A 121,896-nucleotide genomic window follows, 5' to 3' on the forward strand; every position below is an offset into this window, starting at 1 on the left:
AGAACAGAAAAAAAGAAAAAAGAATAAAAACGAATGAGGATAGTTTAAGAGGACTCTGGGACAACATGAAGCACTCTAATATTTGCACTGTAGGGGTCCCAGAAAGAGAGAGAGAAAGGACCTGAGAAAGTTTTTGGAGAGATAATAACTGAAAACTTCCCCAATTTGGGAAAGGAAACAGTCACCCAAGTCCTGGAAGCACAGAGAGTACCACACAGAATCAACCCAAAGAGGAACACACCAAGGCACATAGTCATCAAACAGCCAACAATTAAGGATAAGGAGAAAACAATAAAACTAGCAAGAAAAAAGCAATGAATAACATACAAGGGAGCTCCCATAAGTTAATCAGCTGATTTTTCAGCAGAAACTCTACAGGCCAGAAGGGAATGGCACAATATATTTAAAGTGATGCAAGGGGGAAACTTACAACCAGAAATACTCTATCCAGCAAAGCTCTCATTCAGACTTGATGGAGAAATCAAAAGCTTCACAGTTAAACAAAAGCTAAAAGATTTCAGCGCCACCAAACCAGCTCTACAACAAATGTTAAAGGATCTTCTCTAGTCATCAAACCATAAAAAAAAAGGGGGGGGGACAAAAAGAAGAAAAAAGAGACCTACAAAAGATTGCTTTGGTTGTTCAGGGTCTTTTGTGGTTCCTTATAAATTTTAGAATTGTTTATTCTAGTTTTGTGAGGAACATTCCAAGTATTTTGATGGGGGTTGCGTTGGATCTGTGGATTGCTTTGGGTAGTGCAGCCATTTTGATAGTGTTGATTCTTCCAATCCAAGAGCACAAGAAATCTTTCCATTTCTTTGTGTCATTTCGGTTTTCAGAGTATAGGTAACCTCATTGGTTAGGCTTATTTCTAGGTATTTTGTTGTTTTTGATGTAATGGAAACGTCTCTGCTGTTATAAAATTCTGGTTTTTGAAGTGAAAAAAAAAGTGAATGAAGGGCTGCAAATGGCAAAGTATCCTTTTTTATGGGTGAGTTGTATTCCATTACATATATATTTATATGCTGCATCTCCATTATCTACTCAACTATTGATGTGCACTTAGGATGCAATTATAAATAATGTTGCTGTTAATAGCAGGGTGTATGTATCTTTTTGAATTAATTCTTATTTCGTGGTTGGCTTTATTCCTTTGATAACTATGTAAGTTTAAAAAGCTAAAGCTCTAAACATTCTTAGAAACAATGAACAGTACATGTATGTAAATTTAAAAATATATGTGCAGTAATAAAAAAGATCTATCAAGCCATCAAAGACATAGAAGAAACTTAAAGGACATATTACTAAATGAACGAAGCCAGTCTGAAAAGGCTACAAACTGTACGATTCCAACCAAGTGACATTCTGGAAAAGGCAAAGCTATAGAAACAATAAAAAGATCATGGTTTCCAGGGGTCTGGGGAGAGGGAGGGAGGGAGAAATGAATAGATGGAGCACGAGGGATTTTTCGGGCAATGAAATTATTCTGTATGATGCTATAGTGGTGGCTATATGTCATTATGCATTTGTCAAAGCCCGTAGAACGTACAACATCAAGAGTGAATCCTAGTGTAAACTATGGACTTTGGTTGATAATAATGTGCCCATGTTGGTTCATCGATTGTACCAAATATGCCACATTGATGAGGGATGTTGAGGGTGGGGGAGTATATGTGTGTGGGTGGGGAGGACTATGTGCGTACTCTGTAATTTCTGCTTAATTCTGTTGTGAACCTGAAACTGCTCTAAAAGGCCAAAGTCTATTTTAAAAAAAAAGAAATAAGGTAATACTGAGGATAAGAATCCATTCACAGAGGAATAAGTATATATAACTCCATTTATATGAATTTTTTTAGTGTGACAAAACCAGAACTTTCTTACCTACAACAATCAGAGGATTGGTACCAACACACAACCCTTGTGTTTTTGCCATAGGTACCAGATTGGACCCCCCGTCAGGAATCATTGTTAACACCCACCTCCAGGAGTTCAGGCCCGTGATGCCAGTCATCTTTGCAAAAGCCATACCCAGGGACAGACAGGAATCCAAACACACCTACAAGTGCCCTGTGTACAAAACCAAAACAAGGGACCCCAACTACATCTGGACCTTCGGGTTGAAGAGCAAAGAGAAGATGGTCAAATGGGTTCTGGCAGGCGTGGCTCTGCTACTAGAAAGCATAAAATGGCCCTTATGCTGGGACTCCTATTCCTCCAGCCTTGGCCAGAACACAGTGAGGCTCTGTCATTGTATCACTGTTCCCGTGCACATCAATTTATTCTACTGAGAGGCCTAAAACATATTCTGGCTTATGTAACTTTTAAGAAACTTAAATGGGCATTAATTTTTTTAAACACTATTTCTGAAAAGTAGAGAAGGGGCAGAAATAGAGGCAAATGTAGAAAAATACTGGAAACCTATTCAGAATCTGTTCATTTTTAGCTTTCCCCAGTACCCCTCGACTCCCCCATCCCACAACACCAAAAAGTACAGTATTTCTCACCTTTTCATCAAAGTTCCACTGAACACACATTTAACCTCAAAAATAACATGGCTGGAAGTTTTCCAGTCCGTATGTGGGATTTTAGTTATTGCAGATAATAGAATCTTTTTAAATTAAAATTAGCCCTTATATTCTTTTAAAATATAGAAGCAACTGGCCCCTAAATAAAGAGGCAGCGGCTTCTGCTGGCCAGGAGCCTTCCAATGCCTCCAGTGTCAGAAATGTCCAGTTTTCATTTGAATCTTAATAACAATAAAACTCTAGTTCCATGGTTAATTGCACTTTGTAATTTAGGGGAACATTCTTCAATATACATTTCCAATGACCCAGGGCAGGTTAAACTATGTAGTTTGAACTATGGGCACTTGTGATAAGGTAAACTAAAGGGGCTATAACTCTGTAAAAACCTGACCTCAAGCTTGGGAGGTAAAAGGTCAAGGCAACAGGAATAATTAAACAGAGTCAGAGGCAAGAGTGGCTCATTCAAGGCTCCCTGTGGAACTTTCCTGAAACTTTAAGTCCATTTAACTGTGTTTTTTAATCATCTGCAGATGATTTTAACAATTCAGTATAGAAATAGGTTTGTGTACACATGTATATAGATTCCTTTGCTGTCTTCCAGAGAAATCTTTTTAAGCATATAAACCAATCTTTTTTTTTTTAAAAAAAAGTATTTTGGTGGGGGAGGGTATAGTTCAGTGGTAGAGTGCGTGCTTCACATGCATGAGGTCCTGGGTTCAATCCCCAGTATTCTCATTAAAAAATAAATACATAAATAAATAAACTTAATTACCTCCCACCCACCCACCAAAATGGGGAGAAACAAACAATAAAAATGTATTTTTAAAAACTAGTATTTGGATCTATAAAGAATTTCTGTATAAAACACAACTGTAAAAATCTTAAGCACAAATGATAAGGCATGTCTTGTCGGAGGATTCCATGGTGAGTAGGCTGGTTCTTCTTTCTCTTAATTTGCATTTTACCAGCTGCTCCTGCAAATTCTTCAGATATTCCTTAATGTTATTATAACCATAAAATGAACCACAGGCAGGGCCTGCAGGACTGCCCTCCCACCCCACTGCAGCTCTGGTTCCGACACTCGGTCTTGGTATAGATGGTCTTCTGTGCACACTGATGGCAAGTGTTACCAAGAACTTTATCATAGCTTTAACTCCAACAGTTACAGCCACATTCTCTAAGTCCTCTTCAGTGATAGCCTCCACAGGTGGAAAGAAAATATACGGTGACTTCGTCTATGCCCCTGGCATCCCTCCCTTCCCCTCAATTGTCTTCCTGCTTCTGAAACAGCAGAACTTCTGCAAACTTAGCAGTGAAGTTCTCCACAGAGAACCTGTCCTGAGCCCACGTGCGCGCTCCGGACCAGGTTCATGCGCCACATGATCTGTCCCTCTGAGAAGTCCTGCCTCACTGTTTTCGTCTTAGAAACTGAGTTTGGGGTTGGGAGTGGGAAGAAATCTGGCATCAAGTTCAATTTGGCCAATAACTGGCAAACATGGCTTTGTTCTTGATGTTCATGGTCCTTTTCAGCAGAGAATTCCAGCTCTGCCAGACTGCATCCCTGGAGTCATCCACAGACTCAGAGGCAGAATTTCCGCCTTCCTTCCCAGGTCCTCAGCTTGTCTTTCTTCCAAGAATTACTTTTTTAAAAATCGTCCTGTAAGTGTGAGCCAGAAAACGATGGTTCAGAATAATTGTTCTTAACAGAATTTTTTTGCCAGCTTCTTGGTGGGAAATTGAAAAGACACTCAAAGACCAAAACTGTCTCTTCTAGGTGTAGCTTTTTCTTCATCATTGTCCTTGTCCTCACTCATGTAAGATGCTTTACCACCATCATTCAAATCTAACTCCACGAGCATTACTTCTGGGTTACTATTAACATTCAGATATCACTCTCTGCAAATCCTTCAAAATCTTCCCTCTCTGACTCAGTGTCCTCTGTAAAAAAATTCTTAGCTCTTCTATGAAGTATTTGGAGTGGAAATGCACATCCTGCTTCCCTAACACCAGAGACTCAAAACTATCACAGCTCTCCTCTGATGAGAGGATTTCCATGGGAACATCATCTTGGAAACCAGCAAACTCTTCCTCATCACTGGGGGCATTAAAGATGTCAGCTACTTCTTTAGAGGTCTGTGAGTGAGTCACCAACTCCATTCTTCCCCACAGGGCTTAGGCCTTCTCCCAGCATGTAGCCAGGGGAGACTGGCTTGCTATGGGAGAATACCCACTCTAGCACACCACACACACTCTATAGGAATTTTTTAAAGGTTAATCTACACCCCAATGTTCATAGCAACACTATTTACAATAGCCAAGACACAGAAACAACCCAAATGTCTATCAACAGATGACTGGATAAAGAAGATGTAATATATACACACCTATATGCAATGGACTACTACTCAGCCATAAAAAATGAATAAAATAATGCCATTTACAGCAACATGGATGGACCTGGAGCTCATCATTCTAAGTGAAGTGAGCCAGAAAAGAGAAAGGAAAATGCCATATGATATTGCTTATATATCTGAATCTTTAAAAAAAAAAAGAGAGAGGACACAAATTAACTTATCTACAAAACAGAAACAGACTCACAGACGTAGAGAACAAACTTATGGTTACCAGGGATTAAAGGGAATGGGAAGGGATAAATTGGGTATTCAAAATCTGCACCTCTTGGGAGTAATGGAAATGTTAGCTATCTTGATTGTCATAGTGGTTTCATTGGTATATACATCTATCAAAATTCATCAAAGTGTATATCTGAAATACATGTAGTCTACTGTACAGGAACTATACTACAATAAAGACACTAAAAAACAAAAAATAAAAAATAGTGGTTGCGTTTAAAAAAAAATAAAGTCTATTTTGTCTGAAAAAAAAGGTTAACCTAACAATAGTTTGATTAGGAGTCTATATATGTACAGTAATGCTATAGAGAAAATCGAAGTAATTATTAACACAAAATTCAGGAGAGAGTTATCATGGAGGAGAGAGGTTTATGCAATTGGTGAGAAGCAACTAGGGGGTTTCTAAAGTATATGACATTCAGTTTCCTAAGCTGGGTGGTGGGTACATAGATGTTCTTTTATTACTATTATTCTTTAATCTGCAGGTGTGTGGTTTTTTTCCCCATGCTTTTTGTATGCATAATATATTTCTCAATTAAAAAAATAATTTAAGGGAATAGACAGTAACATAACACATTCTAAATAATCAAATACCCTAGCTTATTTTATTGAAATAAAAAACAAGATAGGAATGCTCATTACTGCCATTATTATTTCAACATGGTTTGGGGTGTTTTAACTAATGTAATAAGGAAAAAAATGAAAACAAATCTTTGGCATATACAATACAAAAAAAGTTAAATATCCCAAATTTTCGCTGATGAAATAATTGTATAATTAGAAAATCCAAAGATGTCAGTGAAGGAAAAAACTACTATATTAATGAGAGGCCTTGATAAGTTGGCTGGATATAATATAAATAGTTTTCTCCCTTCTTGAAACAACCAGCTAGAAATGGAAACTGGTAAAAAAAAAAAAATGTTCCTTTCACAATAGAAAAGCAAATGGAAAAATATTTAGGAACACATTTAACAAGAAAGAACATATCTCATATGAAGAAATCTATAAAACTTAATTCTAGGGCATAAAGCAAGACCTAAACAAATGGAAAAGATATATCAAGTTCTTGGGTATAAAGATTTTACAATAAAAATATGTCTTCTAAAATTAATGTGTACACTTAATCCCAACATCTTAATTAAAATTACTTTTAATTTTTAATTAAATTAAAATTCAATTAATTAAAATTTAAATTAATTAAAGGATTGAACATTTTTTAATGAATACAATTACCTCAAAGTTCATGGAGATGAGCAAATGTCTAAGAATATATTAGAAGATTGTGAAAAATAATTGAGAAGGCTTACCTTGTCATATTTTGAAACATACTACAAAACTATAGCAAACCACATAGTATGGTGTTGCCATGAGAATAAGCAATAGATCCATGAAACAGAATGGAGAATTCAGAAATTAATTCAATTATTTTAATATACAACAAATTTAGAATTTAATTCTGATGAAAGGATGGTTTATTTAATAACACAACTGAACATCCACAGCAGAAAATAAAGTTAGATATTTATGTTGCAACATTTAATGTTAAAACAAACTAAATCAAAAAAAAGAAAATTTTTTTAAAAAAACTAAATCAAAGACATTTTAAAAAACTAAAAATTCTAGAGGAAAATTTAGGAGACTATGTGTATGATTTGGAAGCTGAGGAAACTATTTTAATCAAAATGAGAAACTTAAAAGCCACAAAAATAAAATTTGCCATATCCTATACATTAAAAAGTTACCTTTTGCGAGGAAAAGATATTAAGAAAATACAAAATAGACAAAAAACAGATGAAGGAAATTACTTGCAATATGAATGACAGATAAAGGGTTACTATCTGTACTACACAAAGAGCATTTATACATTTACATTTAAAACATACAAATTGTTCAACCCTATCCTCATGGGCACTGTATATTTAATGTCTCCAAAGATACTTTCCTGATTAACAATATGCTTCTGTTGGTTATTTAAGTTTCCTTGTAGTATGTTTATCTTGTTTTGTTTTATTTTGTTTGAGATATAATTGGTATAGCATTATATTAGTTTCAGGTGTACAACATAATGATTCAACATACATATACATTGTGAAATGATCACCACAGTAAGTCTATTTAACTACACAAAGTTATAAATTTTTTTCTTGTGGTGAGAACTTTCAAGATTTACTTCCTTAGCAACTCTTAGCAACTTCCAAATGTATAATAAAATATTGCTAACTGTTGTCACCATGCTGTATATTACATCCCCAGGACTTATTTTTTTAATAACTGGAAGCTTCTACCTTTTGACCACCTTCACCTATTTTACCCACACTCCACCCCCTGCCTCTGGAAACCACCAATCTGTTCTCTGTATCAATGCATTTTGGTTTTGTTTAGATTCCACATATAAGTGAGATCATTCAGTACTTGTCATTCTCTGTCTGAGTTATTTCATTTAGCATAATGCCCTCAAAGTCCATCCATATTGCTGCAAGTAGCAGGATTTCCTTTTTTTTTATGGATAATAAAGTTATATTAGCTATATAATATTAGATTATGTGTGTGTGTGTGTATATATATATATTTACCACATTTCCTTTTCTATTCATCCATTGTTGGATATTTGGGTTCTTTCCACGTCTTGGCTATTAATAAATAATGCTGCAATGAACGTGAAGGTATAGGTATCTTTTCAAGTTACTGTTTTGCTTCCTTTGATAAATATCCAGAAGTGGAAATTCTGGGTCATATGGCTGAATCATATTTTTAATTTTTTGAGGACACTCCACACTGTTTTCCATAGTGGCTGCACCAATTTATATTCCCACTCACAACACACAAGTGTTCCCTTTTCTCCACATCTTCTCCAACACTTGTTATTTCTTGTCTTTTTAATAACAGCCATTTTAAAGGGTGTAAGGTGATATCTAACTGTGGTTTTGATTTGCATTTCCCTGATTGTTAGTGATGTCGAGCACCCTTCCATGTACCTGTTGGCCATCTATATGCCTGCAGCATGTTTGTGATATAGGAATGTCACAGGTAAAATGCTTTTCAATATATTTTTGAAACTTATGTTTCCACGTAAAGTTTGTTCCTGGTGAAATTTTTTCCATTAATCAATGTCCCTCCTTCTGTCTCTCTCTCCTGACACCTCCCCCTTCTTTGTTTGTTTTATGCATACGTATTGATTCCCAGGATAAAAAAATCAAGTGCTTAGCTCCCACTGCTCCAGAGCCTAAGATCATAAAGTGGCATTTCAAGTGGCAGCCAGTTATGGTTTTAACTTTCTTATTGGCAGTTTTATTTTATCACCACAGCTTTAATGTAGTTTCTATAAATTCATTGTAGGCTTTATGATTTGACGCAAACGCTCTAACCCAAGAAAAGAAAGTGCGTGGGGCGGGGCGGGGCAGGGGAGGTGGGTAGGAAGTGGGAGAACAAGAGCTGGCCAGCTTCGGTTTGCAATATGAAATGACATTATCACTATCGTTTCCAACTCTAACGAGGACTAACACCTTAATTTACTTAAGTACAGGACTTACCCTCTTGGGAGGGATGCTCACGTTAAGTTAGAGAAATGCATGCCACCACTTACACATTTATGGGGTTAAAAAAAAAACTCACAGAAATCTTGTGCTAATATTTCTCACATCATAATTGATTTCTGAGGATTACGTACGTATAAGGAAGCCCAGGTCAGCTCGAGGACTTTCCTGATGTTTCAACAAAGTGAACAAAATGATATCAACTCAAGGAAGTGGAGTCCTACCTTTCCCTGGCATTGATTTCGTCTCTCTTACCCAGTCCTCTTCCTAGTCTGTCATGTCAGCAAGCTCTGTTAACACTAGCCTAGCCCATACAGGCAGTCTGGGAACAAATGCTGCTTTCCTATAAATATGGAGGTTGCCACTAGCCTGCTGCTTAAGAGTCCCAACAGAATACTGAACATTAAACACTCCCATGAAACAGGATTGAAGTTTCAGGCCAAAATTAATGAAACTGAAAGAACTATTTGCTGAGTATGCCAGACTCAGTTTCCACTTACTGTTAGTTATAGTCTTGCTGCTTCCAAACTCTTGTTTTTGTTTTTGTTTTGTTTTATGGTTGAAAAAGTTACTTTTGTAAAAGTATGTATTTATAAGTACAAGTTTGCTCACAGGGTTTTTTGTTTGTTTAAGAAATTAATGGACAAGTCATCTTTTGGCTTTGGAGAACCTCAGTTCTCGCTGAGTTTCAGGGTTTTTTTTTTTTCAATCGTGATGTCTAGATCAATATCCAGCTAGAACTATGTTTTTAGGTAAATGCTTTTGCCTCCAAGCCTCAGGAATGTTTTAGAAAGTAAACCTTTTTTCCCTGTTGGTAATTTTAAAGGGTATGCTTAGGAGTTTTATTTTAATAGTTACATTCTCTAACTGCAGTCTCCAGGAGCTGTAAAATGACTGGCCCTGGTGAATTTGTTGAAGTGTGCATTTTATTCAAAAGTGATATTTAAGATAAAATATAGACTATATACATAGATATCCAGAAGACCTGGCTTGTGGTACACAATATCAGATTACTAAATAACTGTTACAGGTAACATTTGTGTCACACTCTTTATTCATGGGTATTGCTTTTACAATTCAGTTCTACTCTTATGATGTAAATGAATGCTGTGTTTAAGAAAAAAAATTACCAGGTCCAGTACCATTCTTATCCTTCATGCTACAGGGAATTTAGTTTAACGAGTTTAAAATAAAACATTGTTTATTGGACTATTAAAAGCAAATTACTTCTTCTCAAGTTCACACGGAACACTCACCAAGACAGAGCACATTCTGAACCATAAAACACACCTGAACAAATTTAAAATAAAAAGTATACAATGTCTGTTCTCAGACAACAATGAAATTAAACTAGAAATCAGTAACAGAAAGATAACTGGAAAACACCAAACTATGTGGAGATTAAACAGTACACTTCTAAATAACATGAGTCAAAGAAGAACTCTCAAGAGAAATTTTAAAATATTTTGAATGAAATGAAGAGGAAAACACAACTTATCAAAATCTGTGGGATGCAGTGAAAGCAATGCTTAGAGGGAAATGTATAGCATTGAATGAATATATTAGAAAAGAAGAAACTGAAAAAAAAAAAGATTAGAGGTAGGGTATAGCTCAAGTGGTAGAGCACATGCTTAGCATGCATGAGGCCCTGGCTCAATCCCCAGTACTTCCTCTAAAAATAAATAAATAAACCTAATTACCTCCCTGCCCCCTAAAAAACCTTTAAAAAAAAAAAAAAGGAAAAAAAAGAAGAAAGATCTAAAATTAATCATCTAAGTTTCCACCTTAGGAAACTAGAAAAAGAAGAGCAAATTAAGTCCAAAGTAAGCAGAAGCAAAGAAATAAGAATTAGAGCAGAAGTCAATGAAATTGAAAACAGGAAATCAACAGAGAAAGATCAATGAAATCAAAAGCTGTTTCTTTGAAAAGATCAATAAAATCAATAAGCTTCTAACCAGGTTAACTTAGTAACAAGAGAAAGGACACAAATTACTAAAATCAGATTTGAAAGAGGGGACATCACTACAGATCTCATGGACATTAAAAGGATAATAAACAATTCTATAAACAACTCTATGCCCACAAATTTGATAACCTAGATGAAGTGGATCGGTACCTGTCTGGTTCACAAACTAGCCCGTACACTCAGGGCAAGGAGAGACCAAAGAAAGAGGCAGACCACTCCAGATTTGTAGGTGGCAGTTTTAATGAGCAAGAGAACTTACTCACTACGCTTGTCTAGGGCCACCCACAAGATGAACAGTTTTCTGCACCCACCTGTCATATCTTGAAAATGGCTCCCACTGAGGGAACAGTGTGGAGAACATACATTCCAACCACAGGTCAGGATGAGGGGGAGCTTCTGACTGCCCAGGTCTAGTTCTTGGGTCAACACACAAAGTCCCCCATGTTCCAAACCACTGATTCACTAGGCTGGGGGTTGCGTCACTCAGGGTGTTCACTTGTGTTCTCATGTGATTTAATAAAGATAACACATTAGCAGATTCATCAGATATGAACACACAATATACTGTTTGGATAATGGCACAGATGCCTCCTTGCAAAGCTGTAATAATGTCCAAGACCTTTCTATTTTAGAGGACATTTTTTTTCTCTTTAGAGCTATTTCAGCATTCAGTAAAGACAGCTTTGTTGGCTATCATTTAAGTTTGCTAGGTGAATTTAGAACCCTATAATGTCCTCCAGGACAATGGAGGGAACAAGGACAGCAGCCAAATGATTCTATCTGTAGGAAACAGAACATGCCCAGCTGGTCTTGAGGAGGAGATTGGCAGCTTTAGGAACTTGACCTGTACATAACATGCATGTTGGCCAGAGGAGGCAGCAATGTCAGGCATGAGGGGATGGACTGGGGGCAGGATATGCCAGACCAGGTCTCCACCTTCACCCCTCAATGGTGCATGTTCCATTCCATGTACAGCGTGTTTCAACAGGTCCAGCTTGCAGCCGGACAATAAGAGCCCACCAGAGACTGAGTACTTCCCCCTCACCCAAGGGTGTCAAGTAATTCACCCATCCTAGTGAGACATCCCATTGAAAATTCCAGTAGATAATGCCTTTCCAGGCATGATAGCGCTTGGTTTTCTCAACAGCATAGCACACTGATTCGTGGTGAGAGTCAGGGCAATGGCTGTCTCCCACCACTTCAACCCCATACGTATTATGTATTAAATGAATTAAATGACTAAATAGTACTTTAGTCCACCTGGCCAAGGTGGTTTTTAACCTGTTAGTAATTTAATATGCTGCTTTAATATTTCATTCTTCTTTTTTACCAACCCTGTTACCTGCAGATTATAGGGAAGATGGAACCTCCATTCAGTGTCATGTTCTTTTGCTCTGTCTTGTACATCATGGCCTTCGAAATGTAGCCCCCCCGATCACTGTCTATTCAGCAAGGGTGTCCGTACAATGGTACTCAGTTTCTCCGATTCCCTAATGGTGGTGCCTGGTTTGCATGGTGACAGAGAAAAGCTTGGATTGAGCCAGACACAGGGTCCACACAAGCCAGGATATATTTAGAACTCTCACTTGGAGGGAGGCCAATATAATCAATTTGCCAATCCCCTACCAGTTGGAGCTCCGATGGATGGCCCCATGCTCCTTTGGCAGTTGCCTTGGGTGTTGTTTAGAACTCATAGGATGTATTGTTACTGCATTAACCAAAGCACTGTATTTCAAGGGCAATCCAGCATCCTTGGCAATACACCATCTCACCTAGGCACTGAGGTGGGTACCGAATCTACTGTATGTACTGAAGTGTCTGTTGCTAGGGCTCATATCCAAACTAGGGCACCAGCTCCTTGATTGATGGGGTGGGTCAGTGCCTTATGAGCTGGGATGTGGAAAACAGTGAGAACTGCCTCATGCTCTTGCAGGGGAACCCAAATGTCCCTCCATACATCCTGATCCCACAAGGGCCCATTCATGAATCATCCACCCCTTGGCTTCCATTGTCCAAGCCAAGCCACAGAGTCAATCTCTTTAGAACAGCCCTGCTCAAAGGGCTAACAACCAGAGCTCCAGCCCAACCGCTCAGTTCAGCCCACTGTCTGCTACGGTTTTTTCTGAGAGCGCCACCTGGAGGAGCACATGGACACTGTCAGGAGCCGTTGCTCGGTCAGAGTAAATGGGCTTTCTCTTCCCTTTCAGAGCTGGGACCAAAATCCTAGGAGCACTCTCCTCTTCTGTCGTCTCTGCCAGTCTCTGACCCATACCTTCCATAGTCACAGACACGTCTAATTCAAATGGAATCCCTGCGTGGGAGACACCCCAAGCTACTTCACTAGTATTTTGCCTTCTCAAAGGTGGCTCGCGGTTCTGATCCACAGTCCCATACATGCGTTTGTTGACCTGGCATAGGGATGGAGCCACTGAGTGAGGTGGAGAATAAAAGTCCCAAATCCCTACAAAGCTTGCATCTCCTTTACATTCTTAGGGGTTGGATAGGCTTGCATCTTACCAAACACTGCTTCTGGGACAGTACGCATCTCACCCAAATGACTCCAAAAATGTTACAGCGGTGCCTGGGCCTTGAATTTTCTCTGGGTTCACCACTCATTTCCATCACAGATATTCCAACAAAGGCTGAACCAGAGACAAGTCTTCACGTGTTAACATCCATCCTCTGTGTAACAGGCCCGTTTTACTGGCATGGGGAAGGGGAACAGCAACAGCTCCCCAGCTCCCATCCCATGACATAGGGTGGAGCTGTGCAGGAAACTGGGGAAGCACTTGGAAGGTCCCTTGTTGCCCCTCCCATGTGAAGGCAAATTGGTCTTGTGACTCAGTGGCCAGGGGATACTGAAAAAGACATTTGCTAAGTCTGCTATCAGGCGGTAGTGACTCCTGTTCAGTCCATACTGTACGTGCAGCCTAGGACCGTGACCAAGGTGTCTAAGACACTGGTGGTGTTGGGCACAGCCTCGCATATAGGGAGTACTATCTTGGTCAATTCTCGGTGGTCCAGCATCATCCACAGGAACCGTCTGGCTTTTTCACCAGGCATCCTAGGCTCCTGAAAGGACTATGGCAGGGCATGCAATACCCAATCAGTGCAATTCGTGGATAGCTTCTCCTATCTCCTTATGCCCCCTACCCAGGAAATGTATATTGCTTGACAGTTACCACTCTTCGAGGGAGGGGCAAACTTACTGGTCTCCAGTTGGTGTTTCCTCTCAGCACCGGAAGCAGAATTCACAGATAGAGGTTTGCAGAGGTTGACCTTGTAGGACGCCAAGGCCCACTATGTGCTCTGTATTGGAGAGGAAAAAATATCATATTCTCTGGGAGTAGAAAACCTAATTCAGTGTCAGTAGGGCCTTCCTGACCATAACTGTTTGCCCTCTGTAACAACTGAGGGGGCAAGAAAATAGAGGGTGACCGTGTACTAGAGCTCAGCTCTAGTATCCACCAGACCCATCACCTTTTGTTTATTTCTGGGGGACCTGCAAATAGTGAGCTCAACATGAGGCCTCTGATCAACTTCAACAGCCCTCACCTGGAGGCAGTTGTGGCCCGCATCCTATTCCTGATGTGTGGGAGGCATCCGCCTCAAACAGGACTGTATTCCTGAGACCTCTGCTGGAGCAGGCAGGGCATCAGGAATGGGAGGGACAGATGGGGCAGGTATGAACTGTGCAGGTCTTAAGCCTTTCCACAGTTTGACCCAGCCAGCATTGTGTTGTCACTCCATCTGTTCAGGAGGGGTCCCCGCAGCCATGAAGTCAAACCACATTTGCTCCCAGGTTATTTTTCCCAGACCCTTTACAGATGATTAGGATAGCCCTTTTGGCTTTCTGAGCCCCCTCTCAGTCCCTGGTCTTTCCCTCAGCCTGTACATATTCCCAGGATTTGTCAGTTTCTCCCAGATCAGCACTGGATTGCCCAACATCATAAACATCCCGCCTCACAACTGGGCTCAACAAAGACATTGCATACCATACCAGGTGGTGGGGGCGGACTGAAAGTATTTTAGCTTTCATCCCATTCACTATTTGTAATAGACCAAAAAAAAGGAACCAGATCAAATGTCCATCAACTGATGAATGGGTAAACAAAATATGGTATTATCCACACAATGGAATACTACGTAGCCCAAAAATGAAGCTGTGATACATAATACAACATGGATAAACCTTGAAAACATTATGCTAAGTGAAAGAAACCAAACACAAAGACTATATAGTGTATGATTCCATTTATACAGAATGTCCAGAATAGGCAAATCTATAGAGAAAAAAAGTAGATTAATGGTTGCCAGAGAGGCTTGCTCCAATGCCCTGTGGATCTCCCAACACCTGCATCCTTTATCCTGGCTCAGGTGGTCCCCTGCTAGTTTAAAAACGCTCTGAGATGGGGACACAATCTGGGTGGTCTCCTCCACCCTCATGATCCTGGGACAAACTGCAGGCTGAGGATGCACGGCAGCCTCTCAGGACATCCCCCAGAGCTGCTTGCAGACCCAGAGCTCCAGACCCTGGCCTCCTTCTGCAGCCCCCATCACACAGGCACAGAGCCTGCATGCCCCAGGATCCATACAGACTTGCGGATTCTTCTGACTGGACAGCCAACTGACCCCTCCATGACCCAGGGCCTGGGGAAGCACATCAGGGGCTCCAAGAGCAAGACACCCTCTTCGGATCCCAATCTACCCTACTACGGGGCCTGCCTGCCCTTCCTCCCATCTCCCTGGTACAGCCCTGCCCCTGCCCTCCCCACGCCTGGGGAAAGGGGAGGAGGTTACTGATATCAACGGCTGCATCCTCTTCCTGCCCCAGACTCTCCAGCATCTTTGGATGCATCTCCCCCTTCCCTCTCTTGCAGGCTGACCTTTCATATTCCAGCCCTCACCCCCAGAAAAGATAAAGTTCTAACTGGCTTCAGAAAGCTCCGCAACCTGCCTTACCCTTACCTCCCATTGATTCCCCCGCAGGTACTGCCTCACCGACGCCATTCCCAAGCAAGTAGGAGTCAGTACTGACCTCTCCCAAGGAGGTCTCTGCTGGGGCAGCTACTAGAAAGTGCCCTGTCCTTCCACCTTCTAAGCTATTACTAGTTCATGGTAACTTTGGGCTATAAGCTGTCCCCGATCTTCATGGTCCAGGCCGAGGAGCTCAGGCGCCTGCGTGGCACAGCCCGTTTTGGAGAGTAACAGGGAGGCAAGCCCCCATCACCCCCGGGGTCTTTAGGGGCTACCCCAGTTTCCAAGGCTAGAGAGGCTGCCTTCGGCGCCACCTGGCGGCCACCGCCCAAAACCGCAGAATGGACCCAGGGCCGAGTCCCGCGCCTGCGGGCGGTCAGTTCCCGCGGGGCGAGCGGGCAGGCTCGGGGGCGGCCAGCTTGGAGAGCCAGGACCACGCGGCCAGGGTGGGGCACGCGCCTGGATTCGGGCGGACTCCACGACCCTCGCGAGACCCCGAGACCCAGTGACCACAGCCCCACGCCAACGCGGACGCGAACGCAGACCCAAACGCAGAGTACTGCGGGGCGCTGGGCGGCCGAGTGAGTGTGCGCGCGCGCGCACGCCCAACGCAGCGCCCGCACCGCCGCGCGCGCGCACGCACGCCCCGACGCTCGCCCGCGCCGGTCGCTCTACCACGCAGCGAGCGAGAGTGCGGCGGGCTCTCGAGCAGGCTGGCCCAGGCGGGGAAGGGGCTTTCGCGCAGCGCACTCGCGCGGGCACACCGCTGCCCACTTTTTCCACCCTCACCTCGGGCGTGGGGACGCTGCCGAGGCCTCACCGTCCTTTTGGATGACCCCCTGCGGGGCGGGACCTGGGGGTCCGTGCGGCCCAGGCCCCTCCGACCAGGCTGGGGGCGCCCGGGCCAGGCCGCTCCCACCTGCTGGCCGCGGCGGCCAATGAGTGCCTGGCCTGGTGATGTCATGCCCCGACCGGACCCTGGTGACGAAAGTCCGAGGTCACCCGTCAGGGAATCAGCGCAAACCCACCCGCGGGGGTTCCGGAAGTTTCCACTGTGGCGGCGGAGTGCGGCCTCGCCCCGCAGCCTTGCGCGTGCCACCACGTTGGCCTTCCTTCTCCGGTGTCCTGGAGTCACCTCTCCCTCCCCCAGAGGGTCTCCTTCTTCCATGGTGGCCCCTTTCATGTCCCCTCGTAGTCTCATGTTCACATTCCCACAGGTGTTCCCTAATCCCAGGAGTGTCCCGCGTCACCTTTTCTCCACTGGTGCTACCTAGACCGCTGAGAGGGTCCTCAGCCACACTTTCACGTGGCGGTCCTCCCACGCCACCCCAGATCTGTTGTGGCCAGGGATGCTCATTTATTTATTCAACCCCCAGCCCCTACTTAATGTGTCCAAGTGTGTCCGTCTGTGAATGTCCGTCACTGCGCTTGTCTCTGGCTGTCACTGCATGAGACCGTCCATCTGCATGTGTCTGTCTTGGCGGGCTTCAGTCTGTCTCTCCCTGTGGGTGTCTGCGCCGCCGCTGCGGGTCTTTCGGTCGTGTCTGTCACTGCGTGTCTATCCGTCTGTCGGCGTCTGTCACCGGCGTCCGTCTGGGCCCCGGGGTCTCTGGGTCTGGGCTCCCAGAGAAGGAGGGAGAGGGAGGGGAGGGCAGCCTGGGGAGGCGGGGAGGGGCGAGGGCGGAGACTGTGGGCGGGGGCGGGCGGGGGCGCCGAGCGGCCCGGAGGGGGTGTGTGCGGGGGGCCGGAGGCGGCGGCTGTCAGAGTCGGCTCAGCCTGCGCTGGGGAACATCGGCCGCCTCCAGCTCCCGGCGCGGCCCGGCCCGGCCCGGCTCGGCTCGGCCACCTCAGGTGAGTCTCCCGCCCCGCCCGGGACCCTCCGCCGCCCCGCTGCCCATTCGGCGTCCTGGGGACGGTGCGCTCCCAGAGGGACCCAGGCCCTTAAACGGGACGCCCACCGCACCCCGGGGCCTGCCCAGCGACGCCCCCCGCCGCCCCACACTCATCCTTAACTCTCCCCTCGCCGCCTCATACTTACGGTTGCCCGCGCGGGAGACGGCAGCCCGCAGGGCCCTCCGCCACCTCTGCTTTCGAATTCCTGTGGGGACCCCCGAGCGCCGCTGGCCCTTCTCGCCCCCAAGTGTGGGACCACTGGAAGGCGCCCCCTGCTTGGGGCAGAATCCGAGCTGCGCAGGTTCCTGGCGTCCGATTGGGCTCCCCTGGATCCCGCGACCCCAGCGCCCCCGCGCAGCGCCCAGCCGAAGCCCCCTCCCAGGCCCAGGCGTCCCCCTCCAGCGGGGACTCCGTCTCTATTTTGGGGGAAGGGGAGGCTTAGCGGAAGCCCCCGAGTTATAATTAGCCTCACTCGGGTTTCCTAGTTAATCTCGATCACCACCACCCCAGCTCAGGGCAGAGGGGGCTGGGTGAGGGGTGACCGGCGGGAGAGGGGGGAGTTCCGACCCGGGGAATTTTGATCCCTTGGCTGGAGATGCCGGAACCGCAGCAGCTGCTGCCCCAAAATAGCGCCCCCGCCCCTGCGGCCGGGGATCTCCGGAGCTCCGAGAATACAGGCGTCCCGGCCCGCCCTTCAGACCCCTCAGCCATGCCCGCAAGCCCCCAGACCTCCGCCCCAAGTTCCCAGCTCCTGGACTCGGGGCGGGGAGCGCAGTCCTTTTCTTGGTCTCTACTGCCCCCCGCTGGCGGCAGCGTGCACCGCAGCATCAGATGGATGGAGGACTCGAGTCCTGGGGGGCCAGGGCTGGCGAGCCTGTTCGCTGAGGCTAGACGAAGGGGGTGCGCAGTTGACAGGCACCCGCGGGTACCAGCGCGCTGTGCCAGACAGTGAATGAAGCAGGGCTGGGTGGGGCAGGGTGTAGAGTAAGCAGGATTTGGGGTTCCCCAGGACCTGTGACTCCCACACCCTGAATGCCCAACCCACATACACCCCGCCCCTAGGGCCTCGGCCCTGGCCAACGCAGGAGAGGCTGCGTCTTCACGCCACCTCAAGCTCCCCCATAGGCGCCTCTGTCAGTGAGGGCCCCACCCCTGTCTGGTGGCCTGTGCGTGGCCTGCGGCCTCTGGTGCTGGTACTAGCACTGCTCACCGCTCGCACTGGGCCCAAACCGGTCCACCCAGCTCAGGGAAGGAGATGAGGGCGGTGGGTCTTCTGCGGGGCAGGGGAGGGTATTGCTTGGCAGGTCTGGGTCTGCTCCTTGCGTTTGTCTGTCCGTGTGTGTGTCTGATCTCTGTCCCCTCTTGCTTCTCCCTGTCTATGTCCTTGTCTCTGCCTGTCTCCCTCTCTCCATTTCTGTGCTCTCTCTGCCAACCTGCTCCACCTCCTCTGCAGCTCAGTGATAACCCCTGGGCAAGAGTGTTACCTAATCATCTCCTCCCTCCTGGCAGCCTCAAGCCTTCACCCTCTGCCTTTCTTTCTCCCAGCAGACGCCTGCCTGCCCTGGCAGCCATGAGGCCCCCATGGTGTCCCCTGCACACGCCCTCCCTGGCTTCCCCACTCCTTCTCCTCCTCTTCCTCCTGGGAAGAAGGGCAGAGGCTGAGGGCCCGGAGGACCGAGAGCTGCTGGTGACGGTGCGTGGGGGCTGGCTGCGGGGCATCCGTTTAATGGCCCCTGGGGGCCCTGTCTCTGCCTTTCTGGGCATCCCCTTCGCAGAGCCACCTGTGGGCCCCCGTCGCTTTCTGCCACCAGAGCCAAAGCGGCCCTGGTCAGGGGTGCTGGATGCCACAGCCTTCCAAAGTGTCTGCTACCAATATGTGGACACCTTGTACCCGGGCTTTGAGGGCACCGAGATGTGGAACCCCAACCGTGAGCTGAGTGAGGACTGCCTCTACCTCAACGTGTGGACACCGTACCCTCGGCCTGTGTCCCCCACCCCTGTCCTCATCTGGATCTACGGGGGTGGCTTCTACAGCGGGGCCTCCTCTCTGGACGTGTACGATGGCCGCTTCCTGGCCCAGGCCGAGGGCACAGTGCTGGTGTCCATGAACTACCGGGTGGGAGCCTTCGGCTTCTTGGCCCTGCCAGGGAGTCGGGAGGCCCCAGGCAATGTGGGTCTACTGGATCAGAGGCTGGCACTGCAGTGGGTGCAGGAGAATGTGGTAGCCTTCGGTGGGGACCCAACTTCAGTGACTCTGTTTGGGGAAAGTGCAGGCGCCGCCTCCGTGGGCATGCACCTGCTGTCCCCACCCAGCCGGGGCCTGTTCCACAGGGCTGTGCTGCAGAGCGGTGCACCCAATGGGCCGTGGGCCACCGTGGGTGTGGGAGAGGCCCGCCGCAGGGCCACACTGCTGGCCCGCCTTGTGGGCTGTCCCCCGGGTGGGGCTGGTGGCAATGACACAGAGCTGGTGGCCTGCCTGCGGACACGGCCAGCTCAGGATCTGGTGGACCACGAATGGCACGTGCTGCCTCAGGAAAGCGTCTTCCGCTTCTCCTTCGTGCCTGTGGTGGACGGAGACTTCCTCAGCGACACGCCCGAGGCCCTCATCAATGCTGGAGACTTCCACGGCCTGCAGGTGACTAGTGCTGTTCAGGGTGGAGCTGGTTCCTCTAGGCCTGTTCTCCCACCTGCCTCTCCCCCTGGGGACCCAGGCTTAAGGGCTCCTCAAGACCCACTCCCAAAGGCCCAGGCTTCTGGGCCCCATGGCCACCTCCTCTTCCCTGTGGGCTCAATCCTGGGGTGGTCAGTGGGACAGAGAGGAATGGAAATGTGGGTATATTTCCTCTTTCTCTTTCCCTTCCCCAATCTTGCACTCTCTTCCTCGCTGGTTCTGGGTCTATAACTGTTCATCTCTCTGGCTGTTTGTCCATTTGTTTCTGTCTGCCTGTCTGTCTGTGCTTCCCCTACCCCCATCCCTCCATCCTGTCCCCCCAGGTGCTGGTGGGTGTGGTGAAGGATGAGGGCTCCTATTTTCTGGTTTATGGGGCCCCAGGCTTCAGCAAAGACAACGAATCTCTCATCAGCCGGGCCCAGTTCCTGGCTGGGGTGCGGGTCGGGGTCCCCCAGGCAAGTGACCTGGCTGCCGAGGCTGTGGTCCTGCATTACACAGACTGGCTGCACCCTGAGGACCCGGCGCGCTTGAGGGAGGCCATGAGTGATGTGGTGGGCGACCACAACGTGGTGTGCCCCGTGGCCCAGCTGGCTGGGCGACTGGCCGCCCAGGGTGCTCGAGTCTATGCCTACATCTTTGAACACCGTGCATCCACACTCTCCTGGCCCCTCTGGATGGGGGTGCCCCATGGCTACGAGATCGAGTTCATCTTCGGGCTCCCCCTGAAGCCATCGCTGAACTACACCGACGAGGAGAGAACCTTTGCCCAGCGACTGATGAGATACTGGGCCAACTTCGCCCGCACAGGGTCAGCAGTACTGAGGGGAGAAGGGTCTTTGGGAGCCAGAGGAGCAAGAGGGGGACAAACAGACAGAGAGAGAAGGAGACAAGCAGAGACAAATGGAAAGGGCGGGGGGGGGGCGAGTTCACAAAAGAAAGGAGACAAAGGGAGAGAGAGGACACAGGAGACCTTGGGAGAAGGGAAAGAGGAAGGCAGGATGGCGGATCCTCATGAGACAGGACAGAGCGGAGGGAGAAGAGCAGAGCGACAAGGAGAGACAGACTAAGGAATTAGTATAGCGCTTAGGAGCGTGAACTGTGGAACCGATCGTTGGACTGGTGGTGGTTTTGTTAGCTGGGACACACATTTGTGCACACACATACACACACAGTTTATCTGAAGAAAGGGACCATAAATTCGACATCACATGGATGTCAGCAGAAGTAAACACGGTGTTTGTAAAGAGAGGATTGGGCCTGATTATATAGGAAAGGCTCAATAAATCATAGCAAATTTTTGAATGGGAAAAACAAAGATAAAGATGGAGCAAAGAAACTGAGGGAAAAGAAGAGGAACAACAGAAAGAGGCAGGGCCTGAGGGAGGGGAAGTTTCCAGACGATGGGGCATATTGGAAAAGAGAATGTATTAATCAGGTCCTGGTAGGGAGAGGATGGGGCTCCCCCTGGAGCCTAAGACGGCACGGGTCAGGAAGCAGCCTGCCGCCTCCTCCTCTCCATCTCCATTCCCCAGCCCTCAGGGTGGGGCGGGCTTTCTGAGGCTGAGCCTTCCCTTTCCTTCCGCAGGGACCCCAATGACCCTCGGGACCACAAAGCCCCGCAGTGGCCACCGTACACGGCGGGAGCCCAGCAGTACGTGAGCCTGAACCTGCGGCCGCTGGAGGTGAGGCGAGGGCTGCGCGCCCAGGCCTGCGCCTTCTGGAACCGCTTCCTACCCAAATTGCTCAGCGCCACCGGTACGCAGGGGCCAGCGGACAGGGGCTAGGCGGAAGTGGGGGAGAAAGGGGGCGCGGAGAGAGAGAGGGAGGTGGGAGCCGGCTGGGTGTAACCCGTCTCTTCTTCCCCCAGCCTCGGAGGCCCCCTGCACCTGCTCAGGCCTCGCCCACAGGGAGGCTGCCCCGAGGCCCAGGCCCGGCCTCCCCCTACCCCTTCTCCTCTTCTTCCTCCTCCTCTCCCGGTTCCTGCGGCTGTGACCACGGCCTCTTCCCTCTCCGGCCTCAGGGGGCCCCTCCTCTAATGAGTGGTCGGACCGTGGGGAAGGGCCCCACTCAGGGATCTCCGACCCAGCGCCCCCTCTCTCCTCAAACCGAGAAACTCAAACTGGACAGTGCAGGGGTGGAGGGTGGGGAAGGACACCTACGACCCATCTCAGGGACCCACACGCCTTTGTTGTTTAAATGGAAACGAAAAAGCCAATTTTCTTTTTCTACAAAATTATTCTTTGGAGCCTGAGCTTGGCGTTGCGGGGAGAGGGAGGCCCCGGGGCTAGATAGCACCCCACCGTGGGGCTAGACAGCACCCCACCGTGGGGCTATAACCGCCAACCATTTCTGTCTCTTCTCTTTTTCCCACCAACCCACGGATCCTCCCCTCTCTGATCCCGTCTGTCCCCGTTTTCCGGTCATTTTCTCCCCCTCCCTCCTTCTTCCCGCCATCCTTGTCTGGCCCCGCCTCTACCCTTGTCCTCCCCCTGATCCTCCGTCTTTCGCATATTCTCCTGATCCTCTTTCCACCATCCCACGTGGCCTCCTACATTCTCTGTGTGTCCTCCCTGAACTCCCTCCCACCCCGCATGTCCGTTCCCGTCCTTCCCCGTGTCCTACCCCCACCCACTTGCCGGGCACCCTGGCCGCAGACACTCTGGACGAGGCGGAACGCCAGTGGAAGGCCGAGTTCCACCGCTGGAGCTCCTACATGGTGCACTGGAAGAACCAGTTTGACCATTACAGCAAGCAGGATCGCTGCTCAGACCTGTGACCCAGGCGGGACCCCCACGACCCCCTGCCCTGCCCGCCAGCCCCCCAGCTGTATATACTATTTATTTAAGGGCTGGGATATAACAGGATCCCTAGACCTTGCCCGCCCTCTCACCCCGACTTTCCCCCAGGGCTCCCTGCCCTCTGCATGTCTCGGGCCGAGCCCCCTCCCCCGCGGTGCCTTCGCCCCTTTGGGCTGCCAATAAACTGTTACAGCCACAGGAGTGTGCGCGACTGGGGAGCGGGGGTCCAAGCAGCAGGCCTCAACCACTAGGGCTGAGTGAATGGAGGGGTAGGTGCTAGAGCCGGCGGGAGGCACGGACCTCCGAACTAGGGTGCTGAGAGTTGGATCGCCTCAGTCGCGGCGGCGAGGACGGCCCGCCCTGCGAGGTGGAGTTCACGCCTGCGCAGTGAGGCCAGCGGCGCGAGCGCGGCGGTGCATTGTGGGAGCCCCGCGAATGTGTGTGATCTTTTCGGCCGCTGGGTGCTACTTTGCTACCTGGGGCCCGGCGGGAGCGACCCCAGAGTCCTCGCGCCGGTTCTGCCCGAAGCTAGCCCAAGACCCGGGCTGGGAGGAAGCGCTGGAGCCTGGAGTCTCCCTGGAGTTCGTTCCGCGCCGCCTGGAGAACGTATCTGCCCGGCTCGGCGACCGCCGCTCCCGCCCATCACCCTGGAGCCGCTGAAGGACGTCCACCTGGGCCTGGCTCCGCCCGGCCGCGGCCCGGCTCGCCTTGCCCTCCTCTCCGGCCACTACCTCTACTACCACTACGGCTGCGACGGCCTGGATGACCGGGGCTGGGGCTGCGGCTATCGCACTCTGCAGACACTGTGCTCGTGGCCAGAGGGCCGGCCTGCGGGAGTGCCTGGGCTGGCTGCCGTGCAGGCGGCTCTGGAGGACATGGGCGACAAGCCCCCTGGGTTCCAGGGCTCGCGGAGCTGGATCGGCTGCGTAGAAGCCAGCCTCTGCCTTGACTATTTCGGGGGGCCCCAAGGGCGCCTATGTCATGTGCCCCGTGGAGCCGGGCTTCATCGGGAACTGGAGAGGCTTTACTCCCACTTCGCAGGGGGTGGGGGGCCTGTAATGGTTGGAGGGGATGCGGATGCCCAGTCCAAGGCCTTGCTGGGAGTGTGCCTAGGGCCAGGCACGGAAGCCTATGTCCTGGTATTGGACCCTCACTGCTGGGGTGCTCTAAACAACCCCAGTGAACTACAGGCTGCTGGGTGGGTGGGCTGGCGAGAAGCAAGCATGGCCTTTGACCCCAACTCCTTCTACAACCTGTGCTTGACCACTTGTAACTCGGAAAAGCAGCAGCACGCCCTGGACTGAGGCTAAGGTCCCAGAACTGAGACGTCTCCAGCTCCATACAAGCTCACCTACCCCCATCTCAAAGGCAGAGCCCCCAGGAAATCCCAGCAGAGCCTGGGACCTATAGTGTCAATAAAGTGGCAAGGCCCAGCCAACCATGGCCCCAGCCAATCTTTGGGAGAATTTGGGGAGGTATACATACACCAAGTCAGGAGTCACTACGGAAGTGCTTTTATTGGCAGTAGGGCTGAACGTACAAAAAATTCTCCAAGCTGGATGGAACAAGGCAGTCACAAGTATAGATGATACCCAGAATAAGGAAAAGTAGATGGCTCAAAAGAAATCCACATCATCTGGAGCATCCAGGTCACGGTATTCCACAATGGCCCGTGGGTCTCCACGGACCATCCTGTGAAATAAGAAAGAGGTAAGATGGGGTGAGAGTTGAGGGCCCCCAAAAGGGACTTTGAAGAGGACAAGAAAGCTTAGACACCTTAGCCCATTCTCACCTGTTTCGAGGTTTCCCAGGATAGCCTCCCTGGCCACGGAAGGCATCGTAGTTCCCTCGGCCAGCACCATAGGGAGCATGGGGGTATGGAGGCCCTCCTGTGGGGACCGCAGGGCGAACAGCGCCAGCTGTGAAAAAGACCAGCGTTGAGTTGAACAACTGTGACCTCAACTATATCCTAGCTAAGTTTTCTTTCTACCAGCCCCTCACCATCACTAAGTCCTTCCAACTCTCTCTTGTACTTACCTCCATAGCCCAAGATGGGAGGCCGGGGCTGGCCATAGGGCATCAGGCCCTGAGGAGTCTGGTGTGGGTAGGGAAGTCCCGGGGTCAGGCCTGGGGGGAGTACAACACAGACAGGGACATGAATTACTGCGGGGGGGGGGGGGGGGGAGGCAGGGTAATGACTAATGACAACGGGCTTTTTAGTAATATGGCCTGAGATTGGGATAGAAACTTTTCAGGGTATGACAAGTTAAAGAGAACCAGGAGTCTGAACAGCCAAGGGACAGGGAATGTGGCAGACCCTCATGGATCGTATCTTACTCTGGGCAGGGCCAGGTGGCTGAGCTGGCTTGATCTCAGGCAGAGCTGGGCGCTTAGCATCAGTGAGAAAGTTGTTAAAAAATGCCACTTCCTTCTTCACTTCCTCAATTTTCTCTGCATGTTTGTTAAAGATATGTTTGCGTACAAACTCAGGGCCCTGGGTGAAAAGAGGAGGGGGTCAGAACAGAGTGAGCAATGTGGGTTCCTTAACTCTCCAGACCTAATCTGGAAGATAAACCTCCCCTCCTTCTAATCCCAATGAGCAGTTCCTCCCCAGGCCTTGAGGAGGCTTCCTCGCTCAATCCTCTCCACCCACAGTGCTAACACAACTCTCTAACATCCCAGACCTTGAATTTCTTGCCACTGAGAGGGCACAGCCACTTATCCTTGCCCAGTTCCTGGGTGTTAGAAGTCACAAACTTTTCCACTTCCTGCTCAGGGTCTTTGCGACCCATCTTCTGGGCCTCTTCCTCTGAAAGAGATTCCCGCACGCTCAGCAGGGGAGTCAGCTTCTCCTCAAATGTCTTCTGCCACTCTAGCACTGCGGTTTGGAACAGACAGACAGCAGGTTGGAGATGGGAGCCAGGAGCAAGGAACAAGCCAGAAGGAGGAGATTAGAGGAGAAGGTGCACAGCATAGCTATCTACCAGAGCAGAATGAAGGCCAGAGGCATCTAAGAGAAAGGGACCGAAGGGTCAAGGAGTGGGGAGGCCAGGAGCTCACCTTCTCCATGACTGATGCGGTTGGGCGGCATGGGCCCCCGAACATGGATGATGCCACAACGGTTGGGCATTTCATCCTCATTGGGGTACTCGCACGTGTTATAATAGTCCAGGGAATGCACAATGCGCAAATAGAGGAGCAGTTTGTCCAGAACCTATGAGAAGTGAGAAGCCGTGAGTTCACCACACTCCTGCCCCTTTACTGCCGGGAGCCAGGCTCTCCCACACCCCACACTGCTCTCCCAGCACCTTAATCAGCTTCTCATCCCGCTCCACGTTGATCTCTGCTGGGTTTCCTTCCTTAGGAGGCTCCTCAGGAGGGGCCCCCCCACTGCTCCCCAGCAGCTCCTCCTCCTCAGCACTCACTTCCTCAATCAGGTAGTCAGTGATGTTCTTTAAGATCGGGTTCTGCGAGGGCAGACTCTGGTAGGGCGAGAGAGGTGGAGCAGACAAAACTCCTCAGGGTAGGTAGCCTAGGAACCTCCTCATTTGAAGAGGCAACATGGGGCCAAAAAGAGTTCGGGACTCAGCTGGCCTGTTACCTTTCCCTTGTTACTTGTCTTCATTTTTGTATTTGTTCTGCCCTAGCCCATAAATAATCACTAATGCCAATCTGTTTTGTTCAAAGCTGGAAGCTGCCCAGGAGGAGAGGGGCAAAAACATGGGCAGGTATAAGGGATCAATGCTACAGATCAAGTAGGGCCAGAGGTGCCCATGGCAGATGAGGCAGTACCAGCGGCTTCTTAAAAAGTTCCACCAGGAGACACTGACTGTTGGCAGAGGAGGTGTCCCAGGCTCAGAGGCCCAGAGCTGGGTCCTGTCGTCCAGCGTATGGATCAGCTTGGCTGCCAGCTTGATGTCATTGCGCACTATCTGCTTGTGCTGGGTGATACCGTTGATGTTGCGGACGCGGCGGGTCAGGTCTCTGTTCACGCCAGGACTCAGCTCACATTCCCGGAGCTGGAGGAACAGAAAGTTTACCAGCACCGGCCCAAGAAGAGCCACTCAAAGACTGGCCCTGCTGACAGTGCTAGGGATTAGACAACGTCCTGAGGACTGGGACCAGATGTGTCTCGTTCACGGCAACAGTCCCAGAGCCGAACCCAGAGACAACTATATACAATTCGCATGGGCAGACTAAATGGATGAAACAAGGGGCAGATAAGTGAAGCTACCAACGAACAAAGGAATCAGAGATCAAGCAGAGCATGGAAAGCCCCACTTCCTCTTCCTCTGCAGCCCCACTCCCAGCACTCACTCGGATATTCTGCAGGTTCCAACAGATCTCCTTGATATTGACGCTGCGGTCAAAGGTGACCCAACCACGACGGAAAAACCTAAACAAGAAAGAAAATGTCAGCAAAATTCTGGGATGGAGGTGACGTGGGCCACTAATCTTCCCTTGTACCCTTTCCCCAAGGTCTCCAGGGTCACACCTCCCTCCATTCCTCACCTCCTCTCCGGCTGGGGCTCGGATAGTGCTACACGCATAAAGCCTGGGTATCTTTTACAGAGCTGGAAAAAGAAAAACAGAAACCCCACTAAGTGACTCAAGGGTTCACTTCTTCCTCCAATCCCCATGTCCTCAGAACCCTAGAGAACTGCCTTTTAATCTTTCCTTGGAATAAGAAAAAATAAAGGGCTTAAGAATAATAGCACTTGAAAGCTAACAGTGCAGTCAGGGCCAGCCCTCGAAGGGCATGAGCCCATGGGAAGGGGGCCGCCCTATTAGAGAAATAAGGATGTATATAAAAGCAGTGCCAGATTATCTTCTCCCTGCCACCCCACTCAAAGGAATGGAGCATAGGTGTCTTCCCCGCCTCCGACACCATTTTCCCCACTCACAGAAATTATCTCAGCCCGGGAGATGTTGGGTGCGATGTTGCGCATGAAGAGAGAGCAAGTCTTATGCAGAGGTCGGGGTTTACATTCCAGCCCAGGAGTGTCCTTAGGCTTCTCCCTTTCTTCTTCCTTAGGCTTCTCCTTTTCCTTGAGTGCTTCTTCTATGCAGGAAGTGGTAGGAATTAGTGAAAACTGATTGTTAATTGATGAGAGGAGGATAGAGAAGCTGTCAGACCTACCCCCCACCAGTCTCTCCCAAAAGCCCCCCTCCCATCAATTTCACCAGCCTCTCACCTGTCCCACCCTTGTTCAGTAGGAAGAGACCAGACTACAAGCAGAGAAAATAAAACCTACCAGCCTCTTCCTTCTCCTCCTCGGCCTGGCCGCTCTCGGATTCCGACTCCGACTCGGACACACTGCCTTCGTCAAAGCTGTCGTCACCACTGTGCTTCCTATTCCGCTTCTTGCTGCTCTGTGAGAGCCACGGCAAGAGAAGGGGAGTTAGGTACCAGGAACTAACACTGATGCTGACCCTGTGCAAGGGGAGACCCTACCTTTTTGGCATCTTTCTCAGAGTCTTCTTTTTTCTCTTCCTTGTCCCCGTCACCCTCGGATTTCTTAGTTTTGTCATCACTGGAGCTGTCATTTTCAACCTACAGGTAAAGACAAATCACCAGGGATGTCAGTCTCCCCTTCAGCCTTTACCAGAGGGCCCTGCCCACCCTCCACAGCTGAGCCCACCAGTTCCTCTCCCCTACTCAATACTCAACCCTCTAGAGTTCCAGCTCATTTGGACCCACCACTAAAGCAGCTCCACCCTCCTCCCCAGGCCTCACAGGCAGCACCCAGAGGCCCCAGCACTCAGACCTGTTTGCCGTCTTCTTTCTTGTCATCCTTATCATTGGCCTTGCGCTCTCCATCCCCCAGGGCTGGTCCAGCCCGACCTTCCTCTTTCTTGCTGGGCTCCCCAGGCTTTCCTGCCTGTTCCTCCTCCTCCTCCTGCTCCAGGATACGTAGATCATTCTCTGTACCTCCTTCCATCTTAATCACAGCTACCAACAAAGGGAGCAGAGGCTGTCAGTCTACTTCCATTTCCAACCAAGACCTTGGTCACAAGACGGCCCCACCCCTCCCAACCCATATACCTGCATCCAGCATCTTGACAATGGCATCAGCTTTGTCTATGTCCAGCAGAAGATTATCAAACCAGCCACTCTCCATGAGGGACAAGAATACTCTTAGTCGGTTTTGCAGGGCCCCCCGGGCCTCCTGCCGTCGCTTCCCCACCTCATCTGGGTGGTACTTAGACCGAAACCTTGGAAGGAAGGGAGGAGGGAAGAGACCAAACAGTCACTGGAGGCCAGGGCCAGGACATGGGGAGGGGGCCCAGGAAAGTTAGGGCATAGCCCCCATCCTCTCACACCCACAAAAGATCATAAAAGCAGAGATTAGGGAAAGAGGGGTACACTAGAACCACCCAATCCCCCCCCCAAGAGAACCAGAAGTTATGCTCTGAGAAGATCTGGGGGGGAACCAGGAACTAAGAGCTCTGGATTTGGGAAGAGCATGACTACAGGGGGAGCCAGAGGTAGAGAGGCAAACTGATTGCCCTAAGTGCCTGGGAAACACAAATTTTAAAAAGCATAGTTTCCCAAAGCTTCCGAGAGGAATGCTAAGGAAATAGTAAGCCCCAAAGAACCCCCCTCTCCTTACCAACCCCAAACTAGTCATTAAAAAGATTGCTCCCACCAGCTCCCTCCACCCCTAGGTGGAAGACAAGGGAAACCTGAAATCACCAGAAAGGAAAAACCAAAAAAAGGCAGAATACCTTTCTCCCCCCTTGGGAAGATAAGCAGATGGTGAAGGGACAGGGAAAGACCAAAGGGAGAAACTGAAGTGCCCTTATAACTCAGTTACTGCCCACAGGGATGGAAAGAGGACAGGGGTGGAGAATTATGGGTAGAGCATGAAAAAGAAAACACTTAAGGTGTGGGGGAAGAAGAAATTAGGATATGGGAAAAAGGGGGAAAGTGTGAGAAAGTCCCAGAAATCAAAAACAAATGGGGAAAACTAAAGACCAAATGGAAACTGGAGGGGGGGAAAAAAGCAGCAAAAAGTGTTAGGCAGGAGCAAGAACAGGTACATAGAAAGAATGAAAGGTATATGAGGGGGTGAGACAAGACACAGAGAAGAGGGGACAATGACAGAACAGAACCACAAGTTGAGCATAAGAGGAAAGGAAAGCCGCAGGCATCACCTCCAGGATCTTTACCTTGGCCGCTTGGTCAAACAGAGCTCAAGATTTAACTAGCCGCGCCCAGGGCCCATGCTGGCTGGTGGGCCACCGGCTGGCTCCTGGCTGGGGTGTCCCGGCCCGGATGCCCCACCCCCGCGGGACTCCGCGGTGGGGGCCCTGACTGACTAACTGCCTAAGCAATCACATTCAGCTAAACCGCTGCATTGTGCACAGCAGTGCCCTGCCTGTCTGCCTGGCCGGGCAGCGCGGTCAGCCCAAGGGGCTCATGTATGGGCTGGGTATGGTGGGGGTGGAGGTGGGTTTGCTCCGAGCTCCGTCGATGAGCGGGTGTAGTTCCCAGTTCTGGCTCTTTTCAAGGAGGAGGAGCAGAAAGAGGATGAGGAGGAGGAGGAGCAGGAAGGGGGGAAAAGATGGTTGATTAAAATTAAAACATCCACAAAAGGAAAAAAATTAAAATTCTTTTTCTGTCAAACGACCCTGAGATCTTTGCTTTTCTTGTCTGGATTCACTCGTTGCTTTTGGGAGGATGCCACAGCCACACAGGGTCCCGGCGATCAGGGATGACAATGACCCAATACCAGCAAGTGGGAAGCAGTCTGTCTGCTGCCCCAAGGGAACAGGTGGCTCTGGCCAACTGCCTGGAGGTGTCTCACTCACTGAGGACAGTGGGGAAGGGAGACGGGGTGGGGGCCGTGGCGGACATGGAAGTGAGGAGGAGAACCCATCAGCCAGTGCTATTGTACTTCCCTCCCCCACCCCCAGGAAGTTCTGGATTGGGGAAAATGGGAAGAGGACAGGGCTGCAGGCTCCACTGGCGGGGCCAGGGGAAACATGCCAGGGAAAAGACAGCAGGAGAGTAAGGGGCACTCACCACTCCTCATCTTTATGAGCCAGGAAGAAATCCTGCATCTGCTGCCTTCGAAAATCCAGCTTATAGTCGTTATAGCGCTTAACTGCCTCTGTCTCATCCACAGAGTCATCCAATGACAGGAGAAACTCCTTGAAGGTCTTCATCACGGGTGGTGGCACACCCAAGTCAATCTCTGCGATGCTGCCCAGCCTGGGGGGGGCCCGGTCAGGAAGTCTTGGTTGTGGGGGAAGAGGGTGGGGGGATGGGGGGCCAAGGTAGCCAGCTGCCCCCTTCCTTTGCCCACCAGACACCACCCCAGACACTGACTGCTACCACCCCCACAAGCACTCCTCTGAGTGCCTAAGCCACTTCCTGGCTCTAGCCATGGTCTTCAGCAACCCCAATCCATCCCCCGAGCCTACTGACTCCCTTCTCCCGAGAACCCCAGGTCTTTACCTGGCCTGGATAGGCAGAACATGATGCTGCATGATGTGGACGTCTGGGTGGCCCCAGGGCTGAGGGGGGCCATAAGTTGGGCCCCCACCCCCCCCAGCATAGGGCATCTCATAGCCACTGTGGTATGGGTCAGAGCTGTGCTCATCCCTGAGGGTGGGGGACACAAAAGTCAGACAGAGAAGGGAATCACCTCTCCAGAGCACAAAGGAGGATGGAACAGAAGGAGGGGCACAGATGGAGTATGGTCTCTCACCAAGGATTTAAAGGGATTAAATAAGGGTGGGTTTATGGGAAGTTTGAGAAAAGGAAATGACAAAGACAGTTCTCAGCAGAAGTAAGGGTAGATAGCTGAGGCCCAGGTAGGACAGAGGCTAAGGAGAGAAGACAGAGCAACTGTTGCCGTCTCACCAGTCTCGCCTCATGCGCTTCTGCGGGGGGCTGAGCTCGTGGCGGGGAGGAGAGAAGCGCTCTCGCCGATTCCTATCGTAATCACGATATTCGCCCCGGCTGCGACGCTCCCGGCCGCGGTCCCACTCTCTGGAGATCAAAACAAGTAACGGTAAATAAGACATGGTTGGTTATCCCACGGTCACACTCCTGGATAGGCCCTTCCCAACCTATCTCTAAGAAACCAGACTAAAAGCCTGAAATTATACAACTAGCCTCTAAACAGAAAAAGGCTCTCATCTCCTTCCATAACTTTAGGCATTACCCACAAACTGATGGCTCACAATTCTTCTTCCAGCCTGGCCTTTTTCCTGAGTTCCAGACCAACATTACCAGTCCCCTCCTAAACAGCCATTTTCACCTCAAATTCAACATGTCAGAACTGCACCTGTTAATTATATCACGTGGGCCCAAATTTGCTTCCCAGTCCTGTTTCCCACTCTCAGCTGCATCAACACATTACCAGGTATCTAGTTATCAAGTATCACACTCACCATTATTTGTAACTGACTTGTTAATCCTCTGCCTCAAGGCCTATCAAAGCTGTCCTTCTCAGGGGGAGGTGTAGCTCAGTGGTAGAGCACGTGCTTAGCATGCAGGAGGTCCTGGGTTCAATCCCCGGTACCTCCATTTAAAGAAAAGAAGAAAAAAAAGCTGTCCTTTTCTTTGCCATCCCCACAAACTCTGCCCTGGTCCATGTGCCCTGGTCCTGGACATTTTGCCTTTAAGTGAAGTCTTGGTCTGGTTTCCCTGCCTCTGGTCTCTCTAAGGTCAAAGTGATCCTTCTCAAATACAAATCCAATCACACCATGCCCCTGCTTAAATGCCAGTCCATAGCACTGTTCAAAACCTTGGTTCCAGGCTCATTCCAGGCTCTCTACCAATCACCAGCTGACCCATCCCCATCTTAACAAAATAAAAAAGAAAATCCTCTGTTGTCACCTGGTGGTTTTAAAAAGTTTTAAAAACTTTTGAAGATTAACAAGCTTTTGCTTATGTAGGTTGTATCTATTCACTCAACTATTCAAAAATTGAACCAAAAATACCAAATAACATTGAAGTTACACAGTAACACAAATTATATACTTTTATTTAAAAATGGCTATTTTCCAAAAAAAAATTTTAGTGAGAAAAGTTACACGGTTTTTCATTTACAAATCTTTTCAAAGCTGGCTTAATAGAAACAGCTGGATTCTCATAGTATTTGCTTCTCTATTCAGCCTGTTACGAGTTGTTTAGTTGAAAAATATGCAGAAAAGCTGGCCTCACACTGATGTGCAGTTGGAAAACAGGAAGATTTTAATAGCTTTTTCAGATAACTGGGGATATTCTTTATTACCCAAAATTTAGCAAGAGATAGTTTCTTAAAGGCTAGTTGCAATGTTGAATCTAAAAACTAAATTAATGAACATTTCGTACTCTGCTACATTAAAATTCATTGTTCTACCTGGCTCTTTCAGTGGATCTTGACACATCTCATTACACAGTATCAAAGTGTCATCATCATGAGTATCACTGCCCATCTCACCAGAAAGTCTTTAATGGGAAGCTGTCAAACTAACACTGGCAGACACAAGTTTTCAAAATTTTAGTTTTCACTGGCAAGTTCCACTTCCTCACCTGCAACAAAACTGACAACGTTCTTCGAAGTAGTAACAAGTTCTCTTAGCTTGTGTTCAAGAAAATATCTGCCAAATACCCAAATATTAATAAGCACTGTTTGATAGCCTTTCATTCGGGTAAAAATGGCACCCCAACAAGGGGGTCGGGGGCAGAGAAAAGGACCTGTTAGTTTAACTCACAACTCAATCTCACAAAAGTTCTTCCTCAAGATAACCACTATCCTATACCCAGAAATGCTTTACGCATACTTCCTGTGCATCATGTGTACTAAAAAATAGTCAACAATCCAATTTAATAAGATTTAAAATTTTATTGCTTCCTCAAGGACATTAAGTGAAACTGACTCTTTGTTTTTGTTTTTTGTTTTCAACTCTTTGGTGCCACTGCCCTGATTTGTGCTAAGGCACCAGCAGGTTTACCTGCCATTGCTATAGCACCAAATGTCAATATGGTGAAAACAACAATACTATCTTAGCATTACTACACAAATAATTGTGAGCTCACAGCCTCCTTAGGGTCTGCGGATGACATTTTGAGAACAAATACTCTGAAGAAACTAGAACACGTGCTCTTTTCTGCACACAACTTTATGTCCCCATCTCCAAGTTGTACACTCCACCAATGTCTGGGTAATTCCCACTTGTATTTCCAAGTCTTGCTAAGTGTCCCTTTTCTGTAGCTCTCCCCTGCGCCACCTCCACCACTTCTCCCCTCCCTCAGAAGATCTGTTCCCTCAACGTTTCACATCTCTATGGTGATCTTTCATATACGTTCATTTGCAGCATATTCCCAAGGCCATTTTGGCCCCTACTCCAAGCCCCAGACTGTAAACTCCTTAAGGGCAATAACTACACCTTATCCATCTTCAGAATTCAGATGAACACCTTTGGCTTTCTTCTTTCTTAGACAATACTAAGGAAAACAAAGTGCCCTATAAAGTCTCCGCAGTGAAGAGATACACGGAAAGACTGAATGACTTACTAAACTCATTCTTCAAAATGATATTGAATGAATAAATGCTACCACAATAAGTCACCTCAAACTCTTTTTTCCTGGTAATCTGTCTCCAAATCAAACCTTGCCATCAGCTCACTGATTAGATATTTGCGATGTCCCTTAAAGAGTCAGCCACAGTCGGGCTTATTTTGACTATTTAAAACATCAGCTGTTTCTTAAGGGAAAAACCTTAACTATAATTAACTCAAGAACATCCCAGAAAACTAATCACTAGCTGAGTCAAGCCTAATCAATTAACCCAACCACCACTGCTCAAAGAATTCTTTCTGATTTTAGGCTAAACAACTACAAGAAACTTAATTACATCCTGCCAGGGCACTGGTCTGACAACCTCTCCAACCAAATCTACTCTGTAATATTACTTTCTTTAAATCTATCTGTTTAGGTATAATTCACAAACAATAAAATGCACGCAGCTTAAGTACATGAACAAATAATGCTTTTTCATACTCAAACTCTTACCACTATTGCTTCAATCTTCTGGACATTTCAAAAATCAAGCCATAGCAATGAGCAAATAGGTTGAACCACATGAAATGGTCGAGTATGAACGATTTCACATGGTTCGCCCTAATAAAATCTTAAGGGAAATGTAATCAGAGTGGAGTGCAAAATAAGACAAGCGGACAAAATCAAGGAAAAGTAGCGTCTTACCGGTCATTCCAATCGTCCCCTCGACGTCTTTCATCTCTTTCTCGGGAACGGTCATAGTCGCTGCGCTCTCTTCTAAACTTGTCCCTGCGCCTTCGATCATACTCATCGTCACTGTCACCCATGGCGCGGTCTGAGGGGGCCTGGAGCCCAGACACGGAAGGTCAGGGTGTGGAACAATGACGACCAAAGCAAAGAATCGCTCCTCTGAAGCAGCACGCCCGCCTCCCTCAGCAAAGGCCTGCCTTCCGCTATGCCCGCCATCCTAAACCCACGTCCCGGGCAGCAAGGAGGACTGCGACGCTCCACCCTCCCCCGCGGGCCCCCAACCCCTGGTTCTCCAGGCCTCTCCCCTCCCCCACCTGGGAGCGATAGCGGCCGTTAGTCTCGCGCTCTGGCCAGCAGGTTCTCCGGGCGACCTGGGCCCGCCTCTTGCCTCGGGCGCGCGACGAGGACGGCGAGGAGCGTGAGACAGACGCGAGGCTCTCAACAGGGCCGAGAAGACCCGAAGAAAGTGGGACAGCGAGGATGGGCGGTCGGCGCGCGCGCTCGAGCTGCGCCTGCGTCAACCGCAGAACAGCGCCTCGAAACACAAAACTATACCCAGCTGCGCTTGAACTGCAACCAAACCAAAGACGGAATGGCTGGGAGATTCGGGGAACGATGGGAAGGGGCGGGGCCCCGGACGTCTCGCGCGCTTTCCGGGGCGGGAACTTCGCAGGCGAGAGGAACTACGGACGCCGAGACGGACCAAACATGGCCTTGGGAGAGCGCTGCAGCTCTGTGAGCGGGGAGAGTTTCTTCCCGCCGAGGTCGGACGTCGAAGGTCGCACTTCCCCGGATGTGTCTAGGATCTGAGTCAGTTCGCGTCTAGCCGCCTTGCCCCTCACTTTGGTCGGGGAGTCTCCTGATCTCATCGGGAGTGGCTCCCCCCTCTCCTAGCGCAGGGCAGTCGCTTAGGTAGTACGGGCGTTTAGTGGAATACAGCAACCATTTTAAAACATTTACCACCATTCTGTGCTCCCACCAGAGAACCAGCCTGTATTTGTGCCTCAGTACGTGCTACCAGCAAAACCCACTGTTCCTGCTCTTCTTCCAGAAAGGCACCCTATCTTTAAGCAAAACTGGCAAACGCCAACCAGTACCTTGATGAGATTGATTGTAGGTTGAGGGCCTGACCACCAAGCAGAATCTGGCTTGCCCCAGAGAAAAATTCACCACACTGGGGATAACACCAAGTCCTTGTTCAGTGAGTTGAGTGTGAGGACTTAAGGATAGGAAATGCTGCCTGTCTGGCTCCCAGCACTGAGAGGAAGAGTATTTTTACAGGAAACTATATTAAAAAGAGTGCATAGTGGAGGTGCAAAAAATTGGCCCTTCTGATCTTGGTTCTGCCACTTTGGAAGAATGCAATCTGAGGAAACCACTTCTCAGCTATAAAAGCAGTCACAACAATCAGGCTCCTGTTGGGCTGCTATGAGAATCAGATGAGACAACACGCTTAAAAGTGTTTTGTCAACTCTTGAGGGATTATTATTTCACGATTGGAGGAAGAGGAGACAGCATTTGGTGACAAAGTTATAAAGGTAGATGTCAGGGAGGGTGGTTGATGAGAAGGGAGAACACGGCACATGCTTCTGGGGAGACTCAGCAGTCGGTGGTGACGGTGGCCGAGAGCTCCTGGATGCGCCAGGCACTGCAAGCCTTGCATAAGATGTGCCCATCCAGCGGGTAGCAGCCCTGACACTCACCCTCAGAGGAGAGCAGCAGCCCACACTCCTGTTCAGAAAGAAGCAACAGCTTTCCATCAGGCCTTGACCCCTGAGTTCCTTCTCCCTTGTGGTCTAACATACCCAGCACCCCAGACCCCAATAACCCTGTTTCCCCTTATCCAGGTCCCCTGACCTCGCATTTGTAACAGCCAATGTGAAAGCTGCGATCCAGAGCAACGATTCTCACAGTCTCCTCCTGACCTGGCTCAGGCATGATGGCTCCACCACACACTGAGCATCGAGGGGCAAACTTCCTGGGGGAGAAGGGAACCAAGGATGCTGTCAAGCCCCAGGGCTGGAGGAGACTAACAAAAGAGCCCAGAGAAGGTGGAATGCAGGAGGGCACAGAAGTGGCCAGAGGTATGGTCCTGGATCTTAGGGGAAGATGATAAGAAACAAGAGAGGCTGGTACTCGGACATAAAGGAGAAATAAGGAAGATGGGAAAGGCCAGGCCAGATATCCTGAGACAAAGGTTGGGAACCCGGCTGACCTGTGGAAGTCCTCAATGCAGTGGATCTGGCTGGTGGCATCCACAGTGAAAGGGATGCCATCAAGACCGCGGTGGCACACCACACAGGTGAAGCAGCCAGGATGGTAGGCCTTCCCCATAGCCCGCAGAATCCGGTCCAGGATGGGCTGGGAGCACGTGGAGCACTTCTCAAGGGTGGCCTGTTGGGAAGGAGGGCAGGAAGGTCAGGGGCTGGGGAGACCCATGCAGCCCTGACTGGCATCCTGTTTAGGTAGCCCACTGCATGTGATGCAGTGAAAGGTGGCCTTGAACAGATCTGAGTACAAGTCCCAGCATGGCAGCTTCCTAGACAAGCTATTTAACCTTTCTGAGCTTCAGTTTCCTTCAGTAGTAGTATCTGCCTTACAGGGCAATTGTGGGAATTTAGCACATTCCCTTAAATCTAAAATAAATGCCTCATACTTGTAAGAGGATATTGTCTTTCCCCTCCAGCAGCCAGGATATAGCTACTTACTTCATTCCTCCCTTCTTACATACCAGTTTCAGTCCCCCAGCCTCAAACCCTGTTCCTCTCTGGGGCTTGGACATCTAGTTCCCACCTTGGTTGGAAGGCCCCTGTCTCCTGCTGCTGACTCCAGCCCCCCTCACCCCCACCCCCGCCCAGCCCCAACCACTCACCACATAGCAGCTCTCACAATAAGCCCTCCTCTCCACGGCGTAGAAATGTTGGCCCCGGAGCTGGGCCCGGCACGTGGAACACACAAAGCAGCCAACGTGAAAGACACGGTCCAGGGCTACAACCCCAGCCCCATCCCCAACCACATCTTCTCCACAGCCACCACACCGGCCTGGGGTTGAAGAGGAACAGGGTCAATCTGCACAGGCTTGGAAGCCGGACCCTCTGTTCATCTGACTCTCCAGCCCCACCTCCCCTTTCCTGCTCCACCTAGGGTCAGCTCACCGAAGTATTCCCCACTGGGCGGGTGGTTCATGTCATGTACCAGCTTCTTAGTCAACCTCTCAAGTTCCTCCTCGGGAGGCTGGCTCAGGGGAACCTGGGAAGTGAGAATCAAGGGTTCGGCCCTACCTCTAGCTCCCAATACTGTCACTGAAGGTCACTGAGGGTGACTAGGCAATTCCACCCAAAAAGCTCATCTGAGAACATCTCAGCCCAGGGGCCAGAGGTGCCCTTCTAGAAGCCAGTATGCAGATCTATCCCCTCCTTCCTTTATTTCCAGACCTGCCCAACACCCCCCGGGGGTCCAGAGCTCCCACACCTCAGACTTCTGACAACCAGGACATCAAATACCACCCTCACGCCACCCAGTCCGCATCCCGTTGTCTTTGAGGACCCCAAATCCCAGTGCCCGGGGCTTACCGGGGTCCCATACCCGCTTCCTCTTCCTGCTGCAGGGTTGGAGGCCCCAGCAGCCTCCTCTTTACCCGCTGGCCCTGGCTCACGGTGGCTCCGATAGCCAGCCCCCCAGACTTCACCTCGGCCTGGGACAGGAAAGTGGGGGCCCGGAGGGGGCCCAGGGGCCTGAGAGGCCCCCCGCCTGGGGGGGCCACAGCCTCTCACTGGTTGTGCCACCTTCACTTGCACAGGGAAGGCAGGGCCGGCGGGGGTGCTGGCCGTAGCATAGGAGGCTGGAGTAGGGCCCCCATAGGGGGACACTGGGAGCGGTGGGGGAGGAACACCCCCTCCGTTGGGCTTCAGGGAGCCTGAGCCTGAGCGATAGGCAGGGGGCTGAAGGGACTCATAAGCCTGGGGAGAAACGCAGACCAGAAGGAGTGAACTGGGCACATTCCATGCCACACATCTGTGGAACCCCCTACCCCATATGTGTGGCACCCGGGTTAGCACTGGTTTTGACAAGGACCCGACCCCAGGCGACTGACAACCTAGTAAGTTTTGGTGGCCTGGCTCCCTCCACGCTGGTGTGTGCATCACTCACACAGAGGGGGAGGGGGGCTGAGAATCCAGAGCAGGGACCAGGCTGGAGGGGAGGGGCAGGGGACAAGGACTGAAGGGACAGAGGCAAGACAGGGGAGTCACCTGCCGGTCAGGCCGCCGTGGGGCATGACCACGACTCCCGTCCAACTCGGCCAGCATGCTGGTCAGGGAATCAATCTCAGCATCCAGACTCCCTGGGCGCAAGCCCCCCCTGTCTGGGGGTGGTCCCTGGGGATGGAGCAAAAGCAGGGAGAATGCAAATCACCTGGCCTCCTCTCCTGTCCCAAGTTCCCACCCCGCCCCCAATCTCAGTGCTCACCTGTGAGCGCTGGGGTGCTCCATGGCACCCCACCCAGGCCAGCCCCCGATCCTCCGGTCCCCCAGGGGCCTGGTAACACTGCTCAGATGGGAGAGGGCAAAAATTGACCCTGGGGTGGGGCTGGAGTGCTGGGGTGAGGGAAGAGAGAGCAAAGGTGGGGATGGGAAGAAGAGAGTGACACTTGTGGAGGCCGCCGTCTTGGGTCCCTCTTCTCCCCTCCCCCCTCCCCCCCCGCACTTGGGGTCGGAGAACGGGGCAGGGGGCAGGGAGGGCTGCCAGAGGGCAGGGGCTGCGGGTTTCAGGGCTTGGGGAAGCGGCGGTACGGGTGGGCTCAGCGGGAGGCAAAAGCCGCCGCCGGGCAGAGGTGAGCGCTGGTGCCCCGATGGCCTCCTCGGCGGCGCTGGGGCTGCCTTACCTGCTCCGTGGGCTGGCGGCGGCCCCGAGGCGCCTCGAGGGAGCGCTCTCCCCTGAGGGGCTCTGGCGGGCTCCGGCTGCTTCGGGGGAAGCCAGGTGGGCCCGGACATGGCCTAGATCGGGGGACTCCAGACAGCGGTCAGGGCCCCACGGAGCCCCGGGCCTCTGACTTGGATCCCTTCTTCCGTCCCACACCTCACTTGGGACTCCAGGAAAGAAACTTTTTCTGGCTTTTTTTTTCCCCTTCCTCCCCAATTTTGGGGACGGCCACGCCCCCGGTGACGTCACTGCATTCCTGGGGGAGGGTCACGTGGCCCCTAGGCCCTAAAGTGCAGTCCCTCCCCGAGTCGGCCCCCTTCTGTGAGCCAGGAGGGCTTTCCGCGGGCGCCTGCGTCTAGGGGGCTGCGAGCAGCCCGTTTCCACGAGCCGCCACCAGGCCCAGCGCCCCAAGTCCGGCACTTGGCCCCCTCGCCACTGGGAAGCTCCCGAGCCCCTCTTTCCCCATCCCCCATACAGATTTCTCCCTCTTCCCGTCCCACCCACCCTCTCCCGTCCAGAAGTGCGCCGCCAGTGTGTAGTGTTCTGGTCTTTTATTCATGTTCAGCAGTTAGAAAAATAAAACAGAACAAAAACATCACAACCTCAAGGGTCAGGGAGTCTTGGGTGAGCAGGGGAGACTGAGGTAGCCTAGCGTCACAAGCGGAGACCCAGCCCCCGTCAAGGCACCGGTGAAGGGAGGGAGGTCAGCAGGGGAGGACTGCTGATTTCCTCCCCCAGCCTGGTGGGGACAGCTGCCCTGCGTTAGTGCACCGAGGCCCCTCTCCCAGAGACGGAGAGATGCCAGAGACCAGGATCCCCTAATACTTCCACCAGGGTCCGAGTCCCATGTGCGAGACAGGCGGGAGGCGGCCCTTCCCTTCCTCACCCGATAATCCAGGTGGGCCGCCCAACCTGGGCACTCTCTACTTGGAAAGCGGCTTCATAGATCAGTGCAAGTGACAGGGGTGACGCCATGAATGAGCAGAGTGGGGCCCAGATCACGGCTCAGAATTTCCAGCAGCGCCAGGTAGCGAGGGTAACGGGCAGGATCAGCAGGAGGCCGAGGCAGGTACAGGAAGGTGAGGGCGGTGGAGGGCCCCTGCTCGCCATCTCCACCCTCTGGCCCACCAGGCCCTCCTCCTCTGCCACGCCCCTGCTGGGCCCGAACCAGGGCGTTGGCGCTGCATGCCAGGGCCTCTGCCTCAGCGTCTCCCCGCCTGCCATTCACGAAGTCCCCTTCCTCCTCCTCCTCAGGCTCCTGGGACCCAGCCCCCTCACCCCACACCACCTCCTGCACCTCAGCCCGGATCCTTAGCTGGCTCAGCAGTGCCCGGAGCCGCCCCTCAGCCGCCCCAGGGGCCTCCCGAGGCCCCAGGCACAAGAAGATCCGGAGGCGGGCACTGTGCCAAGCGGGCACCATGCCCAAGATGGTTGCCATCTGCAGCAGGAAGAGGCCACAGACGTCCACATAGCCGGGCCCACCCCGGGGCCGCAGCAGATTGAGGGGCCACACGTCCACATGATGCGGCTGAGAGGTGCCCCCAGACCCCCGGCTCAGCCGCTCGGGGGGCAGGGCCCCACAGGCCCGGGCCAGAACCACGTTCTTGTTCATTTTCAGGGCATCTGCCACCGTGGCCACGTAGTCCTGGGGACTGAGAGCCCGGGGGCTCCCAGGAGCCCGGGGTGGAGGAAACAAGGTGCTCAGGGCTGGGGACCCACCCTCCTGGGTACCATCTGCAGGCTCAGAGAAAGCTGGGTCCGTCAGGAAATGGTCCTCAGGTGCAGCATCATCATAGAAACCCAGGACCAGCGTGTTGGGCTTCATGCCACCTGGGGGCAGAGAGGGGCAGAAATCAGACTCACAGAGGAATCAGACTCACAGGCTGAGTTCACACCACGCTGACAGGCGCCCACTCCCACGCGCTGACAGCGACGTGTGTCAGCCATTAGGTATGACATTTCCACTGTGCTTGGCCTCTTAAGGCAACACTTTGCACATTTGCATAATGACTTTTAGTTTTCCCAAACACTTTCACATGCTTTTATTTTATTTATCTCCACAACTAATCTCCCCCACTTAAATAGGCAAAGTTTGCCTTAGGATTCTTTTAACTAAGGAGCACGTCTGGTCTGTTGCAGTAGGATGCATTCACTCTAGATTTCAAGCTGCACACCTTTTTCGTGACGGGATCTAAGAGTCTGACTCCACTGGGCAGACGTGGGACCCCCTGATTAGTCAAGCTCATGGCCTCACTCCCCAGGGAAACAGGGCCTGGGCCCTGCTAGGGGAGGATAAGAACTCGGCGCTGGGGCTACACAATCTGTTCCTACAACTGCAAAGCCCTAATGGTGGCACGACCAAAGCACAGTCCCCTGAGAGCTAACATCTGCACTCTAACCCGGGGGAGGGCTCTGTCCTGTTGAAAGCACTTTGTGTTTTAACCCATCTGATCCCTGAAGCAACCCTATGAGGTAGGGACTATTACTCACCCCATTTTACAGATAAGGAACCTGAGGCCCAGAGCGATGAAGTCACTTGCCCAAAGGCTCATGGCTGGTAGACACCGGGGCCAGCAGGCGAACCCCATGTGTCCAGCACCTGAGCCCATTCTCTGAGCCTCTAAGCTGCTATGTGCACCAGCTGCAAAGCCCCAAGTCCCTGCTGACAGCTCCTGGGTTTCAGTACCTGAACAACCAGCATGGAATCAGGTAATTCCTCCTTTAACAGGGCTGAGTTTATGGGAAGACTCAGACCTCTTCTAAGACCTTCTCAGGAGACAAATAGGTTACTTAAAATCTACCAGTAAATCAAGTTGGACATGCTGGGGGACTGATCACTGAAAGGAAATCTTTCCCTTTTTATTTGAATCATTTCCCACAGGGTAAATTTCATGCAAGTGGTGGTCTCTTGGCTCAGGATCCCTCACAAAAGGTGGAGCTGAGGAGAGAGCTTGGATGCTCCAGGGTCTGTCACATAATGCTCAGTAACACCCCCAACACACTTTAGCAGGTGGGAACTCCAGCTGATCTTGCAAATTAAACAAGTCTCACTCCCTCCTGAGCATTTTCCAAGGTTCTGATTTACACTGACCAGGGCAACGTCCAACACTTGAACTTCAGCCAAACTGTAAATGCAGCCCAAGTATGCACTCAGAGGGGGCACAGACCCCAGTCCCAGGACTGAGAAAGGAGGAGGTGGCTGAGCAGTGATTTGGAGGAGGCAGGAGTGCAGGGCTGGAGGCCTCCGCACAAAGACACAGCCACAAAGCTGGGAGTGTCCCACTCCATACAATAGCATCAGTCCCACACACCCTCCGCGTCCTTTGTGGTTTCTGGGAGCCTTGTTACACCAACTCCTATTTCTCCACACCTTTCGAGACCCAGCTGAGATACCATCTCATCACATTGCCGGCCATATCAATGCATAATGGTCTTCCTTCCTCTGAATTGTGGTGGTTAAAAAGCATCTGCCCTACATTTGACAGGGCAGCTGCCAGCCTCAAATGTTTCTCCCATTGTCCCCAACAAGACAACATGCTTTTCAGAGCCTGTGCCCCAATTATGGGTCAGGAAAAAAACAAAAACCAGTGTCACTCCATCTCCAGTCCTTAAGGCATCTCCTTGGAGACCTTATCACGCCCTGTGCTTTATCTTTTGAGAACTGAGTTCTATATGCACTAGATTGTGGGTTCCTTTTGGAGTTTGCAATCTGTGGTTTGCTCTCTGGGGGTAGGGAGCAGAGATTTTCATGGAGCAGGTTGGGGGACCTAGACAGGAGCAGCTCACCAAGGCCTGAGATCCGCAGCAGGTGCTGAGCCCCCTGGCGCACGGAGGGCGAGAGGGTGAGGTCCACGAAGGCCTTCACCTGGGCCCGGTCCACCAGGCTCAGCCACGCCCCATACTGTGGCTGCACGGGGTCCGAGGGCAGGCAGTCTGCAGAGAAGGTAGGCAGCAAATGTGGCCCAGACTCAAGTACTTTCTCCCAGAGTCCAAATTGCAAGTGGGCCGAAGAGACAGATCTGGGCAAGGGTGTGGCTGCTAGGAAGGGTCAGCTGGGAAGAAGGATGGTGCCTCTGGGATGCAAAGAACACAAAGAGCATCTGAGAGTGAGATGGAGAGAGAGGCTGGGGGTGAGTGGAGGGCAACTGACCGAGGTCTCCCAGGGTGACGTGGCCCAGCACGTAGAGGCCCCCTTTCTTGAGCTGGTTGGCCAACCGCAGCAGAGGCAGTGCGCCCCGGGGGTTCCCCACCAGGAGCAGCAGCTGGGGCCGCCAGAACTTCACGTGATCCTTCCGGACATCCAACCGGAGCAGATATTTACGAACCTGGACAAGGTGAGGTCGTGGGAAGATGGGCTCCGGTGGACAGCCCCCTCGACCTCTCTCGGACAGGAAGAAACTCCAGCCGAGGGAACAGGAGGCCTCCTTGGGGCGTAGGTGTTCCCAGGCCGCCTCCTCCCCTCCCCTCCCCACCCTCCTCCAAGTCCCCCCACCAACCTGGTGGAAAAGCAGGGCCTGGCTGACGTAGCCCCAGCTGCTGGGGCCTCCTCGAGCAGTGAGCAGGGCGGAAAGCAGGCCCATGAGAAGCAGGGAGCCACCAGCGGCCCCAGGGCTGATGAGAAACATCATGAGCAGGCAGGAGGCCACCCCCAGCAAGCAGGTGTGCCAGGAGAACAGGCTGAAGGTGGGACTGCGGGCAGACAGAGAAGGGAGGATGCTCAGGAAGGGCTGCCCTGATACGGAGCCACTCCACTCTATCCCCGACCTCTCCCACTGTGGTCCGAGGCCTGCCCACACCTCCCTCTCTTTCTCTGCAGACACAAGCATCTTCTCCTCTCACCGGAAGTTGGGGGCCGAGGCCCACTCCAGGCTCAGGCAGGACAGGTCCACAGCAGCATAGGCCACCAAGTAGAAGACAGTGACCACAGCGGCCAGTGTGTTCAGCTTCCCAGCCAGGAGCACCAGCTGGACAAGGACCAAGAGGCTGGGCCTTCATCAATTCCCCCCACCTCGTCAAATGCCAACACATGCTGTCTTTTCAGCCCTGTCTCCCAGCACCCACATGACCCTTTCTGGTCCTAAAAGCATAAGCAGGAGGGGCTTAGGGGCAGGGGGAAGGCTGCTTGAAGAGGAAGGCTTACCTGCACTAGGCTCCAAGAATAGAGCACAGCCCCCCAGGGGTTCCCCCCTCGGGATACAACCTTGGCCGGTGCCAGGATCACTCCTGTGCAAACAGAAACACAGGAGTCACGTCAGCCTGGGCCAAGCGGGGGACCGAGACAGACATAGGAGGGCGTGCCCAGAGCCAGGCAGGAGGCAGGGGACAGTGCACCGAAGAGGTCATCCTGGGCCAGGGCGTGGAGGATGCGGGAGGCGCCGATGAGGGAGCTCATGGAGGCTGAGAGCGACGTGGCATAGATACCAATCAAGACCAGCGGGGGCCACAGGCTGATGGCCCGGAAGAACCCATAGTCCTCCTGCAGCAGGGTCCTACAGGGAGGGAAAGGAAGAGGATCCAGAGAATAAATATGCACCATCCTAGGGTCCTGGTGAGAACAATGCTTTCAACACTGGGTGAGGTTAAGCACTGGGTATTCTCAACAGACCCTAGCCCCGATCTTAAGGACCATATTAACAGATCAAGTGTGCCCAGGGGTTGATCTGCCCTACTCACGGGGGATTTGGCTGTCATTGGGGTGCTTTGAATTTAATCACATGTGCACATTCCCAACAGTATATGCACAAGAAGCCAAATATTTATGGAAATACAAATTGACTAGAAAACTTTTCCCCACCCCACCCCCAAACCAAGTGCTTACAACAGTACCAGGCACGAAGCAGATGCTAGCTGCAGGTTGGCTATTACCACATAGCCAGCCTACCCACTGAAGGCAGCAGCTCCAACGCTCTCCCAATGGGACAGACAGTCCCGATTTTTCCCTGCACCCCAACAACTTCAGTATCTACCCCCCAGCCTGTGCTGCCCTTGATGATCCAGGTGTGCCAACCTTGTTCCAACACCCCACCCCACCCCTTTAAAGACCAAGCTCACCCCCTCCCCAGGCACCTGTCACAGGTGAAGCTGGAGAGGAAGAAAAGCAGGATGTAGATGAAGAAAGTATAGGCGACAGCGACGATCGTGCCCAGAGGAATTGCCCGGCTAGGGTCCTTCAACTCCCCTGGAGGGAAGGGAGCAAAGGGAGAGAGGTCAGCCCTCCACCACTCCCTCCATCCCTGAGCCCTCAGCGCCCCCACAGGGGCACAAGATGGCAGCCCCCCAATCCCAGGAGGTGGCAGGCAGGGGTTCTCACCCGACATATTGGCCCCAGCCATGATGCCCGTGCAGCCATTAAAAAGGACAGCAAAGACGCTGGCAAAGGTCATCATGGCCCCCGTGGTGTAGTCCTTGGCGTAGCCAGCTGAGGATGGGACCGTTCTCAGGGAGGAGAGGGTGTCAGCATCCCTTCTAGGGACCCAGGCATTTTGGCCCTGCCACCCCCTCCTCAGATTCCAAACCCCAACCTGCCTCCCCACCATCCTCACCAAGACCCCAGCCCTGACCCCATATCTGACACTGGCTCAGCCAACCTCCTCACCTCCTTCTCCCCCAGATGCTCCAGTCCTCCCTCCAGCGCTTCATCAACGCTCTTTCCTAAGATGCCTTCCCTCCCGCTCCTATCTGAACTTCCCAACCCAGCTCAGCCCACTCTAGCTCCACCAGCTCCCACCCTCCCCAGTCCATACCCAGATCTCCCTCCTCTGGACTCCTCTGTGATTCACAGATTCTCCTCTGTGAGTCTACTTGAATCACATTCAGTCCTATTGTGCAATTTGTTTCCTGAACGTACGTCTTATCTCTCCAAGTAAGTAAGTTCCTCTAGGGCAGGGACTATCTTGTGGTCACCCTTGTACCTCATTGGGCCAAACACACAGCAGCCCACACACGCCGAACAGATCTTAATCAATCTGCATTACTCCAAGGCCCAGATGTCCTGCCCCTGATTTTCCCTGACATCTGTTTTCACCTGGGATTCCAGAGGCCTGTCCCCTACCATGTGCCCACCCCTCTCCTCGAGAACCCCAGCACTCTTGTGCCCAGCTCACCACCCAAATTGGCCTTCAGAGTGCTGCTGTTGAAGCCAGTGAAGTGGCCGACCTGGGGCGGCAGGGAGGAGCCATTGGGGCCAGGCTGAGGGGTCAGGGGGATGTCCCTGGGCCCCACAGCCACAAAGCTGATCAGCACGGAGGCCAGGGAACCAGAGACCAGCAGGAATGTGAGGAAGGAGGCCCGGGCATAGAGGCCAGCCCCCAGCGTGCAGACCCCGCCCACCAGGCCCAGCAGCAGGGAGCCATAAAGTAGATTCCAGCCGTAGCCCTGGGGCAGGACTCGGAGCCCACTGGACCCTGTGGCATCTGTAGAGAGGAAGGAACAGAGTTAGAAGGCCACATTCCAAGGAGGGACCCCAACCATGACTCAAAACAGGGACAGACCCCATCTTCGGTCCACTTGTCCTCATAGAAGCCATCTTTCCCACTCCCCCACCCAACTATCCCAGCATCCTAGCCCTCCCTGCTGGGTACCACTATTCTTGCTCTGTCAATTTGGGGAGTGTTAGTCTGGCCTCCCTGACTACACGGTAAGCTCCTCGTGGGCCAGGACAATCTCTCGGATGTCTACAAGAGTCTAGGCACTCAGTAGGAGCTGGAGAAACCACCGTACACCCCTCCTGGAGAGGGCTTCTCTACCAGCCATGATCCCAGAATCCTAGACCCTGCAAATCCTCAGAGCTGCCCTGACCAGGGTGGGGAACACAGACCAGCCCCGAAGACATCAAGCACAGCCTCCACCAGCCCCAGCAGGGAGACTGCACAGCCACAGACGTTAGCCAGGTAGAACATGAGGCCAATGCTGCCCCCAACCTCAGGCCCCAGGGTCCGGCTGATCATGACTAAAAGTGGAAGCAGGAGGTGAGTGTTAAGGGAAAAGAAACTGAACTGGAGCATGAGGATGGCCCCGAACACAAAGCATGCTGCAGCTGGCCCTCCAGGCCTCACCTCCCTGAACACACCAGGACTGTTCTCAGAGGCAGTGTGTCCCAGTGCAGCCACTCCCAAGCCACGTGACTTTGTCCAAGTCACCAATGCTCTGGAATCTCGTCTGTAAAATGAATACTACCTAACTGACAGGACTGTTAGGAGAGCCAAAATGGCAACTGAGAAGGCCCCTGGTGGTCTGGAAAGTGGAACTAACATGGAAGGCCACATTGGTCACCTTCCCCATTCCAACCTGTCTGCTGGACATTCATTGGAACTTGCCCCCTCTTATCCTGCGCCCCCGGGGGGGTGGGAGGGGCCCTCTCCTTCTCCTTATGACAGAAGAGCCCAGACCCCAGTTCACGGATGTTGGAGGATACAGTAGGCTCCGCCCCCTCGCACAGCTCCATTGGTGGCGATGGCACAGACAGAGAGGACGGTGAGTGCCAGGATGAAGTAGGCAACCAAGAGCATGGCCAAAGCCTGCAGCAGCCCAGCATGGCCCACCACGAACCCTGGGACAGGAGTGGTAAAGCAGGTCAGATGGTGGCTCATGCATCCCACCCCCTTTCCCATTGGTCATCAGTTACCTCCAGGGCAGAGCCAAACACAAGGCCATGGGGAGCCCCCTCCCCCAGCCCTTCATCTACCCACTTCTCCCAGGGCTCTTCCCCAACTTCATCCCAGTCCCAGCCATCCCTCCCACTGCACCCCTGAATAAGACCCCCACTCACCAATCCTCAAGAAGACAACTATACTGAACATGGACAGGACCGTGGGCACCACCACACCCAGGAAGGTGGAGAGTTTCCGGGCAGATGCCCCTCCAGGACCTCCGGCCCCATTGGCAGGGAAGGCAACTCCCTCCTCCCCCAGGAGCCGGTAGGCCAACAGAGGAGAGTTCTCACTGGCCATGGCTGAGAGCGGGCAGAGGAAGTCACCAGAGGTTACGAGGCCTGCAAAGAGTTTGCTGAGTGGAAAGCAGCTCCGTGGAGTCCCCCCAAAACACCTCTAACCAAACACCCCAAAGCTTCCCCCAAAAGGAAACACACACACTCACTTATATTCACCAGCAACTCAAAGTGTTAGTTGGGGGCAGCCTGGTCCTGGCCACTGCCCCAACAAAGGCAGACTCTACAGGCCTCAGCATTGGGTACCAAGGCCCTCACAGCTCCTGGGGGCCACCTCTTGCCCCATATGCCTGAGACTAGGAATGACAGTGGCTGTGGCAAGGTGCAAAGATCCTCACCCTTCTTAACCAGCACAAGAGGAAGCAAATCCTCAAAAGGGAAGTGAGTTATGGGCAGGAGGCCCTCTTCACTTGCTCATCTGGAGTCCTGAGCCGCCCCCCAAGATCCTCCATGCAATCACCTCAGCTCAGGGCAATAAGAAACTTCTGAATCTTCCAAAGCCCCATCATCCATCAACCCTTTTCCTCAATCCATCTCGAACAGGCTCCTCTGTCCTTAACCTCACCAGATTCCTCCCACCCACACAACGCAGCCCCTAAACTCTACCATCCCAACCATTCCTCGACTACCAATACCAAAACATCGGCCGGCAACACAAGGTGGGTCCTCCTCCCCCAACCGGTTCCTGCCCACTTTCTCCCGGGGCAGGTTGGAGGGGGCCGAGATTCCTTCTCCCCGGCCAGGCGCACCCTCCACAGCCCGGGTGTGTCAGGGCGCTCACTCACCCACCGGAGGACGCAGCTGCTCGAGGTTGATCCCCGGGATTTGGAAGGGTCCGCTACAGGCGGAGGGGGCGCGGGTGCCGGAAAAGACAGCTGCGGCTACCGGGATGCCAGGCCCGGAGCCTCTCCCCCCGCCCCAGCACACACGCGCCCCATTGGTCCCCAGGCCCAGCCCCGCCCCTTGGGCGAGCCCGGGGAGGCCCCGCCCCTCGGGGCTCCCGCAGCCAGCCGGGCTCCCGCCCCACGTGCGACCGGGATGCTGCCCGGGTTCGCTCCTCAGACGTGCGTCTTTGGCAGGCTGCGGGCCACGGTTCCCACTGCGCCCATCACCGCGGTACAAACAAGCGCCTGCCGCGCGGGCAGGACCCCACTCGGGGCTCGAAGGCGGCCCGAGGAGTCACTGCTGAAAGGGGCGTGTCGTGACGGCGGAAGGCCTCCGGCAGGTGGGCGGGGCCACGGCACCTGTCACAGGTGCGCTGCGGGGAACGCTGGGCCCCGTCGGTCCGCGCCTTACCGAGTCCTAGTCCTCCAGCCTCTCGAATCCCTGTACAGTCCACCAGGTCCCGGCCTCAGCCCTCAGCCCAGCGGGGCCCTCCCCTCGCGCCCAGTCCAGCCCACAAGCTGCGCCCTTCGCTTCCGCCACCGGAGGGAGCCATTGGCCGCCGATCCGGGAGAACCCTGCTGGCGCGGGAGGCCGTTAATTGGCCTCCTTTGCCTCCAGCTTTTGAGCCTCCCGGCAAAGTGTTGTGTCCTCCAACAGAGATCACAGGATTTGTGAACCTCTGAGAGTTACGGCCACCTCCTCACTCTTTACAGGTACCGTCACCATCAGCGCCAACTGGCAACGTTTCCTCATCTGTAAAATGGGGATTAACTAGACCCTCCGGCAGGAAGTGGCTGTGAGAGTTCAGTGAACTAATTAGGCACTTGAAATACCGAAATGTTCAATAAATTATTTGCATAGGGCACTACGTTAAATACGCATAACCACTTTGTGAGGTAGATACCATTGTTATTTCCATTTTTCACATTAGGAAATTGAAGCTTGGAGAGCTTCAGTAATAATTTCCTAACTTTCATAAACTGTCGTTTGAGCCTCAGGAAATGAACACCGGTTTTCCTGCCACTGGTCTTTGGCTGTAAATTATCCGCAACATTTCCATAGGAGAGGAAGGGGCTCAAAGTAGCACAAATGTGGCTTTGCCAGGGAAAGGTCTCATGAGCAGTTAACTTGTGGCATCTTTAGTAGTCATCTCTGCTACCCATGACACGGAGCTTGGCTCCTGAGTCTCTCCAACACCACTCCTGTCACAATTTTTGTTGTCTTCAGTATCCACATTGATGAGACTTCCAACACTCGGCTGGCCGGTGCTTAAACTCCACTTCTACATAGATCTCACCCTCCATCCCACCCAATGGTTATGCCTAGACTTGTCGTTACCAGTTACTTTGGACCCTCCATCTTTTCATTCACCACTTCTAGTTATACCTGTAGAGGAAAAAAATTAATCTGACACTTGCTAAAATGGTAAGGAAGACTTTATTTAGGCAATTGGTGTCAAGACTCACAATAGGGAAGAGAGATGGGGCTCAACCCCAAATATAGCAAAGACAGCTGAGTGTTTATAGCCAACAAGCAGAAGGAGGGGGTCAGTGAATGGAAAATTACTAAGAGGAAACACTAAGTTTAGGGGGACTCTAGCTAAACAGACTCAATAGGATTCTTGCTAAAGGCAGGCCAGGGTGATCAGATATCAAGCTTTGGGTGGGGGATTCTCTCTAAACTGAGCTAGGCAGGCCCAGCAGGGATGGGGGTCAAGGTCGAGGCCTAGTCCAGAAGAGGTTTCAGAGGAAACTGGCTGATGTTTGGTCAAGGAGAAGGTCTTTGTCATGCCCTAACTCCAACAATCCTCCACCTCACTGGACCTCCTAACACACTGATCCTGCCTTGTGCCCACTGCCCTCACTCACTTCCCTTCTCATCCAGCTTCAAGTTCACGATCAGTGAAAAGCACTCCTTTGCCCCTCACTTTATCACAACTCCTGGCAAAATCACAGCCTTGGTAAAGGCAACTCTCCACCTACCCTGAACCTGCCCAAGCAGCTAAACATGGCTGGACACCCATCCACCCATAGAACCAGTCTCATTTCAAATTCATGGCCGTGAACCTCAAGTGGGCACTCATGCCTCCCTGCATTCAGACCAGGTTTTTCCTCCGGTCCACTCACTCTCCCACAGTCCTAGATGACTATTAAATCTTCCCCCCTCTCTCCAGTGGTTTCTCTTCCCATCTCTATCTCAGCTCACTACCTTGCTTCCGAATTCATTGAGAAGACAGGAAGCATCAGAAAAGACTCTCAAAGCTCCTAACCACCCACCACGCTAGGTTCTGCCCTCCCTCTCATTAATAGAGACGAGCTGATTGTGCTCCTAGCTGAGGTTAACCTGCCACTAGGTCCTATCTCATCATCCCGCTTTCCCTTTCCATTGGGTCATTCCCATTAGTATACAAATATGTTTTTATTCTTTTATTTGTCTTGTCTTAAAAAGGAAAATAAAAGAATTTTCTTGAATCCACACACATACCATTACCATTTCATTCCTTTGTTGTTTCTTCTTTATAGCAAAACTTCTCTATAGAAGTTGTCTGTACTAGCTGTTTCCAATCCCCTCCTCTCATTTCTTCTTAAACTCACCAAGCCCAAGCTTTTGCTCATCAGCAAAAGGGAAACTGCTCATCAAGTCACCAGTGCCTTCCATGGTCAATCCAAGGGTCATTGCTTAGTCTCCTTTGCTGGTTCTTCTTCATCTCTTGTCTCAACTCTGGAGCACCCTAAGGTGTTGGAGGAATGGCCAAGAGGCCACTGTGGACTGGAGGCTCCATTGAGGACCAGAAATTCAGTCCACAGACTTCTTTTCACCCACTTACACCTATTCCTTTGGTGGTCTCACTCAATCTCCTAGATTTATTTATTTATTTTTTATTGTTGGTTGGTTCAGTCTCCTAGTTTTAAAATACCATCCATATAATAGTGTATAATAGTGCCCCAAGGGTGTATCTTCAGCCCAGATCTCTACTCTGAACTTCAGACTGTATGTACAACAACATAGTAACCTCTCTGCTTGGACATCAAACAGGCAACTCAAACTTGATCTGCCCCAAATCAAATGCCTAAACATACACCTACAGCCTACTCCTCTTGTGGCCGTCCCACCTTCCCAGTTGCTTAGGTTAAAAACCTTAAGGTTATGCTCAAGTACTCCCTCTCATATCCCACATCCAATCCATCAGTAATTCTTTTTGTCTCTATTTTTAAAATATAACCAGTGTCCAACCACAGTTTATCACCCTAGTCCAAGCCACCATCATCTCTTATCTGCATTATTGCAACAACCCTCTAACTGATTTGCCTGCTTCTGCCCTGGCCCCTATGTCTATTCTAAGCAGATCGGTTAGAGTGATGTTATTAAAAAGCAACTATCCCTTCGTGACGCTTCTCTTTTCAAAACTGTCCAATGGTTTCTCATTTTCCTCAGAGTAAAAGCCAAAGGCTTTTATATGAAGGGTAACCATACTTACCTCCTGAAACACCAACTACCACAGTTTATGCCTGTTGCCTTGGCATAAGTATTAACAGCATTTCCTTTGCTCAGAAGTGACTCAGAGTGGTCTATATATTATGTGGGCACCCTACCCACGAAGCCCTATCCGGTCTGCCTCCTGCCTTCACCCCTCCTCATCTCCTGCCTGATCTCTGTCTGGGCTGTGACACACAGAGCATGAGCCTCTTTGTCTTCTGGGCTCAAATATCATCTTCTTAGTGAAATCTCCTCCGCTGGTCCCATTTAAAACTGAACTACGCTTTCCTTCCTTCCCATCCCATTTCCTATTTTTTCTACTTTTCCTATATATTTTTTCCTCCATAGCGCTTTTAACACCATCTAATAGATGTCGTTTACTTGTTGATCTTGTTCATAGACTGTCTACTTCCAACAGAAAGTTAAGCTCCACGAAACAGGAACTTTTCTTTTCTTCGCTGCTTTACTCCGGTGCTTCTAACAGTCCCAGCCACTCCGGTGACGTTAGTAACCATTCATTGACTGTTCTGGGAACCATCGCGGACCTGGGACGGGGGGCGGTCTTGCTCCTCACGTGACTGCAGCGGCCCCGCCCAGCTCGCTGGTAAGGGAAGATGGCGGCGCCCAGGGTGGCCTCGGAGAGAGGGCAACCAACGAGAGGGCGCAGGCTCGCTAGAGCGGCCACCCCCGCCTCCTAGTCTGCGGTTGCGTCCTGGGAAGGCGCGAATTCAGGGTCTACGTGCTGGTCCTCCTCTCCACCATTTTTAAACGGGAAAGAAAGTAGCTAATCAAAGGCTACTTGGTCTGACCTGCCTACTACCTCACCACCGTTTGGGATTCCCAGGACCTAGGCGTGTAGGACGAGGTCGTGGGATGCGGTATCTGGGTTCTTCTCCCCTTCGTGTTGGCTCCTGGGTCAGCCTATTAAGTCCAGCCTCCGGTTCTAGGGATCCTCGAACACACACCAGGACCGCCCCTCGGAGACAAGAGCGTCCATTTCCAGCTCCACGGCGCCCCACTCCGAGTTCGCGTTCTAAATGCTAATTACCCGGCAATCTACCCTCCCCACCCCTGCAGTGAACTCCCCAGGATTAAAGTCTCGTGAATCCGGACCCCCTCCCCCAGGCCCCTGGGGCAGATGAGCCCTTGGCCACCGCCCCTCCAATTTCCTGCAGACCCAGCAAACAAAAGGCTCGGGAAGAGAGGCGAGGCTGAGTAGGGCGCCCTTCCTGCAGGAGCAGCTGATGGAGCAAAATGACCCAGGAGGGAGAGGAGGGGAGGGATGAAATTCCAGGGTTCCTGAAGGACCACAGCGGGAGGCCAGGCTCCTGGATCCCGGAGAGGGAGGGAGGGAGTCCAGGAAAGTGGATGTGAAGGGCCCAGGCAGGACAGCGGAGTTTGCTAGGCTCTACCAGATCCCAGCTGCCCGGTGGGGGTGATGTCAACCTTACGGAATGAAGGGGGTGGGGGGAACCCTGGATTTCAGGTAAGCTCTCAGGCCCCCAGGCTGGAATGGTGGGGGCTGGGAGAGGCCTGAAGCCCTGCGTCATCTCCTCTGGGGCTAGCCTACCGCTCCCCTGGCCCGACCTGCTACCCTCTGTGCTGGCCCCACCCTGGCCTGGCTTCCTGCTCCTCCCCAGGCACAGATCTCTCCCTGCCAAGCTCTACGAATCAGCCCGGGGGCTTCTTGTCCCTTCAGGACCTCGGTAGTTAGCCCCCAGACACCAGTAGTCCTTATATTCCCTCCTAGAGCCATTGCCCCTACCCCCATCCGCGCCAAGGACACAATGGTAAGGGAAGGGCCACGTCCAGTGGGTGGGTGGGGGGATGCTGGCATGGAGTTGGGGGGGCTTGGCCTCATATCCTGTCAGCCTGCCAAGGGAAGAGAGGAAACAAAAGACTTCCCCCTGCTGGGACAATGAGCCTCCCATTACCTCTCCCCCTCCTCCCACTACCCTCCTCCGTTTTAGCTCGGGCCCCCTGCCCCTTTGCCTTCCTTCTCTGTACCTTCTTGCCCTCTGGTAGCCTTGGCCTCTGCTGTGAGCTCTGCCCTTCCCCTGCCCTCCTTCCTATCAGTTCACACTGATGCCTGCTCCTAGTCCTGGCTGTTTCAGTCCCCTGCTATTCTTTCAGTGCTCAGGGTCCCTTTCTCTGTCCCCAGTGCTGAGTTTGGGGCTGGGTGGTCAAGGGCCTGGTGAATGTTAGGGGGTAAATTACACCCATTTAGTGGCCAGTAGACAGTAGTGGCTCCCCCACAAGAGAAAGGGACCAAGGCAGAGGGAGGGAAGGGGAGAAAGGATGTGGGGTGTGTCCTACAGGTCCTTAGAGGTGAGGTCGCGGAAGGCTGTCCTGTATGCTGAGTGTGGTAGCAGAACATCACAGTGGAGTCAGGCCCACTTGCTGGCTACTAGAGTGCCTTGGACAGGTCACTTAACCTTCCGAGTCTGTCTCTTTTTTTTTTTAATCGAAGTATAGTTGATTTACAGCATTGTGTTAGTTTCAGGTATACAGCAAAGCGGTTCAGTTATGTATATAAATACATATTCTTTTTCAGATTTTTTTCTGATATTGGTTATTATAGGTTATTATAAGATATTGACTATAGTTCCCTGTGCTATACAGTAGGTCCTTGTTTCCTGTCCCATCTTTAAAGTGGATTTCAGAGTAACACCCATCCTGCCCCTCTCATGGGGTTCTTGTGATGATTTAAATATGATAATATTTGTTTAGGAAAAAAAAGAGGAAGCAGTAAAACTTTCCTTAGTCTTCTCAATCTACACAGCCTCCTCCATACCCCCTGTTCCCACTCACTGAAGTTTCCATCACCATCATATGCCAGTGACTCCCAAACGTGTTTATCTCCAGCCAAAAATCTGTCTCTGAGCTGCAGATTCACTGAGCTCAGATCTAGCTGACTTCTGGACCGGCTGTCTGGATGGTACATAGGGATCTGAAATTCAACATGCCCATCCTCTTCCTCCCACCGTGGTCCTGTTTCACTAGCTCCTACCTACTGAGTCTGAAACTTGACTCATGCTTGACTTCAGTCTCCCTCACCCTCACAGCGTGGCTCCAAACCCTGCCCATTCTAGCTCCTTGACATCTCTTGGGTCCTCACCCTACACAAACACACACGCACGCACGCACGCACGCACGCACGCACACACACACACACCCATCCATGTCAGTTCAAGTTCTCACTGTCATTTGGAGAACTGCATTTGGTTTCTCTGCCTTCAGTTTCAATCCCTCTCAATCTTCTCTCCAGAGTTGTACCAGCAGGAACTTTCTGTACAAATCTGATGATGCCGCTTCTTTGCCTAAAACCCTTCGGTGACGCTCCAGGTATGCAGGACAAGTCTGCATTCCTGGAAGGTCCTGTACAATGAAGAGTGGCCCTTGCCCACCTCTCCAGGTCATTCCGTGTCACTGGTCTGCACGCCACACCCTGGCGGCGTGAAGGCTGGCTGGCAGCTCGAGGACCATCTCACCACATCCATGCTTTGATAGTTATTTGTCTTTCTGCCTTTAAACCAACCTTTCCCATCAGTCTCCTCTAGGATTCATTCAGACAGCACCATCTTCTCCAGAAAACTCACCTTGAACCTAGAGGTGGGATTCATATGCTTCCTCTGTGATCCCATGGGACCCTCTGTCTGCCACGTTTATGCTCAACGCATAGCCTCCTGTGTTCTGTTGATGTTTTATGGCTATTTCTACTCCTGGGCTGTCAAGTCCTAGAAGGCAGAGGATGACTTTGTATCCCCAACCCTGTTCCATAGTAAATATTCAATAAATAATTGCTGAGTAAATTAAAGAATGACTGGTCAATAAAGGAATGACTTGTCAACAAATATTTACTGAGCATTTACTCTGAGACAGTCTTGCGCAGGACTTACAGCAATGAGCACAACATATGTTATACCTGCTTTCATGAAGCTTAGAGTCACGTACAGTCACTAATAAATTAATAAAGACGTGTCCATTACAACTTTGTACATGATGAGTTCCAGAAGGTTTGTGGATTCAGATTTGTGGATCCTGAAGTTTATACAACTTGAGGGAAGCTTCCTTAAGGAAACAAAAACAAAGCCATCAATATAAAATTAGGGATAAAAGTTAATGTTTACCCAGATTGAGAAATTACAACCAGTTGCAAGGTTAAGGTGACAAACACCACAAATATTACAAAATCTAGAAAAACAACAGACTATTTGTAGTTAATAACTGCCAACACATCGCTATGATACTTTCATGTCCTACCTGTTTCTTAGATGTGAACTTTTTGACCACCTCTTTACATAGTAATGATTTTATAATGTTATTTTCTATTCTCTCTCAAGCCATCTTTTCTCCAGTATGGTTGCTTGAATTTTGTTTCTTTCATTATTGTGAGTTTATAAAAATTTCATTGAGCTTGACAACTTATTATGGTCATGTCAAAATCTCTATCAAATTCCTTTCAAGTAAGAGCTGTGAGATTTAGGGCCACTTCAAACGTTCTCCTGCTGTGACTCACCTTGAAAGCTGTTTAAATTGATGGCATTCATTAACCAGGGTGGTGAGAGGAGCCTGGAAAGTAAGGGGTGCCTAGGCTTAAACTTCCCCAGCTCCTGGGTAAACTTAACTCTAGACCTGGCAGGGTCAGGTGGGGGCCGTAAGAAGGGGGCTAGGAAATGGGAAAAGGAGTGACGATGTCTACAATTGAAGGTGAAAAGGGATGATTTGTTTGTTGTTTGTTATATATAGAAAAGGTCCTAACTCCAAGCCCACTCCAGACAATTGTATTTGAATAGCAAAAAGAAACCCTACCAGCTGTTGGGGTAGGGATGCATGCTCCACGCAGGTACCCCCATGGCAATGATAGCGGCATATTGCCTGTGGACAGGGAACATGGGTGACAGCCTAATATTTGGGGTGGGAGGACAGTGCAAGTACTCTAAGTGCCCTAATAATGAAGAAAGGAGTGCTCAAGATTGGTTTGGGTCTGTGGAGCGAGCAGGGAACCAGGTAGTGACATGGATGCTCACCTGTGTAACGTAACTCAGTGAATACTGAATTAGTTTGCCTGCGAAGTGGTCCTGGGTGATCAGAGGGCGGAGGAAACGACCTCACACCCATAGGAGAGGCTGAGGGTGATTTTTGAGCACTGGAGTGAAAAATCTCAAGGTATCATCTCCATGGAGGGGGGAAATCATGGGATTTCCACCAGATTATGAGATCTTTGAGGTCAGGAGCCCTGTTTTACAAATCTTGCAAACTAGTACAGCGATCATCTGGCACATAGTAGATGCTCAAGAAAGGTTTCATTTTATTCATTCCTTCACTGATATACACTGGGCATTAGGAACTGGATTACATGCTGGGGGATGGGGGCTGAGGTCCCGTGATGGGGGATTGACTAGATTTTTTCTTACCTATGGTACTCTGCTCCCTCTAGCTGAGGGAGTCCTGGTGTCAGGGGTCAGTGGCACAGCACTGGACTCTTCGGTGAGCTGTTGCATCTCTTCAGCTCTCTGTCTCAGCAGCCCCTCACTCCACCCTTTGTCATTTCTTTGTGCTTCTGCATTTCTCTTCCATTCAGGCCATGCACACACCCCTCCCCCATAATGATGAACTGCATCCCCCACCAAAAGAGACAACTTAAGCAATCAAGGGTCTGGGGTGAGGGGGTGAAGGCAGGGCCCAGGAGGGGGCAAAGACATAACTTTTGAGGCTGGAGAATGAGGGCAGAGAGAGAGCAGGGAAAGGTGTGCTGGGAAGAGATGGATAACCTGGAGGAGAAGCTGAATAAGAAGGGAGTCTGGGCTTGGATCCGGGAGGGAGGAGGGAATTCCCAGCCCTGGCCTGGTCTGCCTGGCTCCAGCCAAGCCGGCTGTTTCCTGCCCTCCGTGACCCCCCACCCCGGAGCAGGACCCAGGCAGGGCTACGAGGAAGGGCAGGGGTGTGGGGAGCACCACTTGTGGCAGCAAGATAAGTGGGCTGGGACAAGAGGTCACTGCAGGTCTGGCTGTCCTCACTGGGGATCAGGGGCTTGGCAGCACCCCAAGCTTCCAGGACTCCGCTTTCCCTCTCTCTTGTCTCCTGTAGACTGTCCCCCTCTTCAGTACTTTGTGAGTCTAAGCTCTTTCCTTCCAGCTCTTCCACTGGCCAACTCTGGGAGCACCCTCTCCATCCCCCTCACGACCCACAATATAGGTGCCCTGACGCAGAACCGGGTTGGTGGGAGGAGCACTGCTTTCCTGGACCCTCCCCTGTAACTGATGAGATGCGAGGGGGAGATGGCGACAAACGGAAGGGCCCTCCCAGTCATGCCGAGGGCCCCCAGGAGCCAGACAGGAAACAGCCTCAGGAAAGACAGACAGCGGTGGCCCCGGCGCGAGCCCCAGGGGTCAGGGCAACGGGTGTCGCGGCGCCCTCCTAAACGCGACAGTGAGAGTGAGAACCATGATTTGGGAATCCATCCGGACCCCTCATTCTCTCGGACCCAGCTACTTTTTATTTACTCTTGCTTCCGTGGGTTTTTGGACTCCAGGTGACCCTCTTCCTCTGCACATTTTTCAGCGCTAGGTTGCGCACACAGTGGGTTCCCAATACATAATGTTTGTTGAATGATTGTGTGAACGTTCGCTCCAGGGTTATCTAAGCTGAGATCGCTGCATCCAGGCCCGCTGGGACACCCCCATCCTTAAAAACTTTCCCCAAATACGGTCCCCTGCGCCAACGAGGTGGAAGCATGGAGGAGTAGAATCCGAAGTTCGCAGTATGATCCGATAGGGCTTCGAGTGTGTGGCGCACATTTACGCGCACGTCCGTGCGGCCCTCCATGCTGCTGGGTGTGTTTCTCTGCTCTCTGGTGTCTCCCTGGCTCGGACCTGCCCAGGGGGTCCCTGGGCCCAGGCCCCGACACGCGCGGTCCGGGCCAGGGCGCACGGCCACGGTGCAGGTCTGGGCGGTCCCCGCGCTCCGCGCCCGCCGCCCCTCCCCCTTCTCCAAACTTTCTCCCAACTTCCCGACCTGCTCCGCTCGGTGGCCCTCTCCTCTTCCCTCATGAATTATTCAGCAGCGCGTGCTCCAATCGGCGCGCCCCGGCCCCCTTGCGGAGCCCGGGCTAGTGGGGCGCTCCCCCCGCCCCCCGCGTGCCCCTCCCTCCCCGGCCAGGCGCCGCCCGGCCCAGTCCCAGCCCAGCCCCAGCCCGCCCGGCCCCGCGCCGCAGTCTCCCTCCCTCCCGCTCCCGTCCCCGCTCCGGCTCCCACCCTCCCCGCCCGCGCGGAGCGCACTCGCCCGGCAGCGCGAGTAGCACCGCTCCAGGGAGGGGGGAAGACCGCGAGCGGCCGGCCCATCCCCAGCCAGCCGGGGCGGGACCCCGAGGCCCCGGAGGGACCCCGACTCCAGCCACGTCTTGTTCTGCGTTCACCCGGCGAGGCTGCTGCCAGGACGCCCTCCGCCTGCCCGTCTGCGCGCGTGGCGGGGACTCGGGGCCACACCTGGGCTCCGCCACCGGGTGCCAGGGGCGCCTTCATGGGCCCGCGCTGAGGGCCCCAAAAGAGTCCCGCGCGGGGAGTCGGCATACACCCGCTCAGGGGGGCTTCAGACCTGGGGGGGCTAGAGCCCCCCAAACTCGGATCGAATCCAACCAGAGTGAGGCGGCGCCATGGAGCTCCGGGCTCTGCTCTGCTGGGCTTCGCTTGCAGCCGCTTTAGAAGGTGAGTATCCTTGGGGGCGCTTCGCCACTTCTGGGGCCCCCGAAGATGGGCCTCGGAGCGGAGGGGCCGATCTCTTGACTCCCGGTAACCCGCACCCCAATCCCGAAGACTCCGGACCAATAGTGCTAGCCTGGGCGGGGGGCGGGGAGGAGGCGGCCCAGCGGGGAGTGGAGTTTTCTTTTGTTTGGGAAAGAGATGGAGTCGAGCTCCGTCCCGGGACATGCCCCTTTCCGGGCTCCCCAAACTCTTTAACGCCTGACTCCAAACGCCCTTGGCAGCCTTCCCTTTTCTCTCTACTCCAGTCTTCAAAACTCTCTCCAAAGTTTCTGTCCCTGTTCCCACCTCCGCCAAACACGAGGAAACGTTTCTGGAGGAACAACTGAAGACAAGGCAGAACTTTGTGCTAGGCCATAAAACCACTCTTGCCCCCTGTTCCCCAGCACTCACACTTTGATCCTACGATTCCACACACCTCCGTCAGGATGGCCACTTTCCGCGCTCACTCGAACCTCCAAATCTATCCCAAAGCTGTGGCTCCTGCTGCAGGGAGGCCCCCTCCCTTGTTTCCCCAGGCTGCACCCCAGCCCTTTAAATGCTGTCTAGACCCCAGCTCTGCCTCAGTCCCGCCTGTGTCCTTTCCTGGAACCCTACAGGCGGGCAAAAACTGAGCTACACATCACTTGTGTCGCCCAAACTCAACCTAACTACCACCTCCTGCTCTCTCCAATTTCTATTTTATCTGCATCTGTCCCCCAAATGTTACTTTATCAATGAGTCTCTGCCCTTCCCTCAGTCCCTAGGGGGGAGCCAAGAGCCTTATAAACCCTCCTCCCATGGCCCTAATCTCCTTTCAGTGAGCCTCCCTCCCCCCCCCCCACTTCGCTGCCTGGAATCAAAGGGATCTCTTGGGAGTTGGCTGGGGGAGCTGCTGAGGAGGAGGAATCAAAGGCAGTTAGAAACCCCTTTTCCCCAGGCTGGGCAGTGCTGCTCTGGGCTGGGGATCAAAGGCTGGGTATAGGGGAAGAGGGGAGACTTGATGGGCTCAGAGATAGAAGGGGAAAGAACTGTGGGAGAGAGGAAGGCAGAGCCAGGAGAGAACCAGCCGGGATGATGTGTGGTCAGAGAGAAAGAAAGATGCAAAGAGGAACAGGGATCACTTCTAATTCCTATTACCTAAATGCTTTCTGATCCCGAGGCCCATGCTAAGTGCTTTATATTTTCACAGTTCCAACACTACACCCATTTTACAGATGAGGAGACTGAGGCTTACAAGAGTTCAGTTGTTTATCCAAGGCCCTGTGCCCCAGTGAAGGTGAAGGGTGGGAGATAGAAAACAGAGGAGAAACAGAAAGAGAAATGGAGGTGGACAGGGAACAGGAGAGAGAGGTGAGAGAAGTGACAGATCAGAGAGCAGGAGGCAGGCAAGAGCGAGATAGGATGAGAGAAAGTGAACCGCTCAGAGTGCCCAGGACAGCCCGAAACAGACAGTGTGTAAATTGGAGACAGGAAAACAACTATCCAGTCTGGAACAATGGAGGGTGGAGACGGCAGCCTCTATCCACCCCTTCCCAGAACCCCGGCATCCTGTCCCCAGCACGCTGGGCTGTCTCATGCCACCCATGGAGGCCCAGACCTCACTCCTTGCCCTCCGTGGACATCACCTGGTCCCTGGGAGGAGGCTGCCTCACCTGCCTGCCTTGTCTTCTCTTATGCAGCCCTCACAGAAGTGGGGACACCTGGTCCCAGGTGTGCTGCTGGCACCCCCCCCCTCGGGAACCCTCTCTCCGCTCCTCGCAGGACAGCCCTACTGCCCCCCACATTGTCCTGGCCTCCGAGGGGATTCCCCTACTCTCCCTCCACCATCCTCCACCAGGGGGCTGTGCAGTTTCTCCTAATCCCCCCTTCCGCCAGACCCCGCCCCTCCCCCGAGGCCCCTCCCCTGAGGCCAGAGCTGAGCCAGGTGTGCTCACCCCGCCATAGACACACCCCTAAAATCTCCTCCCCTTTTCCTTCCCATAACCAAATCCAGATGTGAGGCCTCTGCAGGCCAGGGCCAAGGGCAGGAACCCAAGCGTCCTGGCTTCCAGCACTTCCTCCTCTGAGGGCAGCTAGCTGGTGGGGAGGGGTGGGGGGTCAGGGCTGGGCCTCAGGAGCTCAGCACCACCTTCAAGGATCTGAAGGGCTGGAGTGTTTGGTCTGAAGGAAGTTGGGGGCTTGGAAGAGGAGAGTCGAGTTGGGGGGAATGGAGGCAGCAACTTTGGATTTGGGGAAGGGACTGTAGAGGCCAAGGCAGGCCCTGGCAGCAGGGGTGTCCCCATGCCAGCGGCCCTTGGCCGACTGAGGAGTCAGGGTCAAGGCTGGGCTCTAGTGGAACCCTTTCTGAGCAATTTGCCCTTTTCCGATTTCAGCATTTGTGCCTCCCCTTCTTGGGGCACTGGGAGGAGATCTGGGAGTCCTGAGGGTCAGCCCTGGGCCGGCCAGCTGTTAGGGGCGGGGCTGGCACTCAGAAAAGAGGCTTCAAACCTGGGGTGGGGACAACCCAGAGGGCAGGGCTTTTTCCCCTCCGCGTCCTGTCTGTCTCAGCTCCCAGGGATCTGTGTCTCCCCTCAGATGCTTGCTGACTCTGCCTGTCTGTCTGTCTGTCTTAGAAACCCTACTGAACACAAAATTGGAAACTGCGGATCTAAAGTGGGTGACGTTCCCTCAGGAGGAGGGGCAGGTGAGAGCTGGGGCTCAGGAGGGAAACTGAGGGAGGGGGGCCACCTGTGCTCCTGCTCCCTGTGCCATACACACAGTCATCAGGGCAGCCGGAGCAGATGTCCTCAGAGCCCTTGCTCTTCAAGCCCCCGCGCCACCGTCGCTTTACAGCAAATACCCCCCCGCTGACCTTCACCTACCCAGTAGCTCCCAGGCTGATGCCCTTCTGCCCACAGTGGGAGGAGCTGAGTGGCCTGGATGAGGAGCAGCACAGCGTTCGGACCTACGAGGTGTGTGACATGCAGCGGGCCCCGGGTGTGGCCCACTGGCTGCGCACGGGCTGGGTCCCCCGTCGGGGTGCCGTCCACGTGTACGCCACGCTACGCTTCACCATGCTCGAGTGCCTCTCCCTGCCGCAGGCCGGCCGCTCCTGCAAGGAGACCTTCACCGTCTTCTACTTCGAGAGCGATGCAGACACGGCCACGGCCCACACGCCAGCCTGGATGGAGAATCCCTACATCAAGGTACCCAGGCGCCCCGGGGCTGGGCCACGTGCCTGGCCTGTGGTCTAGAGGCAATGGCGGGGAGGAGCCTGGGTGCTGGAAGCAGGAGGCCCAGGTCTGAGGAGGGAAGAGGGTAATGTTAGGTGGACCAGCCACTCTCCTCCGGTGAGCTGGGGCCACCCTTCACTTCCCCATTCTCTAAGCATCGCCCCTTTATAGCCCCCTCCCACCTTTGCATCAGCTGATGCCTCGCCCTGAAATGCCTTTTTCTCTGCTTCTCCTACTCAGCTCTTACTTGTCTTCTAAATTCCAGCTCTGAGGTGTACCCTGATGCGCCCTGCCCTGGGCTCCCGCCTGCCGCAGCACTCAGCATACTTTTAACTTATCATTGTTTCCTTCATTTCTGTTTCCTCGGCACTGAGTCCAGGGCCTGGCATAGAGTAGGTGTTGATAAGTGTCTGTAGGATGAATGAGTGCACGGAAAGGGGGTGCAGGACAGAGGCCAGATACATCGTAGGAGCTCAGTGAGCGTTAATGGACAGTGTTGAGGCCGGCAGGAAAGTGCATGTTGGGAGAGGTGGAGAGAAGGTTCTGGAACAGGAACTGAGCAGGTCCAAGAGGGGGTGAGCTGGGGAAAAGACAGTCCAGTAGGGTCCCTGGGGAGTCGAGGACAGCATCAGTGACTCTCTTCCCCGTTCTTGACAGGTGGACACCGTGGCCGCTGAGCACCTGACCCGGAAGCGGCCCGGGGCCGAGGCCACCGGGAAGGTGAACATCAAGACGCTGCGTCTAGGCCCGCTCACCAAGGCCGGCTTCTACCTGGCCTTCCAGGACCAGGGCGCCTGCATGGCTCTGCTGTCCCTGCATCTCTTCTACAAGAAGTGTGCCCAGCTGACCGTGAACCTCACCCGCTTCCCAGAGACCGTGCCCCGCGAGCTTGTGGTGCCCGTGGCGGGGAGCTGCGTGGCCGATGCTGTGCCTGGCCCGGGCCCCAGCCCCAGCCTCTACTGCCGGGAGGATGGTCAGTGGGCCGAGCAGCCGGTCACAGGCTGCAGCTGTGCTCAGGGGTTTGAAGCCGCCGAGGGGAATACTAGATGCCGAGGTGAGGGCTGGCACCTCCCCCACAAAGCTTGCCCATCCCTGTGCGGAGGGGATCCAGTGCTCCGCCCTTGGACCCACTTCTTAAATTTCCGTTTTGGACATTCTTGGCTCTCCCAGGCCCTCAGTTACTGGAAGGTGTGTTTTCAGGCCCCCCCCCCCCCAAGCACAGTTCTGAGCTCTCCCTCATATCCATGGGCATCCTTCTAACCATGTCCCATTCCTTTCTGGACATGGGAGGCTGTCCTGGCATGTGGGACTGTCCTCAGGGTTGGGGGACCTTGTTGGACTCAGAGGACGAAGGCATCCCGGTCTCTATTCTGATTCATGGTTTCCTTTAATTTACTGATGCTGAATTCTCACTTAGCTGTTTCTCAGAACAGAGATTTTTTTTCTTTTTCTTTTTAGGCTGATTTATTTATATACTTTAAGGGAGGTAATGGGTATTGAACCCAGGACCTCCTGAATGTTAATGCACTCTACCACTGAGTTATACCCTCCTCCCTCAGAACAGAGACTCTTAACCTGGGCGTTGTAGGTGGAATATAGGGGATCTATGAACTTCAGCGGAGGAAAACATGGCTTTTTCTTTTCACTCATCTCCACTGGAATTGGCCATGCCTTCTACAGAGGAGTCACAGCCCCAGCGGTCCTGAGCCAGACCTGAGACTTGGGCCCCATTCAAATCCTGGGTGTTTTCACAGCCCGTTGCAAGAATGTCAAAATGTGTTTTGTGCTCATCGTGGCTTCAGTATTTCATTGGCCATTAGCCCTATTGCTGTATCTCCTTGATAGAGAAACACAAACATTGCGATACTGTAAACTTTTCTTTGTGTTTTGATCCTTGTATTTTCACTTACTTTCACTTTTCTTGGTAATCTGTGTTTTTTGGGGTGTGCATTTAAGATCACTATTCTGAGTGGGGGTCTGGGTTTCACCAGGCTGCTGTGGGGACGGGGGACAGACCCTTCTCTGGAGGGAGGTCTTATCCTCTCAGAGGTGACATTTCTGATCTCCCTCTGCTCCCCCCGTGCACCACATGCAACTTTAATAGCCATTGAGTGTCTCTGATGCAAGTTTTTGATGGATGCTTTCTCTCTCTCAGCCTGTGCTCAGGGTACCTTCAAGCCCCTGTCCGGGGAGGGGTCTTGCCAGCCATGCCCAGCCAACAGCCACTCCAACACCATTGGCTCACCGATCTGCCAGTGCCGCATCGGGTACTTTCGGGCCCGCACAGACCCCCGGGGTGCACCCTGTACCAGTAAGTGACCGATGACCCCTGGCGTGGACCCCAATCCCAGCCCCCATCCTCCCATGCCTTCCTCCTCTTGACCCTGGCCCGGTGCGCCGCCAAGACAAGGGGTCAGTGTGGCTGCCTGTCTGTCCCACTGCCTCTCCACTGCCCATTTGGTCCACCTCTGCCTGACGCCCTGGTCTCCCACAGCCCCTCCATCTGCTCCGAGAAGCGTGGTTCCCCGCCTGAACGGCTCCTCCTTGCGCCTGGAGTGGAGTGCCCCCCTCGAGTCAGGCGGCCGGGAGGACCTCACCTACGCTCTCCGTTGCCGGGAGTGCCGCCCCGGGGGCTCCTGCACGCCCTGCGGAGGAGACCTGACCTTCGATCCCGGCCCCCGGGACCTGGTGGAGCCCTGGGTGGCGATTCGTGGGCTGCGTCCTGACTTCACCTATACCTTCGAGGTCACCGCCTTGAATGGGGTGTCCTCCTTAGCCAGTGGACCAGTCCCGTTTGAGGCCGTGAACGTCACCACTGACCGTGAGGGTGAGACTGGTGGCTGGGGACGGCCTATGGTGGGGTGGGACAGATGGTGGTGGGAAGGGCCAAAGAGGGATGGGGGCAGTGTAAAGGCCTGAAGGAGGAAAGGTAGTGGCTAGGGAGTAGGCTCCCCAGGAAATATAGCAGGTCAAAGCCTTTGGGGCAAGAGTCAGAAAGAGAATTGAAAAGATGCAAAGGTGAGCTGGAGAGTTGAGGACAGGGCAGAGAGAGCTGGGAGGAATTCCTGAAACCATTAGAGGACAAGTGTGGCCAGTGGAGGAAGAGCTGGGAAAGACAAGGGACCCACCACACTCAAGGGCCCCAACGTGTCTGTCTTGCAGTGCCACCCCCAGTGTCTGACATCCGGGTGACTCGGTCATCACCCAGCAGCTTGAGCCTGGCATGGGCTGTTCCCCGGGCACCTAGCGGGGCAGTGCTGGACTACGAGGTCAAGTACCATGAGAAGGTGAGACCAGGCCCCGCCTTGGGGGTGGGGATGGGCAGTGGGACCTACTCTAGGGGCCGCGTGACACCCAAGTGGCAGGCATCAGCTACATACTAGCTATGTGACCTTGTTTCAACCCCTCGGCCTCTCTGAGCTCACTATCCCCATCGTAAAATAGTTAAGATAAGGGAACCTACCCCACAGAATTGCTGCAAGGGTTAAATGATATAACAAGTACAGAACACATAGCACGGTGTATATGTAAGTGAGCCCAAAGGTCTCACCTGCCACTCAGGACTGAGATGCTAGTGATGGAGGCCCGGGGCAGGGGGAAAATGGGAAGAGCAGTGGAATCTGGGGGCCCTGGCTTATAGCCAGCCCCTTCCCTTCCCGAACAGGGCGCAGAGGGCCCCAGCAGTGTGAGGTTCCTGAAGACATCGGAGAACCGGGCAGAACTGCGGGGACTGAAGCGGGGAGCCAGCTACCTGGTCCAGGTGCGGGCCCGCTCCGAGGCCGGCTACGGGCCCTTCGGCCAGGAGCACCACAGCCAGACCCAGCTGGACGGTGAGCCTAGGGGCAGAACGTGGGCAGGAGTGCTGCCCTGCACTGGGTGGGAGGCCTTGCATCTGCCCTCAGGACCCCCAGAGTCACATCCCCATGACTGTCAACCACGAGACATTTTTGTCCTGGTGTGAGGATGTGGAAACCAAGCCCAACAGCTGGCTGTGAAGACCGGCTCAGCCACTTTCCAGCTGTGTGACCTTTAGCAAAACCTTGACCCCTGAGTCCAAGATTTCTCATGCAAAAGATGGAAGATGAGGCCTCTCCCACAGGGTTCCAAGGATTAAATGAAGTGACACCCTGTTAGTTTTTATATGCTGGCCCAATGGTTTTCTAAACCTTTTACTTTTTTTAAGAGTCTTATTGAGATATAATTCATATACCCTATGATTTACCATTTAAAATGTATAATTCATTGGCTTTTAATATATTTACAGAGTTGTGCAGCCATCACAAGAATTAACTTTGGAACATTTCAGCACCCCGAAAAGAGATGCTTATATCCCTTCCATCGCCCCCCAGCCCCTGGCAGACACTTGTCTACTTTCTGTCTCTATAGGTTTGCCTGTTCTGGACATTTCATAGAAATGTAGTCACGCAGTATGTCATCTTTTGTGACTGGCTGCTCCTTTCACACAGCATAATGTTTCCAAGGTTCACCCATGTTGTAGAATGTATCAGGACTTCATTCCTTCCCACGGCCGAGAAATACCCTATCGGATGGCTTATAGCACGTCTTATTTATTCATTCATCCATTGATGGACATTTGGGTAGTTTCCACTTTTTGGCTCTGAACCTTTTCATTTGTAGTCTTTAGGATCTTTTGTTCAAATGGGACTTTTTGTGGTGACCAGTATTTAGAACAGGACAAAATCCAACCTGCTCTGGCAGTCATAAGGCTGGGAAGCTTCTTCCCTCGCCCTGAGGGGCCTGAGCTGAGCTCACAGGCGCCATGGGGGTCTCCTGATCACCAGTTTTTCTCCCACAGAGAATGAGAGCTGGCGGGAGCAGCTGGCCCTGATTGCAGGCACGGCAGTGGTGGGCGTGGTGCTGGTCCTTGTGGTCGTTGTCATTGCTGTTCTCTGCCTCAGGTGAGGGCTCTGGGCACCCGGAGGCTCTTGTGATCCCTGTGTCGCTGGCCACCCACTTTCTTGGTCCAGGGCAAGGCTCCTTCCATGCCCCTGGAGCCCATTTTCACTTGGAATCAATCGTCTCCAATTCCCACTCCTCCCTTCCCATCCTTTCTCTTTGGGGACACAGAGGTGTGGGACTCAGTGGACCTTTTCTTTCCCGTCGGCTGCAGGAAGCAGAGCAACGGGAGAGAAGCTGAATACTCGGACAAACATGGACAGTATCTCATCGGGCACGGTGAGTAGGCCCATCCTGAAAGCCACAGGGCTGGGGCGAGAGCATGCATCCGGAACCAGGGCATCTGAGTGCAGTGGGAGTTGCTTCTTGGCTAATGGGCCCTGTGTGGTTCCTCAGGTACTAAGGTCTACATTGACCCGTTCACTTACGAAGACCCTAACGAGGCTGTGAGGGAATTTGCAAAAGAGATCGATGTCTCCTATGTCAAGATTGAAGAGGTGATTGGTGCAGGTGAGAGGAAAGTGCCTGGGTGCCTGGGAGGGGGAGGGGGGTGGGAGGGATGTTGGGACCAGACCCGAGCGCAGGAGAGCTGACCCTCAGCCCCCTCTTCCTGAAGGCGAGTTTGGGGAGGTGTGCCGGGGGCGGCTCAAGGCCCCCGGGAAGAAGGAGAGTTGTGTGGCCATCAAGACGCTGAAGGGCGGCTACACGGAGCGGCAGCGGCGGGAGTTCCTGAGCGAGGCCTCCATCATGGGCCAGTTCGAGCACCCCAACATCATCCGCCTGGAGGGCGTGGTCACCAACAGCGTGCCAGTCATGATCCTCACGGAGTTCATGGAGAACGGCGCCCTGGACTCCTTCCTGCGGGTGAGCGCCCCCGACCCCCAGCCAGCCATGGAGCTCCGAACCCGGGACAGACGGTTGAGTCCTGGGACTGGCCTCTCTGTGGAGCCGGCTGACCTCATTTGTCCTTGTGACAAATATTTGCTCAGTGCCTCCTTGTGACTGTGCATCAGCCACTGCCCTGGGCCTCGGGAACAGAGCGTGACCGTCTCTGCTTTTGGTGAGCTGATGGTATAATGGGGGAGATGAAAAATTAACAAGGCCGAAGGAGCTTTTATAAAACGTAAGCAAAATTTTAGATGTGAGAAAAATCAAACAGGATCATAGAAAAGTGCTTGGGGATGAGGTGGGAAGAGCTTATTTTTGCGACTTTAACAACGTTAAACTTTATTATATGTCTTTTATGAAAAACCGAAACTTTTTCTTCATGGCAAAATAACACTGCATTTAACAGAATTACAACAGCTCCTCGGGGTCACCTCACGCCCACTTGATACTCCTGTTTCCCTAGTTGTCCCCAAAGTGTCCCTTCCTGCCAGCTTACCTGAACCGGGATCCAATTCAGGATCAAGCATTGCACCTGGTGGCTGTTTTTTGGGTTTCTTTGGTACAGTTTGTTTTATTTTTTGATTTGGGGGAGGGTAATTAGGTTTATTTATTTATTTTTAATAACTGGGGATTGAACCCAGGGCCTCGTGCGCGCTAAGCATGTTCTCTACTACTGAGATATCCCCTCCCCCTGCACCTATCGTTTTGAGCCTCTTCTACCTCCAGAACAGCCCCTTGTCGTGGTACTGATTTGCTGAAGGGCTGAGCCACTCGTCCACTTGAGTGTCTTGTCTTCTGGATTTATCGGATTCTTCCCTGTGGGGTCATTGAGCTTGTTTCTCTATTTCCTGTAATAGAAGCTATATCTGATACTGTGATAAGTTCAAAATGAAATGCCTACGTCAGGGTGCTGTGTACTTCACATGGCCCCGCATCAGGAGACGCAAGCTACCTGGCTCCCAGCATGAGGGATGCTGCGGCAGACCCCAGAGTCGTGCCATGACAGCCTGACCCTGCCTTGTGGATACAGGAGTACCCATTTCAGTTGCCAGAAAGGGAAGGAGGGTCTGTTTTAGAAGAGATGACATCTGGGTAGATAAGAAAGAGCCAGCCGTAGAAGATGCGGGGCGGGGAGGGGGTGGGATGTTTGGGGCAGAGAGTAGAGACCCAGAGTGGGCAGGAACCCAGCATGTTCCAGAAGGTGAAAGGCCGGTGGAGCTGAACCAGGTCAGCAGAGAAGTGATAGTGGCTCACAATGGAGGTGGCTGGGCCTTGTGGCCTTAGAAATTTGAATTTGATTAGAAGTTTGAAGGCAAGCCTTTGGGAGGATTGCATCAGGAGAGAGAGATGATTTAAGGAGATCCCTGTGATGGGGGCTGGGGGGCAGGAGCAGAAGCCCGGAGCCCCTGAGGAGACCTGCAGTCATCCAGGCGGGGGCGCTGCAGTGGGAGTGGAGAAGTGGTTGGACTGGGGATATGTTTGGGAGGCACGGCCGGCAGAACTTGCTGACGGACTGTGAGCCATGGGGGAATCACGGAGACTCTGAGATCTCTGCCCTGAGCATCTGTAAGTGGTGTTTCCAGTGAGATGTGAGGCCTGGGGCAGGTGCCGGCTTGGAGGATGGATTCAGAATTCGTGTCTGGACTCTGTGTCACTGGCCCTGCAGGGCTGTCAAGGGTCCCCTGCAAGCTAGCTGAGCCCAAAAGACGGGCTTAGTGAACCGTTCATGGCTGGTTGGCCTACCTGGTGAGAGCAAACTCTGTAAAGGTCAAGGTCGGGCTTTATCTTTGTGTTGGTGCTGTGGTCACTGATCACAGCTGATTCCTCACTATTCTCTTGCATCCTACATACAGTCGGTCCAAGAGGACTAAGCGAGATTGCAGCTGAATTAGCACAAACGCAGGCATCTCCACCTGTAGACAGATAGCTTCAGAGCACACTCGTAACCGTCAGCACTCTGCTGCTGTCAAATAAAAGGAACATATTAGATCAAAAGCATTTGCTGAAGGGGGGACGATATAGCTCAAATGGTAGAGCACATGCTTAGCATACACAAGGTCCTGGGTACAATCCCCAGCACCTCCTCTAAAAATAGAACTAATAAGTAAACTTAATTACCCCCCCAAAAAAAGCATTTGTTGAATATTGCTTTGTACAGGTTTAAAAGGAAGAAAATCTTAAAATATCTCCTTAAAATCTAATTAAGAAAGACTGAATGCCTATATTTGAAATAGTAACAGTTGTAAGCTTTGTGTCATGATATTTAGCAAGAGCTGAGAGAACTCAGGGTAAAAGAAAGGAGGGGGGCTTACCTGGGATGGTGGGTGAGCTGCCCTAACCACGGCCCTTCCCCTTGTCCTTCTCCAGCTGAACGATGGGCAGTTCACCGTTATCCAGCTCGTGGGCATGTTACGGGGCATCGCCTCGGGCATGCGGTACCTGGCTGAGATGAGCTATGTCCACCGAGACCTGGCTGCCCGCAACATTCTGGTCAACAGCAACCTTGTCTGCAAGGTTTCAGACTTTGGCCTCTCCCGATTCCTGGAGGAAAACTCTTCTGATCCCACTTACACAAGCTCTCTGGTGAGGCTGGGGGACAGGCCTAGGAATGAGGTACTTAGGGCCAGGTGGGCAGGGCAGGTTGGAAAGGTGGGAGGCTGAGGGATTGACAGTGCTGGCCTAGGACAGGAGATAGGAGAAGACCACGGAAGGAACCTTAGGAAAAGAACAGAGTTGGGAAGGTAGGTGTTTAGGTCCCAGAAAGGAAGCAAGCCTGAGCTAGGGGGAAAGGCAGAGGTAGGGGGCAGAATGCCTGGGTCCTGTGAGTCCCTCAGCTCACCTCTTCCTCCCCCCATCTTTAGGGAGGAAAGATTCCCATCCGTTGGACAGCCCCTGAGGCCATTGCCTTCCGGAAGTTCACATCTGCCAGTGATGCCTGGAGCTACGGGATCGTGATGTGGGAGGTCATGTCTTTTGGGGAACGGCCATACTGGGATATGAGCAATCAGGATGTAAGTGTCCCCTGGTTCCACCAAGCTTTCCTGGAATGTCCTCTCACCTGAGATACGGGGTGGGGTGGGGTTCCCACAGAGCTCATCACTGCGGGGTCCTCCAGGGGTCCTCTCTGTACCTGAGAGTCTGATACAGCATATCTGGTCACAGGGCACAGACATGGAGGGCAGGGTTGGGAAGTTACCTGTCTGGATTATAGCTCAAGAGCTTCTGAGATGTAGAACCACAGCCAGCCTTGGCCCTGGCCAGAAGGACCCCCAGATTTGCCATTCTGGGGGGCTGTAGCACCCATCCCAGCATCTGTCAAGTTGCCATTTCCTTGGGGTCCTTTGGCAGCTTCATTTTCCCCAGACGTCCTCACCCAGTGCTTCCACCTGTCATTCCAGGTGATCAACGCCATTGAACAGGACTACCGGCTGCCCCCGCCCCCAGACTGCCCCACCTCCCTGCATCAGCTCATGCTGGACTGTTGGCAGAAAGACCGGAATGCGCGGCCCCGCTTCCCCCAGGTGGTCAGCGCCCTGGACAAGATGATCCGGAACCCTGCCAGCCTCAAAATCGTGGCCAGGGAGAATGGAGGGTGAGGACCCCAGAGAGCAGGCCCTGTTTCCTGCACTCTGTCACCCCCTGAGACCCTCCCTCCCCCACAGAAGGATCCATCCCTTTGGTGGTATGTGGGATGGCCCCTGTCCATCTTTCCAAGCCTGGGGTCTACGTCCGTCCACACACTGAGAACCACTGAGACTGGTTCTCAGTGCTCCCTCCCGATCCCTGCCTCCCAGGGCCTCGCATCCCCTCCTGGATCAGCGGCAGCCTCACTACTCAGCTTTTGGCTCTGTGGGTGAGTGGCTTCGAGCCATCAAGATGGGAAGATACGAAGAAAGTTTTGCAGCCGCTGGGTTTGGCTCCTTTGAGCTGGTCAGCCAGATCTCCACTGAGTAAGTTGTGGCAGGAGCTGGAGGTAGAGGGTAGGGGGTGCCTGGGGACCAGAATCAGGCCCACAATTTCAGCAGGGGGCTTTGGGGTCAACTCCCGGTGCCAACTCTGTTTTCTGGAGCTCCTCCCACCCAAAGCAGTAACAGCTGCTGGGGCTGAGAGCCCCGGGGAATCTTCCAGGCCAGCTGTGCCCGCCTCACCCCTCCGAGATGTGTACCATCTCAGCCCTGGGCCATCTCACTCCACCTCAGAATCTGTATCTATCTTTGTGCATCTATCTGCATTCCAGGCCCTGCTCTCACATTAACAATGTGTCAACTCTGGATGTTTTCCCACCCATAAAAGGAGAAGGTTGGACTGGGTTTTGGAGATCCTTTCCAGCTTTAATGTTAAATGGTTTTATGATACCAGCGCCTCCCAAATACTGTTTTTCCCTAGTTGGCCTCTCCCTGGTCCTACCTTCTGCCTTCCCATTTCTCTCCCAAGGATTCTTCTTGCCCCAGGTTTGAGTAACAGAAGTAGAAGGAATGAAATCCAGACCCAGAGGGTCCAGGAGGCCCTCTCTCTGGCAGGCAGGTCGCGGGCCAGTGTGCCTCACTGGGTCTGGGCGCCTCCTCCCTGACTGCCTCCAGCCTCTCCTTGACACGGGTTCTCTGACAAGGGTTCTTGCCCTCCATCTCTCACCTCATCTTTTTCCCTTATCTCAGTCTCCCGGCATCAGGATGGGAGGTGGGGGCAGTTTGTTTTTGTCCCCTCCCTCCCCTTCCTCTCCACCCACCCAGTTCTTCCTCTTACTGGCTTTTCCTTCTGACGTCTTTCTCCGCTAAAACAGTCTGTGCAGCCCCTTCCCCCAACCTCATTTTATGGGCTTTTCTCTCCCTTTCATTCCTCCCCTGATCCCCCGCCTTTTTTTTTTTCTTAATCCATCCATACTGCAGCCCTTCACCTCCTGCCGCCTGGCCCCTGCCAGTACCTAGCTCCACCCACTACTGCATCTGCTCGGGACTGTAGCAGGGCTCCTAAATTCTCCAGAAACTATCCGGCAACTATTGACGTCTGCCCCACTGCCCCACTTCCCCACAGGACTGGTTGACAATCCCAAAAGTTTGACAGGGTTTCTGTGGAAGACACACCCCCTGGGAGCCCCATGGCCTCACCTAGCTTTCCATTCTTCCCCAGGGACCTGCTCCGAATCGGAGTCACCCTGGCGGGACACCAGAAGAAAATCCTGGCCAGTGTCCAGCACATGAAGTCCCAGGCCAAGCCTGGAGCCCCAGGCGGGTCAGCGGCACCAGCCCCCCAGTACTGATCTGCACCTCCTCTCCTGGCCCCACAGCTCTGGAGCAGCAGGAATTCCCACGCTGGGAACACAGCTCCCCTTCTTCCTGGGGCAGAGTCTGGTGGGGACCCAAGAGGCCCCCATTCCTGTGCCCCACTGGATTGCACTTTGAACCCATGGGGGTGAGGAGCTGGCAATTTGGAGAGACAGGATTTGGGGATTCTGCCATATGGGAGTGTGGAGATCACATGCCCCCAGGTGGGGAACCCCAAACCGAGGGTGCGGGAGAGCCCTTCCCTCAGGATTGGGTGTGACCAGAGGAGAAGTGATGCTCTGTATCTGCCAGCAGCCCAGGGGTGGTTGGGCCCCACTCCCGCAGCCTCCCTCCATCCCCAGTTAGGAGCCCCGGGTGCCCCTCCTCACCTTGAAGGGCTGAGGCCCTGCAGACCAAAGAGAAGAGGGCGACTAGCCTGCGAGCTCGGGAGTGCAGCTCCGCAGCGCAGGCGGGAAGGGGTGTCCAGGCCCAGTGACAACATTGGGCTTGGATGTCCCAACCTTGCTGCTGTCTCCACTGAACTCAGTTTTCCCTTGTAAATGCCCCTCCCCCATCTGCTGCCTTCATATTGAAGGTTTTTGAGTTTTATTTTTTGTTTTTGGTCTTATTTTTCCTCCCCCCCCCCACTTTTTTTTTTCGTTTTCATACCGTCCTTGTCATACCTTTCTGTGTTAGAGGGGACCTGTTTCATTATCGCCTCCTTTGCCCAAGTTGAAACAGGGACCCATCGTTGTGTCTGTTTCCAGAATAGCACCTTGGTCAGGCCACAGCCCCAGACATTTCCCTGCCTCCTCCCAAACCCCCACCCTGGCTGTGTCCATGAGGGGTTGTGGGGGGCAAGCGGTGGTGGAAACCAGAGACAAGACACCGGTGCTTGGAGGGGTTCTTAAGTTATATTTAAAACAATTGTTTTGTATAAATAAAAGAAAATGGGAATTGTCCTGGCTCAGGGGTGATTGGGAGTGGGGTGGTGGAGGATGGACTAGCCTTCTGAGGACGGTGGGGTCTAGTGTGGAGGAGTTTTTGAGCCAGACTGACTGAAAGGGGTCCGAGGTCTGTTGACGGGGCTGTGGGAAGGCTGGGTGCTTGGTTCCCAGCTCCAGGGTGTGTTTGAGGTGGTGGGGTGGGGGCAGTGGGAGATGAGTCATTGGCAGCTGCTTCTAACGGCTCCAGATGGCTCTGCCAAGAGCCTGGGGCACCTCCGGGGTGGGGCTGCCCTCTCCCTCCCCTGCCCTGGTTCCCTAGCCCTGGCAGGGGGGCTCCGTAAGGCAAGGAGGTCTTGAGCTCAGAGCCCTGCCCTATAGCCCCCTGAGGGGTGAGGGGGGCACTGGCTGGGGCGGAGGTCCAGTTCAATGAAGAGGGCAGATGTGGGCCAGATGTTGGGGTTGGTTTAGAGGCAATGGGGGGGGAGTGTCTGCACTGGCTGTGGGGGAGGGGCAGAGGCTGGAGGGGAAGATGTGGACCCCCTACGTGTATACACACACACACACACACACACACACACACACACACACACACACACACACACACACACACACACGTGTGCACGCTGGGCTGGGTGGGAGGACAATTCCCCCTTTCAAGATGCTGCCCAGGCAGGTTCTCCCAGCCTCTTGGGAAGGGAGGGGAAACCACCTGAATGTCTTCCCCTAACTTCTCCTTTCCAAACAGGAAGATGAGGATGGGGTCAGTTCCCCTGTTGTCTTTCTCACCGTCTTTGGTTTCCTTCTTTGCTCCCAGTCTGTCCGCCCTCCGGTACACCTGCAGGGGCAGGCCTGGACCAGGTCAGCTTTGTCAAGCTGGCGCAGCCTTGCCATTTCTACATCTCAGTTGCCCCCTGTTGTCGTGTTGGGGTCACTACAGGACCTCAAGTCACAACCTCTGCCCCTCCCAGCCCAGGGAGCCTCCAGCAGTGATCCTGTCCCGATTTCCGGCCTCTACAACCATCTTCTGGAGTCTCTAATACTCTGGAATCCTCTGTCCCCTCCTTCAAATACATACGACCCATGTTTTGTACCCCCAAAAGGGGATGAGAAGGACTTGGTCCTGCCGAGGACAGAGGGAGTATGGGTTCCCCTCTGGAAGGAGGAGGTCTATCCGGAGAATGCTGGTCTAGGCCACCCCCTTCCCCTGCCAACCAGACATCCAAGCTAGATAAGGTGACCTTAGCCGGGTGAGGGGAGGAACAGAAATGGAGGGCGCAGGGCACAAAAGAATAGAGGCAAAGGGTCAAAGGCCAGGTGAAGGGAGCTGGGGGGGTGGGCAGGCATGCAGCTGGGAGCCCCGGGATGCCCAGTTCCAGATTGTGAGCTGCTCCCCCCGCCAAGGGGCACCCCTCCCTTCTTGGGGCCTTTTCCCCAACCACCTGGGGTCTCCTTTCCTTATGTGAAGGTGGCTGCCGGGGTTTTCTTGGAGGCTAGCACGGAGTAAGGATTCCTTTCTAGAACACAGGGTCTGGCCTACTTTGGCGTCCCCTGTCCCGTGGGGTCCCACATCCTGACCCCCCAGTTGGCAGCCTTCCTTTTCTTCTTAAGAGCTCAAGCAGGATGGCCCAGCCCCTCCCCCCAAGCAAGGACCTGCCTGGTGGGAGGCACGAGGCACAGGGCTCAGGGTGGGAATGTTTGCACTTCAGCCTTTGGCTGAGGTGAGCTGGTCACTCCTAATAGGATGGGGCTCAAAACTCCTCACAAGCCAGCCCTCAGACCCCCCTCCTCCGTTACCATAGTAACTCCAATGCCCTTTTGGGAAATGGACACGTGCAAAAGGTGGGGCCCTCCCCAGAGGGTCACAGGCCCGTTCACCTTTTGGACAAAGCCACATTCTCCATCCTTAGCCTCTGCCCAGAGATTAATCTCATTGTTAGAAATGTAAATCCTCTCCTCAGGGTCACCCTTCACTACCCCTGGTGGGGAACTCTGAGGCCAGGTCCTCTAAGAACTAGGATTCCTGGGGTCAAGTCCTTTCTCCTGTATCCCCGAAACCAGAGGGTGGATGGCCCACCCTCATGTGGCTTTGTCTAAGGGACAGACAGCCCCTTACCTCCTCAGACCTCAGTTCCCCACCCCTTTGGACATTGTGGGGGGCACCCAGCCCTCAGCCCCCACACACCAGTCTCCCTATTTCTCCCCTCAAGACCCACCTCACAGACCCCTCCTCTACCAGAATCATGTGGAAATTCACATCTCAAAAATTAATAATTTTATTTCTTTTTTTTTTGTGGACAACTCAAAACTCAGCGATGGTGAAGGGATGCTCTGGAGCAAAGTCTGAGGAGAAAGCAAGAAGAACTTTCTCGAGGTCTCAGGGTCAAGGCTCACCTGGACCCGCCAGCTTGTCTCGGTTCTGGCTCTGCCTTTTATTCCTGAGGGCATGGGGAACAGACACAAGGGTGGAAGGTTGGCACCCACTCCCCATGCTTACTCTCCCCCACCAGCCCCCCAGCAACTCACCTTCTCCTCCACCGCTTCCTGGAAACGCACTCCCTGGTCACTGCGGGCACTATGACCACCACGGGCACCAGCATTCCCAATAGGATGGCCACAAAGTTGGATGCTTCTGGGTGCAGGAAACAGAAACAGGGACATGGGATAGGAAGGGGCAGGGGAGAGACACTCCCTTTCAGTCCTCGGCTGCCACCCTGAAGGGACCCCACCCCCTAAATCCCTGGGTGGCTGGTTCTCCTTCTAGGAGGGTGCCGCTCCCAAGGGTCTCAAGGCCCTGGCGCTGCCCTCCTGTTGCTGGACACGCAACTCCCATAAACCTCTCAGGGGGACATTCATCCAGCCAGTCCCCTAGAGACGAGGGTATTATGTCGGCCAGGGCTTCTGGAATCACTTCCAACGGTCACCTGGGAGCTTATGAAAAACATAGATCTCTGGGCTCCCTCCAGATCTACCGAATCCAAATCCTTGGGGTGGTCCCGGAATGAGCATGTTAAACAAGACACCCCCGGCCTACCCCGATCTTAGGCGTGAGATAAGGATAAAGTTGGAGAACCACTGGCCCAGAGGCTCATGGGAATTAGGCTCGTGAAAAAAACCAGTAGAAGGTACTGGAGAGGCTTAGAGGGACACAAGAGTGGGGAATAACAGCAGGGTGATGCATTGGGGTCACAGAAGTGGAGAGCTCAGGTTCAGAGGGAAGATTCCAGCGTATGTGGGTAGGACCCCGGTCCTGCTAATCTTTAGGGATCATATATGTTGATAAATAATGTTGTATTATTATATTTTACATAGTAATAGATGACACTGAAAATATGTTATCTACTGCACATCTATAATAGCTATCTTTTAGGTTACTATTATATACATGGAATAATTCTGCAGCTGTCGTAGGTGGGGAAGGAGTGGTGAGGATACAGGGCCTCGGATGAAGTTCTTGCCTGGTTTTTTGCGGGGCAGCACGTCCCGAGGCTCTGAGCAGAGGTCTCCCCCGTAACCAAGTTCACACTCACAGATGAAGTGGGTTCCCCACTCCTGGCACCGCCCGTCATTCTGGCAGGGGTTCTGTAGACACGGGCTATCTGCAAGGATGGAGGGCAGTGGGAGGGAGTTCTGGGAGGACACCCACAGTCAGAGGAGAAAGCAGGGGCTGACAGAGGCTGGTCGGGGTCCTCTGGTCAGGCTTCCTATTCTGGCTGTACACTCACGAGCCCTGGGCTCTAGGGAAGTCGCTCGCCCTATCTGAGCTCCATTTTCTTTACTGATAAAATGGGGAGGCTACGCTAACCCCCAAGTGCTGAGTAAGGACTAAAGGGGATCCTGGGAAGCTAATGCTGGGAAAGGGCCCAGCACAGTGCCCGGCAGAGAGCAGATGCTCAGGGAAGGCAGGTCCATTCTCTCTACACCTTCCGAAAAAGAGAGCGAGAAAGGGATGAAATGGCATGAACTTCCTGACGTTGATGGGGTGGAGTCCCAGGCATAGGACTGGGAGGGATAGTCCTCAGTCCAAGGACCCCTGCCCCCTGCCCAGGGTAAGAGGGCAGCTTGAAGCCAAGTGGTGGTCCAGGCTCACCTCGAAAGCAGCCACGAGTGAGGTTCCCCAGGGTGCAGATCTCCCCAGTGCTGCAGCTGAGGGGCTCACACAGAAGGACCCCCGAGCTGGCGCAGGTGCAGCGCTGAGAGCAGTCCTCGGTCACGAAGCTGTCACCCTGCTGGAGAGGGAGAAGGGCCAGGAGGGGGAGGTCTGGTTTCCCTCCCGCGTCTGACTGTCCTTTCGCACCTCCACCCCCAGGGCCTCGCACGGCCGGCCCGGACCTGATAGTAGATGCCCTTGTCGGTGCAGCCACAGCGGGACAGGGGAAGGCTCCGGGCACCACTGTAGGCGTAGCCTGGGAGGCTGGCACAGCCCTCCACACAGGGGCCATCGCAGTCCCCAGGGACCACCAGGCTGGCACAGGAGGCTGGGCAGGGGCTCATGCAGCTCTGATAGACAGTATTGGCCGGACACTGCAAGGCTGAGGGGACAGAGTCGCAGTCAGAAGGTGGTGGGCTGGGGCTGGCCCCGCAGGGATGGGGAAGGCGGCCACCCCACAGAGCCCAGAGCCTGGTATCCGCAGGGAAGCAGAAGAGTGGGCCAGTTTTTCATGGTTTTTTGTCTGTGACATTAATGCAGGTGGGGAGTAGCCACTATGGGGAGTGGGCGAAGGAGCGGGAGGGGGTTGCGGGAGTCAGGGCGAGGCTTCCAGGTGAGAGCAGAGAAGGGGCCAGGACACTGACGTGGGGAGAGCTGAGGGCTGGGGGAACCAAGACAGGATGCGGAGGAGGGGGCAACGGTGGGGGCTCAGAGCTGAGCAGAGGGTGGAAATAGCCCAGAGGGTGAGCAGCCAGCTGTGGGGGAAGGTCAGGGCCTCACCACAGTGGGTGTGGTCCCGCCAGCCGGCCAGGGAGGCGCCCGCCTCCTGGCAGATGGTGGCGTAGCCACTGAGGACCTGGCAGCGCAGCTCCTCCTGCTCTTTGGGGTCCCAGGCGGCACACAGATCAGACACACAATGCCTGGGGGGACGGCAGGGACAGTGGGGGGCTGTCAGCAAGGAAATCCAGCCTTGGAAACTCCAGCCGGTTCTGTGTGTGTGTGTGTGTGTGTGTGAGAGAGAGACAAGGTACCCAAGCCACGGAGAAAGACTTGAGCCAAACAGAGAAAGAGCCGATCAGAGAACAGGCTGCAGGACCTGGAGAAAGGCCATCCCTCATGTCCTCGGTCCCCAACTCACTCCTGGAAGGGCTCTGGGGCCACAATCTGGTGACAGGCAGCGAAGGGGCCCTGGGGGTCCACCAGCACCCTGCACGCCTGTGTGTTGTTGATGAGCTCCAGCTGCTCCGGGCTGCATTCAGACACATGAAAGCCTGACTCTTTTTCCTCTTCCTCCTCTCCTATGGCCCTGGGGCAGAGAGCGGGAAGGGCCAGGTAAGGCCCAGGAGGCCTGCAAACTCAGGAAGAACTGGGGAGGGGCGGAAGGGGAGGGCATGGGCAGGGACTGGGACCCGCGAGGCAGGGGCCGCGCCTTCAGAGGGGGAGGAAAGACACGTTGGAATTAGATGAACCAGGTGAGTCTGCCCAGGCCCGGGCCCTCGGGGTTCCTCCTCCTGCTGAGGATACAGGGTGAGCGGGGTGTGGACAGACAGTGGGCAGTGTCTCCTCTCCCCAGGGCCCGGGCCTCCCTGCTCAGAACCCCCACCCTCTCACCTTGAGAAGCGGGCGAGTCCTCCTCCCTCGGTCTTCTTTACCTCCCAGCTGTTGCCGAAGAGGAGGAGGTTTTGGGTGAGGGTGCCGTCAGGCAGCACAAAGTCATTCCTCTTGTTTTTGTCGAAGTTGCCGCACAGGCCGAGCACCAGCCTCTGGTAGGTGATGGGCAGGGAGATCACTGCAGGAGGAAGGGGCGTCTGGAAGTGAGACTGCCCACCTCATCACTTCCCACCCTTCCTGGGTCCTCCCCTGGAGCTGGGGCCACCCTCCCAGGCAGGGGTCCTCTCACCACACCAGGCCCAGATGAGATGTGGTTCTCCCGCCCCCATCCCAGGACCATTCCTTCTCCCCTCTGCTCTCCACCCTCAGCTACCTGCGTTGTGCCTGTCATTGAAGCTGATGACCATCTCAAAGTCTGTGATCAGATACAGACGATGGCTCCGCAAGAAGATCGACAGATGGTCATTGGGCTTGTAGGGGATGGCCATCTTCTGACCATTGACCTGGAGAAGGCAGACAGGAGCCGAGGGGCGTCCTGAACCAACCTGACTCTCTGCCACTTCAGCCTCTGCCCCCTTGCACATCTCGGTGCCTCTCCCTGCCATCATTCTGGGGAACAAGCTACGCCAGGAAGCTCCCCTGTTCCCAGTGGCAGAGGCCAACCTGAGTTCCGCTCCCCTTGAAGCCCCAGCCCCTTTCTTGCTAAAAAACTGGCAGGGAGGATGCCCCCGGTACTTCTTCGCCCCGACTCCACCTCCACGCTGCACCACTGCGCGATCTTTCCTTCTGTCTCCCCCTGCCTCTCTCCTACCTTGTCTGTAATCCCACTGCCCCTCTCTGCACAACCACCCACCAAGTGAAGAGGGTGCCTTCTACAACCAGGCAGCCTCTGCCAGAAACTTCCCAGGGAACACAAGTCCTGGCTTCACCTGCTCCAGGTGGCCTCTGTGGCCCGGTCTGCCTCCCCAGCCCCTCCTGGCCTGCCCCAGCTCTTACCACAATCTCCAGTTCATCCTGGAGCTGGACTGTGTAGCCGTAGACCTTCACAATGACTTCATGCAGGAAGATCGGCTTGAAGGACGGATACACCTTGTTGCGTCCCTCCACAACTACGGGCTCCACCCCATCGGGGAGCACGTCCATGGTCTTGACTAGCGTGTAGGTCATGTGTCCTTCAAAGCGGTAGCTGAGGCCATCAAATGTGCGGTAGTGGGGATCCCCAAAAACTGTGCATTGCTCCCACTCTGCCAAGAAGGTCCAATGCTGAGAAGGCACCCTGCCTGATATAACAGCCCCTCACCTGCCCTGGTGTCTCCTGCTGCCTTCCCTCTTAGCCCTGTGTCCTTAGTCTTCAACTTTCCCCCTCTCCCAGCTTGAGAGGCTCTCCTCGTCTGGTCCCACCTTTGGTTGTTAAGATGGCAGAGCCCAGAGAGGATCATGCAAGCGACCAGGGAGCTGGTCAGAGCCCGAGTGCGTGCCCAGGCCCACTCCACCCCTCTGACTCCAGAGCCCTGCAGCAGGGCCCTCTGGCTCCACCTCGGCCCCGAGCCACCTCCCTCCGCCTCTCTGGGGCCTCTTACTGTCAGCTGTGCAGCTGTCCTTGCCCTTTTCTTTGGAGCTGGGCTGGCAGTGAGAACCAGAGGGGCAGGTGAAGGGCCGGCACTGAATGGCTCCCCCTTTGCAGGTACAGCTGTTCGAGCAGCCTCCGGAGAGCCAGGACTTCCCCGCCTGCAGAAGCCGCAGGAGGAATGAGAAGTGAGGGCAACAGGGCAGCGCTCCCTCCTCCCCGACCTCAGCCCTAGCCCCCTGGTCACAGGCAGCCCCGGTGCCATCTGTGCTCTTACGGCCCCTGCACCGCCCTCTAAAGGCACTGTGCTTGCCGTCTCACACGGGCTGATCAGGTGGCGCTACTGGCCCACGTTAACAGATGAGGAAACTGAGGTCACAGAGGTCTCCTTACTCGTGAGGGGTACTAGCAGGATTCAAACCAAAGCCGTGCTCCTTCCACTCTACCATGCCATGTCCCACTTGTTTGGATTCCTCAGACCCCAAACCCCAAACCCTGCCTGTCACCAGCCTTCCCAGCCAGGGCCAGACCTAGAGACATGGGCACCCACAGCTGAGAGGCACAGGAAAGGAGAAAGCACCATCCTGAAGGTGTGTTGCCCCCTCCCCGATGTCCCGTCCCCACTCACAGGGAGGTAGGCACCCTGGGTGTCTTTGCAGCCGCACTGACTCCTAGACACACACTGCTGCCCACTGAGCAGGTAGCCGGGCTCACAGACGCAGCCCTCCTCGCAGGTGGAGGGAAGTCTGCCCCCTTGGCACTGGTCTTCCAGATTCAAGCAGGAAGGGGAGCAGGAGGGAAGGCAGTTTGTGTAGATGCTGTGGGTGGAGCAGTCCAGAGCTGGAGGGGGAGAGGGGAAACATTTACGGAGAATGGGCTATGTGCCACCACCAAGGAAAGGAGTAAGGATGGTTCTCCCCATCCAGCACGGGACTCCGAGGTCAGCCAGTAGCCCCAGCACGACGCTGGTGCATCTGGTCAGTAAGCGTGTGACTGGCGTGTGTGTATGAGGTGTGACAGGAGCACAGGGTAGGGAGGTGTTCACTCGGCTGGAGGAGTTAAATGAAGCCCTTGTTGCAGAAGGAGTTGTGAACAAATGGAAATGTCCACAGGTAGGAAGACCACAATGTAAAGACATCAGTTCTCCCTAAGTTAACTTATACATTTACTATGATTCCAATAAAATCTACCAACAGGATTTTGTTTTGTTTTTTAAATAAGACAAGATGATATTAATGTGGAGATAAGGCTATAAACAAACCGGAAAAGCTGGGAAAACTCTAAAAACAAACCAGAAACAAACAAAAAAACAGTACGTATGTAGTGAATGTCCCTACCAGAAATTTAAACACTATTTAAACCCTCAATGATTATGACATCATGTTGCTAGTAAATGAAGATAAATGGAGCAGTGGAAGAGGAAAGAAAGCCTTATACAGGGACCCAAATATATATGGGAATTTAATAGAAATCATGGTATCTCAGTGGAGAAGGAGAGACTGGTGTTAACAATACCGGGAAAAATTAAAACAAAGTTGGTTCAGTTTTCATCCTACTCACCAGGATAAATCTCTGTGGCTCAAACATTTAAATTGGGGATGGGGGGGTCAGGGATGTCATTAGGTTTTTATTTAATTTTTGGTGGAAGTGCTGGAGATTGAACTCAAGACCTTGTGCATGTTAGGCACACACTCTACCACTGAATTGTACCCTCCCCCCTGAAATACTGAAATATTTTTAAATGATGAAACCATACAAATACTAGAGCAAAACGTGGGAAAATTCTTTTTTAACTTCCGAGTAGGGAAGGCATTTGTAACTATGCTTCAAAATGCAGGCGCCTTTTAAAAAAAATACTATCATATTCAAACCCACAACTATATATATTTTTGCATGGCAAAAAAATAGTCAAAGATGAAAAAAAAACTGGAAGAATTTTTGTAGTTCATTGCACTAATGAAGGGCTACTCTCTGTAGCAGATAAAGAACATCTATAAAATAGTTTAATAAAGACCAATAAACCAGTGGGAAAATGGTGAATGGGTTATGAAGAGATCTCAGAAAGGGAAATCCAAATGGCTCCTAAACATATGAAGAATGCACAACTTCACTCATCATAGGGAAAAATGCAAATTAGGACGCTTCATTTTTCTCTTATCAGATTGGCAAAAATCCAAAAGCATGATAATGCTCTGTGTTGGTGATGCTGTGGGGAAATGGGCATTCTCCTATGTTGCTGGTGGGAATGTCAATTCTTCAACCTTCATGGAAGGCCATTTGGCCACATCTCTCAAAAGCACAAATCCACACAGTCCTTGAGCCAAGAATTCCACTTCTAGGAATTTATCCTACAGATAAGAGGCACACACATAGAAAAGCGTATTTGCATAAGGTTATCCACTGCAGCACCGTGTGCAACAGCTAGAGGTTGGAAACAACTAAAAGGTCCGTCAATAGGAGACTAGTTAAATAAATTATGATAAATGAATCACGATATAATAATGGAATATTATGCAGCTGCAAAAGAGAATGCTGCTCTTTACATATTTGATGTAGAAGGATTCCAAGCTAGATTGTCAAGTGAAAAAAATAAAGTGCAAACTACTATCTCATCTGCTGTTTGTAAGAAAATATGGAAAATAAACCTGCATTTGTTTACATGTGCAAAAATAAAAGACCTTTGGATAAACACTCAGATACTGATAGGAGTAGGCTAGGAAATGCGCCCATGGGGTCAGGGTAAGAGGTCAGGGTAAGACTTTTCAATAGGAATCTTTTAATATCTTTCAAAGTTTTTGAACCATATGAATGCATCATGTACTAAAACACTTGATCACTGTTTTAAAATTTAAAAGGTTCTGGAATCAGATAGTGGTGATGGTTGTACAACTTTGTGAAGACCCTAAAAGGCAGTTAATCATATACTTTTAAGGCAAGAATGATATAGTATGTGAATAATAACTTAAAAGAAATGTTTTGAAAGGAAAGAGCTAGAGAAGGATGCCTTGGAGTCTGCCAGGAGGGGAGAAGAAAACCTTCCAGGTGCAGGGAGCGGTTTAAAGGCAGGGAGGCCTGTGCAGGGAAGGGGATTGTTTGATGCAGGCAATGCGGGTGCACACGGAGAGCGGGGAAAGAGGAGACGCTGGGACAGCCTGCAGGGTCTCCAACATCTCAGAGAGGAGCTTGGACTTGCTGGCAACAGCCATGCAGGGGAGTGACGTGATCACATTTCCTGGGGAAAGGAGCCGCCGAGAGGCAGCCCGCGCAGTCCTGGTGGTCTCTGTGCACTGGCTAAGAGCTTATTGTAAATGGTCCACGTCAGAGAAAATGAGGTCAGAGAGAGGTCGGGAGCAACGGAAAAGGTGCATGGGGGAGCTTGCAGGGATACCCAGCCAGAAACGGGGTCTGGGAGCAGTTTGGGGGTGGCCATCGGGGACACTCACGGCAGAAGCTGCTATTTCTCCAGATTGGAGGCTTCACTCCCCGGGCCTGGCAGGCAGCCCCAAACGCTTGCAGAGACTCACAGAAGGCACGGTTTAGGCCTCCGAACTCACAGAGTTTGTGGGTACAGCTGCGCAAGAAGGGACTGAGGATCACACGGGAGGCACATGTGGCCCAAGCGGGAGCCCCAAAGGCCGCCTGGCATTGTTCCTGGGCTTTCTGCAGGTCAGCTGGCCTGCAGTTTGTATCTGGCTTCTCCTGCGGTTCAGCTTCGGTCTTCTTGTCGTCTTCTTCGCAGCTGGGAAGGGAGAGGGGTCATCACAGGGACTGCCACTGCCCCCATGTGAAAATGACTTGGTGATCCCAAACTGTCCTGAAGACCCTGCCTGTGTTCCCCGGGAAGCTGGCTTGAGCTCTGGCAAGCCTTCTGCGTGGCCTTGGTCCCCTCCCACATTTCAAAGCCTAGAAAGGAAGAGTTTCACCTTTCCCCAGATAGGTTCCTGGGACCCAGATGCCACCCCCTCAAGTCACGGTCAGAAAGAACCACTCCAGACTTCCCACCCCAGGTGTGCCACACGGTCTGGGATCCCGACTCGGGTTCCTACACAAAGGCAGAGAGTCTTTGGGGACAATTACTTTGGATCGATTTCCTTATCTTGCCAACTGTCCACAAACATGACGTCATCCTGGGCTAGTTCATCACTGGGCATCATGAGTTCGTCTTCTTCCTCACCGTTGAAGTTCCCACACATGCCGCAAGTCTGGGTGGGCAGAAGGGACCGAGGGGATCCTCAGCACCAGGGAAAGCAGAGGGCATTTTTCGTTGGCACCCTCTTTTCTGCTCCAAAGAGAAAGGAGTCCCTCTTCCCTGCGGCCCTTTCCCATTCTGGAGAGTGACTTCTTTGGTCTGGTACCCAGCTCCCTGCAGGCTGACTCTCCTGTGAAGAGACCGGGTGTTTTCCTCACCTTTCCGTAATAGGCTTTGGGGAGTTCGATCTCTATGGAACCATTGCCGTCAAACTTGACTTGCACCCCAATGATGATGTTGAGCACGAGATAGCCGTTCCTGGAAGTGACTTTGACCCCCCGGACCTGGGTGGTCGCAGGAAGGGAGACTCGTGTGCCATTGATCTACAGAGGAGGGCAGGACCCATGAGCAGGAAGGAGGACAAGACCCCCCTCCCCAGCGCCCACCTCCCCACTGCCCGCCCTGCTCACCCGCACTTGGTCCTTCTGCAGAGTGACCAGGGACCCATAGATGTCCACGTGGACCTGGCGGAGGTAGAAATTGGGGGCTTGGCCTTCCCGCTTCCCATTCTTGCCACTGATCTTGAAGAAAGGCAGGTCCATGGTGGAGTGGCATGTTTTCGCCAGGATGTAAGTGCAGGTGCCCCTGACGGCATGGTAACTACCATCGAAGCTTACGTAGTGGGAGCCATTGTGGATGCGACACACTCCCATCCCTGGAGGACAGACAGGTGGCTGAGGAGTGGCCCAGCCTCCAGCAAGAGCAGGCCTTCTCCCCACCTTCGAGGAAAGAACGTGGAGGAGAGGAAGCCCCCGAAAGGAAGGAGACAAAGAAAACAGTCCAGACAAGGGGGTGGAGGAGGTGTCATCGGGCCAGGGAGAGACATGATAACCTGTCCAAGTTCACGGCCCATACGGGAAACGTGAGTGAACCCCGAGGAGCCCTTCTTGATGAAGGGGGAGCTGAGGAGAACTCGTCTTGGTGGCTAGAGGTCCTTCTCTGTGCTCAGTGGCCTCCTACCTGCCACCCGGCACCGGATCAGCCCATCCTGGGGCCAGCACATCTGGTCACGCTTGCAGGCCGTTTGGAGGCAGGATATATTGTTGTGGGTGGAGCAGGTGCAGAGCCTGGAGCAGGTGTTGTCCGTGTACCAGCTCTCCCCGACCTGTGGGGCACGGGCATCAGCAGAGCCAACAGAAACTTGGAAGCTGGAGATGAACGGAGCCCCCTACCCTGCACACCCCCTGAGGTTTGCTTTACTTGGCTACCTGCCTCCATTGCGAGCCTTTCTCAGGCTCTTGGCTTCTGGACTTGCTCCTCAGCCCCCAGCACTGGCCCACCCCTTTGCTGGCTCCGGGCCCTCTGGCGCCCAAACTGGTGAAGCTGGGAGGGGAGGGCACCCCTTGCACTCTGGCCTCTCACCGGGTGGTAGGAGCCTCTCTGGCTGGTGCAGCCACACTGGCTGAGAGGCACACAGGAGGTTCCGCTCAGGATGTGGCCTTTCTGGCACACGCAACCCTCGGCACAAGGCAGTGAGGACGGGCAGGGAGATGGGGTGTTCAGGCCAGGGCAGGTGGCCGGGCAGGGGTTGGCACAGGTGCTGTAGCTACTGCCCAGTGGGCACTTCAGAGCTAAGAAGAAACCAGTGTTAGGAGGGCAGCGTGATTGCCAGCTCCCTGACTTTGGGGCATCAAGAGTCCCTGGGAAGATCCATGGGATGAATAGATAAACAAAATGGGGTCCATCCACACAATGGAGCCTGAAAAAGGAGGAAATTCTGGCACATGCTACAACACGGATGAACCTTGGGGCCATGATGCTCAGTGAAATAAGGCAGTCACAAAAAGATGAATACTGTGTGATTCCACTAATATGAGGTCCCTCAAGTAGCTGAATTCATAGAGATGGAGAGTAGAATGATGGGGGCCAGGGGCTGGGGTGAGGGCCATGGGGAGTTCGTGTCTAATGGGGACAGAGTTTCTGTCTGGGAAGATGAAAAAGTTCTGGAGATGATAGTGGTGATGGTGGTGATGGTGGCACAATAAGGTGAATGCACTGAATGCCACTGAACTGGACACTTAAAAATCGTTACAATGATAAATTTTCCGTTATATGTATTTTACTGTAAGTAAGCAAACGAAAAAAGAGTTCCTGGAAAAGAGCAAGAAAGCTAACAGAGTTGGCCCAGGTGAAGAGCGGAAAGAGGCAGGAACACAATGAGGGCTGAATTTTTTGGTGCGGTGAGAATCTGATGGAGGCGGCTGGTGCAGGGAGACAAGTAGAGGGTGGGGGTTGGGCTTGGAGAGACTAGAGAGTGGGGAACAGAGGAGGGTCCCAAGTTGGGGCTGAGGGCCAGGCTGTGAAGGGAAAAGTAGAGGAGCAGAATTTAGGGAGAGGAAGAAAGGGGAGGAGGGCTCTGGGGGACTCCTCCTGGCAGCGAGAGGGGAGGTTAGGCCACTCACGGCAGAAGGTGCTATTCCGCCAGGTGAGGACCTGGCCGGCGCGGGCGCACTGGGATGCGTAGGCCTGCAGGGAGCGGCACAGGGTCAGGGCATCGCCCTTGGTTCCACACTGGCCATACACACACCTTTTGAAGCTGGACTGCGGGGACACCACCTTGTGGCACTGGGAGAAGGGTCCTGAAGGATGAGACAACACAGGTGAGAGTAAGCTTGGGAAGGGAAGGGAGCAGAACCGCGCAGCTGCTTTGGGGCGAATTTGACAACCATTTTGATCAAGACCCGTAATTATTGAGAACCTGCTGCCTGAGATGCAAAAAACTTCTGGCCTATTAGTGCTTCTAGGTGAACCCTGCCTCTGCATTTCCCTTGGCCTGTTTCCTGACATCCCTCTACTTCCTGTCTTACCTGACCACCCTCCCTGATCAGTCTAGGGGTGGGGGGATGGAAAAGGGGCCCCTGAAGGGGATTTGGCTCACCCAAAGGGTTCCTTAAGATTTCACAGTTCTTATTCCAGGTATCGGGCACTTCATCCCCCAGGCACTTGGGGGAATTGCCACCTGCAGCAAAGCAGCTGACCAGGGAGAAGTGGGGAAGAGATAGGAATTTAGAATTGGAGGAAGCCTCTCAAAAGTCAAAGCAAAAGTGGAGAGGGAAACAGGAAGGGGAATAAGGATGGGAGAGGAGAACAGAGAGGTGCCTCAAGTGGGAAGGTCAGCAGATGCAGCAGGAGGGCAAAAGGTTAGATCTCAGGGTGGACTTCCCAGGAGACAGATCAGCATGGGAGAAATCAGCAGGCAGGGGCATGGGAGGTCGGAGCAGCCTCTTATCAACTTCAGGAAAGATTGGGGATGCACAGAGGACACCTCCAGGCTGCCCGCCAAGGCTTCCCCCAGGGGTCTTGCTTCCCCCAAATTCCTGACTCACCCAGGTTCAGATAACTCATTTAACTTCCAGGAGGCCCCCAGGCGTGCAGGGCTGCTTGCAGGTCTTTTATCAGACTGTAGAATGTCGTCTAGACTGTTGTTGTTGTAGTTCCCTGGAGGACAGACAGAGCAGTCAGCAGAGGCTGCAGACCCAGCCCCAGGACCAAGAAGCACCCCTCCCTCTTCACGCAACCAACCTTTCTCTTCCTTCATTTTCAGCTTCCCTTCATATCTACCCTTGGGAGCAATGCCCTCAACCAAGTAATGGGTCGACAAGCACCAAGGATGCCTTCAGACGTGTGGATGAGCAGGACCAGGACAGGCTCCTGCCCACTGCCCTGGTTTCGCCTGCAGGTGCCCAGGGAGCTCACCGCACATCCCGCAGAGCCGGCCAGCGTAGGAGGAGGGCACGGTCACTTCCACCAGATGGCTCCCATCATAGCGAACTTGAAGCCCAAAGTTCGTGTAGAGGAGGACAAAGGAGCCACTGGACCTCACGTTCACACGGCCTTGTGCAGGCCACAGGGGCAGGGCCACCCGGCGACCATCCAGCTACAGAGGCAAGATGGACATGATAGCGAAAGGCGCCTGGGACAAGGACAACAATGGGGCCAAGACCAGGCAGCAGGAAGGGGATGGCTGGTGAGCCTCAGAAACTGGGGCAGTGCGGGTCAGACACGTGGGCCTGCAGGCAAGGGAGGGGCAGAGAAGGGATGCTGGGCATGCTTGTGGCGGGGGAGGCCGGGGAGGCGGGCACCGGCACTTACCACGACCTTGCGGCCTTTGATCAGCGAGATTTTGAGGTTGAAGACCTGCACGTGGACGGCTCTGACATAGGAGGCCTCCAAGTTCCCGTGGCGGAACTCGTTGGTGGCGCTCACGACGAAGTTATTCTCTAGGGACCTCAGCCAACAAGGCCGGGTCAGGATGTAGGTGCAGGTGCCCATGAAGTGGTGCAGGGCTCCATCAAACGTCAGGTAGTGGGGGTCCCCCGAGACAGTGCAGGTGCCGGACCCTGGGCAGGAGGAGATGGTGTTCAGAGACACATTGACCCCGAGCTGCCACCCTAGCGAGTCCACGTGGGGTTGGTACCCGTGGCTCAGGGGGTTGGTCGGTATGACTTGGAGAGATCAAGGTCAGCTACTGCCCTAACCTCACTCTCTGGGTCCCTGAAGACACTGTTCTGGCTAGGGGCCATTGCCTTCCAGTCCCTGGTTACGCTCCAGCTCGCTAGGGAGCCTGCTTCAGGACAGGACCAGGCGGCAGTCCTCCTGCTCACCTTGCACCTGACTACTTACCTTGAGCGTGGCAACCATAGATGCCATCCTGCCGACCACAGAGCTCCTGGGCCTGGCATCTCCAGAGCACACAGCGAATTCTGTTGCTGCCTTCACAGATACAGAGCTGTGTGCAGCCCGGCTTGAACCACCGCTCCCCAATCTGGAAGACAGAAGGAAGGAAGGGAGAGAGGTCATCCGCAGGTCTGACGATGAGGCCCCTGCAATCCGGCTCACTGGCCTGCTCACTGTGGAGGCATTCCTGTCATCTCAAAGCTCCAGGCTTAGCTGCAAAAGTCCAGCCTTTGCTTGCTCATTCAGTCACTCCATCACTTGTCTGTTCCTTTTTCAACAGAATGACATCATCTGCATTGTGCCAGGAATTAGGGATTCAGTAATGAACACGATGAGTGATGTCCCTGCCCTGACGGAACTCCCAGTCCAGTGGGGCCAGTAAACAAATTAACTAATAGATCACGTGCTCCAACATGACATGTACCCAAAGGTGACAATCAGGGCACCTGGGGAGAGTTTCCTGCCATCCACACAGACAATAAGCACTTGCTACAAGAGTTTATCACCAAGATGCTTATCAGGATGGCTTCAAGGAGGAGGTGGCATTTCAACAGAGTCTCAGAGGAGGTGAAGCTGGCTAAGAGGCATGGCGTCTGGGAGGGAGGACAGGAGGAAAGGGGCCGCAAAGAAGGTGAAATTAAGAAAGCAAATTAAGTGTGGATAAGGAGCATCCCGTGGGCCCTCCTGGAACGCAGTGCCGAGCAGAGGAGAGCCACATGGACAGCAGGTGGTAGAGAGCTTGGACAGACGTCATCGTCATCCCCAGGCCTTGGGTGGGGACAGGGGAAGGAGGAAGAGAGATGAATCGTGGTTGAGGATCTAGCACCACATGCTCCCTGTGAGAAGACGGTGAAGACAGGGCCCCGGGGTGGGGGCTGAAATCCTTCAGCAGAGACAGGGACCCTCAGTGGGAGAGAAGACATGTGGAAAGAGTACAGGTGAGATGCAGATGTGCCCAGGACTTCAGAGAACGAGAAACTCCAGGAAAATGACTTGGGGATGTGCCAGGCAGAGTGACCAATGGGAGGGGAGAGAACCGGGGTCTCAGGCTCTGCCGGGCAGCGTGGGAAATAATCACGCTGTGTGAAAAGTACGGGAGTCAAAGGAAGAGGAGGCAAATTAGATCTGAGCCAGAAGTTCCCTAATCCCAGCCCTCCGCCCCAGCTTCCTGACCCCTACCCCCCATCCTGCCCAGCCTTCCCTCTCCTGCCCACGAGCGGGCCCAGACTTCAGAACGGGAGGGCCAGTGCTTTCTGGCTGCGCGGCTGAGAGGCCCAGCCCCAGCGGCTCACCTTGAAGTAGCCGGCTGTGGGGTCGAGGCACCCGCACTCAGACCGGGGGACGCACTGGAGACCGCTGAGGATGAAGCCAGGGTCGCACTCGCAGCCCTCCACACAGCGGTCCTGGCAGGACATGCCCGAGAACCCAGAGTGGCAGGTGTCGGGGCACATCTTGCCACACAGCGTGTACTTGCTGTTGGCTGGGCAGGCCAGAGCTGGGGGACAAGGGAGCGCAGGTGAGGCGGGGAGGGGAAGGGAGAAAAGAGGCAGCTCACAGCCCAGAGTTGGGAAGGCCCATGGCTAGAGCTTTCTGCTCGAGAAAAGAGTGACAGGGAGAAACCACTAAGGACCTCGGCTTCCACCTGGGCCTGGACGGGGGCCTGCAGGGAGCTTCTGGGAGGCAGGACAACGGGAGCAGACTGATCCAAGAGCCTCATGGCACTGCTGCGTAGACAGGGCCGAGGTGAGGCAGTCAGGGTGGAAGGGGCAGGGACAGGGACCTGTGTGGCCCCATCGAGAGAGCTGGGCCACCACCAGCAGTCACGGTGCAGCCTCCCAGGCCATGTCTATTTTCCGTGTGCATCCAGTGACCTGGGTGTGCACTCACACATGTATGCATAGCCTCGGGTAGCTGGGAAGGCTTTCTGAGTCTGCAGGTGACTATGTGATTTTCTCCGTGGATGTTTCTGCCTCTGCAGATTTCCCTGTTCTAGTGTGGAAGCAAAGGGGTTCAACCAGGTGCCCCCCTCCCCAAGCCCATGCTCAGAGGCTGCCGGCCCTCCACAGGTGTCTGCATCTGAAGGAAGGGGCCCAGCATCTCGGTACAACTCACAGCAGAACTGGGGTCCTCTCCAGGGCTTCACCACGTAGCCAGCATCCTGGCAGGTCTCAGTCAAGGCCGACATGTGGGCACACAGCTCCTGCTGCAGCCCTTGGAAGTTACACATGTCAAACATGCAGTTGTCGAAGAAGGATGAAGCCATGATGTGAGGCAGGCATGCCCTGAGGAGAGAGGCGGGGTCCGAGAGAATGAAGGGCAGACCTTCCCACCTCCCAGGACCCCAGGTGCCAAGTGCCACCCCTCCACCGCAGGGTCCTTTCCACCCTCCTTCATACTCAAAGGCTCCGCGAGAGGCCACAAGCCGTCCACAGAACTCTGGCCCCGACATATTGTTCTGCAGGTCTGTGCTGCAAGAGGGAGGATACTCCTGATTCTGCTGGCACCTGGAAGAGACCCATCCCAAGCACCCTGAGGACCGAGGCTGGCCTCTGTCCTGGCCCGACCCCAGCAGTATCCTGGCTCTCAGCAACCCCTAGTGGAAAACATTTAAACACCAAGCCCTAAAGGTGGGAAAAACTTGGAGGCCCGCAAGTAAAAGGCGGGGCTGCTCAGAATTGCCTGAGGACCATGTTGGGGGGAGGGTGACCATTGCTGGTGGCCGTGAGTTCAGTTTGTGAACTTGGCTGGGAACTAGAGCGAGGAGAAGAGCGACAACGTGGGGGTGTGCAGAACCAGGGAGAGGAGAAGGGGTGATGCCGGTCGGGGTTCCTGGTTCTTTGAAGGTGCACAGGAGCAGGAGGGTGGAGACAGAGGGGGAGTTCCTCACTTCTGGTCCTCATCCTCTGAGGTCTGCCAGCTGTTACCCAGCTCCACCTCATCTCGCGCTGGTCTGCCATCTGGCTTCTGGTTGTCGTTGCTGCTGTCGCCATCATAGTTGCCACAGAATCCACAGAGTTTGTCAGAGTAGGTGCTGCAGGGGCCGGGGGAAGAGGAGGTGTGAGCGGAGAGAAGGGGCCTCCATCATCCGTCATCCGAGGGACCACAGCAGAGAGGGGATGAGGAGGGCGCGCAGGCATGAGCTGGGGGTGGGTGGCGAGATGCAGACTCGGAACAGAGGTTCCATGCCAGGCACCAGGTGCACAGGGACCTCATCGTGGCCCTCACACTTGGGGCATTTTTTACGTCTCCCCTCGACCCCTTCTGCTCACATCCCATCTTCCAGCCACAGCAAACCTCTCGCTGGCCCTGAGACATTCCACTTTCCTTTCTCAAGATTGTTGTTCACTATTTCTATAAAGCCTTTCTTTCCCTTGTTTGTCCATCTGGGGAGCTACTCCTCCTTGAAGACTGGGGTCAAGAGACTCCCCTCCTGAAGGCTCCCATGGCTCATTGGTGACTCCTCCTAGCACATTCCCAAAGCCTTATGTATATATCTTGCTACTTTGACGCTGCCCTGAAACCATTTCTTCCCCTTCCTTGACCAAAGGGAAGCCTGAGGGTTGAACTGGCTGCTTCCTCGTCACAACTGAGAATTCGTGCCACGGGGACGTCAGAGGACTTGGATGGGAGGGTCCCTGGAGGGCGAGGGGCAGAGTGGGTGACCTGGCAGTTGCCTCGCTGGGTGGCGCCCTCACCTGGGCACAGTCACAAACAGCTGCTGGTCACCGTCCCATCTCACCCGCAGACCGAACGCCGTCTGCAGCTCCACAAATCGCCCACTTGGAGCCAGGAAGACGCCTTTAGAAGGTATGGCTGGAAGGGTGACTAGCTGACCCCCAACCTGGAAGGTGGGGCCGAGGGAGGAGACAGAGAGACAGATCCGAGGGTCAAGGAGGACACCCAGTGGACTCCCGTATCCCCACTGTGGTGCAAATGTTCTCCTCCACTCCACGTGCAATGCTCTGGAGGGTTGGGAAGCTGGAGGAGCTGGGCGGGACGAGGCCACGGTGGCCCACCAGATGGGCCGCAGCCAGCCTGAGTGGAGAACGGACTCACCAGCGTGCGTCTGCCCTTGAGCAGGGTGATGGTGGTTTCGGGCAGAGTCACGTAGACCTTGCTTAGGTGGGACACGCCTTCTTGTCCTTGATCCTCATTCTTTACTGTCACCCTGAAGAATGGCTCTGGGCAGGGAGAGGGTGGGCTCATTCAGGAAGCATTTCTGAGCAGCCACTGAGGGTGGCACCCCCATCCAGCCCTCGAGGATAAAGGGCCACAGAGACAGAGGCTCTACGGTTCAAGAGGGGAGGCAGGACCCCAACGAGAGTGGGGTGTCATCCAGAACAGCCTGGGCCCATGTGCTGCGAATCCATCCCCCCTCAGTGGACGGGGACATCCTCTAGGACAGGGTGTTTGTGCTACTTCTCTCGTGCCTTTATTGCCTCAATCAGAGCTGGCCAGGGAAGCAACTGATGCAGAGAAGTGTCTCAACCTGCGTTTCCCCCAGGACTCTTTCCTGAGAGCCCTGCTTCTGGGGTGGACGTGTCACCCCTTACTCTCCAGCCAGCCTCGCTCCCATCTTGCCCTGCTATCTGCTCTGGCCCTGTCATGCTGGCTGCAGCGCTCCAGGGCCCAGCTGCTCCGACCTCAGACCCCTCTGGTCCTACCTGTCAGGTTGCCACAGGGTTGAGTCAAGATGTAGGTGCACTTGCCCATGAAGTTAAAACGCCTCCCGTCGAAGGTGAGGTAATGAGGGTCTCCGTAGGCGGAGCAGGTGGCAGGGCCTGCCGAGGGGATGCAGGGGACACGTGAAGCTGGCTCACCAGGCCAGGCCCCGTGCCACCTCACCCACCCAGTGGCGTGCCCCAGCTCTTCTGGTCGATGGAGGGATTGGGCCCCTGGTGTCAGGCCCACGTGGACAGGCAGGGACAGTGTGAGGAGAGGGTCTCACCATAGGGGTGGCATCGGTACTGGCCCTTCTTCAGCTGGCACACTGTGCGCCCCCCGCACTTATAGGCCTGGCACTCCATCCGACTGCCAGGCCAGCAGTGGCACCGCTCTGTGCAGTTGGGGCTGAACCACTCTGACCCCGCCTGAGAGCAAGGGAGCCAGAGTCACAAGGCTGCAGCTCCCAGGCAGACTCCATCATTTCATACTGTAGCCCCCTCTTCTCCTCCACGCCTGCAGACCTCACCTTGCTCGGGCTCCTGCTCTCCTCACCACCCAGCAGATATTCCTGCCCAACCCAGGCCCTTTGCATATGCTGTGCTTGCACCCTGGAATGCCCGTCGTCCCTCTCCCTCTTTCTAAACCATTGCTCTGCGATCAGCGAAGTCCGGCCCAAGGGTTGTACTTCCTCAGGAAGACATCTCAGACCTCCCTGACTAGCCCCTGGTGCCTTTCCTTCCCAGGACTTGCCACGATTGCACTTTTATATTAATCTTTGTGGCTATTTGATTAGAAGCACCCCTGCGAGGGACTGTGTCTATCTTCACTCGCTTTCTCAGCACCAACATGTAGCACAGTGCCTAGTAAAGAGTTCTCATTTAATAAATACTGAATGAAAAAGTGAACCAAGGCTCGACGGGTCCCCCAGAATCTGACAGCACGAGGAGAGCAAGGACATGCCCTATACATGGGGACCCCAATGCCAAGAGGATTGAAGGTAGCCAGTAAATGTTTGCTGAATGCATAAGTGAACATATAATAAGTGCATATATATCTCTCAGGCAGAGGAAAGAGATGCTTGCTGCTGACGGTTGTGACAGATCTTTCTACCCAGGCTGCAGCTTCAGCTAATCTTAATGCTGACACAGGGACACCCAGGAGACTGCTTAAGAGGGTTTGGGGAGGAAGTGGCCCCTCAAGAGACGAGCAGGAACTCGGATGGCCCAGGGAAAGAACACCAGGAGCTGAGAAGGGGCACTAGACTCTCATAAATAGTTCACAGCACTTTTAATTAACAGGTCACATATATTTATCATAAATTGCTAATAATCATAATTAGCATTTATTAAGTAACTGGTCTTGTCAGGATCTAGCTTCATCTTCACAACAACCTTATGAGGTAGATAATCTTACTGTGCACATTTTATAGGTGTGGAAATGAACTGGAAAAGGTAAAGAACCTGGCCGGAGGTCACTCAGCAAATGAGTGCTGGAGCCTGGATTCAAGCTCAGACCCGCCTGACTGGAGGGCGGCTCTGTCCAGCCCCATGGCCACCAGCCACGTGAGGCCAGAGAGCTCGTGAAATATGGCCGCTGCAAACTGAGATACACTGTAAGTGTGAAATACACACTGGATTTTGAAGACTCAATAGGGGAAAAAAAAGGTATATAAACGATTTCATTGATTGATAACCACTGATTACATGTTGAAATGAGAATATTTGGGACTGAGAAGATGATTTGGGTTAATATAATCTGTTTCCTTGTGCTTTTCTAAAATCTGCTATTAGGACACATACATGCCATGTGAGGCTTGCACACCATCCCCTTCAGATGGCACTGACACAGCACCTGCGCCCCTTCAGAGCCTCTGCTCTGGTAGAACCTTCCGGGGCGGGGGGGGGGGGTACATCAATCAAGGAAGAACAGTAACTACTGTCCATTGACCTCTCCAATCAGAATTTGCAAGTTCCTTTGGAAGAAGATTCTGGAATGCCTCATTCTGCCTTGAAAATACCTGAATCAGGCTCAGTGTCCAGAGCTCGCTCTCTCTCTCTCTCTTTTTTTTTTTTTTTTTTTTGGTGGGGGAGGTAATTAGGTTTATTTACTTATTTATTTTAGTGGAGGTACTGGGGATCGAACCCAGGACCTCGTGCGTGCTAGGCATGCGCTCTACCACTGAGCTATACCTTCCCCCCCCCCAGGGCTCTCTGTCTATGCAGGGCCCCCTGACTTTCCTCAGGATGGAGATGAGGGCCCTGCACCACCTGGTTGGTCTAGCGTCTAATGTATCATGGCTGCCAATGTGAGATGGAGAAATACAGAAACATCAGGACTGCTGGGAGCACTCAGGACAGGGCCACGGATGACAACGGAAACTTCCGCACTGCCCAACGTCATGCTGGTCTAAAGTAAGTGCTTAACAAATGTTTCTTATGTGAATAGAGATGACAATCAAAAACCACACGCTGAATGAATGACTCCCCCACTGTGTAACCACTGCCAGAGAGCTGACCCCTTGGGAATATCCCTTGGCTCCAAATTCATCTCACCTGGACAGCAGGCGGGGCCAGACCCCAGGGTTTCGGCTCAGCCTCTCCCTCAGGGGAGCTGAGCGTCCCAGTGGTCTCACCTTATAGAAATTTTCATTGTAGAAGCAATTGCAGGAAGAGGCGTTGATGCAGCGGGAGCCATTGAAGAAAAAGCCAGGATTGCAAACACAGCCGGGCTTGCAGGGGCGCCCACAGTTGGGTGTGGGGCTCTGGCAGGATGCCGGGCAGGCGCAGGGCTCAAAGTGGGCATCTGGGGGGCAGTTCACTAAGGGGGAGACAGGCTCCATCAAACCTCCACTCTACAGCTTTTCTCCCGTCTCCCCTCTACGCCCTGCTCCCATTCTCCCAGTCACGAAAGACCACACAGTATATGACTCCCTGTGTATCAAATGTCCACAACAGGAAGATTCATAGAGACAGAACGTAGATGAGTGGTTGCCAAGGATGTGAAGGTGGGGGAATGGGGTGTAACTGCTAATGGGCACAGACTTCCTCTTTGGGGTGATGAAAGGGCTCTGGAATTGGTAAGTGGCGATGTTCACACAATCTTGTGACTCTGTTAAGACCACTGACTTGTATACTTTGAAAAGATGAATTTTTACGGCAGTGAATTATATTTCAACAAAAAAAAGAAGTAGTAGCCTGGTGCTTGCGTTCCAACCATCCCCACCCCACCCGCGCCCTGCTGTCCCTCTCACTCAGGATTCCTCATCACTTCTTCTAAAGTCACCATGTCTGATTCATCTCTCCTCTGAGACTGCAGTTTTCAACTAGAAGCAGCTGTTTCCCCAGCCCTGTCACCCAGTCACTGTCTCTTACTTTCATCTCTTTGTCCAATGCTCCATCACATACCTGTAGTGGTGGCCGGGGTCACAGTGGTCATGGAGGTACTTGGAGCACCAGGAGGCACCCCTAGGACTGTTGGCCCAGTGGGTACAAGGGTAGGGCTGGACAGGGGTGTCGCAGGAGCTCTGGTCCTTTCAGTGGGGATCGTGGGTTTTTCTGTGGGAATGGTGGTCCTTTCAGTGGGAGTGGTGGGTTTTTCTGTGGGGATGGTGGTCCTTTCAGTGGGAATGGTGGTCCTTTTGGTGGGAGTGGTGGTCCTTTTGGTGGGGACTGTGGGTTTTTCTGCGGGGATGGTGGTCTTTTTAGTGGGAATGGTGGTCCCTTCAGTGGGAGTGGTGGTCCTTTTAGTGGGAATAGTGGTCTTTTTGGTGGTAGTGGTGGTCCTTTCAGTGGGAGTGGTGGTCCTTTCAGTGGGAGTGGTGGTCCTTTTAGTGGGAATAGTGGTCTTTTTGGTGGTAGTGGTGGTTCTTTCAGTGGGAATGGTGGTCCTTTCTGTGTGGATGGTGGTCTTTTTGGTGGGAATGGTGGTCCTTTCAGTGGGAATGGTGGTCCTTTGGGTGGGGACCGTGGGTTTTTCTGTGGGGACGGTGGGTTTTTCTGTGGGGATAGTGGTCCTTTCAGTGGTAATGGTGGTCCTTTCAGTGGGGACGGTGGCCCTTTGGGTGGGGGCCGTGGGTTTTTCTGTGGGGATGGTGGTCCTTTCTGTGGGGATAGTGGTCCTTTCAGTGGTAATGGTGGTCCTTTCAGTGGGGATGGTGGTCCTTTGGGTGGGGACCGTGGGTTTTTCTGTGGGGATGGTGGTCCTTTCTGTGGGGGTGGTGGGCTGCTCAGTGAGCCCAGTGGGTTTTTCTGTGGACACTGCAGGTTTTCCTGTGGGGACTGTAGGACTTTCTGTGGGGATTGTAGGTTTTTCAGTGGAAACAGTGGGCTTTTCTGTGGTGACAGTGGCTATTTCACTGGGGACAGATGGTTTTTCTGTGGGGGCCATAGGTTTTTCTGTGAAGACAGAGGTTTCAGAAGGGACTGTAGTGGGGACTGGAGATTTGGAAGGAAGCACTGTTGGCTCAGGGCCTGTAAAGAAAAAAAATTTCCTGGAGTTTAGTCAAAATCATACCACCACCCTCTTGACACATCCAACTGGAGTGGGTGGGCTCAAGGGGATAAGTTACTCACACCTCTCCGTCCGCTCCCAGCCCCAACCTCCACTCAACACTCAACAAGCTGCTCCCCATAGATATCTGATGCTGTGCTGAGTGCAGGAAACACGGAACAAACAGGATATCAGCCCTCCCTGCAGGATCACCTTTCACTAGGTAAGGGGTCCTGGATCCAAACACAGAAATCCGTGACATCAAAGCCACATTCACTCAAGCAAGCATCTGAGGGGGGCCGGGAAGGTTACAGGTGGGCAGAGTATAGAAACCAAAGCTGTGTGAGGACTCGGGCACAAGAGGGGACTTGCATTCTGAGGAGCACATGCAGAGAAGCCCAAGAGCTGGTCACCCCAGAGCATGGCCCCCTTTCTGGGGCCTTGGGTCTTGTCTTACCCCGACAGGTCCCGTGGTTGATCGAGATGAATCCCACAGCAACAACGAAGGCAGTGTTGGTGCCCCTGACAGCCTCGAATGTCAGCTGAAGGGATGAGGGAGAAAGAAGGAAGAGAGAAACGAAAGGGAACCCCTGGCAACTCAATGACTCTCTGGGCTCCACTGAAATGTTGCCTTGCGGTGGCCGCCACAGCCCAACGGGGGCCCGCCAGAGAAACTTCTGGGAATCACAGGGTTCCTCTGCTCTGCTCTTTTCCGGAGTCCCATCCTCTCAGCCCCAGTTGTGCTCTCAGATCCCCAGGCATTAGGTCCCCATCACCAGGCCCCATGGTGACGCTGGCAGGGCCCCTCTCCGTCTCTCACCTGAATGGGCCGCTGATGTCCCGAAGGGATGGTGACAGAGGCTTTCAGCCAGTCAGGGCTCTGAGACCCAACGCGTTCCCAGAGAGAACTTGGGGAACTGCCTGCAGGACTCGCCAGCAGAAGCCTGAGCTTCGCTTCCTCTCCAAGGCCATACATGTGGTAAGCAAACTCCACACAGATCGCACCCGGGGCGCAGAAGGGCCGGCTCACCAGTCTGAAAGCCTGGCCTGCCTGGGAGACCTTGTCAGTCTCCAGGTAGACATAGTGACCTTCTGGGCAAAAGAAGGGAACAGGTAAGTTGAGAGACCTCCAGAGGACAAGTGTAGTGTTTTCTTTAGTGACATCTTACTTTCCAAATGGGGATTTGATGCAAACACCCAAACTCCCCATGTTAGAGTGGGGAATTTTGTTTGCTTGTTTGTTTTGTTTTTTCTTGCTCACTTTAGACTTCTAACAGAAGAAGGCAGGACCAGAAAGAGAGGGAAAACCAAACCAGCAACCCAGCTTCCTTTGTTGGCTGCGCCAGTAAATGTCTTGACTGAAAAATGACACTGGATTTTGAAGGCATGGGCTCAATGCAGTGAGATGCCTGGATTCTCTGGGGGTTTCAAGTGGCCCAACAAGCACCTGCTGGCTGATCCTCACCACCTACAAGATCTTCCATCAATCACACCAGCCGGGCCCCTCGCAGAGAGCAAATTCGGTAACTGCTTGGCTAGAGGGGTCCTCCATCTCCTCACCTCCACTAAGGGAGCCTCCGAAGGGGCCTGGACCCTGGATGGGTGTACTTTCATTTCCCTGGGTCCAGTGTCCACCATTCTGGGATATCTGGATCCAGTCACAAAAAGGGTGGGCATCGTCTTCAAAGTCACACTGAGGAAAGCTCTCTGGGGGATCAAAATGGGAGATTTGAGAAATGTGGGCCATGCTCTCTATTTCTGCCCCCCGCTTCTGAGAGCCGCTCTCACCCCCACAGGGAGCGATGCTGATTGCATCCACCGCCACAGCTGGCTCGGGGATCTTTCCAAACACGCCCACCATGGTGAACTGAAAAGAGAGGGGGCTGGAGTGAGAAAACACCCCAGACATTCAGCCCCTCTCCATCTGATTTTATTCTGTTCAGGGACCCAGGCGCCTCCAGTGCTCCAACCCTCAATCCATTTCTATATCGGGGGTGTATCCCACATTCTAGGAGGCTCAATCTCTTGCTTTCCTGTACCTGAATCCGCCCCTGGCCTGTGTAATTGACAGAAACAGGCTGCCAGTTGGGTCCGGGTTGTCCTGAGAAGAGAGTGTGTTTCTGGATGCTGCCTACAATGGAAGGAATCCGAGAAACTTGTGAGATTAATGGGATGGGAAAATGACTTCAAACTTACACTCAGAAGGATGAGTAGCAAAAAGAATACTTGGAGGTCTTCCTCTCCCCTAAGTGCAAGTACATCCATCTCTCTCACTCTTCCGGCATTTTAATCTATTTTTTCCAGAAACCAGTGCCCTCCCAGCTCCCCAATTCCACTCCATGGAATAATCTTGCACATATCCCAGATTTCCATAGACACTGAGGGATTCCCCACCTCTCCTTATCAACCCAACCCGGGGAGAAGAGCCTCAAGTCATTATAAATCCTGGGGCTTAGCCACTTTTACCCAAGACAGAAGCGTAGATCATGAGGGCTGCACCTGGGGACTGGTTATGGAGGGTGTAGTGAAAGGACAGGCTCAGGCAGCCGGAGGACCGGCTCAGAGGGCTCAGGAGGGCAGATTTCTGCCCTGGTTTTGCATTCTTGGCGTCCAGGAGCATGTAGAAGCCACCTGGGAAGGAAAAGGCCAGTTAAGTGGGGAGGGGGGTGGTGGCTGGAATTAGGGGGTGTATGGCATAGGGTTAGGGGCTGCAAGTGCAAGGAGCCTGGCCTGAGGATCCCTAACAGCTGCCTAGGCTCAGCCAGCACTGAGGTGGGTCTACACCTGCCTCACGACTGGCTAAGGCCTTGGATCCTTCCAGAAGTGTTCGGTAGGTCTGGGTGAGGATGCAGGTACTGCCTAGGAAAAGCGGCATCCTCTCAGAAACAGCAGCCAGAACCTTGTTCTTTGGATTCTGACCTTTTAGGTCCCCCAGGGTCATATCCTCTTCCTTTTCTTGGCCCCCTGGACATGGCTGATTCACACAAACTGGTGAGAGAGCGAGCCTGATACTGACGAGCAGGGGATCCCCTCACCACCACCTTTGCCCGCCACAAGATCAGGCAGCCAATCAGCTTGGACCTCGCTTCGTGACGCAACTGGTAGCGGGGGTAGGGGGGAAGGGATTAAAGCTGCCGCCGACAGCGCGCACGAGTGCGTGCACCTGCCCAACGCCCACGGGGTTTTGCCTGCTGAGCACGCGCCTCCGGGGCGGGAAAGGTGGGCTTCTGGAAGGGAGAGAAGACGGAGAAGACGGCTGAAGAGGAAGGAGTGGGCATGAGTGGGAGGGAAGAGGAAAGGAAAGATCAGAGGAAGGAGAGCATGGAGTTGGGGGTTGGGAAAGATGGACAAGAATGGCCTCTGCCCTTGCCCGGTCCCTTCAGTGGAGTCTCACACAAGAAACCAGGTGAGCCTTTTAAGCATAAGTCAGGTCTAGTCACTCCTCTGTTCCAAATCGTGCAAAGGCTCCCCATCCATGTAGAATAAAAGCCACGGATAGTCCTGACAGTGGCCTTCAAGGCTCCACGTGGTCAGCCCCTCCCAGGACAGGTCTGAGCTCATCCTCTTGGGGTCTTTGCATGGCTGGACCCTCTTCTTAGAATGTTCTTTGCCTCGATAACTTCATGCCTTACTCCCTCACCTCCTTCAAGTTTGTGTTCACATGTGACCTCTATGAGACCTACTCTGACCCCCCGTTTAAAACTTACAACCTACCCTACTCTGCTCTCCCAATCCCCTTACTTTGTTCAATTTTTTTTTCTTTTAGTACTCACCTCATAACTATATAATTTACTTCTTTGTTGTTTCAGGAACTATCTTTCCATTGCCCCCCCCCATCTGTTTTGTAAGCTGTTGCATCTCAAGGGCCTGGGACAGTATCTTGCACATCCTAAGTGCTTAATAAATATTTGTTGGATGAATGAAGAATGAAGGGTGCCAGGGAAAAGAGGTGAGGAGCTGGCCGTGTCGGATGGGCCAGGGAGGGCTTTTGGGGGAAGCTGGCTAGGTGATAGAGTTTGCTTTCTGCTGTATTACTTGGGCTGATAGAGATTTGAGGTTGCTGGGATTCACCCCAGGCCATCCCAAGAGAGTTATGGTCGACTTGTCAGGCAAACATCGTAAACTCCCACAGAGGTCACTAGAAGAAAGTCAAAGGATGGAAGCGTGGCCACTACTCACTGCCAGGGCTAGAGAAGTCATCCTCGGGCCCCACGTTCAGTACCCCTGTCGACCCTTTCTTCTGGACCCACTTGGCCCCTGAGGTCGTCGGGATCCAGCTCCAGCCACAGAGATCATTTGGGGTATCAAAGCTGCACATTTGCATCATGCAGACTGAGAGGAAAGCAAGGAGGAAGGACTCAGCATTAAGTAAAAGGAGGCAGCTCAGAAAAGTATACCTTAGTCTGGAGTCAGAATTCTGAGTCCCAATCTGGGTCCTACTGTGAGCCATGGCCGGCTTGCAAGCCATTTAAGATCCCCTCTCCTCAGCCACTGTGTTCCTAGCACAGGTTACTTAAGCTTCCTAAGCCTCAGTTTCCCCATCAATGAACTAGGAACAATAGTACCTGCCTGTTGTTAATTACATCACGGGCGGGAGCATCTAGCACAGGCCTGTCCTCAGTTAAGTGTTAGTTCCTTGCATGCAGCTTCTGGAATGTTCTTTCCCTTGAATTTGTTCCCCTCGAATCTCTAATGTCAGCTCAGAGGGCTAATTCTGGGTGGATCTGGAGTAACAGGCAGGATGGCCAAACATCCAAGTGTGCCTGGGACTGAGGGTTTCCTGAGTGTGCTAAAATATGGACAGCCCAGGGCCATCCAGAATGACAGGTGTCACCACAATTCGAGATTCCAAGAGAACCTCTCTTTAGGTGTGACTGCTTCAGGAGTCAAAGGTCTGGGGTGCAGAAGTAGAGGGAAGCAAGTAGCCTGGAAAGAACCAGGGTCATGGTCCCTGAGCTACCCTGCTAAGGCAGATGTGCAGAGGTGGGGAGAAAGAGGAGTAGGGACAAGGGCTCACTCCGATTGCAGGAGCCCCGATGGATGGAGATGGCGTCCAGAGCAATGCCCAGGTAAGCAGTGCTGCCCCGCACTCCTTCAAATGTCAGCTGCGGGAAGGAAGAGGGGATCACCCACCTTGTGAGCCCCTTTGCCTCGGGCTCCCACTTTCCCGCCCGAATTCAGATGGCCTAGCTCCCCGTGTCCCCTCCTTGTCCCAGCCCAGCCCTTCCTGGGCTCCCCCCACCAAGAACCCAGCCTCTGCCTTCGGCCTCACCCGGCTGGGCAGGACGAGTCCAGTGGGCACCGAGACGGCAGTGGGCATCCAGGAGGGGCTCTGCGTGTTAGTGTGTTTCCAGAGCACGTTGGGGCGTTTGCCCTTGGTGCCCGTGGTCCGCAGCAGTCTGAGCTGGGCGCCCCACGACAGCCCGAACATGTAGTAGACGAAGCGCACGCAGAGGGGGCCTTGTTGCCATATCGGGGGGCTGTGCAGGCGGGCCACCCCGCCCGGGTGGAAGTGGTTTGGTACCATGTACAGGTAGTAGCCCTCTGGGGGAGGCAGAGCCCAGGATGGTGAGGCCCTGCCACCTCCAAGGGCTGCCCCCCACCCCCTTCCCAGAGCCCAAGCATCCTCTTCCTGCCGCCTCCCTGTACTCGGAACTGCCCATGTCCACCTCCCAGATGCCTCCCTAAGCCTAGGTTTCCTCACCTCCATTGGGGTACCCCCCAGGGGGTCCGGTGCTGTCAGTGGGAGAGGGCTCACTGGCTCGAATCCAGTCCCCATCATCCATGGACCCTTGGGTCCAATCACAGAGGGGTCTGGAGTCATCCTCAAAGTCACACTGGGTGAGAATGGCTGGGAAGAAGGGGCCGCTGTGAGGCCAGGAAAGGCAAGGGGAGGGCTCGGCCGCAGCCTGGGGGTGGGGGTGAGCAAGGTTGTGAAGTTTAGAGAAGGTGGCCACTAAGGTTGAGGGTCCAATGCAGGAATTTGAGAAAGAGAAGCCAAGCAATAAGTCACCTCTCGGGAGAAATCAGGGCGGGACTGGGTGGGGGGCAGGATGAGTAAATCAGGGGTTGTTGCAAACTGAGGTCCCTGGCAGGCAGGCTTGTCTGGGCAGCATACCGTTTGTTCTTGATAATTTGCATGTGAATCTTTCAGGTGGGGCTTGTACTCTACTCCTCCCCAGTGTTCTCCACCCTGTATCATCTGAGGGCTGCCCTTCACGCATTTATTACATGTTTATGTCCTTGCCTGGTCCCGAGGCCACTTGGGGTGGCCACCCCTGGGAGGGAAAGGAGGGCTGAGCAGTCCTGGGTTCCAACTCACAGTTGTCCCTGGAGCTGCGAGCCACTAGCTTCTGGTCCAGAGGCTTCTCTTTCCTTGGGGTTGGTTTGGAGAGAGAGAAAAAATGTAATCCTGGTCATCATCAAGAATTGTAAGCCTCCGTGACTGTGAGCTTTCTGAAGGACTGTTCCTTTCTCATCATCCATATGGTATCAGAGTGTATGCAGTGAACATGTATTTACTTGAAGATTTTCGAAAAGGTCACTCACAGTCTCCTCACTTTCAGTTCTCATCTGTTTCCTAAGAAGGGTCTCCCCTCCAAGTGCCTCACATCCCTGCTGGCTCCCTCCACCCCTCTCTACCTTAGATGTCATGTGTGGTTGTCTCTTGTGAGGAAGAACCAGTTCCTGCGTATAGGAATTTTCACACAGCGCCTGAGTTTACACCTGGGGAATCTCCTTGCTTTGGGTCAAGGTCTTCCTACACCAGAGCCCACGTTTTCCCTGGGCTCATAGAGTAGGGACTCTGTGGATCCTGTGTTGCCAGGTGGGCGCCAGGGATGGTATTGTCCCAACTGAACATGCAGATGAGTGACACCTTACAAATTCCACAGAGAAGCTGGCTGCCCCTCCCCACGTGGTGTGGGCCACATAGAACAGCCCCCTTTGTTTTAAGAGTTCAAGTCCTGCTTGTTCAAACCCCCTCAAACAAGCTCCAGATCATCCATCATTTCTTGCTGCTTCCTACTTGAAGTCTCTATCCGCTCGGTCTGCCCTGGGTTTTGTCCCAAGTCTGAGGGCCCAACCTCTCTCTCCTCCCCTGCCATCCTCAGACCTGTCTGCCCAGTTCTGCCCCCTCCTCCCTCTCTCACACGTTTCAGCTCTGTCCTGCCCTGCCTGAGCTGCTCACACCCCAGTTCCAGGCTCTGGGGCTGCAGGGCTCCAGCCACCCTTGCTCATTCTCATTGTCATACCCATCGGGCTCCCACCTTCCTCCCCAGGGCTGTGCCCTTCATCACTGGCCCACTTGCCCCTTCCAGCTTTGCCCCTCGCTCTTCCTCAGAGCCACCCCCAATCACCCCCTGAGCCCAGCTTACCTGGTGGTGGCAGGCATGTGGCCCTGGCCCCAGGCAGCCCCAACCAGCAGCACCAGAGTCCAGACTGGAGGAGCCATGCGCGACCTCAGAGGCTGCTCTCAGGGGAGAGAGGAAGGCAGAGTGAGGAGCCCAGGCCACTTTATACACCCCTGCCCCTCCTCGCTCAGCATCCTTCCAAGGACGCCATGAAAACGGGACAATCAAAGAACACAAGAACGCTCTGGGAACCAAAAACTTCGAGGGCTGAAATGTCAAATCCAATAGAAGAGCTATACATCAAAATCAAGAGAAATAAAATGAGAGCAAGAGCGAAGGAAAGGAAGAGAAAAAAGAGAGAGACTTGGAGGATGCGTCCAGGAAGCCTACCATTCAACCAGAAGAGTTCAAAAAACAAATTACTTAAGAAAAACCAGACAAGGTGATTTCCCAGAAGTGTGAGTCTCTTGATTAGAAGGGGTCTAGTACGACGAATGCAAAGAGACTCGTGAAAGGCGTGTCGTGGAATTTCAGAATATCAGGGGAGAAGAGAGGATCCTAAACATCAGACACCAAAAGCAGGTCACGTCCTGAGGATCCAGGAAGAGCATAGCACTGGACTTTTCAATAGCAACCACGGATTCTAAGAGGCAGTGGAACATTGTCTGCAGAATTCCAAGAGAAAGTCATTTCAAGCCTAAAATTCTGTAGCTGGCAACAGTGGCAGAGGTGACTGAAAGATTGAGTAAAGTGAGGACTGAAAATGCTTCTTGGCAAAGAATTGAAAAAGACAAGTCACAGAGGAAGACATACAAACTGCCAGTAAACATTGGAGAAGATGTTTTGCTTTGTAGTAATAAGGGAAATACTGATCGAAACGAGAACTTTCACATTGACAACAGTTTAGAAGATTGATAACATTAGGGTGTTGGCCAGGATGCAGATAGGCACACTCAAACACATTGATGCTAAGACTGTATGTTGGTGAAAACATCTTAGAAGATCATTTGTCAGTGACTATTAAACTTTCAAATGTGCTTCTCTTTGACCCAGCATTACCTCTCTAGGAGTCTTCCCGCAGAGATACATGCGTATTTTCACAAAGTTGTCCACTCTTTGAAGATGGTAATTGCAGCACCATTTGCAATAGGAGGCAGAGGCCCTGTCTTGGAGGACCTTGAATGCCACAGCTTTGAGGAGCCACCAGAAATTTTTAAGCAGCAGTGGGTGACTTGATTTCGCTTGCATTTTCCAAAGGTTGCTCCAGCAGCCCTGGCTGGATATGGAACAGAGGGGCTGGGCAGGGCTAGGGAGACAGGAGAGGAGGTTGTGGAGGGAGAGAGATGGAGAGGCAATGAACACTGATGTCATGGCAGCGGGAATGGGGATGTGAGTGGTTCAAGAGCTTTCCGGGAGCCGGAAACAGCACTTCTTGCCAGCTAAGCTACTGAATCTCATCTTCTCATCACTGCAGAATTATTGTCCTCATTTTCCATGTGTGGAAACTGAGCTCTGCAGAAATGATGTCAATTGCCCAGCATAAGAGCAGGGCGCTGACAGTCCCCACTCGGTGTCCTGCTGAGTCCCACAGCTCCACAAGATGCCCCTAGGGGGCTGTTGGGGACAACCAAATGGGGGCAGGGTCCCACCCCATCCAGAGCAGATGTGTTTTATCAGTTTCACAACTGGTAATTCTACATAAGATTGCAGCTGGAAGGGCAGTTTTGCAGCCTTTTAAAAACCCCATTGACTCTCATTACTGTATCCTGGCTGGGGGTGCTGGCCCGGCAGCGAGTTGAACCATTCTGAGTGCAGAGTTCCTGTAGCCCACACACCCAGGTGTTTCTCGAAACTGTCAGTTTCATTCCCTTCACTTCACAGCCCCCCTTCCTCCCTACTATCAAATCTATGCTAAGGGTGCCTGGCCTTTGTCCTTGACAAGTGACAGGGTTACTTGGGCTGGCCATTCCAATGAGCTGTCAGGGAAGGGCTGGCACGGTCATGCCCCGGGTGTCAGAGAGGAAAGTCTCAACCCCCTTCGAAGTCCTGGGGACTCCTTCTGCTCAAATGAGCACCAACAGGGCCCACACTGGGGGGATCTCACCTCGGGAGAGAGATCCTTTGTTCTATTAATGTCAAAGCTGGGGCTGATAGAGGATGCACATCCCAAACCCTGGTCTCCCCTTCCTCCATAGCAGGTTGGGAGAGCAACTGAGAGAGGGACAGAGTCAGGAAGTGGTTAACCCAGGGGAAAGCACCAGGAGCAATTGATCCACCGCCCCTCCAGGTTGGGCAATCAGCCCTCTGAGCGCTGTTCTCACTGACCTCCCTTTGGCGCCACAGAGCTGGACACACACAGCTTCTAACCTGTCTGGGCATGGGGGTGGGTGCTCAGGCAGGACAGAAAGGGGTGGTGGGGTGGGAGGGAGCCACTGGGCTCTGCCTCTGGGGGAGTCAGGAACGGGCAAGGCCCCAGAGTGCCGGTCACGTGACAAGACTGGCAGTTGCAGGAATAAGGGTGAAGGACCCTGGGAAGTGGAAGAACCTGGAAATCAACTCCAGAGAACTGGAGCCTGTTCTGGCTTCACTGTCTGTCCTTGGACCCTTTGCTCACCTGCTTTGGGCCTCGGTTTCCTCATCTGTAAGATGGAGAGACTTGCATAGCCAAGGTTTTTTTAAAAAAAATAAGAAATTGTGGGTGGGTGGCATTTTTTTTTTTATAATTCAGTTTTAAAAATCAAGGAGGTAGTTTATAGACACTTGGGCATGACTCACAGAGGCTGGGAACCATACTGCTATCTCTTTTTCTATTGCAAATAATCTTTCATAATGTCACAGTTTTATGATGAAATTTTAGAGGAATTAGCCTTGCCCAGCTGGAAACAATATAGGTAACATTCAATTTAGATCCCAGTGTCTAAGACACCCCATTTAGGTAATTCAGCTCCAGCGACAATCACCTGCAATGATGAGACCAGTAGGCCTGAGTAGTTCCAGGAAAATCTTAGGTGGCCCGTGGGCCAAAGTCAGGCAGATGAATTTGATCAGCCTGTTGCTCAGGCCCAGAAAGAGGATTCGGGCCAGTGGTACCCAAAGCCAAGAGGCTGCAGGAGGCAGTGGAGGTGGCACCTAGTGCTGGGAGACTTGGGTGATGGGGAGGGTCCTCCTTCCTATCCAGGTAGGAAGTGGGAGCCAGAGGCAGGGAATGGAGTGGGAGGGAGCTGGTAGCGAGAAATGGATGGGACTCATGCCTCGTTGACCAAAGCTGTTTCTTCCCCTCCGCTCACCCCCGACTTCTTCTCATGATCTTTGCTTCAAGTAGTTGGGGGACTGGGAGTCTTCTACTTGAAGAAGAGAGCCTGGCTCCTGGTCTTCATGCTTCCTCTCAGTGTCTTATGACCTGGGCAAGACCCATCCTTGGTCTCTCAGGATCTCGGTTTCATCCTCTGCAAAATGGGCATCTTCTATCATCACTGCCTTTCTCAGGGGGTTGGAGAGCAACTGTGAGAATGCCCGGGAAAGCACCCTGTAAATCGCAAAGCGCTGCAAACAGAAGGCATCTCCATTAAACAGTTATGTAACCTGCTGACTCAGAACTGAGCTGAGCTGGCTCCTGTCCCACCAGGAAGCGGGAAGAGGTGGCTTGGTCACTTAACCTGGAGGAACTCAGTGTTAGTTTCCCCATCTAACAAATGGGAATGATACATCTTGTCCTCCTGTTTTATGGAGTGGTGGTGAGAATCCCAGCAGATTGCGCCACTGCCAGAGTTTAATGTTGTTGATCATAACAATAATAGTACGGAAGAAAAGTTTACTCTCCCGGCCTGCTCTTGAAGAATCTCGGAAACCCGGCGACGCCTTCTTTGTGTGTCTCTGCCTCTTTGCAGGGACCACAGCCCTCACCAGGTTCTTTCCATCTGGGCCCTTGGACGCCTCAGGACTCAGTCACGTGCCAAGCTGGTTCTGTCTGCATTTGTGAGCTCCAGTCTCTGCCCCCAGGGGACTGCGTGCTCTAGCTGTGAGTGGCACAGACTGTCATTCCGTGTTTCCTAGCACCAAGTGCAAAGGCTGGCACACAGCAGGCAGTCCATAAGTGTGGAATAAGTAAATTATGGTTTTAATGTTCTTAACATACTCTCCCATCACACTGGCCCAGCTCGTATACTTCAGGTTCTGTTAAGTACTTTAAAAAAATACTGAAAGCGGTAAGAAGTCTGAAACGAAGTCAAGGAATAAGGTCAGAGGAAAAAAGATCCAGGACATCAGGCCAAGAAGGGGACAAGCTTTTGGAGTTAGGAGTCCTAAATCTCAAGTTCAGGTCCTAGCTGGGACTTATCAGCTAGGATTCCCTAGGCTTTAGGATAAGTCTCGTAACTTTAGTTTTGCCCAGCGAGAAAGAGATTTCTTCTTTACTGATTCACAGCGGTGGAGCAAGCCCCAATTGGCATGTGTGGAAACCATAACCCAAATTTTTGTGGAAAGGTGCCAGGCGAGGGTCCTCAGGGTTCTATGGCTTGTAGATTATGCTAGCATTTCCCAGTAGAGCCTGAAGAGGGCACTGTAGCTCAGCAGCCGGGTTGACCTGAGTGAAAACTATTCCCGGGTCCTTCCATTCGCTGACTCCTCCCACCAGAGCTTCACCCTTACCCTCACACTCATTCTCAGCAGATACCCTTCAACCCCTGATCCTGCCCATATTTTTCCTGCCACAGATTCATTCCCTGCCTTTTGCATACTTGCAGGGGTGCAGGCTGACTTCTATAAATTCTGTGATACAGGCAGAAAGACTGATCCTCACGTGTACGATAATGGCCAGGATTGGGGTCCCCATACAATTTTGTAACATCTTTTGCTGTCTGCACAGGTCTCTACTTTGCAAATGAAAAATAATTTCTTGGAAGGAATTTGATGTCGATTGTAAGGGGAAAGGGTAAAATTAGAAGCAGGGATCAAGAGTGGGTGTTGAGTTAGTTTGCTCGGTGTCCCCCATCCCAGGTGAGCAGGGAGAGAGTATGCGGCAGGAATAAGCGGGAGAGGGAAGGGGTGAGTGCTGGGAGAACTGGGGACTCCTGTCACCTTGGCCTTGGGCAAGTTATTTTACTTCTTCATCTGTACCATAGGAATGGCAGCAGTAACACTCTCATAGGGCTGTGTGAGGAATAAAATGAGGTCTTAGAAGTGAGCTCTCTGGAGTAGCACCGGGCAGAGGGGTTGATCAATGTGACTGCTGTCTGGGAAGATGGTTCCCACTGTCCCCCTTTCTACTGCCCCTCCTGCATATTTCAGGGTAGAGCATTAATGGTAACCTTCCCCAGGCAAGGAAGGGTCCGTTGGATTTAGAGGGGGTTTCTGTGCTGTGATGGCAAAGGCTGATGCTAGGATTGTGGCATTAGAAGAAGGGGCCACAGAGAAGAGGCAGAAGATAATAAGGGTCCAGCAGCCAGGGTAGGCAGCTGCCACCAGCCCCGATAGGGGCCCCTCCTCCTGGCCCCTGTTTCCTTACTGGCAGCTGAGGTTCACTAAAGACTCATCCTGGGCCAGTTGGCAGCTGCCTACTGAGGACTAGCCTTGAATGGAGCCACTTTATTGACCAGTGTGGGCAGAACTTGTGGCCTCAGGCCCGGTGGGGTCAAGAGGTCAGACAGGCCATGCGAGGCAGCACGTAGGGCCCAGCCCCCTCCACCTCTGGTTTCCCGGGCCAGAATGGGGCAGAACCAGGGAAGCCGGGGGCTCCCAGAAAAAGAGAGAAGCCAAGAGCCAGGTTGGGGTTTCAGTTCTTGCCAGCACAATTGAAAATTACACAAAACTTGGACCAGTGAGAGCCAGGGGCCAGCCCCCACCCCATCTTCACGGCTTCCACCACCCTCCTTGTCCAGTGGGCTCTTGCTGTCATAGGAGTCCCCATGAGACCTGGAGAATTCCCAGCTTGCCACCTAGATTCTCCAGTCCATCCTGTCCCTGCTTGGTAGGTGCAGAAGGAGGTACTTGCCCTCCAGCTTGTCCTGGCATCATGGTTCTTCAGGGCACCGAGATGAGTTTCAGTGTCTCCCCAGAATGGTGCTGTCCCCAAGTTTAAGTTGATCTCTGAATTCCTCCTTCTTTGGGGCCTCAGGCTGGCCCTGTGACATCCTTAGATCTGAGTTGAGCTCTGGACAGTTCCTCTAGCCCGTGAGATGTCACTGTTAGCCCTGGAGTGTCCATGGGACAGGCTGGCGCTTAGCTGATCACCCCTGGACAGGGGTTGGGAGTGGAGGTGCAGAAGGCATGGCACAGGCAGTGGTGGTGAGCGAGGTGGTGGATGTGCCCGGGGTGGGAGCACCTGGTCACCTGTCCCCTCTCCTGCAGGCCTCCCCTGTGTACAGCGTCAGCTTTCCCCGCAGGAAATTGGAGTAGATTCGGAAAAGTTTGCACAAAGTATCAACAGTGAATGTTCGGAGTGGGGCAGCGGAGGAGGAGGCTGCATCTGGAAGGGGGATGGCTTCCTTCTGACAAGGAGAGAACAGGAGGTTACTACAGTGCTGGGGGCCTGGAGGGAGGTGGGGTTCGGGATAGAATTGGAGGGAGGATGAGGAGAGCCTTGGTACTTTGGCAGGGCCCTTCTCCCGTTTTCCAGAAAGGGCAAACACAAGTGCGAGGGAGGGTCCTACACACCTGGGCTCCCAGCGCCCGAAGCAGGGAGGTGAGGCTGCGCAGGCCGCTAACAGCTTTGTCCACATGCAGCTGCAGGACCTCAGATGGCTGGGAGGAGTTGGCCAACAGGGCCTGGCCCTGCAGGATGGCTTCAGAGAGCAGGACCAGGCCCTGCCAGACTTCCACAGCCTGCTGCGCGACCTGAAGGGAATGGAGACTCAGAGTCAGCTGGCCAAAGCCAGCCCCTCCCCCCTCCTTCTCACCAGCCCCAAAGCAAACAAGTTTTGTTGAGTGAATGAACAAATGAATGAATGAATAAATGAACATATTCCATTCAGCCCTCATCTTTGCTGCTCTGTTTCTTCTTTCTATCGTTCTCCTTCCCACCCTCATTCCCAAAATGAGTCTCCCCAAGAGGAAGGAAAAAATGAACTCACCTCCATCCTCTTCCAGGCATAGAAGTTAACTTTGGTGTCTGGGACGGTGATATTCTCACTGAAGCTGCAGCCTTCGGCACAGCCCATCTGAAATGCACGACCCCAGAGTCAGGGGACCCGAGGGCTCCCTCCGCTTTGCCCCTTACCTAGCTTCCAGATATACACTGGGGGCTACCACATTTATCACTTGTACTGGAGGCCCTGGTTTCCGGCCTCCACCCCAGAAACAAGTGCCAGGGAGGAGTCCAGGTTCCTGGATCTTGGAGGAGACCCTGGACCCCTAAGAGTGAGTTCTGTGGAAGGTCCTGGGGAGGGGGCCTCACCGTGGCATTTTCGGCCTCCCTGGCCTCCAGGATGTACCTCTCCAAAACTCGGCTGTCACAGATGAGGCGTTGGGGGGCGCCCAGGACCGGGAGGCCCAGAGGAAGCAGCAGCAAGGACACCAGAAGCAGCAGGGCAGGCCATTCTAGGAAAGAGAGGCAGGCTGAGTGTGAGGCAGGGAGGGCAGGGGAAGGGTTGCTTTGGACCGGCAGGTTCACCCATCCCGCTCCTGGGCGCCCAGCTAGTCCTCCCGACCCCAACCTTCCAAGCGCTCAGGCTCTGCCTCCTTTGCCTTCATTCAATCCCGCGGCCGTGTGCACACCCCACCCCCCAACTACCGGCATCCACTTCTCCCGGCCAAACTTCAATCCCGGTGTGACAGAGGCTTTCCCTCTCGCAGATACAAGTTTTTGCTCCCAGACCCAGGTATCGGCTTCCTCGGCACCCACAAAGCAGCCCCTCTCCTCCCTGGATTCCCAGACCTCCACCGGGTCTCCGGGTCGGACACCGACTCTCCCCAGGACTCCCCAGGCCCAGCCGACAGGTGAAGGCTGCCCCACCCCCCTTGCCCTTCCAGGGTCCTTGGTAAGTCTCAAGTCCTTGAACCCAGCCACCTCGGGGCCAAGAGCCCCAGCGGTAAATTCCTCCTCAAACAGGGGCCGGGCGGGCGGGAGCTCCCCCGGGTCGGGAGTACTCACCGCGCGCCCCCATCTCCGCGCCTCGCCCGGCCCCTCAGCGACCGGGGGCTCGGCGGGTGCCGGCGCCGGGAGCCCGCATCCCGGGAAGCTCGACGGAGCAGAGCCACCCCGCCGCCCGAAGGAGGGGGCCGCTGTCCGGGGCCGCCTCGCCGGGGTCGGGGCAGAGCGCACAGGGCCCCTGGCCAGGGTCCGGAGGACGGCGCGGCGAGGCGACCGGCTGGGGTTGGCCCGGGGACTGCGGCGGCGGCCGGGGGTCGGGGCTGTTATCAGCTGTGTGCGTGCGTGTGGGGGGTTGGGGGGGGAGGCTGTGTGCGTGAGGGGTCGCGGGAGGTGGGGGCCAGAGGGGTCAGAGCCGGGGCAGGATGCCTGGGTCGGGGGCTCGCCGGGGCGGGAGCGGAGCAGCCGGGGGCTCGAGTGCGGGGCACCGGGCTGCCCGCCGGACCTCGGGTTCCGGGAGGCGCGGCTGAGTGCGTGCCGCGGGATGGGCAGAGGGCTGCTCTGGGAGAGCAGAGCCATTCGCGGAAAGGCTGGGGACCCCGGCGTCCCCCCACGGCTGGGACTGCCTAGGTTCTTGCGAGGCAGCTGGGTCTGGAAGCTGGGAAGTTGCTGGCGGGGCAAATCAGTTGCCTCCTCACAATCCCAGTTCTCATTCTAGGAACTAGTGTTGTTCCTGTTAAGGGATTTAATGGGGGCGCACAGAGCAAGAAATTTGGGGGGTCTTCTTCCCCCATTCTGCACTTTCTAGGACCCTGAAAGCCCAGAAGTTGAACTTTTAGGTTAGTCTGCATGGCGAAATTCTTAAGAACTCTGAAATAGAGCTAACCCCTAGAGTGGTGGCACTTCGGCTTTGCAGCTAAACCTTTGTGGCTTCTAGGAAGTCCCAAGGCAGGGGCGAGCTCCCAGGGGCAGGAGTGCAAGGCCAGCCATCCTCTCAAACCTTGGAAAGTGGCTGGAGTCCCTGAGCCTCAGTGTCCTTGCCTGTCAAATGGGTGTCATGAAAGCACCAGTTCCAGCTCCTGCAACTTTCATAAAAGACAGGGAAGTCCTACAAATCCAGGTAGCCATATATATGTTCATTCACTCCCTCCCCAGTCCCATGATATTAGAGCTGTTTTATTCATGCATTCAGTGCCTTCTTTGTGCAAAACAATTGACTACAAACTTTTCAGGACAAAAAGATGTGTTGAGGCCTAACTCCTGCCTCCTGAAGTTTGCGACTTACCATAGAGATAAGGTGGGTCAACAGGGCTGTGCATGAGGACTGGAGTATGCAGAACTGAGCTGTAAGAGCTTAGAAGAAGGGAACTTACCTCTAGCTGGGGGAATGGGGGAATCGAGGAAGATTTGATGCAGGAGGTGATAACCAGCCTTAAACGGCAGATAGGATTTCAATGGGAAGCGATGTGAGGTGGTGGGGGAGGCCAATTCAGCCAAGTGCATGTGGGTCAGGCGTATTGGGGTGGAGGGTGTGGGAGGGGGAGGTAGAGATCAGGCTTGAGTGCAGGTCAGAGAGGGATCAGGTTGTGAAGGGCCTTGAATACCACTTGGAAGAATTTGGATTTTGTTTGAAAAGAGTGGGAAATATTCATTCATTCATTCATTCATTCAAGAAATATATGTAAGAGTATCTACTCTTGGCCAGGGACCTAGGGATACAGCAGTAAATGAAACAGACAAAAATGCCTGCCCTGGTGGAGCTGACGTTCTAGTGGAGAGATGGACGGTAAACATAAAAATGGATAAGAGAGGATCTTGAATGGCAAAAAGGACTAAAGAGAAAAGGCCCAGAAGTGTTGGAGGAGGCTGTTTTAGGTGAGGCAGGCAGGGATGCCTGCTGAGAAGGTGATGGAGGTGACGGCAAGAGCATGATCGAAGAAGGGGGTGGTTCAGGAAGATTAATGGGGGGTGGGGAGACAGAGGCTTGCAGGAAATAATGAGGGCCTGACCTGCTCAGACCCTGCACTTCTGCCCTCTGCTCACCTCGAGTCTGCTCTGTGGGCCTCCCCGAATGTGGTATACTGGCTGCCAGTCTGCACACCCCACTATGCTCTCTGGTCCCAGTTTCCCTTTCAACAAACAGCCAGGCAGCCTCCCAGCCCCACGTGGCCCTCAGAGCCTGATTCTGCTCTCTTCCCAGATCCCAGCTGTGGGACAAGCTCACGCACACTCACGTCCACACACGTCCACACATGCGTTCTGGCCCGATCCCCCCAGGCTCTGCTCTCCCGGTTCCCTGACTCCTGCGTCACTGCCCTGACCTGAGCATGGAGAGGGGGCCAGGGACAGATGGGTGGGTAGACACAGCCAGAGGTGGGGGAGGAGGAGGAGGAGCCCTTCAGGCTATGGGACCTTTGAGAGAGGAAGGGAGACAGACCCTGGGCACCAGCCCATAGGTGCTGGGGCCTGCTGGATAGGGGTGGTGCTGGCTCATCCTCTGGAGCTTTTGGAGAGAGAGAACTATGATTGCAGCTTGCGAGAAAGGCCAGACGAGAGGATCTTGATTCACCCTATACCCTATCCCTAGGTTGTAGTAATCCTACCAAGAGGGCAGAGGCTGGTATGGGGGCCAACTTCAACCCAGGTGCTCTTGGATCCTGCCCAGTAGGGTCCATCTGTCCGTCTTTGATGCAGGGGGCCCTGAGGAGCAGGAAGAAAGCAGAAAGCTACTTCCCCCTCCCATGCTGACCCCCACCCCGCCATTACCCCATCTATCTGCCTGTTTGTGTTCCTCTGGCGTGCAGAGAGGGTCTCCTACAGAGGGTCTCCTCATCAACCCCTCCAATTAATCCCCAACCCCACCACTAGAGTCACTTTCCCGTTGAATAGCTTTGTTTACATCACTCCTCTGAGCAGGAGCCTGCAATGGCTCCCAGGTGCCTCTGAACTAAGACCCTCTGTGCCCCACCATCCACCTGTCTTTCCAGCCTTTTCTCCCACTCTGCTCATCGCCACTCCCTCCATCACATGAGCTCAGTTAGATGCTCTGCTGCTTCCTGCCCTTCGCTCACTCTGTGCCTTCCACCTGGGTCACCCTCCCACACAATCTCCCCCTGTTCTTCAAAGCCCAAACATAAGTATCACCTCCTCAACAAAGCCTTCCCTGATACCCCAGCAAGAAGTTGTCTCCTTGCTCAGCGTTGCCATCCTTTATGTGCACGTCTTAACACCTCTCCTGGCCAGACCACTATGAACAACTGTCAAGGCTGAGCACTGCACAACTCCAGGGGGTGCCGTTCATCTAGACCCTCATAAGAATGGCACTCTCTGGAGTCAGGCAGCACAAGTGCTCTGATAATCCGAGACAAGAGCAGAGGACAGTGTACGGTGGGTCTTGTTCACCTTAGTGCCACCGGCCACCCAGCATGTTGCCTGTTTATGGTCATCATTCATGTGTGACTTGCATTATGTGGTCCCTCTACTCCAGACACCTCAGCCAGAGAGTGGGGGGCCTAGAAGGAGGAAGTTGTGACCAGAGGATGGCGGGGGTGGAGGCAGGCTCTGTTCCATGGAGTCTTCCTGGCAGCCAATTCAGACTGAAAATCCAAGAAGCAGATTTACAGCCCCCCTGAGCTGTCCCAGACCCCCAGGCAGCACGAAGTCCCAGCTGCCTGGAGTCATGTTGGGGACAAGGAGGGGCTCCTGGACCTCTCCTCCCTCCTCCTTTCCAAGCAGTAGCTTCTTGGCCGGGCTCAGGAGTTCAGCCAGCGGCCCAGAAGACCTTCTGTGCTGGGAAGGGAGGTGGCCAGGGACCTCGGAGGGTGCTGTGGGGGAGGGGTTCCTGGCGTTTAGAGGACTAGGAAGGGAGCAAGGACTCTGGAGAAGGGATTCCTGCTTGACAACCAAAGAAAATCCTGTGCAAAGGTCAATTTGAGGAAACTGAGGCAAGTGCTGCCTTCTTGGCCACAAAGGAGCCAGTAGAACAAGACGTCTGGATCTGTCTTCAGCGAGCAGCTCTGTGGCTCAGCCATCTAAAGGGGATTGCTGGTAAACAAGGGAACCTGCGTTGGTGGCCTGAGCTCTGCCACTTACTGCACCTGACTTGGACAAGTGACTTTGTCTCTGAGCCTAGGAATGGCGAAAATGATAGTAATCACTTGCCAGGGCTGTTGTGTGATGACTTAATGCTGGCACGGGGTAATCGATAAATGCTGTTATCACTGCACTCTGCTCTACTATGCCTGCTATTTGTGCTCACTTTGGAGGCTGGAGCCCAAACCTGAAGCATATTCTTCAGCCTCACTCCCATATCCTCCACTGTTCCCTCTGGGGAGCTGGACCTGGGTGACACCTTATCTCTGGTGTTGTAGCTGCCCCACCAAACAACTCACTGGAAAAGGTCCCAGGGGTAGAGGGGTGTGGATGGAGTTATCCCTGGGTGTGTACCTCCGCTGCTCTTTGGAGACACTTACCAGTGAAATGGCATCACTGCAGGAGTTGAGGGTGGATTAGGACACAGATATCAAGACAAGTCTCAAACTTAGTTTATTCAAAGTCCAGGGCCAGCCAAGGATTTCTTGCCCTGTTAATGTGGGTCTCCCTCCAAGGCAGCCCCGGAGAAGCCCCAAGGACCTTGGACTGAACAAGTCCTTCGGGCCCACCCTAGACAAGCCCTGAA

General features: G+C 53.3%; 8 protein-coding genes, 2 non-coding genes and 1 pseudogene across 24 annotated transcripts; 4 read left to right on the forward strand and 7 right to left on the reverse strand.

Moving 5' to 3' along the window:
* The first annotated feature begins 3,188 nt into the window (after positions 1-3,188).
* Positions 3,189-3,260, forward strand: TRNAV-CAC. Its single transcript has one exon. It is a non-coding gene; the product is annotated as a tRNA-Val (tRNA).
* Positions 3,261-3,307: 47 nt separating this feature from the next.
* Positions 3,308-4,800, reverse strand: LOC102518594 (annotated as a pseudogene).
* Positions 4,801-17,326: 12,526 nt separating this feature from the next.
* ACHE (acetylcholinesterase (Cartwright blood group)) lies at positions 17,327-23,192 on the forward strand. Of its 6 annotated transcripts, none has more exons than XM_032459652.1 (5): positions 17,327-17,485; positions 19,076-20,162; positions 20,522-21,006; positions 21,784-21,953; positions 22,066-23,192. In XM_032459652.1, the coding sequence occupies exons 2-5, from the start codon at positions 19,098-19,100 to the stop codon at positions 22,188-22,190; spliced, it is 1,845 nt and encodes a 614-aa protein (XP_032315543.1). In that variant the 5' UTR covers positions 17,327-17,485; positions 19,076-19,097; the 3' UTR covers positions 22,191-23,192. The 6 variants fall into 6 exon arrangements, with proteins under 6 accessions (XP_032315543.1, XP_032315546.1, XP_032315548.1 ...); XM_032459655.1 differs by having other exon boundaries at positions 22,853-23,192; XM_032459657.1 differs by having other exon boundaries at positions 20,786-21,006.
* Positions 23,193-23,316: 124 nt separating this feature from the next.
* On the forward strand, positions 23,317-24,434 carry UFSP1 (UFM1 specific peptidase 1 (inactive)). Its single transcript, XM_006180970.3, has one exon. The coding sequence runs from the start codon at positions 23,872-23,874 to the stop codon at positions 24,298-24,300; it is 429 nt and encodes a 142-aa protein (XP_006181032.2). The 5' UTR covers positions 23,317-23,871; the 3' UTR covers positions 24,301-24,434.
* A 60-nt stretch (positions 24,435-24,494) lies between these two features.
* Positions 24,495-35,879, reverse strand: SRRT (serrate, RNA effector molecule). 7 transcript variants are annotated; one of them, XM_032459651.1, is made up of 20 exons: positions 35,561-35,879; positions 35,202-35,341; positions 31,869-31,997; positions 31,461-31,607; positions 31,026-31,214; positions 29,043-29,212; positions 28,765-28,949; positions 28,452-28,550; positions 28,252-28,369; positions 27,901-28,055; positions 27,509-27,570; positions 27,314-27,392; positions 26,827-27,015; positions 26,305-26,478; positions 26,057-26,210; positions 25,681-25,874; positions 25,334-25,490; positions 25,034-25,123; positions 24,789-24,915; positions 24,495-24,688 (listed from the first exon to the last, which is right to left on the reverse strand). In XM_032459651.1, exons 2-20 carry the CDS (start codon positions 35,321-35,323, stop codon positions 24,613-24,615), a joined length of 2,616 nt encoding a protein of 871 aa, XP_032315542.1. In that variant the 5' UTR covers positions 35,324-35,341; positions 35,561-35,879; the 3' UTR covers positions 24,495-24,612. The 7 variants fall into 7 exon arrangements, with proteins under 7 accessions (XP_032315542.1, XP_032315539.1, XP_014411514.1 ...); XM_032459648.1 differs by having other exon boundaries at positions 25,034-25,135; positions 31,026-31,238; positions 35,561-35,878; XM_014556028.2 differs by having other exon boundaries at positions 27,901-28,058; positions 31,026-31,238; positions 35,561-35,878.
* Positions 35,880-36,713: 834 nt separating this feature from the next.
* Positions 36,714-40,555, reverse strand: TRIP6 (thyroid hormone receptor interactor 6). The gene is made up of 9 exons (XM_032459659.1): positions 40,129-40,555; positions 39,714-39,841; positions 39,497-39,622; positions 38,819-39,205; positions 38,402-38,495; positions 38,119-38,288; positions 37,462-37,640; positions 37,104-37,224; positions 36,714-36,977 (listed from the first exon to the last, which is right to left on the reverse strand). The coding sequence occupies exons 1-9, from the start codon at positions 40,235-40,237 to the stop codon at positions 36,846-36,848; spliced, it is 1,446 nt and encodes a 481-aa protein (XP_032315550.1). The 5' UTR covers positions 40,238-40,555; the 3' UTR covers positions 36,714-36,845.
* Positions 40,556-40,700: 145 nt separating this feature from the next.
* SLC12A9 (solute carrier family 12 member 9) lies at positions 40,701-50,049 on the reverse strand. 3 transcript variants are annotated; one of them, XM_032459661.1, is made up of 14 exons: positions 49,896-49,997; positions 48,934-49,155; positions 48,580-48,714; positions 47,983-48,114; positions 47,270-47,578; positions 46,477-46,584; positions 46,233-46,344; positions 45,498-45,655; positions 45,307-45,389; positions 45,006-45,130; positions 44,663-44,855; positions 44,317-44,491; positions 43,953-44,099; positions 40,701-41,996 (listed from the first exon to the last, which is right to left on the reverse strand). In XM_032459661.1, exons 2-14 carry the CDS (start codon positions 49,112-49,114, stop codon positions 41,107-41,109), a joined length of 2,748 nt encoding a protein of 915 aa, XP_032315552.1. In that variant the 5' UTR covers positions 49,115-49,155; positions 49,896-49,997; the 3' UTR covers positions 40,701-41,106. The 3 variants fall into 3 exon arrangements, with proteins under 3 accessions (XP_032315552.1, XP_032315551.1, XP_032315553.1); XM_032459660.1 differs by having other exon boundaries at positions 41,107-41,996; positions 49,900-50,049; XM_032459662.1 differs by lacking the exons at positions 47,983-48,114; positions 48,580-48,714; positions 48,934-49,155; positions 49,896-49,997 and adding an exon at positions 48,453-48,562 and having other exon boundaries at positions 41,107-41,996.
* Positions 50,050-60,693: 10,644 nt separating this feature from the next.
* Positions 60,694-76,453, forward strand: EPHB4 (EPH receptor B4). 2 transcript variants are annotated; one of them, XM_014565591.2, is made up of 17 exons: positions 60,694-61,178; positions 63,827-63,897; positions 64,112-64,399; positions 65,084-65,480; positions 66,582-66,737; positions 66,921-67,253; positions 67,589-67,713; positions 68,067-68,256; positions 69,243-69,345; positions 69,558-69,622; positions 69,740-69,853; positions 69,960-70,207; positions 72,599-72,814; positions 73,093-73,242; positions 73,630-73,823; positions 74,026-74,181; positions 75,359-76,453. In XM_014565591.2, the coding sequence occupies exons 1-17, from the start codon at positions 61,127-61,129 to the stop codon at positions 75,486-75,488; spliced, it is 2,988 nt and encodes a 995-aa protein (XP_014421077.2). In that variant the 5' UTR covers positions 60,694-61,126; the 3' UTR covers positions 75,489-76,453. The 2 variants fall into 2 exon arrangements, with proteins under 2 accessions (XP_014421077.2, XP_006192260.2); XM_006192198.3 differs by having other exon boundaries at positions 68,091-68,256.
* Positions 76,454-78,734: 2,281 nt separating this feature from the next.
* On the reverse strand, positions 78,735-109,296 carry ZAN (zonadhesin). The gene is given in 47 exon segments (XM_032461041.1): positions 78,735-78,874; positions 78,963-79,065; positions 79,895-80,035; positions 80,527-80,665; positions 80,769-80,813; positions 80,815-80,965; positions 81,429-81,506; positions 81,725-81,892; positions 82,198-82,375; positions 82,571-82,700; positions 83,194-83,441; positions 83,778-83,925; positions 84,393-84,604; positions 87,208-87,503; positions 87,842-87,966; positions 88,172-88,336; positions 88,424-88,668; positions 88,974-89,118; positions 89,376-89,584; positions 90,416-90,592; positions 90,892-90,986; positions 91,340-91,451; positions 91,710-91,890; positions 92,106-92,353; positions 92,637-92,778; positions 93,983-94,185; positions 94,803-94,972; positions 95,087-95,194; positions 95,578-95,721; positions 96,386-96,531; positions 96,747-96,871; positions 97,355-97,471; positions 97,639-97,780; positions 99,988-100,172; positions 100,760-101,824; positions 102,307-102,385; positions 102,664-102,935; positions 103,404-103,550; positions 103,632-103,710; positions 103,883-103,974; positions 104,310-104,474; positions 106,023-106,175; positions 106,861-106,948; positions 107,116-107,387; positions 107,548-107,694; positions 108,166-108,218; positions 109,220-109,296. Coding segments are annotated over 47 exon segments (7,965 nt in total). The 3' UTR covers positions 78,735-78,819.
* Positions 99,477-99,548, reverse strand: TRNAA-AGC. Its single transcript has one exon. It is a non-coding gene; the product is annotated as a tRNA-Ala (tRNA).
* Positions 109,297-114,961: 5,665 nt separating the features above from the next.
* EPO (erythropoietin) lies at positions 114,962-117,416 on the reverse strand. Its single transcript, XM_032459454.1, has 5 exons — positions 117,282-117,416; positions 116,586-116,728; positions 116,263-116,349; positions 115,847-116,026; positions 114,962-115,680 (listed from the first exon to the last, which is right to left on the reverse strand). Exons 1-5 carry the CDS (start codon positions 117,292-117,294, stop codon positions 115,519-115,521), a joined length of 585 nt encoding a protein of 194 aa, XP_032315345.1. The 5' UTR covers positions 117,295-117,416; the 3' UTR covers positions 114,962-115,518.
* Positions 117,417-121,896: the final 4,480 nt, after the last annotated feature.

Source organism: Camelus ferus, chromosome 18 (assembly GCF_009834535.1).
Source record: "Camelus ferus isolate YT-003-E chromosome 18, BCGSAC_Cfer_1.0, whole genome shotgun sequence".
NCBI lineage: Eukaryota > Metazoa > Chordata > Mammalia > Artiodactyla > Camelidae > Camelus > Camelus ferus.

Coding starts and splice junctions, on each gene's coding strand:
- ACHE (XM_032459652.1), top strand. CDS start 19,098: ATGAGGCCCCCATGGTGTCCCCTGCACACGCCCTCCCTGGCTTCCCCA. Junction 21,007..21,783: donor GCCAACTTCGCCCGCACAGG/GTCAGCAGTACT, acceptor TTCCTTCCGCAG/GGACCCCAATGACCCTCGGG. Junction 21,954..22,065: donor CAAATTGCTCAGCGCCACCG/GTACGCAGGGGC, acceptor TTCTTCCCCCAG/CCTCGGAGGCCCCCTGCACC.
- UFSP1 (XM_006180970.3), top strand. CDS start 23,872: ATGGGCGACAAGCCCCCTGGGTTCCAGGGCTCGCGGAGCTGGATCGGC.
- SRRT (XM_014556026.2), bottom strand. CDS start 35,323: ATGGGTGACAGTGACGATGAGTATGATCGAAGGCGCAGGGACAAGTTT. Junction 29,213..31,025: donor GCTCATAAAGATGAGGAGTG/GTGAGTGCCCCT, acceptor CTTCCTTCCAAG/GTTTCGGTCTAAGTACCACC. Junction 28,950..29,042: donor TGTCAAGATGCTGGATGCAG/GTATATGGGTTG, acceptor CTTTGTTGGTAG/CTGTGATTAAGATGGAAGGA.
- TRIP6 (XM_032459659.1), bottom strand. CDS start 40,237: ATGTCCGGGCCCACCTGGCTTCCCCCGAAGCAGCCGGAGCCCGCCAGA. Junction 39,842..40,128: donor GCCGCCAGCCCACGGAGCAG/GTAAGGCAGCCC, acceptor CCCTCACCCCAG/CACTCCAGCCCCACCCCAGG. Junction 38,289..38,401: donor GCCCAGTGGGGAATACTTCG/GTGAGCTGACCC, acceptor CTTCAACCCCAG/GCCGGTGTGGTGGCTGTGGA.
- SLC12A9 (XM_032459661.1), bottom strand. CDS start 49,114: ATGGCCAGTGAGAACTCTCCTCTGTTGGCCTACCGGCTCCTGGGGGAG. Junction 48,715..48,933: donor AGTTGTCTTCTTGAGGATTG/GTGAGTGGGGGT, acceptor CTCCTGTCCCAG/GGTTCGTGGTGGGCCATGCT. Junction 45,390..45,497: donor GGCCCAGGATGACCTCTTCG/GTGCACTGTCCC, acceptor CTGTTTGCACAG/GAGTGATCCTGGCACCGGCC.
- EPHB4 (XM_014565591.2), top strand. CDS start 61,127: ATGGAGCTCCGGGCTCTGCTCTGCTGGGCTTCGCTTGCAGCCGCTTTA. Junction 65,481..66,581: donor GGGGAATACTAGATGCCGAG/GTGAGGGCTGGC, acceptor TCTCTCTCTCAG/CCTGTGCTCAGGGTACCTTC. Junction 70,208..72,598: donor CCCTGGACTCCTTCCTGCGG/GTGAGCGCCCCC, acceptor GTCCTTCTCCAG/CTGAACGATGGGCAGTTCAC.
- EPO (XM_032459454.1), bottom strand. Junction 116,350..116,585: donor GGGAGGCCGAAAATGCCACG/GTGAGGCCCCCT, acceptor CGTGCATTTCAG/ATGGGCTGTGCCGAAGGCTG. Junction 115,681..115,846: donor TTCGGGCGCTGGGAGCCCAG/GTGTGTAGGACC, acceptor TCTCCTTGTCAG/AAGGAAGCCATCCCCCTTCC.